The sequence below is a fragment of the Rhipicephalus sanguineus genome, chromosome 3, assembly GCF_013339695.2.
Source record: "Rhipicephalus sanguineus isolate Rsan-2018 chromosome 3, BIME_Rsan_1.4, whole genome shotgun sequence".
In the NCBI taxonomy this organism is placed as follows: domain Eukaryota; kingdom Metazoa; phylum Arthropoda; class Arachnida; order Ixodida; family Ixodidae; genus Rhipicephalus; species Rhipicephalus sanguineus.
Window position 1 is genome coordinate 183860961 of NC_051178.1, and position 118873 is coordinate 183979833.

The 118873-nt window shown below is 46.9% G+C and overlaps 3 protein-coding genes and 1 non-coding gene across 5 annotated transcripts; 2 read left to right on the plus strand and 2 right to left on the minus strand.

The window, feature by feature from the left end:
• The first annotated feature begins 3877 nt into the window (after nucleotides 1-3877).
• LOC119387814 (endochitinase) lies at nucleotides 3878-11815 on the plus strand. Its single transcript, XM_037655334.2, has 9 exons — nucleotides 3878-3962; nucleotides 4786-4977; nucleotides 6604-6727; nucleotides 7607-7745; nucleotides 8372-8475; nucleotides 9182-9305; nucleotides 9963-10154; nucleotides 11099-11221; nucleotides 11573-11815. Exons 1-9 carry the CDS (start codon nucleotides 3905-3907, stop codon nucleotides 11726-11728), a joined length of 1212 nt encoding a protein of 403 aa, XP_037511262.1. The 5' UTR covers nucleotides 3878-3904; the 3' UTR covers nucleotides 11729-11815.
• Nucleotides 11816-14763: 2948 nt separating this feature from the next.
• On the minus strand, nucleotides 14764-38956 carry LOC119386161 (putative sodium-dependent excitatory amino acid transporter glt-6). Its single transcript, XM_049413694.1, has 10 exons — nucleotides 38039-38956; nucleotides 36957-37227; nucleotides 35644-35854; nucleotides 24539-24581; nucleotides 23561-23663; nucleotides 21604-21730; nucleotides 20382-20615; nucleotides 18328-18522; nucleotides 17369-17503; nucleotides 14764-15080 (listed from the first exon to the last, which is right to left on the minus strand). The coding sequence occupies exons 1-10, from the start codon at nucleotides 38102-38104 to the stop codon at nucleotides 14927-14929; spliced, it is 1539 nt and encodes a 512-aa protein (XP_049269651.1). The 5' UTR covers nucleotides 38105-38956; the 3' UTR covers nucleotides 14764-14926.
• A 6934-nt stretch (nucleotides 38957-45890) lies between these two features.
• LOC125756160 (excitatory amino acid transporter 2-like) lies at nucleotides 45891-110682 on the minus strand. 2 transcript variants are annotated; one of them, XM_037653503.2, is made up of 10 exons: nucleotides 90124-90267; nucleotides 67800-68070; nucleotides 56099-56309; nucleotides 53091-53133; nucleotides 51379-51481; nucleotides 50447-50573; nucleotides 49182-49415; nucleotides 47927-48121; nucleotides 47001-47135; nucleotides 45891-46183 (listed from the first exon to the last, which is right to left on the minus strand). In XM_037653503.2, exons 1-10 carry the CDS (start codon nucleotides 90181-90183, stop codon nucleotides 46024-46026), a joined length of 1539 nt encoding a protein of 512 aa, XP_037509431.2. In that variant the 5' UTR covers nucleotides 90184-90267; the 3' UTR covers nucleotides 45891-46023. The 2 variants fall into 2 exon arrangements, with proteins under 2 accessions (XP_037509431.2, XP_049269652.1); XM_049413695.1 differs by lacking the exon at nucleotides 90124-90267 and adding an exon at nucleotides 110134-110682 and having other exon boundaries at nucleotides 45896-46183.
• Nucleotides 82736-82807, plus strand: Trnat-ugu (transfer RNA threonine (anticodon UGU)). The gene has a single exon. It is a non-coding gene; the product is annotated as a tRNA-Thr (tRNA).
• Nucleotides 110683-118873: the final 8191 nt, after the last annotated feature.

Consider the following 118873-nt stretch of genomic DNA (forward strand, 5'->3'; position numbering starts at 1 on the left):
CAACGTGGTCCTGCTCCTATTTTTTGAAACGTATATATGTATATCCATATACCATTCGCAGGTTCGAGCATGATGCATGAAAATAATATATTAATGAATAATAAAAATACGTTCTTTTTGGTGAAAGAGAGAGATGAAAAAAGGAAGGCCGGGAGGTTAACCAGATATTAGCATCTGGTTTGCTACCCAGCACTGGGGAGAATGTCGCATGTCGCAAAAGCGGTGGAAACCACCTGCGCACAAAGCGGCGACGACCGAGATGAAGAGTGGGTTCGTGTCTGGGGCAGTAAATATCGAGGTCATGATAAAGGCTGTAACAGTGGCGTAGCCAGGGGGGGGGGGACGCCGGGGCCGTGCCCCCCCCCCTAATTTTCTTTTCTTTTTGCCGTGGCATACAGCGCTCAAAATGACACTCCGTCACATTTGCCTGCCCGACCCCCACTTCAGATCAAGGAGGTGACCCCCCCCCCCCCCCCCGAAAAAAATTTCTGGCTACCCCCCTGCTGTAGAAGGAAAAAAAAAAGAGACACTGTGGCATTTATTACATGCCAGCACATAACTTCCTTGGATGTTGACACCTTATTTCTTCCCAAAACTCTGAGCCCTTAAACTTACATCGTGGTGAGTGGATAGTTGCTATGTTCAAGCAAAGCTTCAGCGACCCGGCATTCGAGTCTATATAGGTCGTAATCAGTCGTCAGCATCAGATCTGCAATCCGAAAGCGCCATGACAAATTACTCGCTAAATAACATTACATCACTTTCTAAGTAGCTAAAAAATTAGGTGGATCATATGATGAGCCTAAAGTTTGTATCCGAAAGTAACAATCGCGTAAAGCACGTCGCCGCGTGAGAAAACACACCAAGTGCAATGTGTGAACTACTTATTCCAAAGTTGCCCTGTCACGGTGGTCTAGTGGTTATGGCGCTCGACTGTTGACCCGAAGGTCGCGGGATCGAATCCCGGCCGCGGCGGCTGCATTTTCGATGGAGGCGAAAATGTTTGAGGCCCGTGTACTCAGATTTAGGTGCACGTTAAAGAACCCCAGGTGGTCGAAATTTCCGGAGCCCTCCACTACGGCGTCTCTCATGATCATATATTTGTTTTGGGACGTTAAACCCCAGATATTATTATTATTATTATTATTAATTCCAAAGTTCTGTCGTATACGGTGCAAATCCAACGTCAGTTTGTTCGTTAGCGTGGCGTGCACCTCTTTTCGTCGGGGCAAAATAGCTAATTAGTAGATATTGCGATATGCATTTGGTGTGTTTTCACTGGAACATTATTGGAGGCGAGATGGAGATTATTGGAGATGGAACATTATTGGAGGCCAACTAATCTAAAGTTTCCCGACTTATTGTACGGCGTAGTCATTCTCTGTACATTACAGAGTCAATAGGATTAATGAATAACTGAGTCTGCTGGCCCAAGGCATAGACACGGTGAAAGGGCGCCACTCGACAGTCAATAAACACCACCACAATTCTATAGCGCTGATTAAAATGCACCTAAAGCAGCTAGGAAAAAAAATGATATCATGATGAAGGTGAGCGGCGCATTCTTTCATGTAGACTCCTGCGAAGGCTGAAACAATGAAAGAATACTCCAACTTCAAACTGAAGATACTTCGCATTAAGAGAAACGGCTTCGTCCTTTGTACGGTATCGCTGCAGGGCGCAGAAGATGGGGAGAAACTTGCGTTGGAGATCTATTTTTTCTTCGTCTGTATACTACTGTTCAGAAGACCCGGCCACAGTTGGAGACTGTCCAGGTTTCTGCGAAATAAGAGATCCTTTCTTGGAGCGCTTTGTTCGCTTTCACCAAACTTACTGCGATAACGAGTGCTTTGTTGTTCGCTTGCGTTGTATGACGAGTGGCGAAATCTCTTCCCTTGGTGCTCACGTTCCCGTTTCGCTGACCAACCACTGGAGGACCCTAATGATTTATCAGCACCTTGAACGAGATCGCCCAACCAGAAAGCTGTTAACGCGAACAGAGCTAAGTACGCGGAATGGGCAATCGCTTTGGAGGCGCTAATGACTTCAGTGCGGTCGTCCGGAGTGACTAATGCCAGCTTTGAGCGGGTTTCGCTTAACGACAATGATCACAGCTTCGTTTGAACGCGCGCGTGATTATTCCTGTACTTTCTTTTTTTTTTTTTGCTGATGCGATCGGTGGGGCAGTATTGCGGGAAAAGTTGGTTAACTGTCCTCGTAGGAATAAGTTGTCAGTGGAACCGTTGTTTTTTGGAAACAGAGAGCCGGGACGTTAATGCGAGATTCTTGAAAGCTAAGCAGACTAAATGAGTGAAGCCCTCTAGGGATGCACCGCTGCAGTTGGCGGTTTTCTACTCTATATGCAACTTCCTCATCGTTCAGTTTGCCTAAATCGCGTGACAGGTGAAAGATTACGCAATGAATTCATCGATAGTCTTGCCTCTGTGTCATTAAAGCAAAGCGTGCCGTTTTTTTAAACCTATGAGTTTGTTCTGAATCCCTAAGATTGGTCGGTATAGTTGTGTGACTTGCCAATCTATGCCGAGTCTCCGAGGAGCTGGCCCTTTTTAACAGAACTTCGTCCCTTAACAGCCTTTATAGTTTTATGTTGTCCAAGTTTCTTATCAATTCTAATCAAGACGAGCAGCTGCCACTCCCGTCGACGACAAATAATAAGAATAAAGGAAAGTGTTTATATCTGCGAATAATGGTGCGCGCTACCCGCGGAATGGAAGTCACCAAGGCAACATCAAGAATTCGCTTGGTGATCGCGGTCGATGAGAACTGGAACTTCGATGCTGAAATTTACACGACGGCTTTTGTCGGTGCTATAAAAGCTTCGTGTAACAAATTGAATCAGTATGAGCTGACGGCAATTTGTATATGACGACAAGTGCAGCAGAGAGAGTGTGGCTACGTTTTCAGCGTTCTTAATGGATCTTACCGAGAAATGACCAGGAAATAGCCTTTCCGGTGGATATCCTAGGAAGCGACAGACCAAGGAAACCCATAATTTACCCTAAGTTTCGAGGATATATGCTGGCTCAGCACTACAAACAACTACCCATGCATGTGAGGGCTAACGTTCTTTGCTCGACAAAATGGTTATATGGCCCACTGTATTTCCCGTATGAAGTCAGAAAACTAAAGTTTTTCTAAGCAAACTCATTGCTGGGCTAGTTGGTGCATAGTTAAATATAGGCAAGCGGCGCAACACGAGACAAAGTCGTCTCCATCTTTGTCCCGTGTTGCGCCTCTTGTCCACATTTAGAAGCCCTTCCCCGCCCACCCCTCCTCCGTTTCCCCACGAACCACTTTTATATGCCGGGAACTGGTCAACACCAATACGAACACGAACCCTTCCTCACTAGAGAGAGAGGAAAAAAGAAGAAGAATATCTCAATGTTTTTGGCGAGGTTGACACGCCGTGCCCTCCACAGGAGATGGTGATCAACCCACAAAGATGGACGATGATAGATAGCGAAATGAGATGCGAAAGTCAGGAGGGGTCAGCAGCAATACGTTTGGTATGCTGCAGCGCGCCGATAAAAAGAGGAAAGACTATACGTACACACGAAAAAAAAAGAAAAAAAAAAGAAAAAAAAGAAAGCGAGGCGTCACAGCCGTTAAATCAGAGGTCTCTCGGACAGGGGAACTCTAGTAAGCCGCCTGTTCATGCCTTTTGATGCGGGGACGTTGCGCTCAGTCAGCGGTGGGCCCCGGGTATAGCCCTGTAGATCACTCCTTGATTTGAATATATGCCACAATTGAAAGTAGCGCACAAAGGTAAATGCATTTAGTATAAGTCAAGATTGTTGCCGCTGTTGAAAATTACGCTTCTGACTGTCCATATATCTTGTCTTGCTTCACGCAGGCTCGGAAAACACACGATTCAAGCAACAACATGTGGCGGCAAGCGTTGCTGGTTCTATGCGCAGCGCACCTATTGAGCGCACACGCTGGTAAGTCTTAGCGTGTCACTTGCGAAATTTCACTTCTGAGAGCAGCGGTAGCGAAGCTTCCGCCGGCCACGTAATCAGGCGGTAATTCACCTCTCCAGTCTTGTACGCGCCGGTGTGTTTTTTGAACTGAAGGCCGTACGAGAAGGTGAGGATCATCCGTTCTCGGAAACTCCACAGCGCTTCTTATAGCAAAGAATGCTCCTAGCGTAAGGACCCTCTGTGGCCAAACTGATGACGCGAAAGTATCGTTGCCTCGCCACACGTTAGACTCCTCGAACACGCTATAAGAAGGGTATTCGTTACATGGAACAAAGCAATATCGCAATAACCTTCTCGTCAAAGGACAGCGATAGTGAAATGCACGTAAGTATTCCTCATGAAGCTGCATGGACCGGTGTTCAATAATATTGTTTCGCGAAGGAGTTTGATTGGTTATCACCGCGGGGATCTCTTCATTAACATGAAAAATTGTAACCGAAGCCCGGTCTGTAGGGAAACCGTCCTACGTAAGGGAAGCTTCTGTGAGCTCGGGTCGACATAATCTCGGTCCACTTGAATATGCCCACAGAGTATATACAAAAACGAACGGTACAAGCACACATATTACTAAAAATAGCAAAAAAAATGCTAAATATGTTTCGCATCCGGGGTTGGCGCCCTGTTCACAAATTCAGCAGCTTTCACTGTGTGCAGAGCAATGTCACCGCTCTAATCGACACAGTGCACTCCACATGACCGATGACACATGACACATATTTTGTTGCCTCAGTAACGACCTTTTCTTGCGGTCTATTCTTTTCTCTCTGTCTCTCATTGGTTGAAGATGATGATGAGGACAAGAAACCCGTGGTGTGTTACTACTATGGCGAGGCCATGACGCGGCCGAGCCCAATGAACTACCGCGTCTCGGACATCCCGGGACACCTGTGCAACTACGTGACCCTGGCCTTCGTCACCATGAACTCCGAGACGTTCGAGATCGAGTCCAGCATGTCGGCCTACCTCAACAACACTGGTAAGTAGGCTCCCATGATTTCTACAACGTATTGCGAGTTATAAAGGGCAAACGTTGGACTGTGAATAATAAAGAGAGGCGCTTCCAACGGCTTTTACCTTAAGTAGGTAACAGCACTTACCTCAAGTAGGATTGACGATTTGGCGAGTTGGTATGGATTCACAATTGTGAGACGGCGCCACGAAATCAGACACCACCACTGAGACGAAACCACATGAACACAAGAGCCGACATATCGGCGCTTGGGTTCGTGTGTTCTTTAGTAATCTTGTCCTATTTTGTGGCACCGTTTCATAATTATGGATAGGATTAACTACCAGTTCTATTATCCATGGCTATCACGAAGTCATGATACTCAAAGCATGAAGTACGATTGTTTTGCACACGCTCAAGCAGGCTGGGTGCACACAATGGAGAACTCTCGAAAGTGGCGGTATGAGTTGGGAAAATGGTGGTTCATACGAAAAACGGAGTTCCCGTAACGAGCGGACAAGATTATGCTGCTGTGTAGCTAAAGCTACACAGCAGTAGATCACGTGCGATAGCACGGCTGAATGTAGTTGTATGTTTAAATAAATAATTTAAGGCACTATTATTTGGAATTATTATTATTTATTTTAAGGGTTTAAATAAATCTGGCTGTCTTGCATTTTCTTCTGAGCAAAAGCAGAACACTCTCAATCAAAAATGGTACGCAACGCTGACTTTCTCCGCAAAGTTAAATCTACTCGAGCGCAGAAGGCGCCAAGAAAGCGCCACGTCGTCATTTGTAGACCAACTACTGGCAGCCCTACCTAGCACGCCCTTTATTTATAAGACTTTTAGGTCGCACAAACGGGCAGGCTCTCGAACTTCTGAGCAACTTTTTATGTTTGCAGAGAGCAAATTTCTGCAAACTGCTTCACGAGCCCATGCGTCCACAATACGAAAAAACAACAAAGAAACAAAAAAATTACACCATCTCCCGCTAAAAGGGACCATGAGGCGATGCGAAGCCGGAGCACTTGCACTATAGTGTACTAGAATACTATTCTAGTACACTATAACTTGCACGATCGCGTTCCGTTGGCGTTCGTTGGGCATGCTACCGACCTCGCGTCGTGGAACGCGAAGAGGGACGCTACGCGCGTCGTATCTTCCATCTAGCCTGGCCATTAATTCTCACAGGGCGAGCGGGGAACGCGGTCGACAGGCGGGCGAGAGGGGGGCAGCGTAGGAGAGGAGAGAGAAGGGGAGGGGACGCGCATGCGCTCGAGCTCATCGCGGCGTTGCGCAGGAGAGAATTTCGGCATGTCTAGCCCGCGTTTCAGAGGAAGAGTGGAAAGGGGGAGGGGAGAGGGATATGGGAGAGGGGGAGGGGAGATGGGTATGGGAGAGGGGAAGGGGAGAGGGAAAGTGGAGAGGGGGAGGGGTGAGGGGAAGGGGTGAGGGGAAGGGGAGAGGGTGAGTGGAGAGGAGGAGTGTGGAGAGGGTATGCGCATGCGCAGTAAGGGTGGTCACGCCGCACACCACCACCACCGGATTGAGCTCGGCCTTAAGATACTTCGCATCTAAAAAGCATTCTAGTACGTTAATATAGAATAAGTTGCGAGTGTGTCTGACATTCTCTTGCCTTTTGGCTCGCAGGCTTGTACGAGGAGTTCACGTCAATAAAGAAGAAGTACTCGCATATAAAGACGCTCGTTTCGGTCGGAGGCTGGGAGTACGGACACAGCGTGTTCTCACGAATGGTCAGCCGCACCGTAAGCAGGTGAGTTACGTTAAGTTAGCATAGTCATTGGAAGACCAAGTTTTTTAGGTTGGTACCTTCCGCGCTGTCGCAATCTTGAAAAGCTTCACCCCTTTTCAACTGAGAAGCTTCGCAGCATTTACTATGGAGCGATGCAGCTCTTCCGGCTGTAGGGAAGTGAGTGTGGGTGGTTTCATTAATAATAATAATAATAATAATAATAATAATAATAATAATAATAATAATAATAATAATAATAATAATATTAATAATAATAATAATAATAATAAACATGGCTGATCTCTCTGCCATAGGAATCAGTATAACAAAAAATGAAACGTGTCTTCACCGACGTAGTTGAGCGTTTGTTTTGCATTGTTTCGGCACAAGGGCGAAGAAATGAATGCTATAGCAACAAATTGTAATGTCACGCGAAGAACGGCAAGCAGCTCGAAACTAGCAACGCGTGGGGCGACGACCTTTAATGCGCGCCCTTCGAGCCCTTCGCGCCATCTCGCTAGTGATCACGAAAACACGTTAAAGTGTCACCGATCTCTTAGTACGGCCAACGGTAAATGGTGTATATAAATAGCTCGCCGTTGGTATGCTGAAGAACGTGCAGCCTGTGGCCGAGTCAGTACGCGCCGCACTCTGCGGAGCGAGGAGCCGTAGGTTCGACTCCCGTTGGCAGAACTTCTAGTTTTTTTCTTTGCCACTTGTTAGTGTACATTTTGCAACGTCATATCCGTGACGGAAATACGTCAGTGGAGCCGTCGTGGACCCCGAAACTTCGATGACGAATCGCTCTAGGGAATGGGACGGTGATGATGATGATAATGAAGGAGTACCGGTGAAGAACATGTAATTTTCTTCTCATCCTCGGGATTCTGCTTTTCTCAGGCGGAGGTTCGTGAAGAGCGCCGTGCGTTGGATGCGCCATTACGGCTTCGATGGTCTGGACATATCGTGGCAGTACCCGGGCACGATGGTGCGAGGAGGCAGCCAGGGCGACAAGGAAAACTTTGTCCTCGTCATGAAGGTATACGCACAGGCTGAACATATGCAAGAACACTTTTTGCCGTGCTGTGTGGTACTGTATAACCAATGAGTTCTCTGTTCGTTTTCATAGAACCCATGGTGTTGTTCATGACGTCTTCTTACGTAGATGCTTTTTACAACTTCAATATTTCAAAAGACAAAAAAAAAGTGCGCGCTAGATTAGTGAACTTCGACTGTGGAATAATGTCAGTCAGTTGTTTCGGAATATAAATAAATCAATACGAGGTCCAGATACCCCTTTGAAATTACCAGGGTCTGCGGACTGCATTAGTGGAGAGAAAGAACGCCAGAAAGCCAGAAAAGATCATATTAATGTTAGAAGACTAGCTCAGCTCTTTTATTCAAGGATGATAGATGGATGGGTGATACCTGAAAGGGTGTCTAGCAGACTGATCAGGTGGTTGGCTGCCGTGCTACGGTTGTGAATGATTAGCGCGACAGTTTTGTATTTCGTTTCCTTTTAATATCTGCGTGCACATATTGAATGCGTCGGCAGATGTGATGTATGCAACCCAACTTTATGGCCGGAGTATAGCGAGTCCAGTTATATTGATGCTTTTCTACAGATGACGCTATGTATGACGCTTTGTACCCTTTCTTTTGAAGGAACTCAAGTCGGAATTCCTGAAGTACGACTTCATGCTCTCGACCACCATTCCCATTGATCCAATGCTGCTCAAGACCGGTTTCAACGTGGCAGCTTTGTCGAGGTAAGCGCCTGCAAACTTTTAGGGCAGTTACGTCTGCATTTAGGTGGCGAAAAGATGTGCGTTAGTGCCTTTAATGACATGAAGCGAAGAATTGGAGAGCTCTACCAAGCGCTACAGTAGTTTTAGAGGAGAGGAATGGAAGAAGAAAAAGGGAAGATTGTGTTTTATTGAGAAGGTTTTGCAAAATGTCTCTCACTGTTGGCTTTCGCAAGTTGAAAACGCGTAGTCACTCACATCGATAGGCACGATACATGCAAACCGCACATGACTGGCATTCAAAAACAATCTGCAAAAACGCCATGACGTTAAATTGGAGAACTGCCCTGCAATATGCTCATTGTCTCGGTTTTTTGGTATAACAATATAAAGGTAAAAACACAAGAACTGACGTGAGAAGCGGAGACGAAAGGAGACAACGCCAATGGCATCTGTTTCCTCAGTCTTCGCGCATGTATACTTGTCGAGCTGTTTACCACATCAGAGATCGTCGATATCTGAATGGGCGATCGCCACGAGCTTTCTGTTTTTCTACGATTTCTTCGCTTTGTGAGTGTCCATTTACAGTGTGCTTTTCAGGCAAACTCGAACCTCGCGTAAGTAGTAGTTCCGGGAAATATATTTACTTCTTGCTGTTTCTCGCACTTAGAAGTCAAATTCGTCTGATAGCTCTAGCGAAGCATCGTTCTGCTCCACGATTCTGCCGCAGGTACGTGGACTGGTTCAACGTTTTTACGCACGACCTTCGCGGCACGTGGACGGGTTACACGGACGTGCACAGCCCACTCAGGAGGCGCTGTTTCGACAAGGGACAATACGCCGCTCTCAACGCGGTATGTCTGTACTGTACACGTAGTGCCTTTCCTAATACCAGAGAAGGTTCTCTTTTATCTAGCGCTGTATTTCCCATCCATTATGTCTAGACCTTTCTCTACGACTAGACCATGCACTGTTGTAACGGGAACCATTATACAGGCGCTCATTTTGAAAGGACTGTTGCGAGGAGTTTAAGCCACCGCTGTGCACTCTCGATGCACTCTGAATAACAGTTTCCAAGTTAAGAATTGACAAATGAGTGCCTGATAGTTCGTCAAGCGCCCCAGGAATGATCGTGCTCATTCGTTTGACAATTTCGTTTGAGCGATACCGGTAGGGTACGACAGGCATGTGTCCGTGTATGAATAGAATGATTTAGCAGAGTACTAATGCTCCAATCCGGCAAGCCCTCCATATGCCGGCAATTTCCACACAAACGCGTAGCGGGAGTGGTAATGCGCGAGCACAGAACGATCGTAAGAGTAACGGTACGTACGCCCAGGGTCCTGCAGGTAAGTATTGAATGACCCTGGTGGAATCTATGCAGTTCCTTGCACTGGCTCGGAACGATGCATCATGTGCGGAACGGAGTGATAGCGACGCTCTGTTAAAGCTGTCTAAAGACATTTCAAATATTTCATTCCCGTTTTTCTTCGTCTCGCTCGTCTCTGTAGGAGGACGGCCTGAACAGGCTCGTGAAACTGGGCGCGCCCAAGAAGAAGCTGATGCTGGGCATCCCCTTTTACGGCCGCAGCTACACGCTGCTCGACCCGCGACGACACGCGCTTGCTGCGCCCACGCGCCGAGACGTACACGCCGTACCAGGACCGTACGTCATGTCGGACGAGATACTGGCCTACTACGAGGTACGTGAACGCGTACCTGCTGCCAAGAAAGGTGTCTCGCACATAATGAAGTGTCTCAGCTGAGACAAGGAACGAGAGACAACACTGATAGACGAGACGCAATGTGAACTATAGAGAACGTGAACTTCGACATGTTGGTACTCCGTATTAACACCCATAGCACACAACAGGAACAAGACACAAATGTAGGACTCGCCGTGACCACGTCGCACCTCTGTGTCTTGTTGCTTTTGCGCGCTATGGGTGTTAATGTGAACTACGGACACATACGGTATTTTATTCAAAGTGAAACTTCAAAGCACCTAGGAAAAAAATCAGAGTGGGAAGTGTAATGACGTAGGTTTTCCCCATCTCTCTCCACATAATACGGCCCAGAGCTTCGCCTAATCATGAATGCATTGAGTAGCGGCTGGAGACGTCAGAAGAGCAAAAAATATTATTCAATGGTGGTAAATGCAGCAGCACCGATCTGCACATCCCTAAATCGCACTTGTTAGTACACAGCTGGAATGCGATCACGAATGAAATGAACCTGAAAGAAAGCAAGATAGATTAACAGAGTAAAACAGTGAAGTCGGACCATACGAAACTCGACTAATGAGATAATCAAAGCTATTCCGCTACATTCTCTCCAAACGCACAATTCATGTTGCAGGGAAACCTTAAGGTACCCTGTCGCGCGGCAACACGGTGACGATGCCATACCGCCAAGCCCATGTAGCCACCCTTATTGACTTCCCACACGCACATGCAAATTATTACGAGTCTGTTCAGTACTCCGCGTTGCACATTATATTGGTACGCGAAACCGCTTGCCACGTTAACCAAGGCTTGTTTCTTTTCTTGAAGTCCACCTACTGACGACAAAAGGAACTCGAATCCTTACGCGTCTTCATGCAGCGGAGCAACACCAGGGTTGGTATGAACGTATTTTAATTGCGCAGGTTTGCATGGACATAACAATGCTCTCTTGGAGGCGAGAGTACGACGAAATTGGCCAGTGTCCTTACGCCTACCGCGGTGACCAGTGGGTTGGTTACGAGGACGAGGAGAGCATCTCTGCTAAGGTACGTACGCATACGTTGATTTCCACTGTACAAAAATAAAGCAAGCAAGAGCAGAGTGCTCTGCGGAGCGCCAGTGCATCCGGCGTGGCTGCGCATCGAATCGAAGCGGCGCAGGCGCACACGAGTACGCCGTTCTTGCTGTACTACAGCCAATCAAGCCCGGCGCCTTGCTACTACGGAGCGGCATGCTCGCGCGATGTAGCAGACGACACAAAGTATATCCCGTGTGTACGTGGGCGCATGGGTTGCGTAGTCTCACCCTACATCCTGCTGAGCTTGAGCGCGGCTGTGGTTGCGAATAACTTTCGTGAACATGAAGCGGCGACGTCTTACGAGCGTGGCTCTTTTCAGGTGGACTTTGTGCTGGAACAGGACTACGGGGGAGTAATGGTGTTCAACATCGACATGGACGACTTCAACGGTGTGTGTGGGGTCAAGAATCCGCTGCTCAACTCCGTATGCCGGAAGTTCAACGAAGGACGCTTGATCGACCCACGCATAGGCTAACGCGATAGGCTGCCCGCTCGTGACACCCGTGCTTTGTGACTGTGCGACGGCTTGGTCCTACTTCGTGACGCGCTGCGTACAAGTGGAGTTCCGCCACACCTTTCCGGACGACAAACGAGTGCTCGCCTATGCCCTGTGCTTTTTTATAGGACCAGCTGTTGTCACCTGTGTCATCCAGATCATATGGAACTCAGAGGCTCGACATCGCAGCGAAACTTTCCAACTGTTCTCAGTGTGCGGCAATACTGCAAGCCCTGTTCGGGTGGACGAGCAGAGTAACTATGTCGCGAGAACCGGCTTCACTGCACCACATCAACCAAAACTGAAGTAGTGTGTGTATGCAACTTGTAAATATCCGTCGTAAACCAAGTCACGCTTATTCATTTGCAAGCACTGCGAGACCCAATGCAATTCGTCATTCATTACCGACAATAAATCGTCTTCAACGTGTAAAATGCACCTTTTTCTGCTACTGCATATTGCACTGTATAAAAAATAAACTGCACATTCACAAAGCCCAGACTACTGCGCGATACAGATATCTTAATGGTGTTCAAAGGCTCGCGGGCACTTGCAGAAAACATGTCCTGCCAACAAGAAACAAACACAGTGTCATTCGATGACGGCTGTCAATTCTGGCAATAGACATCGTAGATGCAGCAGTACATTTGCTGTTAGCTGTACTCGTGCCACACAAGAACGCAAATGGCTGCTCTTTGTTAAAAGGCTAGAGCCTTAGATGCCTCCTCAAGCGCGAAAAGTGGCCGTTCGAGTCAACGCGAACAATGCAAAAAAATCATGCGATGATGGCATCTCATGACGTCACAGGTAGATAACATTTCTGACGTCATAATGAAGTAACTATGACGTCACATAATAACGTCATCACACGACATAGTTAGCTTGGTCAAAGATGGGCCGATCCCAGAGGCACTGCAACACCATGTGAGGTGTATAAAGCTTCCAATGTCTCCGATCCCGGAGGCAGTGCAAGACCGCGTTGGGTGCTGAAAGCTTTAAGAGGGGGGGATATGACCGACTGAGAAGAAAAAGTAGTTAAATTTCGCCTTCAAGTGATCTCAGGCAAATGGATAAGGAACCATGAGACTTTTATTCAGCAGGAACAGCAGGAAACAACGAAACTGTCTCTGTTGCTTTGTGATTGAACGAACACAAGATGTCGCTGCGAGAGCTGCTGTATGAAGGTAGAGGGGCTTTATGCGTGTTGGCACATACGTATCCGGCGCTTTAAGCTTTCGAAAACTGAAGCGCGTACACTAAGATGTAGAAACAGTGGGGCTCTTCGATTTTCCACTTCTGGCTACCCGCGGGCTGCCAGAGCCAGCCAGAGCGCGCTCGTTTTTCTCGGGTTTTTCTCGGGTTTTTCTCGGTTTTTTCGTGGCGCACTTCCGGTTGGCGTTCGTTTTTCTCGGGTTGGACGGTTCTGGCGACCCGCGGGGAGCCCGAGGGTCGCCAGAAGCTTCCAGGACAATTTAGTCGTGGAAGCTCTCTGGAAGGTTTCGGGCTAGCAGACGCCGAAAAGAGACGATACGCGCTCGCCGCCATCTTTGTGAGGACTCGACGGATTGCAATGCGGGCGCTTGCGGACTACGCCTTTGCTTGTCCTTACGCTCGGGCCGCTCGGCGCCGTTCCGCCGTGCGAGATGGCGCGATTACGAGTGGCGGCGAGCATTTGGAGCTAATGTTTATTGCTTTTCTTATGTGTCCCGTGAAGTTTCCTTCCGTGAACAACGCGGCGAACTGTCGCGTTCTAACCATTCTAACTGCGTCGTGCACATGTCCCAAAAGTTATGTACATGTTCGTACGAACGCATGGAGACCCCCTTCGAGTTTATTTTTTCGTAGTAGTATTCGATTGTGGTGTCGTGTGTGCTTTATGTGCATTTAGCTGAGACGATTGTGATCGAACTAGCTATTTCGCTCCGTCGTATGTATGCGCGCGTGAGCCCCGTCAGAACTTAACTATTTCAACTAGGTCTTCGATGTTGATAAAATGCACTGACTGGCTAAAAGCGATCGCGACATTGTTTTTTGTGTGATGCTCGTTGGTCGCGAACGGCGTGCGATCGTACTTCGATCTACGGGCCAGTATATGAGGTATGGTATTATGTCATGCTACGACGCGTCGATGTGAAAAAACGGAGATGAATTCAGAAATGTGTACATCACTTTGTTGCCTATTTCATAGTCGGCTTTGTCTTTTTCCACCTCTTAGTAATAATGCCATGCAGTATGTACGCGGTTATCACCTAGTATAGCTCAAATAAAAGCTGAGCTACACGAGATTTTTGGAGTGCCACTTAGGACTGGAAAAGAGGCTCAGGCAACATCTGCCAAAACGAGTCGAAGACGCGTCAAACAGAAATTTATTTTAGATAAAACGTGCACTCGTGGTACCGATACCGCCGCATGTCTCAAGTTATGACAAAACGCAAGCTGGTCAGCGCGTGTGTGCGACGTAGTACGCGATAGATCCTCGAGCTCTTCTGGGGACATGGTCACTTTCGCGAGATTTTCGCGTAGTGTTGTGCAGCGACTGTTACATGTACTAAGCAGACGTGAGCTGGTTAAGCCGTTAGAAGCGCGGCAGCTCACCTTGCATCGCTTTCGTGGTGCCGTGCGCCAGCTGGCTGTTTTGTTCGCGGACGGGGCGAGTTGCGAATGATCTTGCGAATGTACGTGATCGCATCCCAAATGCGTATGCTCGAGAATATCACTTCAGCTCTTCAGCAAACCTAGCCACATATTTTCAAGCGGGCAATGCAGAAAAAACCAACGCGTACGCGGCGCAAAGTTTCGTTTGCTACCACGGCGGTAGCGTTTGTTTACGTTTACGCTGGCTGTCCCAGCGTTCGATTTTGCAATCTTCGGGCAGCTTCGGGTTGTCTCGGGTTTTCCACACACGTGACCAAGACGCTGTTTTCTGTCCCGACCGGAACTAGCTGGCTGACCCTCTGGCTAGCTCTGGTTGCCAGCGAACTGCCAGAAGTCCGAAAATCGAAGATCCCCAGTGGTCCACAGAATGTTCGAACGATGCACAAAAGACCAGTTCAAGGAAGTGCTCACGTGCCAAAAGAATGCGTCAGTCTATCGTTATAACTGTGACGACTATCACTGGTAGAGAAAACGCAACACGGACGGGTCGAGAAGGTCACGGTGTTATTGAAACGTAGGTCTTCACAAGGCCGAGTCTTGCAGCTTCTCGCTAGCTTCGTCGTGCACGATGACCACCTCACTGAGCTCCGACGTCTTTTTCCGGAAACAGATGTGGTCCACCAAGGCACAGGTGAAGCAGTCGCCCAGGCAGTTGTTTGTCGTCCGAGCGCGATCACTGCGTGAGGGAAAAGGTGGGAGCATGGGATTAGTTCCTGTGCGTCCTTTACGCGTTAATACTGTTCTTCGTTGATGTTTGCTTGCGATTAAGAAAGCTTAGTACCGATTTTAAGCGTTTCCATCGTGTCGCCGCGGAAGTATTCAGGCGTATTCGGTGTTGTACACAATTGTGGCGGTCTGGGCGTGTTGGTATGACATGACCAATAAATTCTAAGCGCACATACAGACGAGGACAAAGAACACGTATGACACACAGGCGCTAACTTTCAACATTATATTGAAGCCAGGGGAACAGAATATATAAGGGCACACGTGACCTTACATGACGCCGGCGCAGCAGGCATAAAATATGGCACCATAAATGACATCGCAGGTAACGCATTACCTTGAAAGATAGTGCAATGGACGGCTTAGCCACACATGTATCTCCTAGACTATCTATCTTTTCCGCCTCAATTATCTCCCGCATGAGTTGACCTTTGTTTCTTGTTACGATTGTGCATTTATTAAACATTGGTAGGCACTTCTTTTCCGCACTGTGATCTGCATTACGGTCAGCACTGGAAACACCAGGATTATCACAACCATCCCACCTTCTGCAGTGAACATCCAAGAACCCTTCGCACTTCTCCGTAACATTCCGACAATGTTCCCTGAGGCGATCATTTACACACCTCCCGCTTTGTCCTACATAGGTTTTGTCACATGAAATAGGCAAGCTGTACACGACAGATTCCGCACAATCGATGAACTTCTCTTTACGTTTCTTCTTGCAAACTGGATTGTGAGAGGAACTGGGGTTCGTCATTCTGCAAAGTTTTTGAAGTTTCTCAGGAGCAGAAAAAACTACTTTGACATTGGCCTTCTGCCCTATCTTTTTTAAACGATGTGACACGCCATGAATATACGGGATGATAGCAAGCTTCTGCGGGTCATTGACACCCCGCAAGGCGTCGGCCTGTTTTGACGAACTCTTTCGCAGCAAGCCTTCAGCGACACTCACTAGTACCTGAGTGGGATAACCGGAATCACATAGCCGGAGGGTTTGCTCGTGAAAACTGACGCCCATTAGTTCCGGACACGATTTATGCAACGCATTGGAAATGCGTAGCTTGACGATGCCCCTCTTAACTAGTTTTGAATGGGCGGAGTCATAAGGGAGCAAAGGTTTGTTAGCACGGGGCTCGTACTTCCAGTACAGCCGCTTGTCACTAAATAAAAGTCTGATATCAAGAAATATAATACTGTCATTTGATGGCATTTCATGGGTTATTTCTAGCGGCGCTAGGCCTGCGCGTACAAGGGTTAGCAAGTTATCGGCTAGTGACGAACCCCAGTTCCTCTTACAGTCCAGGTTGCAAGAAGAAACATAAAGAGAAGTTCATCGATTGTGCGGAATCTGTCGTGTATAGCTTGCCTATTTCATGTGGCAAAATCTATGTAGGACAAAGCGGGAGGTGTGTAAATGATCGCCTCAGGGAACATTGTCGGAATGTTAGGGAGAAGTGCGGGGGGTTCTTGGATGTTCACTGCAGAAGGTGTGATGGTTGTGATGGTCCTTGTGTTTCCGGTGCTGACCGTAATGCAGATCACAGCGTGGAAAAGAAGTGCCTACCAATGTTTAAATAAATGCACAATCGTAACAAGAAACAAAAGTAAACTCGTGCGGGAGATAATTGAGGCGGAAAAGATAGATAGTCTAGGAGATACGTGTGTGGCTAAGCCGTCCATTGCACTATCTTTCAAAGAAATGCGTTACCTGCGATGTCATTGATGGTGCCATGTTTTATGTCTGCTGCGCCGGCGTCATGTAAGGTCACGTGCGCCCTTATATATTCTGTTCTCCTGGCTTCAATAAAGCGTTGAAAGTTAGCGCCTGTGTGTCATACGTGTTCTTTGTCCTCGTCTGTATGTGCGCTTTGAATTTATTGGTCGGTGTTGTAATCACAAAATGGGGTCGCCTTCGTGGTTCCCAGCTACGTATGAACTCTTTTCGGCAATTGGAGCAAATTCTGTCATTTCTGTTATTAATTACTGCTGTGTTAAAACTAAAGTTCGCATTTTATAGTTTCTATTAGAATACGCGAGATAACTCTTTTCGTTTTAGAGATATTAGGGTCGGAAAAGAACAATGCTCTCCTGGAAGGATGCAAGTGACTAACATTCCTTCCCGCGGGCAAATTGGTTAGCAGACATGTGCTTTATCGTAAATTCCTAATAGCGCACCCCAAAACTTCACCGTAAATTGGGAGAGAAACGTTTGCGTACGATAGCGTATGTACTTACAGCAACCACTCGACGGTGAAGAGGAGGCTGACGTCACTGACCGGCGCACCAATGACCGACAGCGTCATCACCATAAGAAACAGCGCCGAGCTTGGCATGGACGTTGAGGCCACGCTGACAGCTGTAGCAGAAATTCTGCGCAAGAATGAAAGTAAAGTTGTCTGTTTGTCTGTTAGAAGTAATTTAAAGGCGCTCTAAGTGATTGAGTGCCATAATGTTAGATATGTAAGTTCGTGCATTTACTCTGTTCGGAAAAAAATCTCTAGGACAGAAAAATTTTCTCAGTTCAGCTAAATTGGTTTATTGCACCTCGCGGAGGAAGTACAGCATAGTTTCGTTGTATCGAAGACAAGTGTTAGCAGACACCTGTCATGATCTTACACAGTGGAGGCTGGTATTGTCAATCTTATCACACTGATAGTCTGTGACGTAGCCAGAAAATGTTTTCGGAGGGGGGAGGGGGGTCAACTATACTTTATGTATGTTCGTGCATGCGTTTGTATGCGTGCATCTATATATGCAGATGCAAAATTGAAACTTTTAGGGGGCTTTGCACCCCCGACTACGCCTCTGCTGATAGTCATCACGTCTGCTCCATTGTGATCTCGCGCATAGTTGTACTGGTTCACACGCGCTTATGCGAGTGCGTATAAGGTGTTTGAGTTTGCACGCTTCGTGCAAAGGAACTTGTTCGAAGATGCTGCGCATGCTCCGTATTGGAAGTCATTTCCTCAGCCAACTGCATTGCTTGATGCCTGTTCCTCACGCTGCTCTAGATTAAGCACGACTTTTCAACTTCCCTCCTGTGTAGAGTATAGCTGTATAGAGGAATCACGTTAGACCTTTCAGTAGACTTTCTTGTCCTTTTCACGTTGTGCCTCACAAAAGCCTAAGATAAGAGACTTATGGCACATGATTTCGCGCTTATAGAAAGACAGGATACCGCTGCACACACTTACACGATGGCGAAGTAATCTCCCGACGTAAGGACAATGCCGTTGAGCTGGGCGATGAAGATGCTGCTGACCGTAATGAACACCGCCGTGCCGTTCATGTTCACGGTGACGCCGATGGGCACCACGAACCGTGTGACGCGTCTGTCGATTCCACAGTTCTCTTCCAGGCATTTCAGTGACAGCGGCATGACCGGAGCACTGCGCATGCGTGGTGGATGTGAGCATATCAACGAACATGAAGTTCTGTGGAGAAGTAATTCGGTTTAGGCATATCGGTGAGACATACTGTGTGTTTAGAAAAAAAAAAGAAAAATTAGTGCAGCTTGCACTAAGTCGCGCAAGGCTGGGTCACAGCAGAGCTGGTGGGCACCCAGCTGGTCTTGGCTTGGCTAGGCTTTTACCCTCTCACCTCTCTCATCCCACCCCTTGCTATACTATACTATACTATACTATACTATACTATACTATACTATACTATACTATACTATACTATACTATACTATACTATACATAGCTATGCTTGCTCTCGCCAAGAAATTTTTTTTCGTCAAGAATTTCGCTCTTTCTCTATTTTTATTTCTCTTTCTTTCTCTCTCTCTGTACTCCTTCTCTCGCCCATCATAGTTATTGCATCCCACGCCGGACAAATCGGTGCACGTGTTCTGGGAGCGAAGCAGCAGACGACAATGAAGAAGAGAGCGCGTGCCGGTTCATGATGATGATGATACTTTTCTATCTACGACACATGGGCAATCTAGAGCACAACAGCTCTGCTGTAAAAAAACTATGCCTAGTTTCATACAGCGCAGACTAAAATCTCCAACTTTGGAAATATCCTGCCACTATTATAACTCCCATTTCCCGTTAATATACACGCGGTGAATAGTGTGCTCTGTCACGATATCATCAGAACACGCTCGTAATGTTTTCGAGCGGTCATAATCGTTAGTATATTAGATAGGTTTCCCAGCAGAACTGAACGAAGCTGCTTTTTCAGAGGAACTTTAGAAGACAAGAAAAAAAAAGAAAGAAGGAAAAACTGTCCACTTGATGTCCACGGAAAAGTCTTCGCAAACTTGATTACGTTTAGCAACGTGGGATGCCCTAAATGTGAACGTGACCAGGAAACAAATTCTTGTCAGCGCAGGATGTTACAAGTAAAAAAAAAAGTGAGGCGACGCAAGTGCTTCTCAGAATTCCACGGCGAAAGTAAAGATTGCGATACATGTGCTGAGGCACTGTTTTTTTTTACGTTAAAGTGATGGAAACGAGAAAACAGCGGGTGCGTTTGTAAAGTGTTTCGAGACGTAATACAACGAGAGATTGACCTATTTTCTCGCGAGAAACTTTCAATACAATATTATAATTCACGCGTTTCTAGATTGTGAGAGGTTTCCAACTTTATACAATAAAATCAGATGTCTCAGTAACAGGAGAACTGTCCCTGGGCATCAATCTTGGATGCTAAAGCAATGCATGACCAGCAATATAAGATCTGGCATAATGCCCTCTGAAGAGTGGAGTCACGTGGGATCCGGAGGAATTACCCAGGTCCACTTTGGTGGCGAGGAAAGAGCTCGTATAAAACGTGTGCATTGAGGGATTTTGCGCAAGCCGCTTAAGATCCGGTTCAATCTCTAGCATAAACTGAGAACATAGAGTGTATAAATTAGTCACAAAGATGTATCTTTATGAATACTGTGTAGTGTTCCATAAAGGGAACACAACACAGTGTTCCACTGTGTTGTGTTCCACCGGAGCAGCGGGAAGCTGCGCTGTCCGGCTGGGATGCGGATGACCAGCTACGTCTGGTCGACAGAGCCCACCGGACGCCAACGGCCGCGGGCGTCCAGGACTGGGGACTGAACCACACCTGAGCCTCAAGTCTTCAAAAGTAGAGCTCAACAAAGCTATTTCTTTCAGTCAATCAGCCGGCCCTGCAGGTAATGTGCTTTGTCTTGCTCTGTCGAAGTTATTCTGCGCTTGTCCTTCGTTTGCACCCACGGCCGTTTTACCATTTTCAACTGGCAACAGCGGCGCGCGGTGCAGGCACGTACCTGGCGGCCGTGACGAAGGCGCACAGTCCCACGTACGCGAGCTCGCCGAGAAATTTGAACGGGTTCTTTCGCGTCACGACGAAGTAGAGCAGGCACTCGACTACAAACAACTCGACGGCGAGGCCAGACAGCACGGTGCCCACGAGCAGCGCCATCTGCTGGAAGAGCGTTACGATGCTCGCCACTGACAGTATGCGGGCACACAGCAGGCTCATCACTCCGACCGGCGTCATCCTGCATTAGAGAGAGAGAGGAGGGGAAGAGAAATGTATGTTATCGTCAGCATGACTACGCCCACTGCAGGGCGAAGGCCCCTCCTACGTTTCGCCAAGTAACCCGGTCCAGCGCTTGCTGCATCCGCGTTACCCCCGTGAAATCCTTAATCTCATCTGCTCACCTAACATCCTGCCTCACCCCGACGCGCTTGCCTTCTCTTGGAATCAAGTCTCATACTCTTAATGACCAGCTATTACCTTGCCTTCGTGCTATATTCTCCTGCCCAAGCCCATCTTTTCTTGATTTCGACTAAGATGTCCTTAGCACCCACTTGTTTCCTGCCCCACTCTGCTATCTTTTTGTTTCATAAAGTTACACCTATCATTTTTCTTTCCATAGCAAGCTACGTCGTCCTCAGTTTAAGTTGAACCCCTTTCTTAAGCCTCCACGTTTCTGCCCCGTAGGTAAGTACCGCTGAGACGCAGCTCTTATATATCTTTCTCTCGAGGGAGAGCGGCAAACTCTCCCTGAAGTGTATGTCGTTAGATAAATTCTGTTATATGGTTATACACGTTAAGCGCTGTTACCTGCTTTCAATATTCGTTAACGCGTTGCGTAGATTTTCTTGAATACAAAAACGCAGTGGCATAATCATATCATGGTTTTGGGACGTTAAACCCCAGATATTATTATTATAAAAACGCAGTGGTTTCAAAAAAGCAGTGCTCATAGAGGCGCATGTAATGGCCAGCTCGTGAACCAACGCCGTTTGCACATCGTTCATTTTTACACAGCCTAACGGGTCATTAACAGTTAATCCCGCTATGGTAGAGCGATTGCGCTTAAATTTTGGTGTAGTTGCTCGTTTCAAATATAGGTATTTATACTGACCGAACATGAAATCCCACTTAGCCGCCTTCTTTTTCTCAGCAAAAGCTGTAGAAGCTCATTGGAGTTTTTTTATTTGGGAAGAACGCAGCAAGAGCTACAATGACGCTTGACATACCACATGACTATGTAGACGATTTTCATGATGGCTGCATCCAGAGCTGCGAAGAATTGCTTGAGTATTTCAACGGGCTGTCCGAGTGTGCCGAGAGCGCCACCGAACACAACGCAGAAGACAATCAGGCCTGAAAAACATGCAATAAATGGAAAACGCTGGGCACAGTTACGGTTTTTTAGTTGCACTGACAAGAACATTCCATGACCATAATTAAGCAACAGAAAAAAAAAAGAGTGCGATGAAAGGAATTGCTCAAACTGCTTACAATGACAGCAGGTATTAGCCAGGTGACCTTACTACGCGATTACAATATCTGTGACAACAGCAGCTATATGTGCACGGGTAACGATAGAAAAGGAAATAAAGAGGGCGTCAAAAATAAAGAAAAAAAAATAGAATGTATGGTCTTCATTTCTCTAAAAAATTAATCATCCTTTAATCAATCATCATTTATTGGTAAGACACTAATACAATTGCAAAGTAAATGTAATACAGAAGTAGGGTCGCAATGTAAAAACAGTTAGGGGAGCGTCCTGTTACTACATGCATAAATATGTAGAACAATTGATTGGCAGCTACGGTAAAAACAGCAAGAGAATGCTAATCAACACATTAGAGGTAATTATTCAAACATCTGGTAATTTAAAATTACACATGTAAGTAGTAACCTAGCAGTAATATGAAAGGAATATAATGGATTGTAAAACTACCTCTTGTTAACATTTGTTGTTGTTGTTGTTCCGTTTAGTATAGGCTTTTTTGGCACAGTGCGACAATTTTTAGTAAATTGTAAAGGCATGCTTTTTTTCGTGCGCTCGTGCCCTGAACAAATCATGGCGCATGAGCAACTATTGCGAGAGGTGCTGAAATCCCCTTTGAAGCTATCATGAGACGTAAGGTCATATTATTTTTTTTACAGTAAAGCCTGAAAGTACGAATATTCTTTTACCTATGGACGCGTTAAAATAACTTAGCAGCTTTGCCACAATAAACATGGCAACGTGCGGTGATGATGATGGATCAAAGGGTGTTATAGTTTCAGGCGTGTGCAGGGTTCCCAATTACGAGGGGCATAGTCTCATCTCGCAGAACCCCTTCACCCCACCCCCCCTCCTAGATTGGTGGAGTCCAAAGGACAACATGCTTCACAATGGATGAAAAAAAAAAACTGGCCGCGTATCTGCGTGCTTCGCTGCAAATGTAGTCGAAAGACGACAGAGGAGGTGCTGCGTGAGATATGGACGCCATCTGGCAATACGCCGGGAAATATTAGCTTGCGCAGAGGGCACGGAGGAAGGAAAGTTCTTTTCTTCCTCCGTGGCAGAGGGCTTTCGTCGGCGTGCATAGCGTTGCATTTTCAGCGCAGCCGCATTTTCATCGCAGCTTAAGAAACTAGGGTCTTCAGTATTACTTATCTATGCATTTTCTGATAAAGGAACACACCACCTAATACCTACCTAGTGTTGTTGCGCCTCAGATATGCGTAATGTTTGCTTTTTGATCGACAATGTACATAAGTATGAACTTAGCCACCAGTTCAAGATGGATGGGCGGTAAGTAAGTGGTTCAACTTTGGCCGGGTGACTGAATCGCGTGACACACAGACAAACAGAAAGACAGACCAAAATTTCTGCGTTTAAGTTCCCCAAGAAAGACTATTGTCTTTAAAAGAAAGAAAATGAGGTGATGTGCTCTTCACGATGGCCTGCGTTTGGTCCCTGGCTTTCCCGACGTAAAGATGGGCAGTAAACAGTTCTTTAAATGCAACATCAGGGGCCTTCGGCCGCCATTGTCGTCAAAAAGCTGCCTGGCCATAACTGGGTAAACGTATGAGGCAGTCTTTGCTCCCCCCCCCCCCTATGTAGGTGATTAGGGGGGCGGCCGCACTCCCTGCCCCCCTCGCGCACATGCCTATGGTTATAGGGTTGTTAATTCTAAATGACACATGGCCACTCACCCAAGGAGTTGGTGCCAGCTCTTCGTGACCAGTTCCTTTTAACGATTTCTTTCGGTGGCTCTCCTCTAATGGAGAGATTTTTCCTCTCGTACGATGTGTAACCCTAGCAACGAGGAGAGATGCGTATAATAGCAAATTAGATTCGAATTTATACCGATAAAACTTGCCCAACTCACTCCAACGTGTATTTCTCCCACTGCATAAATAGTTCTTTTTTTTTCTTTCAATATCACAAGAATCTATGATTCCGAATATCAGTGTTCATTACCAGCCATTAATAGCCATTAATATCTTGCCAGACCAGAATTTTTTTTATTAAAGTTTCGGTCCATTCCTGCTAAAGGATGGTTTAACGTTGTGAATCCTTGTAATGTTTGAACCATGTAAGTTAATAAAAAAGCATAAATAAAACCGACTATAGGAAGGTCAACATTGCTTACTACGCGAATTGTAAGTTGTTTGAAACTTCTGATGTTCACATGTACAGATTACTGCGTGCGCTATCTTTGCGGAAAGTGGACATAGAAAGTATGCCCAACTAGTGGTAACAGGGGATTTTCTGTCAACTATGTCAGGGCTAAATAAATAGCGTATAAATTATCGCGACAATGACAAAATGGGCTATTACGATGACGTCGCCAAAGTTGCAATAACTATTTCTACATGATGCACGCGTGATAGCGTGATACACACAATCAGTGATGGCAATATCTTCGATAATAAATAAGACAAGGCTTAAGCCTATCTGAAGGGAGAAATAAAGGTGTACTACATGAAAGTTTGATAACCCCCTAGCTGTGAAAAACGAAAAAACAAACTCCACAACATCTGCACTGGAAGACCGTTTACTTCACATTCAAAATATCAGCGACGTTTCCAATGAAAATAGTCGTGTACATAACTGTATAGTGTCTAATGAAGTGCCGGCTGCACGCATATGCAACATTAATTGCAATTAGGAAGACTGCAAACGCTCACCTGTTCAACGCAGGCTTCCACCAGGTTTTCCGGAAATGCGTTACTGGAAAAAGAAAAACGTTTGGAATGACAGTCAATAATCGTTACGTTCTGACTGAAAAGCAACAATAAATGACAATGGTCCATCTCTGTCATAATATATTTATGAAAAAAAAAACAATCTAAAAGCCGAGAAGGATGGTAATGAGAACGAAAAAGCCTTATGCTTTGATATAACGACGGCTTCAGAGTGTCAGCGTGAAAACTACATATTTATGTATGTACGTTCGTGAGCACTACGAGCGGGAACACGCGAGCGCGTTGCGAATAGCCTCAAACCCCATTTCGATCGTCCCTCGGATGGCGCTGCCAAAAATAAAAGTAGATAGAAAGGGCAACGGCCGGTGACACGCAATAACCTGCCGTTTTGTAGTAGCACTATATACTTCGTTTCGTACATCAGGGGTGACATTCTGGACACCGTCAAATTCCGCCATATTGTCAAATTTCACAATGGCAGAATTTTAGGCCAATCAGAGAGGCCGTAGGAGTCCTCTAGGTCAATTCATAGTTGACCAACGACGGAATTTGACAATATGGCCGAATTTGACAATGCCCAGGATAGCACCCCAAGTGCAACGCTATGGAAGCTAGCAAGACTTCTTGCAGTAGGTGCGTTCGCACCAAGAAATTGTTGAATGATGTTAGCACCCGTAATGGGATCTTTCTTTTTTTCGTTTTTAGACTGAGTAATAAATGAAGATGCTTCGTGCCTTAGAAATAAACAAACCCCGTTATTTATACGGCCGTCAATAAGTGGTTCTGGATCGCTTAGCGTCTCTTCATTTTCGGATTGTGGCTTCCGCGATTAGTTCCGGTAGCGCGCAGCCAGAGCCAATCGCGAAGGCCACATTTACAAAGACGAAATCCAAGCGCGAGACGCGCGGACTTGCACACTTTGCTGACGAAATTTCTTGCGCAGCTTCCACGGCGTTGCACCTGGGGAGCTATTTTGTACACGTTCTCGGACAGAATGGAACGAAACGTCACGAGAGGCAGCGAACAGCCATTAGGAGAGCTTAGGGAATTCAGAAATGTTTTCAACGCATGAAGAAATATAGAGTTATAATAGCTGAACATCAATATTGACAAGCATTGCTTTTCAAAACTTGGAGTGATTTCTTGTGTGGCCACTCGAAGTTGGTTACCAGCATCGGTCCTCGATACGGATATTGTTTCGAGCCTGTCGCCTTAAAGAGCTGATCGAGCAGCATTGTCGGCGTGTTCATTGCCTATCACGCCACAGTGACTTGGCAGCCATTGAAATGTCACGTGGCGTCCTTTCTCTAACGAAGTGTGGAGGAGATACCTAACCTCGAAGACCAACTGCTCGTATGGTCCATGCCGCAGGGCTGATAGCGAAGATTGCAGGGCTGCCTTCGAATCGCTGAAGATTGACCATCGTTGAGGCTGTTCGCGGTCGACTACACAAAGTGCAATGCGAATCCTCCAGCTGGAATACAGCAAGTAGACTGCACAACCACTACCACCACTACCCGACCACTTTACGTCTTCAGACACCTACTGGACTACGCCGAAATGATGCCACTCTGCTTTGCCGTTGATGGCTAAGAGTGGCTTTCATGAAGTCATTCTCCTTTCGAATCGAAATGGCCGACAACCCTTATTGTGACAACTGTGGTAGGGAGGAGACACTACAGCACATCTTCTGCGACTGTCCTCGCTACAATGCGCGGAGAAAATCGCTCGCAGTCGCTCTTGCTCGCATAGATCCGAGACCGATGACGGCAGAAACCATTCTGGAATGTCGTGCTGAGAGGTCATTGCGCGGTGAAGGTGACGAAGGCAGTGCTCAACGTCTTGAAGACATCAGACTTGCACCGGCGGTTATAGACTAACGGCGTTATCATGACTGTGAGGTGTGTGACTTTGTGCATGCGTGCTCTCCTTCTCTCTCTCTCTCTTTATCTTTAAATATTCCCCATCCCTTCCCCCGTGTAGGTTAGCATACCGGTCGTTCTAGACTGATTAACCATCCTTGCCTTTCCTTTCTCTCCTGTTCGTTCCTTCCTTCACAGCTTGAAGTTGAAGAGCGCGATGACTTTGAAAATTTATTTATGTTAATGTCTTGAGTGGGCACTAGGTGGTGTCGCAAATTCACGAGTCGTTCGGAGGGGGGGGGGCGCATAACTGCGATTTTCGCATACTATCGGTGCGGAATCGGAGTAAGCCAGACACAAAGCAGGCTAATTCGATTCTCCACCCCAGCGCTTACGTTTAGATCCAATCCAAGTTGTCCGGAGACCATCATATATCCGTCCTATCGGACGGAACGGTGCCTCCGTCCCTTTTGTGACCGTTCTTTGTCAAAATGATTGACAGCACTGCCGTTTCCGGTTGCTATTCTCACGTCTGACCGTCAGACGAGCCTCGAGAAATCCCGTGCGGCCCTCTCTCGTCCTCTCGTGACGGTTCGTTCCGTTCTATCACAGAACGCGTACCAAATAGCTCCCCTGATGCATGACAGGAGTTCCCACGTTTAGCGGAGCTGTGCCGCCTTTTCCACTTATCCGTTAACCGCCTGCGCGAATCGCCCAACGTCGGGTTCGAGGCTATTTGCCACACCCTCGAATGTTCCCGCTGATAGTATTTCTCAAGACCGTACATCGTTCAAAGACATATTCTAGTAGGTCTGTCTACTTTCAACCACAACCCAATAACATCGAGCGACACCGAACAGAATGAAATCCATAGCAATACAGCAGAGCAATACAAGTGCCAACAAAAGGTATAACGCGGTAGACGGTGAAGTGCACTCCAGCCACCTCGATAATGGCACAGAACGTAAGGCAGAACGTGCACAAAACGCGCACGCCGCCATCTGGGAAGTGTACGAGCGGTGGCAAAGGTCCACGAACCAAATCTACGCAGTTATACGCAGGCAGCACACTTTCCGTCACTAACATGCATTGGCTGAACAACCTCGCAGTATGGGTACGGCACTGGTCTCTGTCGACCGCTTCTTTAGATCGCAGCCTTGATAACACAGGGCGTGCGCTGTCATGTGAGCCACGCGACTCGGCTAACTCAGCTATGCCCGGCTGTGCGGCAATCGCTATGGTACCGTGTTCTGCGGTAAATCCTAGTGAAATTGAGTGCGATGCAGTTTTCGGGAGCGGCGCCCTTGGCTCGTTGGCTCATTCCGCGGTTGGACTGCTGTATCCGCTTTTATACGCTAAATGTGAAGACCAAGGTTGCATGTGCGTATACGGCGTGCGAGCCCGGTAGGAACGTGTGACATCGAGGCAACGAAAAGCGACTATTTGCACCTTCCACGTTTCGAACCTACTTTGCCTTCGACGAACGCATAATGTGCGGCGCTTAACTCCGAGTTGGTGCGTTAATCCCGACCTCCGAGCTTTGCGTGCCGAGGAAATTCCACTGAAAGAAACCACGAATGAAGTGAAGAGGACATATTAATCAGGTAAGGTTCACGAAGTAACCCGACGTTAGAGATTAACTTGAGCTTTTAGTGTCCTGTATTTGGTACAAATGTCCTTACACATAACGCCTCACACATTCTTGTGCTATCTTTATGCGCTCTCTATGCTGACGCCGTTCAAAAAGGTGTGTACGACTCTCGTCTTTGGCTGGAGACAAGACCAGTGATAACGTTTTAACACGTGTACGAATTTAGCCCTCGCACAAACTTGTCATGCTCTTAGTGGTCGCAATTCCAATAATTGAGACCGACGGTGGTGGAAATAGCGACCTGTCGTTACCCAATTTATTTCTTCAGAAACAATACTCGAAGCGTGTTGATGTCACGACACGAACTATCCGGTTCGCATCTCCTTTAGTGCTTCGTCACATGATCCACTTCGGACCAATTTATTAGATTCACTGTCAAATCAGGCAACTCAGTAGCTGTAGTGGCGTTGTTGCGAAATTTCTGCATACTTCTTTTTACGGCGATATAAGGCTGTTATTCGTTTTACGGCTTCATATATTCTTCTGTGACGAGCCATAAAACTAACGCTATCGGACTCTCCGTATTTTCTCTTCATATTTTTCTAATTCTAATCAATTTATTATAATTAAGTACGATTGGTAATGGAATTATTAACCGATCCTATGTATCATCGCCATGTCATTGTAACCTGATAAGCGTTTTAAGGCGGCACTTGAGTATTTTCTTGGACATAAAATATTTGTTGCATTGATCGCCCACGTCCTTGCGACTCCACTGTTTGCGAACGCGTTGACATAGCGAGCGAATTGGACCCGAACCTCAATATTGTGAGGGCAATTTTCTCCTGCGCACTCATAAACAGATGGCTTGCAGTGACGTCACTGAAACCGCCATGTTGGTGCGCTGCATGGTATGGACGCAAGGTTTGAGACGTCGCGTTAATGTTTATCATTGCATTACTTCCAGGTTACTTAGTTATTGATGCAATGAGGCCAATAACAATGTGGTCGCATCGTTATCATATTGAAGCAGGTGAAGTGCAATGTGATTACGCTACCTTTAAGACATCAAAGCCGCCATGTTGGAGTACCAGTACGTTATGAAGCTGCGTCCATGACGTCACGTGCAAGCTATCTACATTTCTTGGGAATTATTTTATGGAAATATTTTTTGGAAAGAAAGGGAAGAAAGATAAAGAAAAATAGGAATGGCAATTAAGAAAGACAAAGAAATAGATAGAGAGAGGAAGAAAGAAATGGAAATAAAGAGAGACAGGAAAGAAAGAAAAAAGTGAAAGAGAAAAAAAGAAATGAATGAATGAGTAAAGTTTATTTACAACGGCAAGAGGAAAATAGGGATAAACAAGAAAGGCCTCCCAGCCACGCGGTTCTTTCAGGCTTGACACCATTAGTGCGACGCTGTCCTAATCCTTTTATTGCGATAGCAATTATATGGACAGTCTCGGCTGGTTTTTGTTCGTTCCCGTAGCCGCCGCCGTCATTCACCGTACATGTATAAGTATGTATATATATATTATCACGTGATTTATTCACGTACAAACTGCGAGAACGCCGCGGGACGTCAAGGGCCAAGATCCAGGCAAGCGCAAGCTCGGGGCGCGTGGCTGTCGCTCGCACTGTGGCTTGCTTTCTTCGCTCTTCGTCGTCGTCACGTACTATTCACTACATTGGCCCCTGGTGAATAGAGGAGCCATCCTGGCGACCTAAGGCGTTGTTAGTATAGCGGGGTCGTAATAGGGCTTCAGGCGGCTGACATGGACGATTTCCCGACCACGACGACGTAAATCGTGGGATGCTGTCAGAGGCTCAACCTCATAATTGACAGGAGACGTGCGAGAAAGAATGCGGTAGGGCCCCTGATATTGGGTACGTAATTTCGAGGAAAGGCCAGGAGTGCTCGATGGGATCCAGAGCCAAACGATGTCACCAGTCGCGAAAGTAGAGAGAGGTCGGTCGGTGTCGTGCCGTAGCTTCTGGTGGCCTTGGTCCTCGGTGGTCAGCGAACGGGCTAATTGTCTGCAATCTTCGGCGTATCTGGAAACGTCAGAAATCGCAGTATATTCAGACGAGTCCGGCGTATAGGGAAGCATAGTGTCCAGCGTGCAGGACGGGTGGCGTCCGTATAAAAGAAAGAATGGTGAGAAACCGGTGGTCGCGTGCGTTGCGTTGTTGTACGCGTACGTGACGAAAGGCAGGACGGTGTCCCAGTTGGTCTGGTCTGATGCCGTGTACATTGTCAACATATCACCGAGTGTGCGATTAAATCGTTCCGTGAGGCCATTCGTCTGCGGATGATATGCGGTGGTCATTCGATGAACGATGTTGCACTGGACGAGCAAGGCCTGAATAGCGTCGGACAGGAAAACACGCCCTCTGTCGCTCAAAAGTTCACGGGGAGCACCGTGGCGAAGGACAAAGCTGCGTAAGATAAAAAACGCAACCTCTCTTGCGGTAGCCGTTGGAAGTGCTGCAGTCTCTGCGTAACGGGTGAGGTGGTCCACGCCAACCATGATCCACGATTCCCAGAGGAAGTCGGGGGAAGCGGGCCATATAAGTCGATGCCGACGCGGTAGAATGGACGTCCTGGACAAGGTAGAGGCTGAAGTGGACCGGCTGGGCGTTGAGGCGGAGCTTTACGCTGCTGACAAGCAGTACAAGCACGTACGTACTTGCGCACGAACGTGTACATGCCGCGCCAGTAGTATCGCTGACGCAAGCGGTTGTACGTCTTCAGAGCGCCAGCGTGAGCGCTTTGCAGGTCGTTGTGAAAAGCAGTGCAGAATTCTGTGCGCATGTGGCGTGGGATCACTAGCAACCACCTCCGACCGTCAGGTGCGTAATTACGCCGATAGAGGAGGCCGTCGCGGAGTGCGAAATGCGTGGCTTGACGACGGAGAGTTCTTGACGCTGGATGAACTAATGAACCAGTCAGAAAGTCGACGACTTCGGAGATCCACGCATCCTTGCGTTGCTCCGACGGCATGTCTACGAAGTCAAGGGGCGTCAAGGCAGCTGACGTGGCTGACGGCGAAGCTGTGTCAGACGGTAACGGTGAGCGGGATAGCGCATCAGCGTCCGAGTGCTTGCAGCCGGATCTGCACACAACACGAATGTCGTATTCCTGCAGCCGAAGCGCCCAACGACCGAGGCGGCCTGAAGGATCTTTCAGTGATGAGAGCCAACAGAGAGCGTGATGGTCCGTGACTACTTCGAAAGGGCGGCCATAAAGGTACGGACGGAACTTGGTCAAAGCCCAGATTATGGCGAGGCATTCTTTTTCAGTGACTGAGTAGTTGCACTCCGCTTTCTTCAGAGTTCGACTCGCGTAAGCAACAACGTACTCGTCGTATCCTGGTTTCCGTTGAGCCAGTACAGCACCAAGACCGACACCGCTGGCGTCAGTATGGACCTCCGTAGGCGCATTAGGGTCAAAGTGACAAAGTATCGGAGGTGACGTTAATAAGCGCCGTAGCGTCATGAAAGCTTCGTCGCACTCTTGTGACCAAGCCGACAGGCCGTTAGAGGCTGTCAGTAGCTTTGTAAGAGGTGCGATGATAGAAACGAAGTCGCGCACAAATCGACGAACATACGAGCACAGCCCAATAAAGCTTCAGAGCGTCCTGATGGAATTGGGCTTGGGGTACTTGGCCACGGCATGAAGTTTAGCGGGATCCGGAAGAACGCCTTCCTTGCAGACGACGTGGCCTAGTATGGTGAGTTGGCGCGCAGCAAAATGGCACTTCTTGATGTTAAGTTGAAGGCCAGCAGAGGCGAGGCACGTGAGAATAGCGCGAAGACGAGCAAGATGAGTCGGAAAATCGCGGGAAAATACAACAACGTCGTCAAGGTAGCATAGGCAGGTATTGCACTTGTGCCCACGAAGGATGTTATCCATCATTCGTTCGAAGGTAGCTGGGGCGTTGCAGAGTCCGAAGGGCATCACCTTAAACTCATAAAGCCCATCGGGAGTGACGAACGCAGTCTCCGGGCGGTCAGGGTCTGCCAGTGGAACTTGCCAATAGCCTGAGCGCAAATCCAAGGACGAGAAATATTCTGCTCCTTGCAAGCAATCGAGGGCATCGTCGATGCGTGGCAACGGGTATACATCCTTCCGAGTTATCTTATTCAGGCGGCGGTAGTCGACGCAGAATCTGATAGAGCCATCCTTTTTACGCACAAGCACGACAGGGGACGACCAGGGGCTCTGGGATGGCTGGATAACTCAGCGCGTGAGCATATCATCAACTTGTTCATTGATAACACGGCGCTCTTCCGCCGAAACGCGATATGGTCGTTGGCGTAAAGGGGCATGGCCACCGGTGTCGATGTGGTGCGTGACGCTCGTTGTGCGACCCAGAGATGGCTGACCGCAGTCGAAGGATGAGCGGAACTCTTCTAGAAGAGCCAATAGTTCGCGTCGATGGTCCAGTGATAGATCCGGGGACACAGAAGGGTGAAAAATGTCTGACTTCGGAGGTGCCGCAACAGGGGCTGTCATGGCATTCAGCTGGTGATGAAGTGGGGCTTCAGCGAACTCCAGAAAGCGAAGCAGGTCAACGGCATGTATGCTTCCCAAACATTCCCCGTGAAGTAGACACTAACGGGCGAGGTGCGCAAGTTGGCAATCGGCATGATGGTAGCGCCGGATTCGATGGTGAGTACGGCAAACGGTAGTCGTAGGGCGTGGCGGCGGAGAAACACCTCTGACGGGGCGATCAGGACAGCGCCGTCAGGAGCGGCCGGACAAGTCAAGGCGACAAGGGTGGACGTGTTTGGGGCTACGTCAGCGTCGGCAGCAATGACAAGTTTACATGCGTCAGATATGGTAGGCCCCGAAACAGAAGATTGCAGCGGCGTAAGGGCGACTTCTGCTCGGGCGCAATCTATGATGGCGCGATGACGTGAAAGGAAGTCCCAGCCGAGGATAACGTCGTGAGAGCAGGACGGCAGCACGAAAAACTCAATGACGTAAAGTTCTCCTTGAATATTAACGTGCGCGGTGCACACGGCTGAAGGTGCTATGTACTGCGAGTTCTCAGTGCGGAGCATGAGTCCTGAGAGCGACGTGGTCACTTTTTTTAACTGGCGGCAGAGGCTCTCGCAGATTACGGAAACGGCGGCCCCGGTATCAATTAGCGCTTGAGCCGTGGTCCCTTCAACATTGACGTCGATAACGTTTTACGGCGAAAAAGACGGAGGCCTTGGGCAGTTCGCTTCGCATGCAGTTCTTGCCTCCGGAACTGCAGCGATCAGTTTCCCTCTTGCGCAGCAGGTCGGCGACGCATAGGTGACAGGGAGCGTCGTCGAGGGGACGGTGACCGGTGGGTGTCGTTGGGTCGTTGATCATCACGGGTATACTCCGGTGGCGACCGGGACGACGACGCGACCGGCCTGCCGTCGGCGTCGAAGTGAGGAGGGGCGTAGTTTGGGGGCGACCTGGACGACGACGCAACTGGCATGCCCACGGCGTCGAATGTAGGAGGAACCAGGCGACAATGGCGAGCGACGTGGCCGGCGAGGCCACAGAAGAAACAGATGGGCCGATTGTCCGGGGTTCGCCACGCGTCGAAGCGCGGAAAGACGGAGCCGAGGGGCTTGGGATGGGCGGCGACGAAGCATACGAGGATGTTGGCAAGACACGGGGCGGCATAAGTGGGCGAGGTGGAGCGTAAGGCATAGGCTGGCGATACGCGGTCGTCGCCAAGGCATGGGACGGCATCAGTGGTCGAGGTGGAGCAGAGGGCATAGGCTGTTGAGGGGGCCGAGCAGCAACGGCGGCGTAGGTAAGCGGCGCAGTGACGGGTGGTTGTTGGAACATGGGTGGGAGAGCCTCAGCAACTTGCGTCCGAATGGCTTGTTGAATGCCCGGAGCCAGAGGATGCGCCGGCTCGTGAGTGGGCGGCAGTAAGGACAGCTGGCGCGCGACATCTTCACGGATGAAGTCTTTGATCGTGGGCTGGAGAGTCGGCTGAGCGGCCTGAGGGACAGCTAGCTGCAAGCTGGAGAGCGTGTCGGGGGTCGGGAGGGCCTGACGGGCGATCGCGCGCTGCCTGCGCAATTCGTCGAAACTCTGACAGAGTGAAACTAGCGCAGCGACTGTGGTGGGATTCCGCGCGAGCAGCAGCTGAAAGGCGCCGTCCTCGATGCCCTTCAAGATGTGGTTGATTTTGGCCTCCTCAGGCATAGCGGGGTCGACGCGGGTGCACAGATGGAGGACATCCTCGATGTAACCCGTGTAGGTCTCACCCGGTTGTCGTGCACGCTGATGCAAGCGCTGCTCGGCGAGAAGCTTGCGAGCCGAAGGCCGTCCAAAGACGTCCTCGATAGCAGTCTTGAAAGCTGACCAGGATGGAAGCTCGGCCTCGTGGTTGTGATACCACAGTTGGGCTATGTCGGCAAGGTAGAATTGCATATACCAAAGCTTCATCGGATCGTCCCATCTGTTGCTGGCGCCGACGTTGTCATACCTCGATAGCCACTCGTCCACGTCCGATTCACCGGAGCCCGAGAAGATGGGGGGGGGGGGGGGGGAGTCCCGCTGAGGATACACGGCGCCACAAGTGACGTGGAAAGCCTAAGGGCCAGGCTGGGAAGGAGCCTCGGTGGCCATGTTGGTATCACGAAGGGGGGGGGGGGAAGCTTACGGGAGCGATGATCCAGGGCCGTACGGGAAACCCACGTACCTCCACCAAATGTCACGTGATTTATTCACGTACAAACTGCGAGAACGCCGCGGGACGTCAAGGGCCAAGATCCAGGCAAGCGCAAGCTCGGGGCGTGTGGCTGTCGCTCGCACTGTGGCTTGCTTTCTTCGCTCTTCGTCGTCGTCACGTACTGTTCACTACAATATATATAAAAGCCCCAAAGAAAAATAATTCACAAAAAACCAGGGACCACTCGCTCCGCAGCGCATGGCGCTCAGCACTACGCCACGCAACACAGATCCCCTAGGTAGCTAACGGCGAGCGTTATATACGCACCCTTTACCGCTGGCCGGACTCAGAGATGGCAGGCGCTTATAAGCGTTTCTTCATTACCGGCGAGATGGCGCGAGGAGCGCGCGCTTATCTCAAGGAAAGAAGGGGGGCGAGCGGGGGTTGTATGTCTTGTGCTTTCCCCGCGATGTCCGCGCTGAAGTCACAGAGCGTATGAAGGTGACTTCGCTCGCTGCAGCGGCCGCGTTTGCGAAAGGAGCGCGCTGTTCAAACAGAAATAAGTAACAACTGCGACATTTAGTTCGCGCTCGTCGTCTGTGTACCTGTTCGTTCGTTTCGTGTGTCCTGCTTTATGTTTCAGCAGTGCGCTTCAAGTATCGAGCTGTGACGCATGATAGTTCGCGCTCGTCCTGTGTGCGTTCTTTGGGCTCGAGCGTAGCGCCGGCAATTCCGAGCTGCTTTCCGTTCTTCGCGTTACATTCCAGTTTGTTGCTATCGCATTCATTGCTTCGCCGTTGCGGCGAAAGTGTGACTTGTCTTTAATATTTGGAAAACCAGAAGTAAGGGCTCGGCCGGAAGTGATTGGAAGAGACGCAAGAGTGTCACTCTGTGCTCGTGCTACCAAAAAGACGGGGATAGCGAGATCGAGGAAGCCGCCTAGCTTGATAGGATGCTCACCGGACGAGATCCAAGAACGTGTCCAGTATCTGGGGCTCACCCCGGATCTCTTCTACGACGTCGATGCTCGACTTGAGGTCTGGATTGCCCGGATGAACCGTTGTCACAAACACCAGTCCGATGAGGGAACCCACAAAGCTGGTGCTGATGAAGATGGAAAAAGTTAGCAGAGCCATCTTGCCTTTCGCCTTGCCGCTCAGATTGGCGCTGCCTGCAAGAGGAGACGGTATAACGGCCAAAGTTCTTGAGGAAGGACAGTGCGAATGCACTTTCTTGACGAAATCAAAACCTCGGCAACGACAAAAAAAAAGAAAAAAAAAGAAACAGCAACTCAAAGAATCCGTTTTTATCACTCGAGAGATCTAGCGGACGACCAAAGCGATGTAGTACGCCATCCGATTCCATATGATGACATGAGCAACCTATACTTGTACGGACCTTTATCGCGATAGCTGCTACGTAATTATGTAGGCTTGAATTTTATTGGTCTCTAGACGTTCCCTTCTGGAACTCGCGTTATATCGAGCCCCTGAACAATAACCTAACCTGAGCTAACATATCCATCCCGATGACCTGTCTCGATTTTCGTAGTATATGCATAAAATAAATAAGGTTGTACCATTAATGTTATATCAAACAAAGGAATGAGCCCTTAAAATTGCCTTCCGTCAACGACTACAATATAAAATACATAACCATACAGTATGTAGCACAGAGCTGTACCCCTGCTCTGTGCTATATACCGGGTGTTCAAAATTAAGCTTTCTGGTTTTCTTAAAATGCAGCACTGGCAGGTACATGAAAACCATCTTTGCAGATTAGTTTTTTATCCAGGAGGGCACAAAGTGAGACAATAATTAACGCTGTCAGCCACCAAATTAACTAATATTGAATAATGAACTTTTTAATGCGTGTAGCAAGCGGGCATGTTTGTACTGAAAAGTTGGAGGCACTCGCGTTTCTACACAGTTCCACTTGGAAGAATTCGTCTAGCATTTCTGTGCCCCGATATGCCCCAGTGCAAAGTTTAATCGCAGTTTGCATGATTACGCATGCAAGACGATGAGAACTGGCGCAAAGCTCCTCCCCGATGTGCCGCGGCAGTCATTGCTTGCTATCGCCAGCAGGTCGCAAAAGGGTAACTGTTATCAGCTTTGCCTATGCCTTCGACCAGTTGTCAGGTTAAACGCCGCACGCAACTGCCGCGGGACATCGAGGAGGAGCTTTGCTCAAAAATATCTGAGATTCACTGAAATCCATTAAGCAAGTTTGACCATTAGTAGCATGTTCGGTGCATGTACGAGAAGAGTTACCTGTGATGATGCTGGCGATCATCATGGGGAGCACGAGCATGCGCAGGCTCCGCATGAACACCTCACCAGGCATGCCGATCAACACAATGGTGGATTCGCTGGGGTTCGCGTGGCGCAGACCCAGGCCCAGTACCACGCCAGCAATGACGCCGGCCAGCGTTAAGAGAAGGAACAGGTGCTCTTTCGCAAACTTGCGCAGCCTCGCTGCTAAAGGCAATGCCCGAACTTCTATGTGGGCCGTACTGTATTCTCCCATTTTCACCTTCTCGCTCTGCAGCAGATGAAAAGCGAAGGAAGATGAATAATGAGTACATTGCTAGCTTGCAAAACAGTATGGCTCATAGGCCTACGTCAGGAAAAAAATGTCGAAAGAAAAAAAAAAGAAAACCCTTCAAATCAATCTGGCAATACCGGTCTTGTTTGCGAATTCTCAGAGGGGCAGGAGGCGATCCCGAGCCTCCACATGTGGAATGAACCTGTTATCCACACCCTAAGTTTACACCCTTTAGGGAGTCTTTTTTTGTTCAACAACGATAATCGCCATCCATCCTGCGTGCACATCCTCGCTTTAAAGCCTTAAGGTACTTTCAGGTCACGAACACCGTGAACGCAATCAGCGTGACACAGCATTCTAGATAGGAGAGTGCCGAGCGCTCAATTTTGTGGAAAGTGAACGCAAACGTGGGGCAAAAAGATTCCCCAAATCGTGCGAACTTTTTTTTTAGAATGTATTAAACTGCGGCAACTGTAGGTAGCTCGTGCATGTCGTATGTGCAAATGCTATTGCTAGCTGTTGCACACAACTCTGCGATCAATTTATTCCTGAGGTGGAATTGCAAACAACGCATGTATTCTGACTACTCACTGGTTTAAGTATAGATATGCGTATGTTAAATGACCTAACAGTTATAAGCATCGAGCCTGGACGAGTAGAAAATAGCTCCGCAGACTACATTCTGGCATTAAAGGCGCGTTGTATTCGGCTTTCACTGTAAGCAGTTAACTAAATATTGACGAAAAGAAGGCGAACCCAAGAAAAGGGAAATGATATCGGGATATGAGAACGAAGACGTTGTACTCACTCTGCAAGTCGCTAATGACGGGCCGCTGATGGATGCGGCATTGCTGGACGTACCCGCACGGTCCATGCCTCTGGCGATCAGATGGTTGCCGCTTGCCCCTTTCTTTCAATGGTAGAGGTAAGGTAAATGTACGTCCTGCAGTTCCATGTGAGCTCGCACTCGGGCGTCGCAAGCGAAAACAGAGCGCTTCCAATAAGGAGCTTTATTCTTCGACGCCGCGACCAGGTTGCTTGCGCACATTGGATTCAGAAACACCACAGTCATACAAGCGGGGCCATTTCGGACTGTCTCTTCTCGGCCTCGGCTATCGAGGAGCACGCGTCGAACTCTTGCACAAGGTCGTGAGCACCTCTCCGCTGACTGTTCTCTTCAGAAATTTCAGGCACAGGTAGCAAAACACCTCGGAGTGTGCACGAGCCGCACAACTTCTTGTAAAGATATCGCTCGTTTACACTCGTAAGATTGCCCTCCGTAAAATTGTACAGATAGCGAACGGTCTGGCCTCTCGTGCGCGTGTTTACCGTCCAACTGCTTCCTGGTCTTTCAGCGGGCACGATAGTGAAGACGCCGTCACCGACGGTTCGTAGCTGCGCTGTGAGTTATGCAGGCCGCGCGTCAACTTTATCCTCACTATGGTGGTCGTTGTGCTATCGTCACGGGCACTTACGATTAGCAGGTGCAATGTATTCTGCAGGGAACTGATTCCTTCAGTCTTCTCTTGCGGAAGGGAAGACGACTAAAGTCGTTGCAGAATGAAGCAGAATGACAGAAAGCGAATAACGAAGAGGGAGTTGTCTCGTGCTTCTTTGAACAGCCAGAAGGATTGTGTAAATCGGTCAGCCCATACGCACCTGTACGATATGCCTGCAAAAACTCTGCGATTTGTCGACACTCTCGCAGAGCCGCGTGTTCGGAGTGGTTGTAGAGTGAAGCCCGTTCCGCAGTTTTCCTTTCATTCGGAAGAAATGTACGCGGCTTTTGTCTGCCAACCCTGGCACGCGCGGAGACAATTAGTCCAGGTCAACTCAAACTTGATGGATCAGCGAACGTCGTCTTTCGAAAGCTGGCGAAAGGTAGGGGGGGGGGGGTCGCGGAAGAGCCAGACGTGCAGACGCCCATGCCACCTCATCGTTTCTTGAAGCGCTGGCGTGTAAATAGAGCGAGCGTCTTCCTTCACCCCGCGCGTTCCTTAAGGAGGTTCGTTAATGCTATTGTCGCAATGTTCTCGCAGACATGTGCTTGTCTCCGTGATGACGGATGAGTGGAAACTGCGGCAAAGGAAATGGGATGTTCTCTCGAACGACTGTGACAAAGTAGAAGCACGGCCACTCGATATATATATTTTTTTATCGAGCTGCCGTAGTAAAACACACTATAGCCTTGCAGGTCACGTGGATTTGTAGACACAGATGGCCGGAACGAAACTTAGTGCGATGAAATAACGCAGAAGAAGTAACCTGGAGATTACTATTTTTACGCCGGAAGCAATGCATATGACAGGGGGAAAAAAAGCTTCGATATTTAGACGGTAACGTATAGCAACCAGACGCTGACTTCGGGAAAAACACTGAAAAAAAAAATATTGATTTGAAGCAGAGCTTGACTGGGTTGGTTGGTGCATTGTGAAAGGGAACAAAACAGCAAAAAACAGGAACAAAAAAAGAAAAAAAAAAACCCCGACAGACACGACTCAGCGCCGTCTCTGTCGTCTTCACTTCGTCCTATCCTGTTCAAAGCGATGTTTTTTCCCTTTCATAAAAAAAAAACAAAAAAAAGGAAAAAAAAGATGGGTGCTGTAAGTGATTCAGAGGGTGTTTTCTTCTTCGAGATTACGTTCCTATAAAAAAGGAAAATAAAATGAATGAGAATGAAAGGCTGCTTTTCCCCATCGCCATGACTAGTAGTCACTCGTTAATATTTGCGCTGGCAGGGGTTCGCAAAACCTATTTGCGGACATACGTAAGTGCAATCACCACGGGTTGAAACGAAAGACCTAGTGATGTCCACCGTAGTACAATTTAACTGGCGTAGTTAAGTCCGCCTGCGCTCTTAACCTTGTTCCGCACATGTCGTGCTGAAGTTGAAGTTGAAGTTGAAATTTATTTGCATCATCATAATGCGGGAGTGCTGCATAAATGAAGCATAAGGCTAGTTAATTTGCTCTGTTTGTTCTTTCGCTATCCCATGCTATTCCGGCGTTCGCGCCGTTTCGCCAAAAAGAAACGTATTCCGCCAACATGTTCCACTCAGCGAAAAATATGTGAAACGAAAATAAATTTGTGCAGAGGTCTTCAGTTTGACTTCCACCAGTGGCAAGAAGTCTATTCTTTCTCAGTCACTGTATCTTTTACTTCAGTAATCCAATTAAAATGCGAGATTTAATCCTCGTCTGCAGTGTTTGAATAGTCATTTGCCGTCGAGTCTCTGTTGGCTACTGGTGCATTTAACATAAAAAAAGAAATAAGGTTCCTGTTTGCTACACTTTCCCTTTTTGCGGGAACACGTATATATAAATATTCATGGCGTTCTCTGTGCTCCCATGTTCAGACAGGAGGGGTCTTGTCGAGGCTTCTGCGAAACAGGCGTTACGTTGAGTTTAACTCCCACCTAAATTTCACTTTCCTGGATTGAAGGGAAAACTCGCTGGCTCCCTATGAATACAGAGACCATTGCTAGCTTATTGATAGCTATATAAAACGACTACCCTCTGCTGAAAGCGGCCGGTCTTAGCACATGGCGTGCCGTTGGAAAGTGCATTAGCGTTCGTCGAGAATGCAGAAAGGTGGAGACATGACCTCTCAGTTCTAAAGCAAAAAGTTGTAATTTCAGAGAAAACCTTGTCCGCCTGAAAATAAAAAATAAAAAAATGCCCTCGTCGCCCTCTGCTTTCCTCTCTTCAACTTGCATAATACAAGGCTGTCCGGACAGAATGTTGATGACACAGTATTAGTCCGAGCGAATGGCGCGCATACGAACTTCCCTCTCTATGTGCTGATGGATTTGAACTTCAACCTCGCGATTTCGTTCCATGTGATCTTGTTGAGACGCTTGCAGTGGCTGAACGTAGCTTTCCCTGTTGACGCACGCAAAATGAGCGACATGTTTTTTTATTAAATGCATATAAAGCTATATCTTGTGTTGTATAAGGAAAAGAGTAATACTCTGCCGCACACACAGATATATAGCCAGCTGGCTCAGTGGGCATCAAACTCGAAAGCTTATTCACCGATCTGCGTTTTGCCATTGAAGCTAATGCAAGAGATCATGGGCAGGTGCTCTTCATGTACAGTATGTTTCGCAGCATTTTTCTTTCATTTTTTTACGCGTCTCCGGTCTTTCGTAATATATATAGCCCGACGGTAGAGTCGAATTGCATAGGTTTACATACTTACCGAAGACAGCATCACGATGTAGATGAACAGTAAAAGAGTAAGCGCTGAAGAAACGACGAACACAAAAGGGAAATCAGACAACGGACTGGCGCCAGTCCGCCGTCTGCTTCAACAACGGACTGGCGCCAGTCCGCCGTCTGCTTCCCCTTTTGTGTTCGTCGTTTCTTTAGCGCTTACTCTTTTACCGTTCATGGATGGCCAACTGGCCCAACTGGCCCAATTTAGCAGAGCAGTCCGCTCTGCTAAATCACGATGTATAGCATTTCACCTTTTCTTATCTGTCCGTGACAATGCGAAACACGAACAGCGGGAAAGGATAATTACATACTTTACTCTTGACGAAGGTTGAGGATTTGAAGAGAGATCTGGATGATTTAAATTGCTAAAGCGTGATTTGGGCCTTAGGGTTCGTCCAAGCCTCATTCAAGCTTCAGTGTGTTGCAGCCTGAGAATTCAGGGGCGCAGTCATGTCGTGTTTTATTAAAGCAAAGCGCTCTGTCTGCCATTCTGTGTTCATGCGTGCTTTCTGTCTGTCTGTTCCTCCAGCATCGGTTGACATCTCGAAGGATATATTTTTAGATACGCGGGTGGAGGTTACATGTGCATCGAATGCTAGTACTACGAAGTGCCTTATAATAAACCCTGCATACTGATCAGCAATGTAGCGCCACTAAGCGCACCTGTTCTGCGTAATCATGCAAAAAATTCCCACACAAACCTTCAATACGTGATAGTGCATCATCGGTGTATCTAAGGCGAATGGCCCTCTTTACATAATGTCGTTGTGTATTTGACTAACCTTTTTTTTTATTCCATTGCATTCCATCAAGTTGTTCGATGTGTGCAAATGTAGGTTTGTACTTTTTCTCGGTCGAGTCTCTCGAGTGATGTGCGTGCTACTGTGACACATACTATTTCTCCAGCAAGCATCGTAAAGTGCGTTTGTCTTAGCGACACTGTTGGATAGACCAAACATCTATACGTGATGTAACTGCTTGATTTGGTGTTGGTATGTTAGCATAGCTTGAGAGCGGTGCCGGTGCTTTGACATCAAAATATAAGAGAGAGAGAGAGAGAGATACGAAGAGGAAAGACAGGGAAGTTAACCAAGCTTTGGCTTGGTTGACTACCCTGCACTTGGGGTGGGGGAAGGGGAAATAATAGAAAAGAAAGGGTAAAGAAGAAAGAAGAAGAGTAAGAAAGGGATGGATGAACAGTTTGAAACTACACAACACGAACTCGCGCTGTTAGTTCACAGGCGCTCGTGAAGTCCGGTGGTCCTCAAGAAGCACAAGAGGGCTTTCGTGGCCTTGCGCATATGCGAGACCGTAGGCCAAGGTCCCAAGATCTTCTTTTCTGTCAGCGGTCTTGAGTCCAGGTGACGGAGCTTGACTTCCATACTAAGTCGTTGAGCTTCGTATGATGGGCAGTGGCATAGAATGTGTTCAAGCGTCTCCTCGCAGGCGCAAATGTTGCATAAGGGGTGCTCAAATGAAAAGGTGCGAAACGTCGTAACAACATGAGCGTTTAGATAGATGCCTATGCCGCTATGGAGGAATGTAGCGAGACATCTAGGGATGCGATTGGAGTACCTGCCATGGACCGGAGCATGCGGGGGCACCAGCATGCGCAGAAGAGAGCAGAGCCTCTTATAAAGAGCGCCGTCTAATTGCATGACGCGGCAGCGTGTGTGAGGGCAGGATGGCGTTCGCATTGCTAAATTCGGCGATTGAGGAGTAGCGGGACGGTGTCCGTTTTGTTAAACCGACCACCACTGATCGCCTTTGATTTCCACGTGTCTGGTCCCCTAAAAAAACACATGAAAGGGAAGCGATTCAACTTTCACGACCAGCACAAGGACGCTGTGAAGGCCTGGGTCTCGTTATGGTGGCATAGTCTCGTCACGGCCACAGGAATTCTGGGAACAAAGAATCCTTCGGCTCGTTCATCAATGGGATCGTTGTGGTCAGGCACATAGTGTACTGCACCTTGAATAAAGTCTTATTCATACTCAGTGTCGTTTCGTACCTTTTCATTTGAACACTCCTTGTAGCATTATGTGAAAGTTATACTGGATAAACGTTTTGCGAGATTGTATATTGTACCAAATAATTGCAACTGCACATTTCGCTGTTAATTTTGTAGCATTTAATCAACGGCTTCACTGAATCTTCACTTAAGCTTCGCTTCAGGCAAACGTAGACTACTAAGATGTTTGATCTAACTGTATAATTTGTTGGTACTTTTTTTTATTTCACCGATATAAACTCAAAGGCACTTCATCGTGTTTTAGACTGTTCTGTAAGTGCAATCACGCCGACGCCGTTCACGATTTTCCCCTGGCGAGATCCTTACGTCCAAGTTTAATGCCAGGCGGCCGTTTATTGCAGTCATTCATGCACGTTCAAAGACACACTTCAGCAAGTACACACATCTGGGCAGCACGTGAAACAGGTACAGCATACCTTAGGACACTGTGGCCGCGAGACATGCTGCACTTAAACGCTGACAGTTGGCACGCTTCCTTTCGGGGCGTAATTTTCAGAAAATAAAATAGCGAGAGGGAAACGCATGCGCGTCAGAGCAGTCAATCGGGCAAATTCTGCGTGAATTTGCTGAATAAATCCAGTAGTGTTAAGTAGGAATGTGCGCTATCGTTAAATCAATTGGGGGCCTTGTACAGAGGACCATTTATAATATTAGATGAGAGGCCTTATGCAGTTTGGAATGGGGAGGGGCGAAGGGGACGCCGTTGATCCACTCTCTTTCCTGAGTTGGAGATGACGGCATTGACAGCGCGTGTAGTGGCGTACTCGTGCGTGACGTCACTGTGCGACTGCGTCAATGTCGGATGGAGAAAGAAGAAGGGGCACAAATTCGAACCCGAAAAACGAATAATCCTTCATATCGAACATGGATTCACCGTTACTCATGCAAGACCACTTCCTCACCGCAAGGGGTATTGGATATATCGAACTAAGTGTGTCGGATGCCATTGTCATGAAGCTTTTTGACTGTTGTGAACGCTGCGTACAAGAAAACGTGACTTTTCTACTGTAGACTCACTTTATGAGGTTGATTTGTCCCTCCTTGCGTCAACGTTGAGGAGCATAGACTGTAGCCGGTCTGCACAATCTCGTGTATTCAGAATGCTAGTTGGACTGACGCGAAATAGTTTTTTTTTAAAAAGACGCGGACGAGAGATCACTGCCTACTACGCGTAGTCATGTTTTCAATAATTTGAAAGCCTTCCGTGCTTCTTTTCATGCTTGGAGATAAATCAATACGTAACAAAGGACTCGTGAAATTTCGTTTAAATTTGATATAGTGGAGTTTGGGTATATCGAGCTACCTTATATATCAAACTATTTTTTCCTTAGTATAAACGTAGGGTTCTTCGTTATACCGGGTTCGACTGCATGGGCAAAGTGAAACTCGAGGATTGCTGTCAAAGGGAGCGGCTGTCGCCAACTACGCTTGCTCGCAAATACGAACACACACACACACAAACGGAATACTACACTTCTGAAGGAATACTCATGGAACGACTAGCGCACTCGAGAACATAACATGAACGACAGATAATTCGCTCACACGACAACGGAGTCTTGATTGTGTATGCTTAAATGCGATTAATAAAACGTGACGCGAGGGAGGAGCGCAAAGCGAGGCATAGGCGCAATGATTTGGTGATTCCGCTCGTGAGTGGATAAGCACGAGCAATAATGCTAAAACCGTGACTTCATGTCACGTTGTGCAGGGATAGATGATCTATCAAGAAATCACTCACCCAGGGCTGAATGGGCGCGGTTATGCAAAGCTTTCGTTCCTAGTTTATGGGAGAATAATAAGATGGTCGCGTTGCATTGGGACCTTGTATATACGCATATTCTTCTCAAACAGGGAGCGTGCGCTTTGCCGTTTTGGCGGGCAAAAGTTGACTGGCACGGAGTGCGAAGCAGCGAACGTGAACATGCGTACAGGTTGTCGCGTTGCTTGGCCGCAACAACCACATCGCACATTATTAAGTCGCAGATTGAAGACAGAGTGAGTAAAAAGTTCTGTCTTTACTGACTGACTCATTATGTTGCACGTTACAAAGCAAGCCGCGACCAACGAGAGAAGTTGTAAAGGAGAGCTGAAAGCTACACTTGACCGCCTGCGGTTTCCTAACGCGTATTGCTTTTAGAACACATAAGCTGAAGCTTTAGCATTCATTCAGAGCATGAGGACGTAGCTGCACCGGATGGGAATCTAGCCGGCGACCTCGTAATGACTTTCAGGGTGTCACGCTCAGCCAGCGTGGAGACTTGTGCGATAGTGAGAGTCACTAAGGCTAGCTTTGCGAGAGGGTAAGGTAGAACGCGTAGGAAAGGGGGGGGGGGGGGGGGGGTGCGTGATCTCGGCGTTAAAATACACCGGGTAAAACGCGTTGGCAATGTGATACATAATAAAGTTGGTACTGATGTACTACATCTTGCACTGTGCGAGTTCGTTGCATTGCGGCACGCTTTCTTTTTTTTTTCGTAGCACCGCGTACGAATGAGAATCGTTGTGAGCGTTCTTGGATCGTATGTAGTTGCGGGATTTCGATCACAGCGTCGAGTCTCGCAGTTTCTCGGCCGCTCCGTCGTCAGCGGCGACGACGACGACCTCGTTGAGTTCGCAAGGCTTTTTCCGGAAGCATATGTGGTCCACCAATGCGCTCGTGAAGCAGTCGCCCAAGCAGTTGTTTGTCGTCCGCGCGCGGTCGCTGCACAAAAGGAGGAATTGAAATCAGGTTAAATAATAATAAAAAAAACACACTGCACGATTCATAAGTTATTACTTTAACTTGGTTTGATATGCATTTTCTACTTCTTAGGCGTAAGCGTACACCGGGCTTCTGAATGAAAGTTCGAAATTTCTCCTGCTTATCTCTCACATTGTCCATAATGCCAGACCATTACCCCAGAAACAGGTATTATCTGCCGCTTCTATAGGGACGACCTTGAAGCGAGGACGTATAAGATGATAACGGTGATTCATTTTTTTTATGGCGCGTAGCCCTTATTGGGGGACGGGCGAAGAATCGGGCGACAGGAGGTATAAGACAAAGATAAGGAGGGACAGAAGACGTAATTTAAGTTACCATATTGAATAAACGAACATATTAAGAGTGTGAGAAATATATAAGAGGGCAGATAATAGTTCTGCGCATCTTTCCTCGTTTTTGTGTTATCTTGGACCTTCCAGTACGTCACATCGCTAGTACGAGCTCTGCAGTGACTATTAGTGCCACCTGACAAGATTCGTAGCGGTTATCACAGTGTTACAGTCAGCGACAATTGGACTTCGTTAGTTGCCACCTCTTCCAATTTTATAAGCCATCGATACGACCAAATGCAGTCGTGGCCTTTAGGCAAACCGAAACTCTGCTGCTAGGGAGGATAATGTCAGTACCGCCGGTAGCACTTATATGGGCGGGACAACGAACTGTCTATCGCTTGCTGAACTGACTTTCGCTAACTTGATGGTACTGTTTACTGCTGAGCTATTTGGCTGGGTATGGACAGACTGCGCATACTCACAGTAGCCATTCGACGGTGAACAGGAGGCTGACGTCGCTGACCGGTGCGCCGATAACAGACAGCGTCATCACCATGAGGAAGAGAGCTGCGCTGGGAACCGATGTCGCTGCTACGCTCACAGCTGTCGCCGTGATTCTGCGCGAAAGTCGAGACCACGGCACAACTTAAGCACGAGACTGGAACAGTAAACTGTAGTGCCAAGCATGAACAACAAGAGAAGCTGTAATATGGCGAAGTTCTCATGACGGCCAGCGCAAACAAGGCACGAAACACGAGAACGTAGTACACGACACGGGCGCTGATACGTTCTTGTGTTTTGTGTCTTGTATGCGCTGGCTTTCATGAGTTGCTCCAACTACCCTAACTCGCTACATTAATGGAGAAGTTGGTATGTGATACTGGGATGCCCCGCGAAAAATGAGAGCCAGGACAACGCGAACACATGGGGCTGTGTGGTCCGCGTGTCTGTCCAAAATTTTTTAGCGTTGCCGGCGCCAAGTTGTCTTTTCGTCCACTTTACTTTCTTCATATTTATATCGTATTTATTACAATATGGTTAATGCAGTAAAATTACCGTGCCTTATACTTTCCTTGACTTCACTATCTGTTGGTTTTCATTAAGGTTACAGACTATACAGAACGACACAGAACAACCGCGATGGCCCTGTGTACTTTTGTGTAATCTGTAGTGTGCGTTCGCTAGCATTATAGATTAACTGAGCCAGTATCAAGTAGCCCAGCTGAATGCATCAACGAGTTATCCGCATAGGACAAAGCTACAAAGGAAGCGTATAAAGATTTCTCAAAAAGAAAGCTTTGCCGTTGAAGGAAAACTTGTCCCGGTCCATTTTCCACCATTGCAAATGTTACCCGCTGAAAGGGCTCTGCGAGTGACGTTCAGCTTCGCGAGGAGAATGCGCACTCACAGGACAGCGAAGTAGTCTCCCGACGAGATGGCGATGTCGTTGAGCTGCGCGATGAAGATGCTGCAGACTGTGATGAAGAGTGCAGTGCCGTTCATGTTGACCGTGACGCCGACTGGCACCACGAACCTCGTGACGCGCTTGTCGAGCCCACAGTTCTCTTCCAGGCACTTGAGCGTCAACGGCATCACCGGTGCACTGCGCATGCGCGGTCGCATAGGATGCGACATTCAATCACATTTTCACTACGTGCTAGTGCAGTGAGAAAGGCAATAACATAACCCTTAAGCCAAGCTTTTTAGAAGTTAAATGGGAGATTGATTCATTGATTGATTGATTGCTTATATCTTTATTGCTCCACAAGAGGGGAACCGATCCGGAGGTCTGTTACGCTGCCTGCAGGAAGTCGGCGGGGATACCTTGGGATGCCGCGGCCTCAAATGTGTGTGAAATGATTCGGCGTTGTTGGGCCTATATAGTCGGAGGTACGCAGGAGGGACTCCCACGTGTCTACTGTCTGTGAAGCGTCAGCGTATTGTGGACATGTTTTCGCCGTGTGTGAGAGGGTAGCTGAAAACATGTGCAATTCAACATGGGGCCGGTAGCTTTTCTTATCCGGAGAAGAAGGTAGATAAAAATTTTACAAATAAACGTGAACGTTTCACTACTTGCTTCATCTTTCGATGCAAGACACGGTTGACTCAACTCGATAAATATGCCCAAACAAAGAGCGCGTAGTGAAACGGTTTTTCCCTGTAGATGACCCACACCCTCTTGCTTGCCTTGCCTTGTTTGCAGCACGCCTCGCGGCGGTGTCTAACATATCTGATGTATACACGCGTAACTCTTATTATTACATGCTCTGTGAGATTCTTTGAATGGTACTACAGCTACGTAAAGTAAGATATTCGTCAACTAGGCATGGTGTTTAACCGACGGTATGCGCCATATCTTTTACCTATTTGTCGGTGCTACCATCTTATATATGAAGATTAATTTCGCTGCTCTGAATCCGAACTTATTACGAGAAATGCCGAGAAAGTGTACCGAATTCATTCGTATATGATCTTCGCACAAGAAATTTTTTACTTGAGTCCGCGTTAACCACAACTAAAGTGAACGCGATAATCTGACCCACTGAGTAAGAAACCTTTTATTGACCACACGGATATGCGGACAGCAAAGCTGCATGTTACTCGGGAGGGCAACTAGCGGGGCCGCTGCAGTGAATTATGGCGCGCGATTCGTGTTGGCGTACCTGGCGGCCGTGACGAAGGCGCACAGTCCCACGTACGCGAGCTCGCCGAGAAACTTGAACGGATTCTTCCGCGTCACCAAGAAATACAGCAGGCACTCGACCACGAACAGTTCGACGGCGAGACCCGACAGCACGGTGGCGACGAGTAGCGCCATCTGGTGGAACAACGCCACGATGCTGCCCACCGAAAGGATGCGCGCGCACAGCAGGCTCATCACTCCCACTGGTGTCATCCTGTGGAGAAAAAAAAATTGACGAGATCGAGTTGGGACGAGTAATGCATGCAGGAAACGATCGTTTCATTTCCGAAGGACCACATAGGCTAAATAAACAGAATAAATTCTGGAGTATTGCATGCCAAAATCACGATATGATCAGGTGGCATGGCATAGTACGAAGCATCCGAATTATTTTAGACAACCTCCCTGGGGTTCTTTAGCGTGCACTTATATCTAAGTAAACAGATGTTTTTGAATTTCATCTCCATCTAAATGCGCCCGCCGTGGCCGGGAATAGATCCCACGCCCCTAGAGCTCGTAGAAGCGCGACACCTGAGCCACTAAGTTATACCAGGGAGTATGACCCTCACTGTTAATCTGCAAGACCGTCGTAGGCTAGACATAATAAACTGGTCAGCAGTAGCACTTGAAAAGCACGCACGGTTTCTTACCTGGACTATCGATTGTGTTCGAAATAAGCGAAAAGTAGTAATAACAGAGGTAGCATTAACAAAGCTTAACTGTAGTAACTTATGTGGAGAAAGGTGCCCCCCGTAATAAAAGCACTCTTTATCTCCATACCCCTTTCGCCACATTAAGAAAATTTGCAGAGAAGAAGAAATACTGTAGAATACAACTTGTGCAAAAAATGCTACCGAATTTGCAGTGGGGGCTACTTATACACACTGAATAGTAGTTTGTGTGAAATTAAGGGGCTGCATTGACGTGTAATAACAAAGTGACCAGTTATTCCAAGCAGTGAGGACAAACTGAAACAAAACGAGGTTTTGTTTCAATTTGCCCGTTACTGTCAAAGGTTGTCATGTTTTCAGTACTTGTATTCGTGGATGAGCAAAAAAAAAAAAAGGAGTGACTGCATAATTCGAAGACGCATTGCACATTCATGCTATGGCCAGTTTTATCGAATGAGAGGCAAATCGAAACGCGCATTCATGCAATGGCCAATTTTTTTTTTCGAATTAGATGTAAATCAGAACGTTAGTTGGCACCCTGAGACAAGGCAGCAGCTGGCACTGTGCGACTCACCACATGACAAGGAAGACGAGCTTCATAATGACCACGTCCAGTGCCGCGAAGAACTGCTTCAAGATTTCAACTGGCTTGCCGAGTGTGCCTAATGCGCCCCCGAAGACGACGCAGAAAACGATTAAGCCTGCGAAGTAGAGATAACGATTATACCGCGTGGAGAAGGGATCTCTGGGATTTTGAGAAGCGGAACAACGCACGTTCCATCATGCACGTAAATCATTGAGGCAACAGCTCCATGTTTAAGCCACCTGCTTTCGCGCAGTGGATATGCGCACTGAAAGAGAAAGCAACTATTCGTCTTGATGAGACACCAGCACTCACTGTAACCGCAGATGTGACACAACACACTTCGCTGAAAGGACATAAGGCACACGTACATGCAACAAGAAGAAAGCGTATGATTGAGTAGTGCGACTGCTGAATGGACAGTGAGATTTATTATAGAATCAAATTGAAAGATACTCTCTTTTCAGAGTTTATGTAATATTTGATATGCCTGGAAAAGGGAGACACAGGAAAAGGTCAAGCTGTACAACTCACATAACCTTCTCTTTTCCTATCCTGGATTATGACGGGTATGCAGCCGGCAGAAACTTCGATTACCAGCAGTTACTGCTACTTATGCATTCATTTAAAGATGAAGAATGAGAAAAGATCGAGAAATCTTGATGCCAAATTTTCTCGTCCCAGCAGCGCAGTCCACGTAGTACACGTTACTCTAATATGCGGCAGCGTCTTCAACACGGAAGCCAATCGAAACGCGCTTCACGACAGTCAAGTGACTCTTGCAGAAATGTTAACTCATTTTCTGCTTAGCTTCCAAAAGGGGTCAAATGGATAACCGAAGAGAGTCAGGGTACCGTGACCCTCTTTTGACTTTTTTTTTTCTTGGAGCGTACGAGGTATAACAAGGAAGAAAGCTTATTCACCTAAGGAGTTGGTTCCGCTTCTTCTCGACCAGTTCCTCTTCGAAATTTCTTTCGCCTGTTCTCCTCTTATTGAAACATTTTTCTTCTCATACGATGTGTAACCCTGGGGCGAGAAGAAGGTTGAAACGAATAAATGGTCCAGCAGAATTTATTTTGAGGCATTCATGCAGAGTTTCACACCGGTTATCTCTGAGACGCTTTTGTAGTAGCGCTTTAATTCTGTCTGCACGCGTTTTAGTACGAAGAGAACTATAAGGAACGCACGCTTTCGACAGCGCACGAGCAAGAGATGCTGTTCCAATACCTCTTAAATATAAGATTACTGCGCCAGAACTATTAAGTCGTGAAAGGAATAGCGAACTACTACTATAATACGCGCTATTCATTTCACGAATGAAGAGTTCTGGAAAAGTTATAACTATATGATATTTTGTCGACAGTGTGTTGTATCCGCAAGAACGTAGTTAATATTAAACGCAAGGCGCGTTCACTAACGAATATGCAACTCATTCGCATAGTGGATAGTCAAGATAACACACGAGTTGTTACGAAACAGGTCGTGGTGTATAGCAAAAGCCTCTTTTCAAGGAAGGCAAAGACTAAGGAAAGGAGAACCCCGGTATTTTATTCAAAATAAAACTGTTCACAGCCAAGGAACTTTGAGTGGAGGAACATCGCAATTTATAGTAGTGTATTTATATCGAAGCGTTTAGAAAAAATAAGTGTAAGAAACGGTTATCAGTTATAAGATAACGAGTGAACGCACGCTTAATTTAAAGATACTAAACGCTCTGAAAGTAATCCAGAAAGAAAAGGTTTTGAATACCGGTACTGGTAACCAGCGACAACTGAGGAATGTGGCCAGTGGTTCGTAATATTAAACTTAAACGGCCGTCAGTATAAGTACTACTTACTTAGAGAAAGATATTACGATTGATAATTGCGCGTTGTACACTGCATACAAAGGCGAAGAAAGTTATATTTCGAGGCTACCTGGAAAACTTCGTGGTGAACCATATTGCTATAGTTAATAAAATATGAAGCCACTCTGAAATGCTACAGCGCATTTGAAGTGAACAAAAATGCATTAGCATATCACAGAAACAAAAATTACGGCTAAGTTTAAGTAATCTTAACTCGACCCATTCAATGTGAGTCTTTGTAGCCCCAGAGCTATATAAAATCAACTCCTACAAAACTTCGAGACAGGTTTAGAAAAAAAATCGCAGTAAAAAACGAATCAGCATTGTATATCTTTATTATCCCGGAACACTACGCGACAGATGAATAATAGATGAATGTCAATGAGGCATGTTCACAATATTTTTCACATCGTCGAATAATAAAACAAACTAGACGTTACATTCATAACACGTCGCGCCGTCTAACGCATTTTTTATCAATGGCATAATGGCGCAGTACTTTCTATATCCAAACAAGGGAGAAGTTCAGTAGAAGGTGGATGCTTGAAGAGGTTAATATTCTTGGAACACGGGTTTCGCTGGTACCAGCGTTTTGGCAAGTGGTCTTGCCTTCTTGAAGAAGACAAGACCACTTGTCGAAACGTTGGCACCAGCGAAGACACCACGTGTTCGAAGAATATTCAGTACTTGTTACAGGCACATTGATTAAACCCCCGGAAGAACGCTTCGAAATAAAAATAGGGTATTTAGGGCGCGATTATACAGGTATATAAAGCATCAAATAATCACCTGCTCAACGCAAGCCTCTACGAGGTTTTCGGGAAACGCATTTCTGAAAAAAGGCAGCAGCAAGAAGCCAATGTTAGTCAGCACGCTCAAGCAATTAAGAAAAATTAAGTACCAAGACGACTGCCGTAGCGCTAGCGCTACATGGACATCCAGGAGCGTCCAGGAAGGCAGAGGAAACACGGGAAGCAAGGAACAAATAAACGGGAAAAATAAGAGATAACTTTGGCAACCAAGGGATGCTGCTTTAACTGGTGCTGCCAGCTTTAAGCACGACTTGTACGACAAATCAAACAGCCGAGCGATTCGTTCTTTGCGACTAATTTCATGAAAGAATATGTTGTCTATGACACAATGCACGACCAATTTCAGAAAAACAGCATGGCAGTTCTGTAGAGAGCCTGGTTTACGAGTTTATAACATTGTGCTAAAGAATGTGAAATGCTAACCAATTGTGTAATAAAAATATGCGCTTTTAACATGTCCCTCATTTTTTATACCTGCAATTGAGCGAAAGAACTGCACGTCAAGTTTCCCTGGAAGTGCATAATTTGAACATGCTTTCTCTTATCAAATTTGAAATTTCATAGTGAAGACGAGCTTAAAGCAAGGATCCGAGCATACACTAATGCCTGAACGCTGGACTAGTGCGGAATGATACTTTCATTCTAAGTATGGTTTTGATTAATACACTGATCTTACGTTTAAATCAACCAGATGACGATGCAGAACCGGGTGTATTTCTACATAAATTATGCATATACTGCTATAGTGGCGGCTGAAGCATCGTCAGGTGAAAGCGTCTTGTTTCTGAGACCAATTTGATTTGTGAAAAAAAAAAAAAACCCTCCAAACTTCGAAAAAAGCCGGTGCCGCTGAGATCCAATAATTTCTCTGTCGCAATGATGCGAGGCCAGATCTCCGGCACTTGTACTTTGGAATAAAGAACACATTGAAGAAGAAATGATTACCCGATATTCACACGAGCCCTTCGACCTAAGAACTTTTAAGAACTGTATCCGTATAAGAGATATCCGTAGTTCTCTCTCTCTCTCTTTCTTTTTGCAAGTGACGTATGGAAGACACTAATCTACTGCCATTTTCCTGATACACGGGACAGTCGGTAAAGACAGACCGCATGGTAGATTTTATTTAGGGGTTTTATTTCTATCAAAATGTGTCACTATATTGCTCCGTTAAGTGCTTCAGCAATGCAGCTTGCCGAGGGCGCAGTAATGGTAGGCTCAATCGAAACACCGCAGACGTATTCGGCCGATGGTTTCACCGCAAACTTATCAGCCGTAAATTGCACACGCTGTCATTCGTGCGTGACGCAGGGTGATCCATGTAGCGAGTCTATTCTGAATTGCATGTTCCTACAAGAAGCGACATGTAAAACCTATATGGAATAGACTGCTGAAAAGTATAGGATAAATGCCCAACGTCACGAGTTGCAGTGCAACTTTAAAGCATTGTTGACTTTGTGAATTGCTTTCGTGTAACAAAATTTGGAAGGACGGAAGGAAGGAACAAGCGGAAAGACAGGGAGGTTGGGAACCTCTCAGTGTCTACGGTGTGCGTCTCTATTTCCTTTTCGGCAATTAGCCTGGTAACTATGAGTCGACATTGAGATAAAAGGGGACGTCCACGTTGTGCCAATGAAAACCTTTCGTTCGCGGCTGTATCGCTGCACAGTGGTTTAATAATGATGACCTGAGCGTCGCGTTTCTGTGCAGCAACTTTCACGTTTTTGTTTTGTTTCCTCAGTTTCCTTTGAAACATTTACAAGTTTCGTCGCCCAGACGTTCGAGAAACGGACATTTAATATTGATAGCCCAAGAAACACATTATGCCGCGTAGAAATTTTATCTACATCAAAGTTGCAGAAAATCACAATAAAACGACACGTTCGGCATACTTCGTAGATATTCAACTGCAACTGTACAGCACATTTCTATAAACATAAACATTCGCCGTCACAGCAATATGTTTTTCGCATATTTAATACATCGTTTTACTTATGTTGTTTGTATTACCACTGTACGGGAAAGATCAAAGGTATATCGGGTGCAGAGTTCCAGAAACCTATAGCTCAGTATTTGCTGATACTGGGCACACAGCCTGTATTTTAAATGTGCTACGTGTGCTAATGAGCGCGATGAATGCCCTATGGCTTAGTTTTATTGGCAGCCAGCTAAAACTAAATTTGACACGCGAATTTCTTTTTCGTGGAATCCACACACATCTTAGAAGCTCTTGATAGCACTGTAGATTATGCACTTGTGGCATTATACATTGGCTATTAACGCTGTATCTGTCACCATAATGTGCGCGCCGGAAGTTTCGCAATGTACTGTCAGGCGACAAACCATTCTGGCCTGGTATAATAACGAAAAAGAAAAAAACAAAGAATCCGGGTATTTTAAGTGCCAACACCACCATATGAGTTGGGGGGGGGGGGGGGGGCACAGAAATGATTTCGACCACCCGGGGATCTTTAACGGTCACCTAAGTCTGAGCACGTGGATGCTTTTGAATTTCGCCCCATGAGAATGCGGTCGCCATGGCCGGGGGTCGAATCCGCATCCACGACCGTAGAAACACCTTGGACACTAAGCTAGCAGGTGCGTGCAAGGCTCCAAAAAGCCGCGATTTCACTATCGGCGTACCTTAGTGAACAAGGCCTCGAGATTTCACCTGAGAAATCTGCGTGTAGTGCAGTACAGAGAGAGATAGAGAGAGAAAGAAAGAAAGAGAGAGAAAGAAAACGAAAAGAATAGAGATGAAGATTAGCCACCGCGACGGGCATATTAAGGAACAAACAACCAAGTGATGCTGGTTCAATTGCACCCTTTTCGTGGTCAATATGCGGCTCAAAGTATGGCTGACAACCAATTTGACATGCAGTGATATAATTAAGAACATGAAACGAAAGAATAGAGAGATGAAACAGTAGTAAAAATAGTTGTACAGAAACAACGGAAAACGGAAAGTGGTGAATAGAAACTCGCCTGACGAGGTCCAGAAATGTGTCTAGCAGGTGTGCACTGGCCTTTACTTCGTCCTCAACATCGAGCTCAGACTTGAGCTCGGGGCTTCCGGGATGGATAATGGTGACGAACGACAGCCCAATGAGTGCCGACACGAAGCTGGTGCCGATGAAAATGGCGAATGTCAGCAGGGCCATCTTGCCTTTAGCCTTACCGCTCAGGTTGGCGCTGCCTGTTGAAGAAAAATAAGAGGAATGCATAGAGTACATTTCAAAGACAAAATTATGATTACCAAAAAAGAAGAGCCCTGGGATATTTCAGTTTGTCCACATTACCACCTCGCGGAATCGCGGTAGATGTGGATTAAACTCAGACTTGGCTAACACTTGGAAGTACGGAATTTTCGCGCTGACAGAGACCTCGGTATTGAAAACCGAATTCGGCCAATGGTTGTGTGAAACCTAATTATTGACGGTGTTCAGAAATCTGGGAGTGATATCATAAAGGAGCCAGAGAATAAGGTTGCCAGGTTTGGCTACCTTGCGCCAATTTGGCTATCTTTTGAAGCCGGTGGCAGCCGAAAAAGCGTCCTGGGTACTTAAATATTTTCAGGCTGCCTTGTTCTTCCCTCGAATTGTGCCAAATTATCAATATCTGGTGACGTCGCAGCCGCTGGCACTCGATTATGTAGTATAAAAACACGGCTGCCAAATCGTGCTTCTAACTCCCAAAACTGAATTGAGGACTTGCATTACACATACTATGAACATTACTTTAACGAACTTTCATTACTTTCAGTTGCATAAGCAGGGGTAAGGGGCGATGGTGGATATGATGAAATAAATATAAGAGACTGCACTCTTATAACCTGCCACACACAAAGCACGAAAACAAAAGAAAATGCCTTCAAATACGTGGCTGGGAGTCAACGATAATCGTTGCATGGCTTAATTTTGCAGGCCCCCTACTGCTCAACCCGACTTTAAACCATATAGGGTAAGGCGGGGCAAAATGAGACGCGGGGCAAAACGCGACATTTTGACTTTGCCGCCCTCTATAGCTAATACAAAAAGTTTCTTTTCTTTGTTTCTCTATTTCAGCGATAGGTGCCGGTAGGTTTCGACATTTTATGTGTAAAAGTTGATGATTGCTCACAGCGTTCGCGCGGGAAAAATTGCGCGGCTGATGTCAGTGTGTTCGTGATCCGCCAAAAAGGGTCGAAATTCTGCTCGGCCAAATTTTCGGATCTGTGCATGAAGCTACGCCGGCCTCAGTACAACAATGTAATTATTTATGTTGTTACTTTTGTAGCGAAGCGTTCCTACTGAGTAATGGGTCGTCCTCTCGAGCGCCTTCCAGTGGGTCGTTCTCTTCTCTGAGCGCACGCTCCTCGTGCAGAGTCGGCCCCGCTTTGACTGTCGCTGCCGTGCGCCATCGCTGAGCCCCGTTAATAAACGCCTTGACAATTTGGTGGAGAGTGCTGTGCCCTTTAAACAACTACGGTCCGCATTCGATGCCCTTGGAGCTTCGATCCCGTACCGTGCCTGCTACCATGACTCAAGATGCCGCCCAGCAAACGCCTCCTCTTGCACCGACGCCATGTCCGGGTGTCCCCCGCATCCGCGACCCTCCTATCTTCACCGGCGCGGATGGCACCGACGTCGAGGACTGGCTCGCGATCTACGAGCGTGTGAGCGTCCCCAATAAATGGGACGAGGCAGGCAAACTGAGCAACCTCGTTTTCTACCTGGCGGGTGTCGCAAGCCTATGGTACAACAACCACGCTTCCGATTTCGCTACGTGGTCCGCTTTCAAGACCACCATCATTGACGTCTTTGGCCGCCCTGCCGTTCGCAAGCTGCAAGCCGAACAGCGGTTACGTGAACGAGCCCAGCAGTCCGGCGAGTCTTTCACGAGCTACATTGAAGACGTGCTCGACTTGTGCAAGAAAGCCAACGCAACCATGTCTGAGGCCGACAAGATCCGGAACGTCATGAAAGGCATCGACGACGATGCCTTCACCATGCTACTCGCAAAAAACCCTCGCACTGTGGCAGAGGTCATCACGCTGTGCCAAAGCTACGAGGAGCTACGGCGGCAGCGGCTGATGACGCGTCGACCTCCATCACGCGACGCCGATCTCGCTGGCTTGTCGGCCGTGTCGGACCACTCCGTTTTACTCGCCGAAATCAAGTCATTCGTGCGGGAGGAAATTGCCCGCCAGTTCTCCTTACTGGCCTTCTCTCACCCGCAAGATGTTGTCCAGTCGTCGACCACACTGCTGCCTCCTCTACGCCGGGTTATCGAGCAGGAAATCGCGGAGGTTATGCCGGAATACCACCAACCCCCTCCGGCGTCTGCGCCGCTCAGTTACGCACAAGTTGCAGCCAGGCCGCCCCCAGCGCTCCCTGTGGTGCCCCCGCTAACATACGCTGGAGCCGTCACCAGGCCTCAGGCCTTCGAAGCGAGTGTGCCGGCTGCGTACGCCGACATCGTCCATACGCCCCGACTGCAGCCAACCACGCAGTCGTCATATCAGCAGCCGCCCCGTCCCTCGCGTCCTGCCACGTGGATGGGACCTAGCCCGGCAAACCGCTGGCGCACTTCCGACAACCGCCCGATCTGCTTTGCGTGCGGTTGCGCCGGTCACGTAGCCCGCTATTGCAACCGCGTGCAGCCGCCTCGAGTCGGATCGGCCGTCACCAACCAGTCCAGCCGCCCGTATTATGACCCGCTGCCGCCTATGTCACCGACGTCACGCCCAGGTCCATCTACCCGTCGGTCACCGTCCCCACGACGCCGCTCACTGTCACCGATGCGGCCTCGTCCGGTCGCACGAGACCAGGAAAACTAGTCGTCGCAGTCCAAGAGGCAAGGGCTGCGACGCTATCGAACAGCCAAAGCCCTCAGGAAAGCCCATCAAACGTAGTTGACGTGTTTGTAGATGGTGTGCGCACATCGGCCCTTGTAGACACTGGAGCTGCCGTTTCCGTTATGGACGCTAAATTTAGCCGACTACTACGAAAAGTGACGACGCCACTTTCCGGGCTCTCCCTCCGTACAGCCAGCGCTCACAGTATTCACCCGACAGCGGTGTGCACAGCCCGTGTCATGATTCAGGACGCTCTGTACGCCGTCGAATTCATCATAATTTCCTCATGCTCTCACGACGTCATCCTGGGATGGGATTTTCTCGCCCGTCACGCCGCCGTAATTCGTTGCGCACCAGCCGAAATAGAGCTCTCACCATTCTCAGATTTGACGCCGGCGGACAGTCCACCGGCTGCGACCAAGGTACTCGTCAAAGACGACACCACCCTTCCTGCAAACTCGTCAACGGCTGTGTCAGTCTGCTGCACCGGTCTCGCCGACGCCGTTGCCCTCCTCTCTCCATCTGACCGCGTCTTCACTAGAAAAGGCTTGTTGGTGCCATTTGCGACCGTGAAAGTCATTCAGGGCGACACCGACATTTTTGTTACGAACCCATCCCCGTACATTGTTAGGTTGGTGCGAGGGGAATGTCTCGGCAGAGCTGAAGCCCTCGAAGACGCACAAGTTATGGACGCACCGGGTGACACGCACTGTGCCAACTCCCAGTCGCTCAGTGCTGTTTCCAAATCTGATTCGTCACCCGCTGATTTATTTGGTTCCTCGATTGCTGAACACCTTACGTCGGTCGAGCGTTCCCAGCTTCTATGCCTGTTGGAAGAATTTCGCTCTTCGTTCGATGTAGCGCAAACTTCTCTCGGCCGCACGTCTGCTGTCACGCATCGCATCGACACTGGCGCCCAACCACCACTGCGGCAACGTCCATATCGCGTGTCGCCAACAGAGCGTCGTGTAATTACCGAGCAAGTCGAAGACATGCTTCGCCGCGATGTTATTCGACCCTCAAACAGCCCGTGGGCGTCTCCTGTCGTTCTCGTTGCGAAGAAGGACGGCTCTGTGCGGTTCTGTGTGGACTACCGACGACTCAATAAGATCACCCGTAAGGACGTCTATCCCCTACCTCGAATAGACGATGCCATTGACAGCCTGCAAGGAGCAGAGTTCTTTTCATCGCTCGATTTGCGCTCAGGGTACTGGCAAGTCCCCATGGCTGATGACGCTCGACCGAAGACAGCGTTTGTCACACCCGACGGCTTGTACGAATTCAACGTCATGCCGTTTGGGCTGTGCAATGCGCCCGCGACCTTTGAGCGCATGATGGATACCGTTCTGCGCAACTTGAAATGGCACACGTGCCTGTGCTACCTCGACGACGTCGTCGTTTTCGCCCCGGACTTCTCAACACACCTTCAACGCCTGCGGCAGGTTTTGACGCGCTTGAGCGACGCCGGGCTACAACTGAATCTCAAGAAGTGCCGATTTGCAGCACGGCAGCTGACCATACTAGGATACGTGGTGTCCAAGGACGGCATCCTCCCAGATCCAGCCAAGCTTCGGGCCGTGACAGAGTTCCCCAAACCTACGTCCGTCAAAGAACTGCGCAGTTTCGTAGGACTATGCTCCTACTTTCGGCGCTTCATCCGAAACTTCGCGACTATCATATCACCGCTGACGAAGCTCCTTGGAAGTAACGGGCCCCTCAATTCGTGGTCGTCAGAATGCGACGACGCTTTCGCAAAGCTCCGTCGTTTGTTGACGTCTCCTCCGATTCTACGCCACTACGACCCTACGGCCCCTACAGAGGTACACACGGACGCCAGCGGTGTTGGCCTCGGTGCTGTCCTTGCGCAGCGCAAACCTGGGTTCCCGGAATATGTTGTCGCATATGCAAGTCGTACGCTTACTAAAGCCGAGACCAACTACACCGTCACGGAGAAAGAATGCCTGGCAATCATTTGGGCCCTTACAAAGTTCCGACCTTATTTGTATGGTCGCCCATTTGATGTCGTCACCGACCATCATGCACTGTGCTGGTTGTCGTCATTGAAGGATCCCTCAGGCCGTCTTGCCCGTTGGGCACTTCGCCTGCAAGACTACGACATCCGCGTGCTGTACCGCAACGGACGTCAGCATGCTGACGCCGACGCCCTGTCGCGCTCTCCCTTGCCTGACGACAATGCCCACAACTCAGCGTCTCACTTTGTCGTTTCTTCCATCGATATTCACACCATCGCTACCGAGCAACGCAAGGATCAATGGATTGCCTCACTGATAGACTTGCTGACTGATCCATCGGCCACGCCATCCACTCGCTTGTTGCGTCGTCAAGCCCACCATTTCGCCGTTCGCGACGACCTGCTCCACCGACGCAATTACAACGGCGACGGCCGCCAGTGGCTACTAGTAATACCCCGCAGTCTGCGTTATGACATATGCGAGTCGTTCCACTCTGATCCGCAGTGTGCACACCCTGGGGTATCGAAAACCTACCACCGCATTCGCCAACGTTACTTTTGGCGAGGGATGTACCGCTACGTGGAGAAGTTCGTTCGCTCCTGCATCTATTGTCAGCGCCGCAAAACTTCAACGCACCTGTCGCCAGCAGGTCTGCAACCTCTACCTTGCCCTGACCGACCGTTTGGGCGCGTTGGCATCGATTTATATGGGCCACTTCCCCTGACGTCCGCTGGTAACCGCTGGGCCATCGTCGCTGTAGACCACCTCACGCGATACGCTGAAACTGCTGCCCTCCCTGCGGCTACAGCGAGCGATGTGGCCTCCTTCCTGCTCCACCGATTCATGCTGCGTCACGGTCCACCCCAGGAGCTGCTCAGTGATCGAGGCCGTGTCTTCTTGTCGGAAGTCGTCGAAGCTATTCTCAAAGAGTGCAACGTTGTTCACCGCAAAACTACTGCTTACCACCCGCAGACGAATGGCCTCACCGAACGCTTCAACCGCACGCTAGGCGACATGCTCTCGATGTACGTCGCCGCCGACCACACGAATTGGGATGTCATTCTGCCCTTCGTCACGTACGCCTACAATACCGCTCCTCAGAGCACTACTGGTTTCTCACCATTTTTCTTATTGTATGGCAGGCACCCGTCGCACACCATTGACACAATCCTTCCCTACAAGCCGGATCGATCTGAATGTGCGCCTATTTCTGCCACTGCCAGACTTGCTGAGGAGTGTCGCGAGCTCTCCAAGACCTTTACTACGCATAGCCAAGAGCGGCAGAAAAGCATTCGTGGTGACACCACCAGTTCTGCGTCCACGTTCCTTCCTGGAGCGCTCGTATGGCTCTCGGTCCCTACCACTGCACCTGGCCTCTCTTCCAAACTACTGCCCAAATACGAAGGCCCCTACCGTGTCGTCGAACGCACATCCCCGGTGAACTACCTCATCGAACCCATCGACCCATCCTCGGACATGCGCCGTCGAGGGCGCGACATTGTCAACGTGGCGCGCTTGAAGCCCTACCATGACCCGCTCATAGTGACAAGTTGCTAGGTCGCCAGGCGGCTCCCTTTTCGTAGCCGGGGTAATTGTAGCGAAGCGTTCCTACTGAGTAATGGGTCGTCCTCTCGAGCGCCTTCCAGTGGGTCGTTCTCTTCTCTGAGCGCACGCTCCTCGTGCAGAGTCGGCCCCGCTTTGACTGTCGCTGCCGTGCGCCATCGCTGAGCCCCGTTAATAAACGCCTTGACACTTTATACTACTAGCTACATGCCACCAAAAGCTTAGTTCATTTGGTGCCGTGGGCCAAATGGGAAATTTTTTTTAATTCGGGCATGTGGGAGGGGCAAAACGCGACAAAAAGGCATTGAATTGCCTTAGAGAGTGTCTTATTAAGTGAACGATTTATTTACGCTCATAAACAGCACATTCCTTCATTTTATTTCTCGGAATGTAATACTGAGTGCCTTGAAATCATGCCATGGAAATTTAATGCATTTGCAGACAGTGCATCATAATTCGTGACTGAAAGGGCTAAAGGTTATGCTTCAATCCCAGCAACTGTGATTTCGAGCACACTCGTGCCGCGCACTTTATTTTTATCGTCGTTATCTAGTCCTCCTACGAAAAGTCATACAAAACACGCGAAGAGAGTGCCACTATTGAAACAGCGCAAAAACTTCGTCATTCTGCACGTAATGATTGCTAAAGTAAAAAAAAAATTATGCTTTACAATTCTGATCTTGAATAGTTCGTGTTCTGCTTATTTACATTTCCGGCGAAAGGCTTTTGCATTTAGTGATTTAGTGACATAGTGGGAAATGAACCGTATTTCTCGAATTTTCAATTGACCCTTCGTCACCGCAGTGGTCACAGGCTGAAGTATCGGTCATCAATATGTCATTCTGTTCCAGTGCCTGCATTACTGTTTTTAAAGACGATCACCCTGCTTAGTGATCACAAAGTCAGAATGCCGTACAAGCGCAACTGTGGTTTTTACGATAGCGGCTGTTGTAAACGTCTGTAATGAAAGCGTCGTTCCCATTTTAAAACAAGTGTTTGTTTGCGAGAATTGTTTCCTTCACTGTGCGCTTTCAAGAATAATCCAAGACGATATATTGCAAAGAAGTAATTGTGGGATTAGAATGCATTGGTGCTATCTTCTCATCATGTGGTTCGTAAGCCAAATTATATTGTATAAAGAGGTTGAGAATTCCTTCGGCAGATGATTCAGGATTTTAATCGGCAAGGCCTATTATTGGGATTGAAGGCAATGCTTCAAAAAGTGAAGACAATGTACAAGGACGGTAAACAGACTAGGATTTGGTAAACAGCCTCCAGAAGTTGCTGAATGGTGTATACATTCATACAAACCAAACAGCCACAGGACGCCCCGATGATGAGAAAGATGCTTCAAGACGAATAGAAGTGACTGAAAGGGTCCGTGTCAGTCATTCTGAAGTTGTGAATGAAAACTTCTCCCAATTCTAGAATAAAACGAAAACGTAATTGGAACATTCAGGCATACCAATGAGGTGTAAACGTTGAACAAGGGAACATATAGTAAGGAAATAACGACTTTTCGACAACGCGAAGGAACGTAAGTTAATAGAAACAGTTTCCAATGTCAGTAAGGTTATGGCACGGATTAGAGATAAGAAGGCGGCATGCGATGCTCTCGTCAAGTTCAAGCTAAAGTATTGGACGCGTCCAGTTCACGTACTGCACCGAGCAAATACCCATGACGAAAACGCGTTCTTGGGCTAGTTGGTGCATGGTCTGACAAAAATTTGGAGCCACAAAGGAAGGAGGACAAGAAATGACAGGACTGGTGCCAGTCCTGTCATTTGTTGTCCTCGTTCCTTCGTGACCCCAATTTTTTTTTTCAGAGCATATACCCATGTTTATGGCAAATCGGTGGTGCGGAAGTCTTCAAGGTGAAGTGTCATGAAAAAAAAAGCAAACAGTAATCCACTCAACAGGTAGCACCAAGCTAAAAAAATTGGCCGCTTATCTGCGTGCTTCGCTGCAAACGTCGTCGAAAGGCGATAGTCTTCTGCCGGCCGTACTACATGAGTCCTGGTCTCATCCGCGGCCACCCGTGATGCTGTTCCCAGGGCCACAGCCACGTGGCAGCACCATATCGTTGGCAGAGGGGTTTTCGGGAATAGCGTCGCATTTTCAGAGCAGCCTAAGAAACACTAGGGTCTTTAGAATTACGTATCTATGCATTTTCTAGTAAAGGAACACACCACCTAATACTTACGTATTGATGTTGCGCCTCAGATATGCGTAATATTTGCGTTTTGATCGACAATGTTCCCATGTATGAACGCAGCCACCAGTTCAAGATGACTGGGCTTCCAGCAAGTGTTTAAACTTTGGCCGGGTGGCTGAATCGTGTGACAGACAGACAGACAGACAGACAGACAGACAGACAGACAGACAGACAGACAGACAGACAGACAGACAGACTAAAATTTCTGCGTTCAAGTATCCCAAGAAAGACTATCGTCTTTAAAAAGAAACAATGCTCGCCAGCTGAAGAATGTTTCGTCCTTGTCCAGGAGTCGAACACAAGACCAACGTTTCTCCGAGGCCGTGCACAATATTCTTGCGCTTCGTCAAGTGCCCTTAGATTTGTTATAGTTTTTTGAGAAGCTCAGGTGATGACGTGACCGTGCCGAAAATGCGTTGGCCCTAGTTTTGATAACTAAGCCAGGACCGAATTTTCTTCAACAGGAAAGCTATTTATACGGGAAACTACATCGGAATCTTTCTTTTTCAGCTTCGTGCTGTTGTTAGGTAGATTAGAACACCCTTTCAGCGAGTGATATATTTTGATGGCATAACGGGTGATGAAAAAAAAAGGACAGTGTCGAAGACAGCCATGAGGTGCTGGGGTGAGGCGGCTAAATTTGTAGGTAAATAACGGAAGTATAACCGATACAATGCAAGAGTAATGAAGATTGTGTGGAGATTCATTAGTCCTGCAATGGATATAGAATAGGGATATGAAATATGAATAGATATTCGCCGAAAACGAAGTTTATGGAAACATCTTTTGTTCTATGCTGCTATATAGGTCGTCGTCATTTACGTGAGAAATTTGTGCCTGCCTATGTGAATTGTCGAAGCATACGTACACGGCTGTAATAGATATATTATTCAGAGGTCGGGGAGACTAGGTGAACGTCCTCAGCGGACAACAAAACACGGCCGTTGTGTTCTGGAATATTTGCCAGGCAAGATTTACGCCTACGGATGCTCCATAGGTACAATGTGTCACGTTTTCTGCAGTTATCTTAGCTGCGAGATACCATAGACTATGCGCTGGTCTTCCCGTTTATATTAAACGCAACTCTTAGAACTGGGTTACGTTCGTCGCCTATTCGTTATCCAGTGCCATAGGCGTGCACACAGGGGGGAGCAGGGGAGGTACGGGGGGACGGGGGAGGAGGAGACGCAAATTCTGCCTCATACTTTTACTCAATCTGGCCTGTACCGTCACTGTTTAACATTCAAAGTTATGGCCACGCAGACTTTAGTGATAATGGAGGCTGAGGTACTCTTAAGCTACTTTCCAAGAACTGTTTAATTCCCACCCGGAAGCCGGGTTAAAAGGCAGGTCATTGTGAAAAAGCACGTCACTGCATCATTTTCAGTTTTGCATCCATTCAGAAACTTGTTTTCTTTCGAACTCGACCAAGAAGCTTTAAAAAGAATTTTTTAACATCCCAAGTGGACTCGACAAGCGGGGTAAAGGAGGGGGGGAGGCGACGGGGTAAGGAGGTGGGCAAGCCCCCTTTCCCTTCATCCTCCTAAAGGAGATCCCTGATGGATGGATGGATGCTATGAGCGTCCCCTTTATAACGGGTCGGTGACAAGTGTGCCACCAGGCTCGACAAAAAAAAAATCTTTTTCCTTTTTCCTTTTTTTTAATGTTGGCCTAATGCCTCTACTTCGATTAAATCTATCTTAGCACGTCTACGCCCAGCGCTACTGAATAACTTAAGTTTTGTCATTGGCACCACACCACCACTTAGCATCTCTACCAGCGGACAGACCACGCACCTCCTTTTGCCGAACAGTAAGCACACACGGCGAATCTCTACCAACTGGCTTCACACCGGCGGCGAGACCTTCGGTTCCTCCGTGGTGCCTGAAACAACCAATCATCAACCTGACAATACCAGGCGTGCAGAAAAAATAAGATCTGTCAGCACCAGCTCTTAGACAGCTCGCTTTGCTGCTATTGTACGAGAAGTAGCACGACTCGACTCACGTCTACACCGACGGCTCCGTCCTACCGAGCAGTTCAACAGCGGCGGTCGTGATTCCAACGATCGCCACAACTATCAAGCTCAGGACGGCTCACCCAACAACATCGACGGCAGCAGAGCTCACAGCGCTTCGTGCCGCGCTGCTTTTCATTAACGACCGAATGAGGAATAGGTGGACGAATTTCTGCGACTGCAAGGCGGCACTGCAGTCTCTACTGTCGACTTTACGCCGCGGTCCGCACGAACAGTTGGTATCTGAGACTGCCGAGATGTTCCACCACCTCACCGAGAAAGGACACTGCAGTACATTTCAATGGCTACCAAGTCACTGTGGGATCATCGGCAATGAACGGGCCGATCAAGCTGCCCGTTCAGCCCATACAGAGGACCGCGACCTGTCGATACCTCTCTCTAGGACAGACGCTGCACGGAAGCTCCGCATGCTCGCTCGCCAATGCACAATGTCAAATTGGAATGAGCCACATTTCATGCATGCACGACTACACTCCTTCGATCCCACGTTAAGCCTTCGACTACCATCAAGACTTCGCCGAGGTGCCGCTACCGTTCTGTGTAGATTATGGCTGGGCGTCGCGTGTACCCATGCGTATGCATTCCGCATAGGGATGGTCGACACCACCGCCTGTGAACACTGCGGCGACGAAGAAACAATTCGGCACGTTCTGTGTGACTGTCCGAAGTATAGCACACAGAGACAATCTCTTTGCCATGCTTTCAACAAGTTATACGACCAGCCTCTATCGGAAGAAAGACTACTACGCCATCGTCCGGACATAACGTCGCAGAAGAAGGCTTTACAAGCACTACTAGCCTTCCTGCGATCCACTGGCTTGTCAGAGCGCCTCTGAGCGGAACGCTCTCGTGTGTGTGTGGTTGTGATTGCTTTTTTTCCTTATTTATTATTAATTTTCTCTCTCTCGCTTTCAACCCCCAATTCCCCAACCCAAGTGCAGGGTAGCATACCGGATACAAACTTCTGGTTAACCTCCCTGCCTTCCTCTGCTCTTTCTCTCTCTCTCTCTCTTGTCATCGTCACTACGAGCACCGATTGAACTTCTGCGAGTGCCGGTCACCTGTGATGATGCTGGCGATCATCATGGGAAGTACGAGCATGCGCAGGCACCGCATGAACACCTCGCCAGGCATGCCGAGCAGCATGATGGTGGACTCGCTGGGGCTCGCCTGTCGCAGTCCGAGGCCCAGCACCACACCGGCCACGACGCCGCCTAGCGTGAAGAGCAGGAAGAAATGCTCCTTGGCGAACTTGCGCAGCTTGGCCCTCAGAGACAGGGCTCGCACCTCCATGGTGGCAATCCTGCACTCCTCGAGTTTCATCTTTCCGTTCTGCGGCAGAAAGACAAAAGGAAGAAAACGGAGGCCATTATCACTCTATTTAGTTATTCATTTACGATCAAGTATAATTGGGCTTCGTACATAACTGCTTATCACGAACGATTGTCTAAACCAATGTCTATTAGTATGATTAAAAAAAAAAAGGTGTTCGTCTTTTTTCCGGAGATGACTGGCTGATCACGGTGACGCTGAACTGTGTATGCAACTTGAACAAAAATTCTCGTTTGTGTACTTTCCAGGGAACAGTAAGCTATCAATTTTATTACTTGATTAATAATTATTCCGGCGCCGTTATTTCTGTATTTGTAGCGCTGCACATCCCAGAGAAATAGCATGGCCGAGGTGCTTAAAAACCGCTGCCCTTCCTGAAAGATCCACAATAGTACGGACGGAAGGATACGATTCTCTCACTGGGAACCAGATGGCCCGCGCCTCGGTTCGAACACACTCACCGAGCATCACAGCGTGACAGTCGTGAAGAGGATGGCTCGGAACCGATCCCAAAACAATTTCACGTGATTAGTGGGGGGTGCAGTCACGTAAACCAATACGTCGGCACCCTATACGTACAGCGATCTAAAAGGTCTATAGCACGTTAATTTAGGGAACAGAAAGTATGGCATGCATCTGAATGGTAGATGCCAGCTTTCACGTTGGCGATGCACACCGTCCACTGCGAGGGATTAAACACTGAACCTGTAGAAGTGACAGCCGACGACAAATGCCATTTTGTTACTTTATGTTTCCCGCCCGAGAACGATAGTGAAGATTAGGATACTCAAGTTTCTATAATGACGAAACTCGCCAATCTCAGCCCTCGAAGCCCAGCACCAGCAGCCACCGGCAGCGCGCGTTCCACGTCCAGAAACAAGTGTTTATACTACGGGAAATCGGCGAGCATCTCTGATCCGGAGCGAGCGTGATAACATTCTAATACGCGGCGCATACACAGTGAATTTGCAGCAGTGACAGATGGCGCGACGGAATATTCCGGCGACATTGTGCAGTGACTGTGATGCTAGTGCAGATTTTGAGTAACCTCAACGGACTATCACAATGAAGCTGCCCAAGGAAAACCGCGCACACATGTGCAGGTGAAGACCAATAATCGAGAACGGCTGCTGACATTGCTAACGCGTCTGTCGGCACAAATATGCTGCTGCGAGCAGCCGACTTCCTCGAGGTTCATTTGGTGTATTCGCGATCTAAATAAATAGCTCTGCGTGCAAATATTTACTCGGTACTCATCAGAACGCAACGCACTGAATCCCACGCTAGAGGGAGAGAAGAATGTGAAATGGGGAGGGGGGTGAGGAGGTGAACGATTGCAGAAGGGGATGGCAGACAGCCGCAAAAAGCAAAATACTGCGGTGCTTTTATCCATGCCAACAGGAAGCGCTAAGTTTATGCGTCGGCACGTAAAACACCCGATGCTTGGAATAATACAAAAAAAGGCAGCCGGCCTCCCCATGTATACACACGATATGGACAAATGTACTGCGCACAACGTGTCCCAAAACGCAGACGCCAGTCGTGGCGCCTCTAGCTGGGGCCGTTCTCCGATTAATTATGTCAAGGGCACCTCGTTGCAGGATCGCAGTGCACCGAGTGTCAGTTTACGCCAACGCGACCTCCCTCTCCGGGAAAACAGCATATCCACGGAGTGAATGATGATGAGTGGGCGAAGCTGCGGAGGTTCATCGGTAAACCGTGAATCTTCCGTGAATTCTGCCCAGTACATCATCACCGACGTGAGATCGGGTGCGTTTATACTAAAGGTTCGATGAGAGTTATGACAACTTGCAGCTCACTTTAATTTTACATGTACGCTGTGAATTTTCATTGTTTAGAAAACCATTGCTTTAGAAAACATCTGGCGTCTTTCGTTAAGCAGCTGGCGTCTTTTCGTTTTGCTTTAGAAACATCTGGCGTCTTTTCGTTTTGCTTTTAGAAAACATCTGGCGTCTTTTCGTTGGTTTATTTCATCAATCAACGGCGTTTTGAACAAAATTTTTATTGTTTAATCACGCACAGGAGAAATCTCACCAGGCACTACCTTGGAGGTAAACAATGGCTGCTAATGGGAATGAGAGACAGAAGAAGTCGGCTTTTAGCTAACACTTACACTTCTACTTCTACTAACGTTTCCTACTGGAACATGCCAATGGCTGCTAATAGGGAATGAGAGACAGAAGAATTCGGCTTTTAGTTAACGCGCACGCTGCGAATTTTTTATTGTTCAACAACACACAGGAGAAATCTCCCACCGGCACCAACTTGGAGGTCAAGATCTGGTACTGGCGTTACGACTGGTTACGCACTACGACGGGGACGAACGGGTGCTGCTTTAAGGAGCTTCGCCCCTAAAAGTGCGTCGTCAAACCTTACTGTGTGCTACTTTGTTTGACACGTTGTCTGCTGCATAGTGAGGGTAGGTGCAGACGTTGTAGAAGATCGGCGTGTTGAGAACCACATGGCTTTAAATGGGGTTAAACTCCCCTGTACAATACCATTGTCATCTACCCACCCACACACCCACTCGGAGATACTACGATGTGGCCTCGGTTGAGCTTCAATACTATAAAAATTTAAATTTTTGTATGTACCATCGCTTGGGATAATTGCATGCCCCACTAAAGTGAGTCACGGCGTTGACAGGGTGATAAGTGATCAGGGTGAGCTGCTGAACTTTTTCACTACCGAGGATATTGATGTGGTGGAGTGTGAAACTGATTATTATTATTATTATTATTATTATTATTATTATTATTATTATTATTATTATCATCATTATTATTATTATTATTATTATTATTATTATTATTATTATTATTATTATTATTATCTGGGATTTGACGTGCCAAAACTACCATATGATTATGAGGCACGCCGTAGCGGAGGGCTCCGGAAATTTCGGCCACCTGGGGTTCTTTAACGTGCACCTAAATCTACACACACGGTCCTCTACACACGGTCCTCTACACACCTTGCCTTCATTGGAAGTGCGGTCGCCGCGGCCGGGAATCGATCCCACGACCCTCGGGTCAGTACTGTAACCGCTAGACCACGATGGCGTGTAGTGTTTTATATCGAATGGCTCACTATCGAGAAGTACGGCATCAGTACACAGCTCAGACTGCTCATATATACAGAGCATTTGTTGGCACCTGAAAATCGTGCTGCTACTTGCTGTAACACAGAACCAAATAATTGTTCATTTGAACATATATAGCACGTGCAACTATAGGTAGCGTGTTGTGACGACAAAAGTCAGCAAACTATCATTTGTCTTGTCTTCATAAAATTAACAGATCACAATAACGGCAAATGAAACTTGACAGATTGAAGGCTAGATACGCGTTAACACGAGCATAATATATAGCGACAACGTTTATAAACAGTCAAGGCTTAAGTTTCAGCCACATCGTTCGGGCCGATTGCCGCAGAACGTCTAGCACACCTTTTGTTTACGAGTCTGGCGTAAAGCTTTATCGGTTCCCGGCTGCACTGCGAACAGCTGCATCCGGTGCGCTTTACAGTCGATCATGCATTGCAAAGAGCATTACAGTTGCGTGGTTCGACCAGCATAATGCTATGATGCTATACCTTTCATTACATTTTCATTCGGATATGCTGGAAAAATTTGTCAATGATTTATTTCTTAAATTAGGCTGTGAAGGTAATGTATAGGCTGCGTGAAAGCAGGCTATACCATATTCACGAAATCGACACTAGATTAACAAATAAACAGAAACGTTATTGAGGACCTGACCTAATTCCCCATGACGTCGCGTACCGGAAATAATTCAAACACACAGCGTCGGTCCTTATGTAAAGACGGTACCGGTGACGCCGAAGCAAAGGATGGAGAGCGAACATGTTTTGTTTAGATCGAGAGGTTTCAGCTAAGAGCTTGAAGCAACGCCAGAAGTGAATGTTTGCGCTGTGTTCCCCGCCCGCATCAAGGATAACTAGCGAGTGCGTGACGTTGTTATGACAGTAGGTTTACATGTTTCCGATCACATTCGCCTCGTTTACCTCTTTTCTCATACGCACCCGAGCTTTCTTTAACTTTCAATTATGCTACCTTGTTCCGCGTGCTGCCTTTTCCAACTGTTTCAGCAACCTGCTTCAATGCGATTTATGTCGGAGGGACGCTTAGGCATGCTCGCTGCTTGCACGCGTTCTATACTTATACTTTCCTTGAGAGGGCCCGACCTCGGTCCATTTATATTTCTATTTATACAGAAACAATACGTTTCCTTTGTAACTTAAAGGAATATTTTTAGTGTTGTGCGCAAACCTAGTGCTTGAAGTGCTGCCAAGAAGTTCTGGTACCTGCTTATGTAGACCAACAGCGTTGGTTCCCTAGTTGTTCTATTAAAAGCTTACTTAACGATGCACCTCACTTCACTGCATGATCCTGAATATTTCTAGAGTCAGATGCCGAACGAGCATCACAGAATAAGGTCGGGTTCAAATAGCGTAAAGCTTGTTGGGATTGTGACACGGATCCCTTTGCACGGTGGGGACCTGATACGATTCAGTCGAAAAAAAAAAAAACCGCATCCTCTAGGCACGGTAGAAACAGTCCGCAACATTCCCAAAGGAGAATTTCCCAGTATATGAACTCATTCACTGCGAAGACAGCACCCTCCTTTTGTGGATACCATCATATTTGCAAGGAAGTCGCCTTCATCTACTGCTACCTCGCCTGCAGTGTGGCCTCCGAAATACACGCACAGACCCCCCCCCCCTCCCCCCACCCCCATTCACGGTGTCACAGTGCACCGCTACAATTGTCGTACGCCGTAGCTGCAGCTCAGTAGTTAGCGCACCCGGCTTTCAACTGAACTTATCAGTTGCATGAGCTCGATTCCCAATGACGATAGCGGTTACTTTTCATTCTTTGCAATATTTCGAATATAAAGCTGAAAATAAGGAGGTGGCATAAGAAGAGTAGCTTGTCGACAATTACAATATTATGCAAACGGTCGCGCATTAAAAAAAGGACGGGCAGGTATTCAGGAGACCTAACCGCTGTCGTAGTAACGTTTGGGGTAGGAGGAGATCGGCTGTCGAAGCCTTGTATACTGTATCGCTTGAATGGACCCTCTGGAATGTTAGGTATTGCTAACATTCGCAGCACTGCAAAATCGTAGCGCGTAAAAAACCAGCACGAATTTTGCACAAAAGCCATTTTGTCCTTCCGCCAGAGGAGAGCCTGGCTCACCACCGTATTATCAAGGCCGCCCGCGTGAGCGCACGCGCATTTACGTGAAGCGCAGTTCTAACAACGTCCCCGATTATGGGCCGCGACTGTGGTACAGAACATGCAAGACCACATCCGTTGTACGCCGGGCTACATAAAAATAGAAGAAGAAGAAGAAGAAGAAGAAGAAGAAGAAGAAGAAGAGGAAAAGGCGAGGTTCGTTGCACGAATGTGGCATCGTCGCTATGCTCCGCTATGGAGGAAGGCATAAACGTTCCTCGTGCACCCTTGTCAAAACAAAAGGAGAGAGTATGCGTGTTTGCAAGAAGCTTTCCTCCAGGTAGTATGGCAACGCAACGTGCAAAACTCTTGCCATTTAACACTCCACATTTTCGAAGTACCTTTGCTTCTAAACGCTCACTACATGATATTTTCCAACTTCGTTAGTTGGCCTGGTGTATAACCGAATTTCCGATTAAACTTTTCAATGGGTTCTGCTAATGCCGAAAATTTACACGACAGAAGGTGAGGCACCTGTAATCGGAGTTCAACCTCTCCCAAGTGTAATTCACGCACAATGTTCGGTAGCCACGGTGACTTTACGAAAACCGGCGCTTTCAACATAACAGGGTCAATGATCATAAAAAATGCAAACAATATTACTTCAAAAGCATACGTATTTTTCTAATGCTTGCTGTTTTGAGCGTCTTGTTGTATCCACCCTCATTTATTGGATACTTCATTCAGTACACGTGGTTATTATAGCATGGCCGCATACCTCTGGATACCTTTGTAATGCATGTTCATCTGAATATTTGTTGCGTTTGAGTGCTTATGCTATCACCGTGTGTGAATATAATAATTATCACCCAAACCACGAAGTGTATGCAAACTATAAGATCTCCAAAATATCAATAAAGGGCAAATATAGAAAATGGCAGCAAAGTCAAATAAACAAAAAAAAAACTTTTTGTTAAAATTTACAGCGCTCAAATGGACGGGACGTGGCGGAAGAAACACAACACAGGTGCTCTCTGTGTTATGTGCGTGTCTGTGCTGTGTCGCTGAATTGACGTAGCACACGTACATTGTCAGCTTTACCTTCGTCTCGATTCATACTCGGCCTTGCTTAAGATTTGACACTCTTTTGTGGTAGCCTGAGATTCTGTGTGATTGTCATACTACGCTGCATCATCGAGTATACCGTATTATTTCGGAATGAAAGCTTTAATAAACACTAAGCAGAGATAGGAGTACAAGGCACTAGAATCAAAATTCGTAGAGTGAACGCTGTAGTATGTTCTACAGTAATAGGTGCAATTAACAGGGGCGGTATTCCCACATGGTAGAACAGTAAAAAGACTGCATCATTATGAATAACAACATTTGGGATTTTATGTGCTAAAATCACGATATGAGACACGCCGCAGTGGAGGGCTCCGGAAATCCTCACGACCCGCGGTTCTTTAACGTGCACTGACATCTCTCAGTACATGGGCCTTTAGCATTTCAGCTCCACCGTGATGCGGCCGCCGCGGCCAGGATCGAACCCGGGACTTTCAGGTCTGCATGCAGTATCATAAACCAATAAGATATTTTTTAAAGTAGACAGTTAAGGAAAGCGTGAGCGAAAGGTAATTTGAGCGTCATTTAATGTACACGCTCTCGAATACACGCATCAAACCTTGATGCCGGCACGGCACAATATACGGAGCTTCGTGTAGGTGCCAATTGACTGTCAGCATCACAAGGCGGGTCTGGGAACAGGCCTGTACGTCGTCTCTGCGAGCGGGCCTTCGCCCCGTGACCGAGACCTGTTTTTGTCAGGGACGACGACTTGGACGAGGATCGACGCCGCCGCAAAATGCGGATGCGACCGAGAAACAAACGCATCGTCGAGCAGCTCTTGGAGACGCGTCAAAACCGCGACGGTGTCCGCCAACGACTTTGACGCTTTCAGCCACGTTCTCTGGATGCGCACATGATTCGGCGTGTTGTGCCTGAAGGAACTCTTCCTCTTTAATCGTTTCTTCCTTTAATTTTCGTCTTATTTATTTGACAGGTATACGACCGCGCTACATAATAACACCGCTCGCGTTTTTCGTTCGGTTTAGTTCTCCTTTCATTGTAGATTCTTTCGGAGCTCGGAATACTTCTACAACAAAAATCTTCGCCTCAGAGTGTAATTCGAGCATTACTAAATTTACAGTGGTCACCTGACCTCTGCAGCGCCTGTTTTAAATCTTGGTATATTCATTCTCGTCCGCATGTGTTCAGCGCCTGCGTTCTTCATCTATCTTTTTAGGCGCCTTATTTCACAGTCGGCAAAATGTAGCAGACGCGTCTGTCACAAATAAATGTAATCTTGTCGACTGTCTTCACGTTTCTTCTCTCATTTCCGGGAAAACAAGATTTCCTTCAGATGCGGCCGGAAGCAAAAGACGCTACAGCGCGAGCACTTCTTCAGTACGAAGCATCGAAACGAAATCAACTCGCAATACAATTCGTAATTTATTCGCCTCGCAATCTTATTTGCTAAACTTCCGTGAAGCCCCTTGTAATAATAATAAAAAATGATATACCTTATCCTTCGCGTCCTGGTTTCTATGATCCCTTCAGCCAACGAAAGTGTTAGTACTTATTCATTTTTTTCTCTCGTGTCTGCCATTGTCTCACTTTGAGAGCACATCCGGGATTTGAGCTACATCGCAGCCATCAAGAACCCGGTTGGACGCGGAAGAAGCCCAGCTCAGAATAGGAACGGGGAGGTGGGGCTCAGTGTTGGCGCGGGAGTGCCACTGAAAACCACGGCGAATGCCCCACGGTGTGGCACTCAGGCACGGATTCCGTTCGCATCACGCACAACGCCAGAAACAAACGCAGCCATGCATTAGGGCGCACGACGAGGGCTCAGAAGAACAACCCAACCGAGCCAGGCTCTCTCCCTCGAGCCACAGGGACGTTCTTTAAGTGTATGCCGGATATGTGAGACGCTCATAGTGTTTCCGTCCTTTACGCCGTAAGGAATGCGGGAATGAAACAGAGGCCTTCGACGCATCACAGTGCACGCGTGGGCAACACATCACCGATTCGCTCTTTGTGCTCACACAATGAGCACGAGGCTCTTTTGCGAGTGCAAACTTGAAAAGCACGAGTTCAAAAGCAAGATCCCCAAACGAAAAGCTCGAAAACAAAGGACCAAAAACGAAATCTCGAAAGTTTTTGCTTTCGAGCTTTTACAAAATGCGCTTCACAATGAATGGCTTTAAAAAAAGGTCCACACTGACGCGCCAGGAGCGAGAAACGTATTAGAAAAATTGGAAATTTTTCATAAAGACGAAATAACAGCTTCTCAAGATTATTGTCAAAACTATAGAAAAAGATGGGCTTAACAAAACAGTGAAAGTTTATGAGTCCACAATAATACAAATGTTCTCATTTTCTGGTCAAAGTGAAATACAAAAATTTCATGGTGCCGATTTGAAAGAAACAAGGAAACTACGTTAAATACAAAAGCAAAGCAAAAGCTAAGGTGACATAAAAACGTGATGAATTTAAGCCAGTAAAGCATCTATGGGGGCAAGTTGGTATGACTTCATGACTGTTCGCGCTGCCAAGAACTGACTTAACGACGAGGAATAACAGGAAAGAGAGGCAAGGCAGGGATGTTAAACAGTCTAGCAAAACTGGTATGCCATCCCACACTGAGAAATGTGATAGGGGGGTTCGAAAGTTAGAGGCCGAGAGAAAAAGATGTACCAGCGTTTACAGACCAATAGAGCTATTATGACTGAGGTGCGTGCGTGCGTGCTCCCCCTCTCCCCCTCTAAGGACGAGAAGAAAACGGACACACACAGGGTGAAGTGCGCTGTTTTCTTCTCGTCCTTACGTCAGTTCTTGGCAGCGCGAACAGTCATGAAGTTGACAAATTTAGCAGTACACCTGACTACAGCAAATACCTAAACATTACGTTGCCACGACAACCCCGTCAAGTGTTCCATTCACAAGTAGTTCATCTTGCGCCTGAATAGAGACGAGCGCACTTCTACAGACCAGCGCTTATGTGCCACCATCTTGGGGTGATTAACGTTGCCGCTTTTGTTTTTGCAATACCTATGAATGAGTGGTGCCGCAGTGGACTCACACGCGCGAGAACAGCTGCGCGGATGCACTTAATGCTTCATGACCTTTCTGATTTGTCGCCACGACATTAAAAAGTGATAAATCTCTCGCATAAAAACACAGGATGGCAGCGCCCATAAACCCGAAAGAAACTTGTCTACGTATTTAGTTGTGCTTCCGTTTGGACAAGTTGGTGCGACATCTGCAAACCAGCACGAAGTACCAGGATTCAAGAAACACGAACACACAGGACCAGCACTGGTCCTTTGTGTTCATGTTTCTTGCATCCTCGCCCTTCGTGGTGTTTAACTTTACAGTCGTCTACATATTCAACATCCTTTTTTCTCGTTGTGTTATAGACTGGCGTCCCTCAGATTATGCGTATCGGCTGAGTCGTCGTTATCTATTTGGACAACGTTGTACCGACTGAATTAGTCTTGCTATTGACAGGAGTGCAACTGCTTTTTTTGCCGTGTCTTCTGTCTCTCACGTGACTACCCATAGAACTGATAAAACGATAACCTCAATTGGCAGGCACTTGCGTCAAAGTCTGGTGCGTCATTGAAACCCGGTGCAACTCCCCCAACGAATCAATGGCGACTAACACGAAACTTAGAACAAGATACGCTATCGGAGTACCCGGAAACTTCGAAGTTGCACTTACACGCTTTTACTCTGCGTCATTGTTTTGTGTACGCAGACTACTGCCCGTTCAAGTGGCATGAACGTATGCTTTCTCTTTTGCCGAGGACGAGGAGATTAGTGATAGCCGAGCGATAAAATCGCGTGGTATGGGTATATATGCATATATCAGAGTTCTGCTATGGTGGGAGGCGGTGGAGATGCCGCCCACCGCTCCGATTCACCGCCTGCCACTCCAATTGACCTTTTGAAATGCACGCCTGAGGAACCATTAAATAGTAACTGTGCGCGCGCAACGCCAGCGAGCTGTGCCTCTCGTCACCTGGGTTGGTAAAAAGGAGTCTGAAAAGGTGGCGTTGTGGTTTCAAAGATCGCCAACTCCAGTGGCAGCGCTAGAACACAAGTGCCCTTGCTTTCGTTTATTATTTTTACGTTTATATAATACCAAAAAGGAATAATGTGGAAGCTTTCAGTGAAGCAGTAACACGGTACAGCGGCAAGGTACAATGAGGACAAGTAAACAACAAAGTGCTAGCGCACGACACCGAATAGGGAACAAATATTCACATGTAGAGTTTACGAGTAAATGTTACAGCATAACTTGCAAGCTTCGCCAAGAAAGCAAAGAATATAAGCTATCCTCTTAAGGTTCCAAAACAGTAGAAAGGCAAGGAAAAAAACAACAATAGAAGAACACAGCAAAGACAACGTGAGAAAGATGACTTTTTTCAAATAAACCTTACACTTTCAGGGTTGTCCGTCTGACTCTGTAGCACACCATTAGAAATAGTAAAGGGCCCAAAAAGCGCCATGGCTGCAGAGAGGTTCCCTCTGGCGCAAGCAAGGATCACGAGCACAACATGCACAAATGCTGTAGCAGAATCGCCGCCGAGTTGAACATTCACAAGACGCGCGGATCCCTAGGCTATGGCAATAATCCAAACGGACAACGCGGGCTCTTGGGCGCTGCCCCGACACCACACGGCACAGCATACACATGCGGTTATGGCCGCTCGCAAGTACGCTGCTTGTCCTCGATTCCCGGCAACACCGGCGTCCAACTGGTTCCCGCGGCGTCGTCAACACTCCAACTCTCACTCACTCTTTCCTTCTCTGTGACCTCTTCCATTTTATGGTTGGCTGCCGCGCATTCCACAAACGTTTCCTCCGTGTGAAGGCTTACGTTAAGCAACTGCCTAATGCCATGCGGGTGCATACGCTGCAAGCGAAAGGCAGGAAAACTTACGCTATGGCTTAACTCTATACAAGCGGACAAGGTTGGCTGTCTCTACGTGCCAGCTTCTATAAAGTTCTATGCTTTGCAGGAATTCTTGGGCTTTTAACTTGTTATACATACTCTGTTTCAAGAGCTTACTGACTGCGAATTACTGGCGTCCAATTTCCGAGCAGTCTGTAACCGTGTCTAGTAAACCTTGGCACAACATTGCTGTGAGATCACATCACAATTGCCGATTTGACACAAAAGAAACTTTACAAAACATCATCGAATCCCTTATTCGGCAAGCACAATGAGCCTACGTTTATGGGAGCGCTATAGATTAATAAAAACCCAAAAAGCTCAAGCCTCAAGCCTACGCAGGGAAGGGAAGCTTAGAAGAACTGCGACAACTGCTCTTTGAAATTCCTGCACGGACCTTCAAGCTACCTCGTGCGTTTCAGTAGCATCTTTTTGAGTAAGCTGTCTCTCCATTACCCATTTCTCTATAAGCTGTGCGGCATTTCTTCGAAGTAGTCAATACCATTTCACTAGAATACAAACGTCAAGACAACGTACTAACTTCTGTGTTAATTTGCTGAGCTTAAAGAGGGGTTTCTCACAATATCGCAGTATTTATGTCGTCACAACGACCTCACGGGAACGTTGGTTCAAACGATAAACTGTACAGAAAGGTATCTCTAATCCTTATAGTTATTCGATAGCGAGCTAAAAAAATCCTCACTGTAGCCCCAATCTCTGAATGTCGCTGCTTAAGGTTCTAAAGAATAACGGGACTATTATTACGTTATTGTTGTTGCTATTGTTGTTATTGTTATTGTTGTTGTTATTATTAATGTTATTATATTATTAATGTTATATTATTATTATTATTCTCTAAAAGAGCAAGAACACGTAGACAAAGAGAAATGTTCATTTCTCTTTGTCTACGTGTTCTTGCTCTTTTTATTTCTGAAGACTGTCTGTATTGTATTGTTTATTTTTATTGATTTTTTTTGCGTGCGCCTGCACAAAGACCTCACGGTTGTTCCTGGGCACGTTAAATAAATGATTGATTGATTGATTGATTGATTATTATTATTATTATTATTATTATTATTATTATTATTATTATTATTATTATTATTATTATTATTATTATTATTATTATTATTATTATTATTCATTGATTGTGAATCAGCATGGGTTTCTCGCTGGTCGCTCAACTGTCACTAATCTTGCCAGTTTCATGATGCAAGTCTCCACGCCTATTTCGCAGAGAGGACAGGTTGACGCTATTTACTGTGACCTTAGCAAAGCTTTTGATGTTGTCAGCCATTCGCTGCTTGTGGATAAACTTGCACACTTTGATGTTGATTCTTCAATTGTGAATCTCCTTCATAGCTATCTTCTTGATAGATTATGTTACGTTGCCGTTAATGGCCAAACGTCCTCTTTGTATAAAGCTACTAGTGGGGTTCCTCAAGGGTCGGTACTGGGCCCACTCCTCTTTTTAATTTATGTTAATGATGTTTCTTCTGTCATTCGGAATTCTTCTTTCCTTTTGTATGCCGATGACAAAGATATTTAAGGAAATTCATTCAGTTATCGATTGTCGCTTGCTGCAATCTGATTTGTGTTCTTTTTCTGAATGGTGCAGGAGCAATAACCTCTCCCTAAATATTTCGAAAACCAAGGTAACGAGTTTCACTCGAAAAACATCTAGTGTGCCATTTTTATATTCTGTCAATTCTGTGTCGTTGTGTAAGGTATGTGAGATCAATGATCTAGGTGTTCTTTTTGATAGCACCTTACACTTTTCTGCTCACGCTAAGCGTGTTGCTTTGCGGGGTCTTCGCACCCTAGGCTGTGTTTGCAGAATGTCTAGAGAATTCCGTTCTCCTGTGCCCTTCCGAAAATTGTACACCGCGCTATGTCTTCCTCAACTAGAGTATGCATCTGTGATCTGGAATGGCATTCATAATTTCTGCAGCAACGCCATTAAGCGAGTCGAGAAAAAATTCCTAAGCATTTACAGCCATCGTTTCGCTAGAAATGACTCTGGATCTCGTTCTAACGCTGCTGGATTACTGTCATTGCCATCACTTTGCTGCCGACGAAATCGCGCTGATCTGTTATTTCTTTACAAGCTTGTGCATGGTATCATATCCTGCCCTGTACTGCTCAACTGTCTTAATTTCCGAATTACACGTAAGCTGACCAGAGAGAATAGACATTTTCATGTAACCGCCTGCCTCTGTGAACATTCGACCATTGGCAGGATACAACGTCTTTACAATGCTTACTTTTTGGAGCTCGATGTTTTTCACAGCTCCCAGTCGTTGTTCTGCTCCGAGCTTTGCACTATACTTACATAGCCTCGTACACTGTTAATATTTTTTTTTCTGCCTGCGCATAGTTGTATATGTGCAATTTTATAACGCTTTTTATCCCTGATATTTTATTATGAATGTTTGCCTTTGTTTTTTTTTTCGTGCGCCCGTACAAAGATCTTACGGTTGTTCCTGGGCACAATAAATAAATAAACATTTGAATAACGTTTGATGATTATTATTATTAGTCTTACATCAGTGCAATTTGCAGAGGAACCTGAAATGAGATATATACTAGGTCAGATAAAAGTTGTTGACAGTGTTAATTATTAATTAACACGTACTCTTGGCCACATGTTTGTGTTTTTGCACGTATGCAGCGTTTGTTTCTGCGATCATGACAGTTGTGTTTAAAGTGCGGGCAAATGCCCAGTGGCTTGTGTGATAATCTTGATGAAATCTTCTGCAACGCGTGGACATTTCGTTTGTGTGAACATTTCTGATGTGTAAACTTTCCTGATGCATGGGAAATTATATTGTAGCACTGGAATGAGATATTTGAATGTCCATTCACGTGTAAAGTTTTACTGTTTTGCGATTTCTGACAAGTTCACGATGAAAACTACTATGCAAGAGAAAATATTTTATGAGAACTAACAGACAATAACGCCAAGGAAAGTATAGGGGGTGTTATCCGTAGTATTTAGAATATAAATGTGAAGAAAGTAAAGTGGACGAAAAGATAACTTGCCGCCGGCTGGGACCGGCGTCCACATTACTTTCTTCACATTTATATTCTAAATACTACAGATAACATCCCTGTACTTTCGTTGCCATTATTGTCTGTTAGTTCTCATTAATATTGTGTCTAACTAAGAAACTAGCCCTTAAAAGTCATATTCTTTCCTTCAATCATAGCGAGGGTCTCGTTGTGGCAGACTTGATGCCTTCTGGTAGTATGCGAGGGATTATTGGTCAGCTGCCAACTCGTAAAAAGATCACGTGCTACGTGACGTCAACAGGCAGAAAAAGAGTGTTCCACACTCGCCGCCATGGCTGCGACTGGCGCTGACTAACGCTCCTAGGTTTAAATGCACATATATACCCCATAAAGTGGACGGGGGGATGACCGCCGCCGTAGCTCAGTGGTAGAGCATCGGACGTGTTATTCGAAGGTCGCAGGTTCGGTCCCTGCCGGCGGCAAGTTATCTTTTCGTCCATTACTTTCTTCACATTTATATTCTAAATGCTACAGATAACACCCCCTATACTTTCCTTGGTGTTAGTGTCTTTTACGAACGCCTTTGCGTGCCGCATCGGAATGACAGACAGCGCTGCATGTGACCATTGCGGCAATGACGAAACCATTGAACACATATTATGTCAGTTCCCTCAGTACAGCTCTGAGAGACAGTCCCTCTCAGCAGTGTTTGCTCACCTCGACGACCAGCCGCTTTCTGAGCAGTCAATCTTGGAATGTCGGAAAGATCGAGCTTCACGCCAGAAAGCAACGAAGGCGCTGATGAAGTTTCTGCGAGCGACCCGCCTCGTTGAACGATTGTGACACTCCTGTGTGTGTGTGTGTGTGTGTGTGTCTGTGTTTGTGCTTCCCTCCCTCCCTATCCCATTCCTCTCTTTCTGACTTTTCTTTCTCCCCTTACCCCTTCCCCAGTGCAGGGTAGCAAACCAGATATGTTTTCTGGTTAACCTCCCTGCCTTTCCGCATTACATTTCTCTCTCTCTCTTGTCTGTTAGTTCTCAATAATATTGTGTATAACTAAGAAACGAGCCCTTAAAAGTCACATTCTTTCCTTTATGCAAGAGAAAAGGAGCAGCTGGAGCCACACATAGGCACCAACCTGTTCTTAAACACATTTATTTAAAAAAAAAGAAAAAGAAAGCAGCTTAAGAAAGGCTCCTTGCACCGTCTGGTATAGTATTACGACGCATACTGCTCAGTAGGTGTCCTACCACAATGTCACGATGTTACTTTGCTCAGTATGTAAAACAAAAAAACATTTCAAGACGCAGCTTGCATAACGCTAGTACAACGACCGCACTCGTGCAGCGTTGGCGAAGAGCTCGCGACAACGCTGCCAAACTACATGCCACAGCCGCAGCAGCGCAACCAGCCGCTCCAGTTTCAAGAACGAGCAAAGAAGCGCCAAGTGCTTCAGATAACGCCATGACTGTCGTGAAATTCTTACGGCGTATCTATAGCAAATACTCGGGTGTAGTAACCTAAAAGCTGCGGGTGCGGAGCTCCTGAGCATGTGACACTGCTCCAAGTAGTTACGGCATTCTTGAGAAGTTGTCCGGCGGAGGTTTTTACACTCGGGCCGAGCTTTGAACGAGTCGCCTGTTCCACCACTTCTCATGCGCAACGGAAATCTCGTCGGTGATTTATGCAGAGGTGCTCATGGGCGTAAGCAGCGACCTCTATTGTGGGTAGCGTAGTTCCACCGCAGCGTAAAACACGCTGCCTTCATCAATGTGCGTTTTAGACTCGACATTTCATTCGCATCGCCTGCAAATGCAGTCAGCGTCCCTCCATAAATCTGCGTACGATTTCCCCGTTGTATAGCCCTAGTATAACGTAACATGCGATTTATGCAAAGGTAAGTTAGGAAGACGGAGAAGGAGATGGATACGTGCATGAGCAGAAGAAATACTATTCAAAAAAGACACCGCTTGGCCTGCCTAGGCAGCACAAAGGTCTTTCTAATGATTACGTTGTGTTGCTATCTCTTTTATATGGCACTAGGCGCAAGTAGGTGTCATGCATGATTTTAACGGAGGAGCTGCTTATGCCAGCCTTTAGTTGTAATCCGCGAAGAGAAAACTATCACGATACGGCACGCGCTATGTTCGTCCTCTTCCTCATCTTCTGCTTCGCTGCCAGAACACGTGCGCCGACTTCTCCTGCGCGGGATGGAATAACTGATGGGTGAGACAACGAGTAGAGAGAGAGAGAGAGAAACAAAGAGAGAGAAAGAAAGAAAGAGAGAAAGAAAGGAAGAAAGAGAAAAAGAAATTCTCGACGAAAAAAATTTCTTTACGAGGCGGGATTCGAACGCGCGTAACCCACGAAAGCGAGCATCGTAACCTCTCGGCTATCCAGGCACGTTAGCAGGGCATAACATAGCTTTATATAGTATAGTATATCAAGGGGGTGGGAAAGTGAGAGTGAGGAGGGGGGATGCGAGGAAAGGGTGAGGAGGAGGGCAGGGAGTAAAGCATAGCATAGAAAGAAAGCGAAATAGAGAGAAAGAAACGGAAGAAAGAGAAAGATAGAAGGAGCGAGAGATAGAAAGAAATATATAGAAAGAAAGAAACAAAGAAAGAAAGGAAGAAAGAAAGAGAAATAAACAGAGAGAAAGAAGCGATATAAAAGAGGTCCCTGGTTCAATTCCGCGCTTCGGAAGCATTTTTCTGAATTATTTTTCTTTGGGGCCTTTATATATATATATATATGCATACTTATACATATACGGTGCATGACGGCGGCGACGGCGACGGCGACGGCAAAATCCAGCCGAGACTGTCCATATAATTGCTATCGCAATAAAAAAATAGAGAGAAGCGAAAAAGAAATAAAGAGATGATGAAAGAAAGAGCAAAATAAAGAGACAGAGACGGCGGCCCAGCTCCGCACTTCCTTCAGGCTTGGCACCAGAAGTTCGAACCTGGCATTATTTCTTTCAAAAGGATAGAAAATATCGATAGCCTTTAATTTGTCCTCATATTTTGCACCTCGAACCTTAAACAGCTATTGGGAACCTGCCTTGACAGCCCCCAGGCAACGTTAAATCAGAAGGAAAAAAAATTCGGCAGATCCCACGCACTGTGGGAATCGATGTAATGCGAAGCAGCCAGCAAAGAGCTGCATACATCGCCTTGTTCGTCTTTGAGCCAAATGAAATCATTCATGCCATGGCATCTAGTCCACCATATATCGCATGTTTGCCATGCACGCATGCATGCCCAATCTAGTGTACACCATGCCAATGAAACGCATATTCTGGTATATAAATGCATGACCTGTCGTTTATGTTCATCACGCACTCGTGTCATGCCATACTAATTTTGGTATATATCACGTTAACAAAGCGGCCGGAAGCGCACCATGACAGTGGCATGTAAATCATACCGTACTACATGACATGCATAACATGATTCGCATGTTAAGACCTCTCATTTATGTTCGTCATACAGTCACATCGCGCAATACCAATTTTGGTGTATATTAAAGGAGCAAAATGGCCGTGACTGCACCATGAGTAGAGCATGTAAATCATGCCATACATGACATGAATATTATGGTTTTTCATGTTACCACCTGTCACTAATGTTCATCATACAGTCACATCGCGCAATACCAGTTTTGGTGTATATCAAGCTATCGAAACGGCCGCGAATGCACCATGAGCGTGGCATGTAAGTCATGACACACATGGCATGCATGTCATAGTTTTCATGTTACCACCTATTATTCATGTTCTTCATAGTCACATCGCGCAATAACAATTTTGGTGCATATATCAATCTAGCGAAACGGCCACCAGTGCGCCATGAGCATGGCATGTAAATCATGACGTACAATTCACGCATGTCATGATTATCGTGTTACCACCTTTCATTTACGTTCGTCATACAGTGGCGTCAAGCAATACCAATTTTGGTGTATACCAAGCTAGCGAAACGGCCGGGAATGCACAATGAGCGCGGCATGTAAATCATGACATACATAACCTGCATGTCATGATTTCCATGTTACCACCTCTCATTTACGTTCGTCATGCAGTCGCGTCGCGCAATACCAATTTTGGTGTGCCAAGCAAGCGAAACGGCACGAGTGCGTCATGAGCGTGGCAATTAAATCATGACATACATGACATGCATGTCATGGTCTTCATCTTACCAACTGTCATTCATGTTCTTCATACAGTCACATCGCGCAATACCAATCTTGGTATATATCAATCTACTGAAACTTCCGCTAGCGCATCATGAGCGTGGCATGTAAATCAGGTCGTACATGACTTGCATGTCATGATTTTTATGTTACCACGTCTCACTTATGTTCGTCATACAGTCGTGTCGCGTAACACCAATTTTGGTGTATATCACGCAAGCGAAACGGATGCGAATGCACCATGAGCGTGGCATGTAAATCATGACATACACGTCATGGATGTCATGGTTTTCGTGCTACCACCTGTTATTCATGTTCTTCATAAAGTCACACCGCACAATACCAATTTTGGTGTATATCAATCTAGCGAAACGGCCGCGAGTGCGCCATGAGCGTGGCATGTAAGTCATGTCATACATGATATGCATATCATGATTTTCATGTTACCACGTGTCAGTTATGTTCGCCATACAGAAATGTCTCGTATTACCAGTTTTCGTATGTATCCCTTCATTCAAACGGCCGCGAGCGCCCCGAGACCACGTCATGTAAATCATGCTGCACATGACATGCGCGTCATGATTTGCATGTGAGACCTGTCATTATGTTCGTCATGAACTCTTGTCACGCCGTACCAATTTTGGTATATATGAAATTAACGGAACGGCCGCAAGAGCCCAAAGGCCGTGGAATGTAAATCATGCTGTTCATGACATGCGCGTCATGATTTTCATGATATGACCTGTCATTTATGTTCGTGATAAGGCCATCTTATGACACACCAATTGTGGTATACATCCGATTAACGGAACGGCCAGGGAGGGAGCCCAAAGGCCATGGAATGTAAATCATGATGTTCATGACATGCGTGTGATGTTTTTCATGATTTGTGTCATGTTTTTCATGATATGACCTGTCAGTTATGTTCCTAATAAGGCCGTGTTATGACACACCAATTTTGGTATACATCCGATTAACGAAACGGCCAGGAGAGCACAAAGTCGTAGGCGGCTAGACAGACAGACAGACAGACAGACAGACAGACAAGACAGACAGACAGACAGACAGACAGACAGACAGACAGACAGACAGACAGACAGATAGATAGATAGATAGATAGATAGATAGATAGATAGATAGATAGATAGATAGATAGATAGATAGATAGATAGATAGATAGATAGATAGATAGATAGATAAGCTCAAAGTCGCAGAAGTTCGCTAAGAAATGCTTCGCATTAAAAAAAAAAAACGAATCACATCGTTCGAACCAATGCGTGTTTTTTTTTCTTCTTTTGTTCTTCTGTTACTTGTGCGATTACTTACACGCATACGTTCGCCCAACTTCATACCCTCTTTCCTGTGTTAGTGGCAGTGTATTTAAGTTCCGATAAGTGCGCGTCGTGATTCGTGTGAACTGTAGGAGGTGCTCAGCTCACTCAAAAAGAAAAAAAAATAATAAAAAGAAAGTAAGCCGCCTGTGCGCTTCAAGCGTCAAAAGAACTTTAGTGTTGTTTGGGAACACAAGACGGGGAACAAAGCCTCGAACTACAACTTTGAGTGTATACGTGCGCGCGTTTTATGCATTTCGCAACGCCAGTTTACTGATTTTTCTTCCCAAGTACCAAGTTGGAGACCCCTAATCTTCCGCTAATACTATGACCTGTCTATCTCTTCTTATCCAAGAAGGATAGCGCGGGAGAAAATGAAGTGTCGTGTACATTATTGTGAAAACGGAGGCCGCTAATAAAAGATGTACAACAGAAACTTCCTGCTAAGGCCAAAATCACGATATTCCCGGAGAGTGACAATGCCTTGCTTGCGAGTCTCCGTTGTGTCATTTCACTATACTGCCATGAACAAGGCGATACCATGGAATGAATTGTGGCAACCGCGCTGAAGAGCTTTACAGTCCCGCAAATGAGCCGTGCATGCCCGTAAAAAGAGCTACGTCGCTGTTTTTACTATGAAGAAAAGTTGCAGCCCGGAGTGAAATGCTTTCGTATGACAGCATTTATTTCGTTGTTTATTGGCCATGGCTATACAGTGCAGTTCGCATATGTGTTGTGTGTGCTTTGAATGGTTGTGTCGCTATGGCGAATACAGCCTGCCACCTCGTTTCCTCGCTTATCGCTTTTCATGCGTCGTTGCTATACGTGTTGGGAAGTTGCTAGAAAGAGTAAACTTTCTAGAGTAGAAGTCGTAAACATGCTGTAGTTGTGAAGTTACTAGAAAGAGCAAACGTTCGCTACAAGAGCACACTGGGTTGACCGTCTAGGTTGATGTATTTTGAAGCGTACCACTCCAGAGAAAACCGGTAAATGTTCGCCTCCATATTTCGATATAAGCGATACGAAAGAACGTCCATGTATGTCTGGTTTCGCGTACGTTCACGGGTGCTGAAGTGTTCGGAAACAAGTCTCGCCGCCCTACACTAAGACATGCGTCGTAGTTCCTCCGTTCGTTAGGGCTGTTGAACACTATCCGTGATGAACTCTTTTTTCGGTAATTAAAGCACCACCGGAGTTCTAGCACAAGATGTTCTTGTGTTCGAGCAGAACTTTGGAAATCACTGAATTGGCGAGATGTAAATCATACGCCAGGATAACAAGATATAGGTAAAGTGAAGCGATCAAGGAAAGACATGAAAGTTAACAGGATGAGCCTGGTTGTTCGCACGGCACAGGGGAAGGACGAATGGGACCGAAACGTGAGGAGAGGCAAAGAAGCCTGCAGCGAACGCGATGCCTTGGCTCGCGACAAACTGAGCAATATCAGTGACGAAAGGTGCCCTGCGAGAATGAAAAATTCGAGCAAACTCCAACAGAAAAACAAAATGAATGTCTGACCTCAAGCTTCAAAGCGTGCTACTGAAGCAGCAAGAACAAATAGGGGAAACTTACAGTTCCTAATATCTTTCAACCACATATACTTTCAACCACATAGACACTTGGGCGAAATTTTCAGGGTTTCGCCCTAGGGAATAAGTGCGCAAGAAGTTTTCAACTTAGTCTCGGTGTCATGGTCCCGGACAGCGTGGCAAAGACGCAGCTGTCTTAGTCGCCTCATTACTTCCACCTACAACTTCTGACAGTGGCTGTAGGTGTATAATACTTTCTTACAGCCAAGCTGTGTAGGGCAGGCAGTGTAAAAATGTGGCGGTGTGTTTGCCCGTGAGTGCGTAGAAACTATAATGAAGCAATCCTAGCATACGCTACCTCGAAGGGTCTCCTGGCTCGCATTAGTTTCTCTCCAGTTTTTGTCGGGAATAGTACCCGCCGCAGCATGAATCACAACCCATAAAATCCTTTAGGTACTCTTAATATCCTTGAAGCTGACGTCACCAAACGCAAAGCTCGAAGCACGCATCTCTTAAATGTGCTGATAGAGAAATCAAAAGCCACAAGAGAAGACACTTCAGTTTACCTCAGCTCGAAATAAACACCGAGGCAGCAAGTCTCAGCTTCGCCGGTAAACCATTCGTACGGAGCGCTGGGGCGGTGATGTTTAAAATACGTTCTATTTATAGCTTCGACATGCAGCTGCAAGCGGAAAGAGGGAATCGATGAATCAAGACAGTCGTCCATACAAGACATGCGCTTACCGTTGTTCCGCCTTCCGGATCGCTCGCACTGGGAACGTACACCTTTCCTTCGCACGCCATCGTCTGCGATGTCTGCCCCGCGCTTCGCGTGCGAAGCAAATGACTGACCGAGGCGCTCGATCGGCCACGAATATCGCGAGAGAGCGTGCGCGCGTGTACGTATAGCTCGCCTCGAGGAAGACACTAACTGTCCACTTCCCGTGAGATCTCGCAATACACCGTTCGCAAGGAGCGGCCAACCGGACGCCACGGCAAAGTCATGAGCAGCTGATCGGAACAGCCTTGTCGCCCATGAAAGTGATGCTTTCTCCTCGATTGAATCCTCACGAGCCGGCAAGCACGAAGGTGGATCCTCTCGAAATCGGAGAGGGGGGGGGGGAGAAGTTTTCGGGGGCAATTCCACTGGGCAAAATGACGCGGCGACTTACTCACTCCGGAAGGCCCAGTTCCTTGTATAGTATCTCGAAACAAGCCATTCCCGCCGTGGCAGAGGACGCTGATGTAAACAAGACGGCCACGAGAGTGCCGGTTATCTCTGTCTTTCAGGAGAATGAAGCTTGGGGGAGTGGCGAGCCGTGCCCGATAACGTGCGTGTCGCACCGTACCCGCAACGCGTGCTCTGAAGAGTTAGCGCGCGTACGCCTTGCTTTCTTTTCCTATCTCTTATTTTCTTTTTTTAGCGGGTAGACACCAGCCTCGAAGCGTCGGGCGTGGAGAGAAGTGGTCATTTTCGGGACAAGGCAGACATTTACGGTAGATCTTGATAAGGAAGCCGTTACGAAGCTCCTTAGAAAGAAGCAAACGAAGTGTTGGTTCACAGATCGAGGAAGGGGAGTTTAAGCTCTGTCACGCACCTCGTGGTGAGTGTAGGCATAAGTATGACACATGCCGCCTGTAAACACAAAGCGTATGATTACAAAGCTGGTCGTCTCTCTAATTTTATATCTAGTTTCCTGGCAATAGCTGTTATAAAGACACCGAAGAACATTGAACAGATTTAGCAGATCGCGAGTTTCAATAGTATCACACCTACTCTCAACTGTACGAGGACGCTTGATAAGCAAGGAAATAAGCAGAAGAGAAAGACGAGTGGCGATGTTCTTGCAACAAATTTCGTCAGTCTGCTTGACGAGCCGTCGCCCATCACAATCTCCATGACGTCATTGCCGCTTCGCTTATTATCATTGGCCTTGCATTCCCCATAATCAGGCCAGCCATCGGTGTCGGATGGCCGCACTAGACTTTAAAATGAGTGACACTTCTATTTTCTTGTTCTATTTGCTTAGCAACAATATTTCCTCGGCGCGTGATTTTACGCTGCCTGGACATCCTTAAAGATATGATAAAAGGTTACCACATTTCAGAAAACGCTGAAAAAGGAATGTACAAGCAGAAGCAGCAGTACACTTCGGTAATATTAATTAATAATAACTGTTGGGGTTTTACGTCCCAAGAGAGAGAAGAAATATTAGAGAACGAAAGGCAGGGAGGTTAACCAGTTTAGGAAAATCATGATATGATTATGAGGGACGCCGTAGTGGAGGGCTCCGGGAATTTTTACCATGTGGTGTTCTTTAACGTGCACCTAAATCTAAATACACGGTCCTCAAGTACTTCGGCTCTATCGAAATGCAGATGCCGAGGCCAGGATTCGATCCCGCTACCTTCGGGTCAGCAATGAACTTTGCGCCACACTTCGAGTCGACATTTCTCAAAAAATGGCGCTATAGCCAGCAAGGTTCCAGCAAAAGGCTGTGCTTCAAGCCCTGTCTGACTGACTGCAGTTTTAACGCGTCCTAGTGAAATATGAGAGCATGGGTTTGTCCGAATGCGAATGAAGAAAAGAAAAACATGGTGGATCCCTCCGTCATAGGAATCGTAAAACTTGTTTCTACAGCAATAGTTGAACTTTTACAGTACATTGATATAAGATAGCCTGCACAATGTCTATTGGTGTTTGGCAACTATAGACGATTTTCCGCAGCTGGTTTGTTCAATCAAAACTAGATGGCACCACTGCACCGTGGCCGTCCCCCTACTGTGGCCGTCTGTATGGCCATGCCCATGCCGTGGCCTTTGGCAGCGCTGCTCAATATGTCTCCATCCGTGTCGTGTCGTCTGCTCGGCGGTCCCATAGCGTCTGCGCGCACGCGAGTAAAAGCGAGCAGACGGCAGCGTCGGAAAAGTAAACATGGCGGCACCTGTGGATGCAGTTTCCTTCCGCCTCGAATTTATCACGTCGTCGTCCTGCGCTGTGTGGCCCGTAAGTTCCAAACCTACGCATTTATTTGCTTTATATTCGTGTCCTGAAGCTTCGAGAGCAATGTACTCGTCGGTATTTTGCAGTGTTTCCAAGATTCATTCTCATATTGTCGAAGACAAGGCTTAGCAGGCATGACTAAATAAACAGAGCTGATCGCAATAATAAAGACAAAGCATACCTGACGCTTTTTCTCCAGCGTGAGCTGACACAAAGCGATGGCCAATTTTGCCATTTATTTATTGCTGTGAGGACAGTGGGCTAGTAGCAAGCGCGAGTTCGGATCGAAGCGGGCTGTCGCGTCTGCATGGGTGCTGCCATATTGGCTTGTAACCCCAGCTACTGGCGGTTGTTAATAGAACAATTAAAGGTATACGCCATAAATACGAAGTAGATGAAACATATCGCTTATCGTTGTGGCGTGGTACGTACCAAACAAGCGCAAATGTCTCAACATTTTCAACTTTAGGGCGATTACATGTGGAACTGTTTTGCTGCGTAAGCATGTCACTTGCTTACACCCTGTTGCAACCAGCTTGTGTGGTACGGCCACGGCCGCTTCGCTGGCCCAATGCGTTGGCTGGGGCAGCGCCAAATGGCTGGGGGAAGGCCAGTTACGATCACGTGATCAAACATGGCAGCGCCCGTGCGACGCTGCGGAAAATCGTCTATAGCACCATTTAACGTGGATGCACCCACGTAGACGCTTGGTTGCACATGTTCATCCTGACGACTAACCTCCATGATCAATGATTAAACAAACCTTTGTGGCAGCTGTTGTAGTAAACGGTGAGAGCGTAATAACAGAAAGCGGTGTGACAGCCAGAAGAGCGTCGCTGACTGGACGCAGAACGTGGTGTTTAAAGAGTTATTAAACACCACGGCGGGACAAGAGAGAAACGCAACGCGCGTCGTATCTACCCCCCTAGGCCAGCCGCGATTTTTCTCGGGGCATATGTACCCTGACAGTGCCTTCTTCCCTCTTCATTCTTTCTTTTAATCCCTTCATCCCTTCCCCCGGCGTAGGGTAGCAAACCGGACGCGCGTCTGGTTAACCTCCCTGCGTTTCCTTCATTTCCTTCCTCCTCCTCCTCCTCCTCGGGGCGAGCGTAAGCGGGGAACGCGGTGTTACAGCCAGGCGACGCAGGCGCGTGTCGCAGAGCTATCTTTAAAGGGCCCCTCACCAGGTTTGACAGTTTTGAGCTAACAAGCGCAATGCATACACTGGGCGTTCACGATCACGTCTGCCAAAATTTGCAACGCTACGCGCCGCGGAAATGGGTCAAATTTCAAGGTGAACGCTGCTTGCCCTTCCTCTCGCGGGCGCGCGCTTTAGAGAATGAGGGGATGACATACATGAGAAAATGGCCCAACGTAGATGGTAGTGCTGTGACGTCGCTCCTCTACGTAGACGACTGTGTTCTGACGTCGCCAACAGTAGCACGTGACACTGCGATAATTATTTGACACGACATGTGTAGTTTGTGTAATTTGCTGCTTGAATAGATTAATAAAACTTGACAGAAATAATGAGACACACAAAGGGAATGTGTGCGTCTTATTCATTTTTTTTTTCGTGAATTGCAGCGAGATGCGGGGCTAATGTGCCTCCCTTTCCCATGCGTTCGTGTCCCCGTGGTTAGCGCATCGAGCACTCATTATGCTCATTTATTCTACCGCGTCCAAGTAAAAGTTAATGCGGCACTGGCTCATGATACCGCCACTCTCGTGCCAGTAGAAGTGTCTCAACTTTCATGCCCGTCCCGCAGAAACAGGCAGTACATCACAGAGAACGCCGACAAAACGCCCACGGCCGCTACATAAAAACAAAGGTAGCGGCCGTGCAACGCCGCTCGCGTGCTCGGGCTGGCTCGGGCACGTCATGCGCACGTGATCATGCACGCGCATGACGTGTTCATGCGTATGTGTCAAATGAAGAGGGCAGGGAAGGGATTTGGCTTGCTAAGGCTACACGGGGCGAGTGGCAAGGGTTTGAAACTCGCCTCCTCGCATCATGGTTTCGCGCCGCTACAAATTATTGTTTTTCTCAGCTCGTAAGGGACCGATTTGAAAAATTCTTGCGGCATACTGCTCTTCATTCGGCACACAACAACTTCCAGCGGCTAACTAAAATGTGCTATGTGGCCTGGTGAGGGGCCCTTTAATATGGAAGGGTGTTATGAGCAAGGCCGAGGCTTGTGCTAAGGTCGCCACCTCGCGGTGGCGACCTTAGCCCGTTTTTAATTGAATCGCGCCGAATGGAACGACGCATTGCAGGAGCTAATCGCGGAGGCCAGGGTCATAATCCTTTACTTCACTTTACCGCTCCCAGACAGCGACACCGCCACTCCGACCAAGAGCACTGTGTGAGGAAGGTGTGAAATATAAAAGGCGCGTTTGCAAAGCCTCCAGAGTGTGTGACTGTGGCACAGTGGATAGCGTGCATGACATCTGTTGTCGCGGACTGAGAGGTCGTGGGTTCGACTGCCGTTGATGCGATTTTTTGCTTTGCCATATGATCGTGTGCATTTTTAGACGTCATTTCCGTGACGGAAATACGTCACTGAAGTCTTGGTGGACCCTGGGATAAAACACTCGTGTTAAAAAAAAAGATGGCTGATCCCTCCGTCATAGGAATCGGTATAACACGAAAGTGAAACGTGTCATCACAGAAGTAGTTTATTGCTTATGGTGCGTCGGTATATGAGAGCTTTTACCATGTCTACTGTTGTCTACTGTTGTTGGACAGCAGGGGCGTAGCCAGAAATTTTTTTTCGGGGGGGGGGGGGGGGTTTCAACCATACTTTATGTATGTTCATGCGTGCGTTCGTATGTATGCGTGCCTATATACGCAAGCAAAACTGAAAAATTTCGGGGGGGGGGGTTGAATCCCCCCCCCCCTTGGCTACGCCCCTGTTGGACAGATGTAGCACTGCTTGATGTGGACGCATCGCACTCACGTTGACGCCTAGTGGCACATCTCCGTACCGACGACAAACGCCCGTGATCATGATCTAACCCTTGCGGTAGCTGAAGTTCTTAACATATACGTGGACACCGCATATGGTGGATCCCGCGCAAAGATGGCATCAAAAAGCACATAATAAACACTGATACTCGATATGCATTTATTGAAAGCGTCGTGAAACGCGAACAGAAACGATACTCGCGCCGTGTCTTCCCTCCATCCATTTTTCGATATGGATGGATGCTATGAGTGATGGATGGATGGATGGATGGATGCTATGAGCGTCCCCTTTGTAACGGGGCGGTGACATGTCTGCCACCAGGCTCGAAAAAAAAAAAAAAGCTTCCTTGTTTTATGTTGGCCTAATACCTTATTTACATTTATTAAATCTATGTTATTATACCAAAAAAATATAAATTCACGGTCTATCTCTCTGCCTCTTAAGGCAGAATGACCTTATTTTTCCCCCCATTATTTATTTTTGTTCTTTATCTCTACTTTTCTGCCACCAATACTCTAACCGTCTCTTACTTATTTCTATCGTGGACGTGTTCAGCTTTCCATTGTTGTCCCTAAAACCCAAGGCTTCATGTAGACTCGTGCCCACACGTATAGCTGGGTGAATATCGCCACATTCAATCAGTACATGTTCCATCGTTTCCTTAGTTCCCCCGCAGCATGTACATTGTTCTTCTTCGTTACTGAATCTCGCTTTATAACTACGCGTTCTAAGGCAGCCCGACCTTGCTTCAAACAGTAAAGCGCTTCCCCTTGAATTATCATAAAACCTTTCCCTCCTTATTTCGTTTTTTCCCTTTCGGTAGTTACTCAGAGCCGGCTTCTTTTCCATCGCTGCCATCCAATAAGTCCTCTCCGCCTCTCTGACCTTCCGCTTAATGCTCCTTGTTGCCATATCGCCCGCACTGCTAGCCGTATATTTACTGGTGAGCCTCCTAGTTCTTTTTCTCCACTGCGTGTCAACGCTTTTTCTATACAAATACCTGAAAACCTTCTCTGCCCATCTACTCTTCTTCATTTTCCTCAGCCTCTCTTCGAATCTCATTTTGCTCTGAGCTTCCCGCACTTCAAAGCCTGTCCATCCCATATCACCCTTTACAGCCTCAATTGTCGTCTTCCCGTGAGCGCCCAACGCGAGGCGGCCCACCGTCCTTTGATTTACATCCATTCCTGATTGTACCTCTGACTTCATGCACACCACTGAGTTCCCAAATGTAAGCCCCGGGACCATCGCACCCTTCCACAGCCCTCGAAGCACCTCGTACCTATTGTACCCCCATAAAGCTCTGTGCTTCATAATTGCAGCATTCCTCTTTCCCTTTGCTACCGATGCTTTCTCTTGTACCTCCATATATCTATCCCCCTCATTTACCCATACTCCGAGGTACTTGTACTCGCTTACCCTCGGTATTTTTTGGCCCTGTATAAAGACCGCATGGTTTTCGTGATCATTGAATACCATCAATCCACATTTTGTTGCACTAAATCCTAGTCCTAAAGCCTCACATTCCCTTCCGCATATATCTGCCAGTCGCTGTATATCATCTTGACTGTCCGCAAATAAGACAATATCATCAGCATAAAATAGACCTGGAAGCTTCTGCTCAACCATCGTGCCGACCTGTTTGTGCGACAAATTAAATCCAATGTTGCTACCTTCTAGCGCTTTTTCCATCCTCACCATGTACAGCATGAATAACAGCGGGGACAAAGGACATCCCTGTCTCAGCCCCTTGCTGATTTCAACGCTGTCCTTGCTACTTATTCCTTCCCATTCTATACAAACTGTATTTTCTCGGTATATTTCCCTCAAAAGCTGTATACAGTCGTCACCTATGCCCACTTCTTTCAGTATATCCCACAAAATTTCCTGATTAACGTTGTCATACGCCCCGGTAATATCTAGATAAGCTACGTATAAGGGCCTGTTTTCTATTTTCAATATTTCTATACACTGGGTAAGAACAAACAGATTATCGTCTAACCGCCTGTCGATTCGAAATCCATTCTGAAGTTCTCCCAAAATATCATTTTGTTCTACCCACGCTTCTATTTTTAATTTTACTGCCTGCATCGCCAACCTGTATAGCACCGATGTAATGGTTAGCGGTCTATACGATCGAATGTTATCCTTTTCTCCCCTGCCTTTATAGATTAAGTTCATTCTACTTTTTCGCCAACTGTCTGGTATTTCCCTCTCCTGTAAGCACTTTTCTACGGATTTCAGCAGTGCTTCTTTAGTGTTATGTCCGAGTTCGTTAATGAGGCTGATGGGAACCCCATCTAAGCCCGGTGTAGTGCGCTTAGGAATTTTTCCTTCGGCTTTCTTCCAATTGAAATTCTCTAGTACTACATCTTCGTCGGTTGCACTCCTTTGCGCACTTTTACTCACCGGGGGAATCCCCTGGGCGACCTTTTTAAACGAATCGGCTGTTATCTTTCGGATGTAACCTAGCGCTTCATACCCTTCCAATTGATTTCCTCCTTCATCTACCATATGTTGTTGCATTGTGACAGACTTCCTACCCAGCGCTTTTAGGTGGCTCCAAAATATCCTAGGCGCGGCCTTCTTTTCGCGAATCTCTGTCATCCAACGTTCACTTTCACCTTTAATTTTTGCCTCGACTAATTTCTGCACAATGGATTTTTGCTCTAAGTATATTTCCCATATTTGGTTGACTTCGTGCTGTGGCCGCTTCTCCTTTTTTGCTTGTCTGTGCTCCCGTGATGCCTCACGTCGCTTCTCGATCGCCTCCCGGATTTCTTTGTTCCACCAACTTTTTGGCTTTCTCTTTCCTTTCCAACAAATAGTTTTCCTCTCTTTTTCCATTTCTTTTGTGATTATATGTAGTAGCTCACTATACTTCCAGTCTTTACCTGGTAGTTCGTCTACTTTTTCCTCGACTCTTGCGGCTATATTTGTTATTTGTTTGTCATTTAGATACAAGCTGCCAAACTTTGATTCTATGTTCTTATTATCAGTTTTATATCCCATTTGTAATATTATGCGTTTATGATCACTACCCAAGCTGTTAATACCTTCCTCGTCTATTCTCATCTCTCTAAGTTTGTCATATATTCCTTCTGTCATGAGACAATAATCAATGCTCGATTGCCGGTTTCCGACTTCCCACGTGATCTGCCCCTCACATTTAGGCCCCACGTTAACTATCTCAAGACTATGTTGCTCGCAGAGATCTAGCAATAACTTGCCATTGGTGTCTGAATATCCGTCAAGGTCATGAATGTGAGCGTTCATGTCCCCTAGAAGGATTATTTCGGCATCAGGACCAAATTCTTTAATATCGGTGCTTATGCATTTCACTATCTCCAGATTCTTTTCTCTGCAGTTATTCCCCGTCCACAAGTAAGCTACACCTAGCCACGTTTTCTTTCCACCTACTGTACCCGAAACCCACATGTGCTCTGAACACGTTTGTTTCACTCTATCCAATTTTGTTCTGCTATGGATTAGCATTCCAACACCCCCACCTCTCCTTTCTGATGTGATCCTGTTACATCCTTCCCAAATATAATTGTCAATATGGGGTGGCTCTTCCAAGTCTCTAAGGTGTGTTTCTGTAACCGCATAAACACCTATCTGTTCCTTGCTTAACTGCTCCTCAATCTCTAACCATTTTGCCTTTTTCTGCCACCCTGCATGTTTATGTAACTAATTGCAACACGCGCCTTCTCCCTTCTTTTACCTTTTCTCTGGTTTTTCGCTATACTGCCTGTCAAAGAGTCCCCCTGGTTGTTTTCCTCATTACAAGCTACGCTGGGCACCGAAGGGCCCGCGTGCCCCCCAAAAAAGCTACTGCGCGACCTGCAAGTCGCCAACCCACCTCATGACCAAGGCTCTTATCGAAGTGAATTCTGTCTCTTTGGAAACCGCCCCACCTGTGCACCTCCCTGTTTATATCCACTACCTCGAAGCCCTTCTCTCGACTAATTCGCCATATCTCTTTGTTTGCGTCGACAACCGCTCTTTGCAAGTTGATATTCCTCACTGGTACTTCCGGTATTGTGCATACCACTATCTGCACCTGAGGGGAAATGGCGCGCATGTCGTCGACCCCTTTCGCCAATGTGGTCGCTAGTTCGGCTGATTCTTCATTCAAAACGTCGTTTAGACCTCCCGCGATTATCACGAGGTTACGTCCATTAGCCTTAGTTGCGAGTTTTGCGCTAGCTTGTCTCATCACTGATCTCAGCCTATGTCCCGGGAACTTCCCTATTAAAACTCGTTTGTCGCCTCTCACCCTTTCCTTGACTGCTTCTTCGCATCTAACTAAATTCGAGTCCCCGGCGATTATCACGTGCTCCGACTCTTCTGCTGGACCGTCCCGCACCTGGCCACTGCCTCGGTTATTAGCGCGTGTCACTGCTGCTTTGTCCCCTCCCCTTCCCAAAACTACTTCGCGGAAGCTGGGTCCTGTGACCCTTGCACCTGTCTTTTCCAAACCTGTTTCCCCCTTCGCGTCTACCACTGTGGGGGTCGATGCCCCGCTGTCGCTTGTTTCTTTGTTCACCATTACTACCTTTGCTAACTTCTCCTCGGCTGACTTAAGCCTTTCCCCCATGGCCATCGTTTTTTCCCGCTCTGTCGCCAACGCAATCTCCAGCTCGGCGATTCTTACCATGAGCTCATTCTGGGCAGCCATCATTATTTCCATTTTCGCCTCTAACTCGCATTGCTTACACTTGGCGTCAGCTCCCTCTGTCTTCTCATCCGTACAAACCTCTATTTTCCATCCCATTCCGCACCCTGTACACTTTACGGTCTTTTTGACCATGGCTAGATCGTTCACACGGCGGATTAGTTACCCTTAGAGTCAAATGGTATTACAAAACTCCGCAAGTATGCTATACTTCAAAGCACATGTGTGCCTTTCAGCCACGTGGTGACCGAACAAAAAAAAAAAAAAGACCCAGGTGACTGTCACACAGGAAACAGTACAAAATTGTAAGCCCTATTAAGCTTCAATCTAGTGGCTTATGTACTCATATAACTAAAAAAACAAGCTCGAATCATGCAAAAAAACTTATCTGACGCTGTCATTCCGGAGCCCACGAAAAACACGTCCGTCCTCTCCCAGTCTGCAGCAGAAACTTTTAGCCCAAGTGAGACTTGGGCTAAAGACTCCACCTGACGGTGCGTTAAAGAGTTCTCAAAATTAAAATTGTATTGGAAACGCGCCGATCGAATGGGACTGTCGTAGCAGCGGCGCGTTTTTTTTTTCCGAGCCTGGTGGCACACGTGTCACCGCCCCGTTATAAAGGCGGCGCTCATAGCATCCATCCATCCATCCATCCATCCATCCATCCAAGAGCACTGTGAGAGGAAAGTGTGAAAGATAAAAGGCGCGTTCATGTAGCTTCCGTATTGTGTTTGGCGGTAGCTCAGTGGGCTAAACGCCCGCCGTGGTCATGGGTTCGACTCCCGTCAATGGAACTTTTTCTTAGTTTTTTTTTTCTTTGCCATCTGATGGCGTTCATTTTGCTGACGTACTTCCGTGACGGAAAAACGTCATGAAAGTCCTGGTGGGCCCCGGCATGAAACACTTTCGTTTTAAAATCCCTATATAATTTCTACTCCAGTGACTACGAACAATACGTATGCAAACATTTGCTCGCGAAGCCATGCATTCGTACAACATAAGAAGTCTGCTAGTCGCTTTTCTTTGTTGCGTTTCTTGAGTACATATAAAGCGCTCCTCAACTCTGCCCCCGACGTCGACTACAGTAAGTACAGGAGAGATCACCGCTCGACGGAAGTGGTCGTTGCACTTTCATGATAATACTCCTCCCGTCTTGTAGAGTTCCACATGCGAATATGACCTTAGTGTGCAATTTCTATACGCGAGCCTTTCGCGTTGCGCGCTTATCTCGGTTGTTCTCAGACGCCACGAGAACGTTAATTTTCGGTTTTCCCGCGACAAAGAGCGCTTTTGACTTTTCTAGGATACAGTGTGAAACATAAATCCCGGAGGTTTTAATCGTTCTTGCGCGCAACTACCAAAATATCTTCACAGTACATTAAAGAGAAATAAAAGCCCGCCTGCAACAAGAAACTTGGCCGGCGTCGAAAAGTACGGGCGTTTATCGCGTTAAACCAACGGATGTCCTCCTCTGAAGACGCGTATCGTAATACAAAATTCGAGTTTGTTGTCAGAGTTCGCGTCAGATGACGGAACGGTCATTGACAGCGCCGGGTTCTACGTTGGCGAAGATGCCACGCGATCTGGAGGCCTGGAATCTTTCTCCTGCTCTCGAGTCTCGACTATGGTCTTGCTTCTATGTAGACGCTGCCTTTCTTACTACAGTTTCTCGCAGTTAGAAACCCATAAACGAGCACCTACTTCCTCAGGTTCATGGTGTACCTGAGGTCTATATGATGCACCAAATGTTCTTTGCGATGTTCGTGTGATGACGAGCAAGAATAACATTGTTTCGCTTGCTATTGAGAGTCTGTCACCACTGCCCTTCGTATCGAAAAAAAAAATCTCGTTGCTTCTCATTATGTGCCCTAGGTATTCCTTTCTAGTTCAATTTGCACTGCCTTCACGCTTATCATGAACATCAACCAACTCGATCAGTTTTACCCTGTGCTGCGATATTCTCACGAATCTCTTGCTCAATTCCTGCGTTTCTGGCTTGTGTCTCAGGTGCAGTTCAGTGTGAATAACTTTTATCGCCTTAGGTCATGTCCTTATTTGATACGAAGATTTATCCGTTCATTCATTTCCTCTGATGATGTGACTCAGCTGAATACAGTCACGCAGGATGGCGTGCACCATGACAAGTGAGATCCCTTGGGCGGGTAGAGGGGAAGGGGGATTGCGCTGCCGAACTCCTTGCCCACCACTGGCGCCATCCTGCTCTCACTTTTTTTTTCCATGATAGTGTGTATATGAGAACGGTCAGCTAAAGCAATGCCAGGGACGACATAAAGTAATGAAGAAGATATGATGGGAAAGTCTGGAGATGGTGAGTGCGTGTGTGATAGAGTAGGTGGGTAAGCGAGGACGGTTAGTGTAGATAGGATCCGACGCAACAGTTTTTGGCCCAGAAGATGCGCTGGTTTCACCTTGCATCTCGTCTTATAAACGCGCGGTGCCAGAGTTCTCATCTGCCAGAAAAACGTTCACCACCCCCGCCCCCACCATCACAGGCAGCGAGCTCAGACCACACTTGGAGAGATAAAGAACGTCTGATGGTTTCATAAGGAGCGGCAGTGCACATCCCACTGTGGTACGTTGTCTGCCGGCCTCCCTTCCCCCAACCCGGTTTTCTCAGCGGAAAACAAACTCGGAAGCAGCGGAAAATTTTTCCATCGCGAGATGAGACAACCGACGCGCTATCGTGACGACCATTATCGCGAAGTTTGATCGGAGCGGCGCATCTTAACGCATATCGCGTAGCATGTCGCGTAACGGATCGCGTAACTGTCGGCCGTGGCGCAGAGACAGCTGGCGTTCCAGCCAGCTTCCGGCGCCAAAGCAGTCAGCTGTATACGTTTGATAAGAAGATGTATATTTAACAATCCGGGACTTCGCGAATTATTTTCGAGCACCGGCAGTCTCACTGGTGGGACGCAGTTGAAATGTATGTCAGGCAGTTTTGGCGTCGGTTACAAGTGGTTCACTATGCGCGTATGTAATGTGGCTGGACGCCAGTAGGCGAATACACCTACAGTCGAGGCCATTCGTATGTGCATTGTTATCAGTGAATGTTTTATTATGCGCTGTTTGTACGCCTTGCAATCTCACAGCTGTAGAAGCGCACGCCGGCTGTTAGTGAAAGGCAGAAATCACAGCATATCCACGGAGTGAATGATGATGAGTGGGCGAAGCTGCGGAGGTTCATCGGTAAACCGTGAATCTTCCGTGAATTCTGCCCAGTACATCATCACCGACGTGAGATCGGGCGCGTTTATACTAAAGGTTCGATGAGTTATGACGACTTGCAGCTCACTTTAATTTTACATGTACGCTGTGAATTTTCATTGTTTAGAAAACCATTGCTTTAGAAAACATCTGGCGTCTTTCGTTAAGCAGCTGGCGTCTTTTCGTTTTGCTTTAGAAACATCTGGTGTTCTTTCGTTTTGCTTTTAGAAAACATCTGGCGTATTTCGTTGGTTTATTTCATCAATCAACAGCGTTTTGAACAAAATTTTTATTCTTTAATCACGCACAGGAGCAATCTTACCAGGCACTACCTTGGAGGTAAACAATGGCTGCTAATGGGAATGAGAGACAGAAGAAGTCGGCTTTTAGCGAACACTTACACTTCAACTTCTACTAGCGTTTCCTACTGGAACATGCCAATGGCTGCTAATGGGGAATGAGAGACAGAAGAATTCGGCTTTTAGGTAATGCGCACGCTGCAAATTTTTTATTGTTCAACAACGCACAGGAAAAATCTCCCACCGGCACCACCCTGGAGGTCGAGATCTGGTACTAGCGTTACTACTGATTACGCACTACTACGACTACGAGGGACGAACGGGTGCCGCCTTAAGGAGCTTCGCCCCTAAAATGAAAATGAGCGCGCTCGACGCTCATTTTTATTTTCGCCTATCACTAACTGTAAAAAAAATCACCGACGATTACGATACTGCCTAATGCGAATTCTGAGCGCAGCTTCGTGTTGGGGCAAGGCCAACTGTGTTTGAAGTTTTGGCTTTCCTCAAGGTATCGACTAGGCCATAAATCCTAATTTTTGTAAAGTAGGACTGCACCCACAACGCCATTATTCGTCTTTCTGCGGATAAGCGAGGTACCCGCTACACATCTGTAAGGTATGTGCACTTTGTTGATGCTGCATGTGGCTGATGACGATGAAGAATTATGGCTGAGCACATTGCAGTGGGCGGGAAGCATTAAACCCCATACTCGTTGCGTAATTAGCAACGTGTGATGACTGTTTGTTATGTTACTCTTCTGCCACGCTATATTACATAGGTTAACGCGATTCCTTGCCATACATGACGCCTGTACAGGGTTTTTTTTTTTTGCAAATGAGTTTCAAGAACTAGCGTGGCTATGTGGTAGAACGCTCGACTGCCACGCAGAGATAATTTTGTTCTCATTATATTTGTTCATGTCTATCGATTAGGCCACTGACGGCGACGCCGCTCAACGCAGGAACGGGCGCCTAAGAGAAGCGCTCTAAAAAAAAAAAAAACCACGACATACACGCATCACCCATCTTAGTGGAATCGGCATTAGACTCCTTAGCTCGACGTCGCATGGTTGATTCCAATCAAGGGGCGGCCGCAGTTCAGTGGGAGGAAAGGGGGAGGGGGCAAGCAGTGAAAATCGCCTAGCAGTCTTGCTCTGTGGCGTGCCTCAGTAGCCAAAACGAGCAGTTGTATAAGACATGACTGGATACACTGTGGCTAAGTTCTGTTGCGGTAATGCCATTGCCTTGGTTGCATATAAAGGACGTCTGGACTTAGTTCGAATTATTTCATTAGACCATACACGTCTGCCATTTAAGTAATGTTTACTCCTGGTCCCCCTGTTACAAATTGCAGCTATTTAATGGCATGGCGAGAGACACGTGCCATTTCACTTTTCAAAAGTGGTCAATGCTGAAAGGTTTGTCAGTATCGCTTTTAACTTCAACGACGTTAACAACGAATTGTAGCAATATGCTTGAGGCCCGCGTGCTTATATAGATTTCGATGCACGTGAAAGACGCTTCACACAAAGCTATTGCCATAAAGAAGTGAGCGAAGAGAACTACGCTTGGCTTAGACCAGCGTTATGTAAAATCTTTCTTTTTTTTGGGGGGGGGGGGGAGGGGGATGAACCATAACGCAAACGTTATCTGTAAGCGTCGCTTTTTACGAGTAGCTGCATTGGTCACTGGTCGATAAAATCAGATGACAAGAACGTCATGAAACGTTTGCCCCTGACATCTGCTGTACTCTTATTCCACTACACACAGCACCCCAATAGCTGGGAAACAGGAGGGCTGCTTTGTTTAAAGAGTACGTAAGGGCGATTGCAAGGAGATACTGCTCGACGCTTTGAAGTCAGGGTATCGCATCGCGGGATCTTTTGGCAACCGCAATGCCGCTACAGACAAAAGAAGAAGCTGTCATTCACTGCTAAGAGGCAAAAAGAAAATTGAGAGGAACAAAAGAAACAAAATGTACACTGCCTTTTTTTTATTGTGATGACTTTGCCTTCCTCCCACTGGCAAGGATGTTCGGAAGGAACCGTGTGAACGTCTGTAGTATCAGCTCATACTGTTTCAGAGGAAGTTGGGTTTGAACAGCAAGGTCTTGGTTAATCGCACCGTAAAGTACTTGGACGGACTGGGCACAACAGAGCATGGTGCGCTTCGTGTTGTGGTGTGTCCAGTCCGTCCAAATACGTTACCTCGCGTTTACCCAAGGACATATATGTGCAACCAACTGGCCTCTATTACCGCTCTTCTTGAACAGCAACGGAACTACCAACGTCGATGTACCATTGTGCAATATATTTAGGTTCGAATGCGTTGAGCACTTCACATACTTTACTGAGCAGGGACCTTGTTTACCGATCACGTAGAGTGTAATCTTTAAAAAAAAATGCCGCAGTGACAATCAGCAGAATAACGGTTGTAGAGCAAGGAAGGAAGGAAAACGAGAGAGAGGAAAGACAGGGATGTTAACCAGTTTTGCATAACCGGTATGCTACCCTGGCTAATATTAAGAGTGGCTCCTGCAAAGAGTCCTCATAATTTTCAGGACATCTCTGCAATGCACCGTGCATTTGCACCGAAATTTACGGAAACGCCGAGTGCGACTTGTACGTACGGATAATAGCACCTGACAGATTTAACTACCGCTTGCGCGCTGTTGTTATTTGAATGCGGAATTTTGACGAATTCATTCCGGCGTGTTATCAGAGTGCATGTATGTAGGCAGTATAGAAATTGGGATCAGCTGTCTTGGTAATGAGATCCCTGCAAGCAGGCACATGAGCTATCGGCAGGCGCAACAAACACCTTGAAGGTCATGTTCAATGATTTTCGTAACCTATTTCAAGGTCTTTTTTTTTATATAGTAGTGTGACCTTTAGCTGTCCTTGCAGAGTTATGTATTACGAGGTTGCCGCTCGTTTTAATGGCGGTGTAGTGACACTGTTAGGACACTCACGTCGTAGTTATGCTGATTTGATCTGCCAGATATATATGCTCACGTTAGAAACTGCAAATCGGTGCATTTCGAATCCAATTATATCCTCACTTGTCAATCAGGACAGTACTGAGAAGAGTCCCCTTACGGGAAAAAATCTTTTTCAGGACCCTTTTCACAGCCGTTTGCGGCCCGAACTGGTCGCAAAGCATAGGTGTGTTTTTTTGATAGCCAGATAACCGAACGAAAAACTAGTGCGCGCACAGACGTTCTCTTCCTTTCTTCTCAAATTTTTTTCTGTTCTCACCTAGTTCCACAATGTAGAGTATCGAGCAGCACTGTTAACCTGGTAAGCCTCTCTGATGTTCTTCCCATTTTTTTTTCTCTTTATGCAGCTTTCTCGCCCCAGATATATATTTAGCGCGCCAGAGGGGGAAACAGAAAATGTCGGTGGTTAAGAGCGAAATACCAAGGTATTGATAATAAGGAAGTTACCGGTGACAAATTTTCTTGGTTCCGGCCGATGCGTGAAGTGTTGCATCTTTCAGGTAATGAAAATCTTTTTTGTTCTTTTAATGCGCGTGAAAGTTGAAGAAATGAACAAGGCCTACAAAAGAGCGCACTTTGCTATACGCTTTTTCCCCTTCAAATTCCTGCGGACTAGAAAAGGGTTTCCTTATCTGAAAGATGTATTACCAACCATGCAGCTCAAGCTGCCACGTTGTTATATTCTACGATCACGACAAAAGAATCGGCACTTGATATACAACGTATTAATCGCTCTTCCGGTTTTGTTCTGTTGAGCCGCGGTGTGAGGATATCAGGGTTCTGACAGTTTTTGCCTGATGCGACGCCTTCTCTAACTCTTGTTTTCCTGCTGGCATTCAAACACCTATACTTGGCTTCCATACGTCGTGACAGCTTAGCATGATAAGGTGTCGCTCTGCTAAGCTCGAGGGAGGGTGTTCGACACGTTTCCACGGCGGCCTCAGTTCCATGGGCACGAAACGCAATAGGACACATGTGCTTAAATTTAGGTGCCCGTTAAAGAAGGCCAGGGGGTTGAAATTAATCCGGGCCCACCGATTACGGCGTGCCTCATAGTCATACTATGGTTTTGGCACTTAAACTTCATAGTTACTTCATATTATTCCTGGCTTCTATCGGTTATGCTTCACTGTTACGTTGATGTCTTTCTGATAGCGGTATCCGCTCCGTGAAAGCCCTTTCGGGTATAGAAAAAATGGTTAGTTTGCTATCACTAAAGCTTCCTTCCGCCAGCGGCTCCATTTCAAAGCTCACAGGATCCGGGCACAATGTTGTTCCTAAGCACCTGAACGTCTGATTACCGTGCCCCAGTGCTTCCGCAAACGTAACTTTGTTTTTCTGAAAACGGTCTATGATGTCTTTCGTCACGGTACGGCGCCGACTACACGTGCGGGGGGGGGGGGGGGGGGGGGGGGGGGGGGGGTGATTGCGTGCACCATGTGTCCCCGCTCTTGTAGTTTCAACGGCGTTGCTGCTTCTTTTTCCCAGCAGAAGCGGTGGGTCGATACTACCGCTTTAGGCGCCCCCGAGTTGATGATGATGTTCATCCTCATTAGTGTCTGCTCTGAAAACAGGGTGGCAACCAGCAGTAACCTAGCCGGTTAATTAGAATTACGTATTTCGTCATGTATCATAAACTAGCATCTATTACAACGTATATATGTTTCGTTTCTTCAGGCAAGCTTGTGTTTTTATGTAATGTATAGATTGTTACCCACGTCCGTAACGCTCTATTGATCTTGCCCGGGGACAGCGCCTCTAGCGTCCGTTTACATGACTATCCTGCCTTCCCATACAAAAAAATTAATAAAAAATAAAAAAAAGAAAGAAAGAAAAGAAAAACGTGAACATATCGACAAAAATCATTTCCTTGTTTGTCTGTGACTGCAGTTGCCCGTAAATCGCGCGACGATTTGTGAGACCAGCACATATTGTGTTCGCACACCGCTCGACAAAGACAGGTGACAAAAACGTGTAAACGAAAAAGCGACGAAAAGTATTCTTGCAATCTTTAGGAAGGAAACTGCGCAAGTGACTGCAGGACTGGCTTAAGTTAAACTGTTGTCCCGTGTTTTGATTGTGATAATCGTATAGATGTTCTTTGCGTCTTTCTATCGTATCTTTGTAACTTATATTATCCCATAACGTACAGTGGGGTAGCAAACTGGAATTTCTGTTCTCTTTAACTTTCGGGTCTTTCTATTTTGAGACTGTACCTTCACGTCACTTCTGCAGCAAGCGAAAATGTAGCGTTCTAGGTAACCTGAAGACTTACGGAATAAACAATGTCCCCGATAACGTGCAGATACTGTATGCTGTCGACTTATGAGATGCTACATTAATTTTTATACTTCGTACGAAACCCGTCCAGTTATGGGTAGCTGAATGGAAAATTGATCGAACGCAACACTATTCACTAGTTCTTCCTCGTCATTTTCATTTCTAACGTCGAACACTTTATACGTCGTGACGTGAAAGGGCTCACGAACTTAGTACAATGTAACTCTGATGCACAGAAAGCTGTCGTAGCTAGAGGTAGCCTGTTGGAGGTGATTAGGAGAGGTCAGCCGGCACACGCGAAATCGAATCGAACATGCCCCTAGGAAGGCGAACAAGTCTCTACCAGAGGAGGTCGTGGTCTCTACAGGAACGAATGAAATAAAGGTGCACTTTATCCGGTGGTTTACCAACACAGATTTTGTCTCCACAACCCAACACCAGCAGAGATCCGTCACTTTTCATTCATTCATTCATTCATTCATTCATTCATTCATTCATTCATTCATTCATTCATTCCCCTGTACTTGTGCAGGATAGCGCAGGCCAACTGTAAAATTTTGTTCCGACCTCGTACGCTTCCTAACAGCCTACACCAACTAGGTATTATAATAGTATGCCAGCTAGAAAATATAATCGGCACAATCACGCAGTCGACGTCATCAAATGAAGTGCTCCGGAGAAAATGAACACAAACCTCTAATAAAACTGAAAGAAAAAAAAAAAGTGATTATCTTCTAAGCAAGTATCGTGAAAACTGAAATACAAGTTCAAAAGGTAAGCGTGCTGGTATTTAAACTGCAATTGTTTGAAGCGTTTTCATCATGACTACAAACTAAATGACGTAGCCGTGAGCGATGGTAATTCCATTCCTATGGGCCATATGTAGGTAACTGTTTTTGTCGAACAGACAATGATTCAAAGACGCTATACTCATATTCGCTCAAGCTCAATAGACAGGAACTTCTCCCATCTATTTCACACACGACAGGAAGCTATATACTGCATTTCAAAATTTAAAACTCGTTGATAGTTCTTCAGCTCTCGCAGAGTATATTAACGTCGGCCATAAACTCGAACTTCCTGTTCAGCGCCCAGGTTCAAGCGAGCTTTGGCCCCGTTGCTCCTCCTCGCCCTCATAGAAAGTCCAGTGCCAAGGTTTTGAGGTAAAGAATCCATTCGGTAAACACTTCGCCCGCGAGCAGCGTGCACCACTTTTTCTTTCGCCGCGCGGTTCGAGCCAGAAAAAAAAAAAAAAAACAAAACAGAAACAAAACGCGCGTGCTAGCGCGGGGGTTTTACCTCAACCGAAGGATGGGATCGTAGGAGGTGCGTTTGAGCAGGATGAACTGGTTGAAGAGTCGCGAGCTGAGGCCCAGGCCGCGGCTTTCCATTCGCGGCGGCAGATCGGTGCCCGGTGATGGCGAGGACGACGGCGACGGGTCGAGGACGGCGCACCACCGGCAAAGGTTACTACGGCGAAGAGCAATGGTGGCGGTGGTGGCGGCGGCGGCGGCGGGGCGGTCGAGGGGCGGCGGCAGCAGCAAACTGGTCCGTTCCGTTTCTTGGCACCGAGGCACGGGGTCTTGAACGACTGGCTGGAGCTCCGACGACAACGCCGTCCTGGTCGCGAAAAATATAGTAAGAACAGGCGCCACTAGGGAGTTGAGGTGGGAGAGAATAACGCTCAGAATAGCAAGCTCGTTCCCTCGGGGCGATGGGAAGAGGAGCGGGGGGATGCGCGTTCAGAACGGCCGCAGCTGCAGCCACCGCTTCTTCGCGTCGTACAGCTTCGTAAAGTGCCAAGCGCAGGTCGCTTAGCTTAGCTATCGCGGCGAGTGTATACAGATGAACTGGCGAGGAACGAATCGCGCCATACGCGCTGAGCATGCGCGTTGAGCGGGAAGCTTTTGAAAGGAAAGAGAGAGTGAGGAGGAAGAGATAGAGAGTTGGGGTGATATAACGAAAGGGACGAGGGTTAAAGGGTGAGAGGAGCATCGGTAAGGAGGTCGCGAATGAAACAGTTGAAAACGCACGAACGCTTAACATCCGGATTGCAGCGACGGGGCAAGAAGAAGCGCTAGAGAAGATGACTACGACGGGGCACGCTGTGCCAAGTGCCAAAATAAATGCTCCTCAAACGAAGCAAAAAAACAAGCGAAGTGCCGAGGTGATGATGGGGAAAAAGCTTGCTCCTCGTGTGTAGAAAAAAGCGTGGCCGACGCGGGCTCTTCTTTTTCTTTGGCGTCAATGCATGAGAATTGTCTCTTGCCTTGAAATTGAACGCCTGAAACAATTCAGTGCACCATACGGTGTGATCCTGAAGTGAAGGACACACATACGAGGTGAATGGTTTAATTGAAGCACAAAATGTCGTGCGTACGTTTAGGCGTGTAATAATGACGACACACGCACGTGCGTGTGCGCGCGCGCGTGCGTGGGTGTGTGTGTGGGTGTGTGTGTGTGTGTGTGGGTGTGTGTGTGTGTGTGTGGGTGAAACAGTACTATTATTACCGCCATTAAACAGCACCACCATAGTTAACAAGGTACGGAATGGCTTGTAACCGTAGCTTCGCTTTAAAGTTCTGTATAAGAACAGATTTACGCTTACTATTTATTTTTTTCGAACCTCTTCTCATTGCATAGAAGTTCTCGCTTTATATCACATTTTTCCCTTTTTCCTTACTTAATAATCGTCAGCAGGTAAGCGGAACAACAACTACTGACGTCCAGTAATGTCCAACATGCGCTTAATTGAAGATGCATAAGTATGTGTGCGGCGTATTTCTAGAGCGCAGCACTAACTAATCCACTGCACTGACTAGCATTATACCTATGTTAAATAAATATGGTGTAGCTAGCGTGGCAGAGTCTTTTTTATTTGTCCTTACATATAGTTTTCTGTAATAAAGTCAGTAGCATGGTTCGACACGTGCGCGTTATATAAGGTCAGGAGAGTCCTTAATTTGATAAGTGGGTTTCATAACTGGGTTTCGATATGACTAACCTAAGTGTAGCCTACTTTCGCAGTTATCAAAACACTTCACATCGAATAGTAACGAGCTTCGGTTTTAGCGTCAAGCTTATAACCTTATGTGTTTGATCGACTTATCACAATGCATGCATCGCGCATCGCTGTTTGATATAATATTTGTCAATGTTTAGTCTGGAGTGCTCCATTATTCAGTGCGCGTGACGCAGTTTGGTGGTTGTCATTGTAGCCAACATTTCATTGTTTTATGCAACGCGATCTGATACGCTTTGCGCCGCGTTAGAGATAGCTTTTTACCGCTTCTTTACCAGGTGTATTACTATACAAAATAGTTTAATAAACACTCAGATGAGTACGAGGTAATAATAATAATAATAATAATAATAATAATAATAATAATAATAATAATAATAATAATAATAATAATAATAATAATAATAATAATAATAATAATAATAATAATCTTTATTGTCATCTTGAGTTGTACAAAACAGATAACAGGCCTGTCAAAGCCAGACGGTGGCTTGGAGGACTAGGCCCGGCACATCGGCAAACGAGAGACGACATACATATTGAAGAGCTTGTCACGTAAAATAATCAGAAAGAAGACATGTAACTCATTTACGCTACATTGAAACACAATAACAAACAAGAATCAAATTAGCGGAAGCATTATTACTTAAACAACAGAAATGGGAAGATAAGGATTGAACAACTTTAAACGGATTATACCCGGCATAATAATAATAATAATAATAATAATAATAATAATAATAATAATAATAATAATAATAATAATAATAATAATAATAATAATAATAATAATAATAATAATAATAATAATAATGCACTGCGGTGGTGAAGTGTGTTCCCCTCATATACTTAGGCGGCGACGAAACATTTTTTTTCGACTACCTTGATCAGCCCTTGTCTATTTCTGGGTCTAAGCCTGGCGAGAGAAATGGTAATGGAAATATCCCAGGCTCCGCTGACGCGGAGCTTTTTGTTTCGTTGATGTTTTATTTTTCGCGGTTCTTTCTATGTGTTACGCTTGTATTGCTAACAGGATATGAGAAGTCTACACTTCCAGACTAGACATACGCGCTTACGCACGCATACAACAAAATAAAAATAAAGAGAAACTGTCGCTGCAGCGCATCACTTCGTACTCGACGCAGCTATATGCGTCGCGTGTTTATCCCTGCAATCGAATAAGGGTTGCCGCGTTTATGTGACGTAATACGTTATGCAAGCTGGGATTGTTCCGCTCGTCGACCGCGCAGTGTTATAGCAAAAACACAGACAAAACAACGTCGTTCGCTGTCGAACGATGCGGAGAGAATGCAACGAGGGTAAAATAAAAAAAATGTAGTTATAACACTTCAACGCTTGCTTTTTGCAAATAGAAGTGCGAAAAGGTGTGTGTAAAAAAAGAGATATTCTATTGAAGGAAAAGAAACAAAGAAAAATGAAAGAAAGGAAGAAAAAAAATAAATCAATAAATAGGATTACAGGTTCTAATATAAAAGAAATTTGATGATGCACTTGGAAAAATGTCACCGACAATTGCGATTCTGCCTAATGCGAAATTTGAGTGATGTCGTTTAGCTGTTTTGAATTCGCGATATATCGAGGCGAAGAATTTGAGAGAGACATGTTCATATAGTCGGCCTCAAAAGTTTAGACACCACTAGGTCTGAGAAAACTGAATTTCCCAGTCGTTTGTGACTGTATTCGTTCGAACTTCACAGTACCCACTGTTAGCCCATTTTAGGACAGGCCGGAGAGAGAGAGAGAGAGAGAGAGAGAAATGTAATGCGGAAAGGCAGGGAGGTTAACCAGAATCCGGAATATTCTGATTTATCTTGTGTCTCATTGTCTTTAAACTTTTGACGTTGACTTCACGTACGTACAGTTACAGACCACTCTTTATTTTTCCACCCAAACAATTCTCTTTATTCAAGACACATTCCTCTTGCGGTCGTAGAAGCGCACTGATGTGTGTTCGACTTGCTGCATGGATGCCTGTTTATCAAGCACGAGGTCTACGCATGCGTTTCGCAAGGTCATTAAAACAGCGGGAACGTTTATCAGGGCGAAGAACGTGTTGCTGTACCGTATGAGTGATACGGAGTTTCTGTTTGTCTCTATATCGACATTGAAGTCTCCGACTACTGACGCTGGTGTCGTTTCGAATTCGAGACCCAGGAAGTGCTCGAAGTTGTTGGTGAGCGCGGTAGGCGAGAAGTATAGAGATACACGCTATACCAGCAAGCCATTGTGCAACTTAGAGGCACAGAATTGAACGACTGGGTATCATGACGTACCAAGGCTTTCGATGGGTATTGCAGACAGACCCGTGCGCAAGTAGATAGCCATTCTTGTTCTTTCGGTTGCTCTCTGTTCGAGCGTCATAGCAGTATTGACGTGTAGCTTCTGCTTTCGTGGTGATGAACCTCTGATCGGGCAGCCTGTTCAACAGCCATGGGAGAAGAGGCAATTACACCGGCTGCGTCGCTAAGTGTCCAGAAAGAAAGCGCGAAAAGAAATATTTGCTGGCGTTTTACGCGCTGAAAGCGCGATATGATTACCAGGCACGGCGTAATAAAGGACTCCAAATCAATTTCGACCTGCTGGAGTTCTTTAACGTGCACCTCATCTAAGTACACGAGTGTTCTAGCAATTCGCCTACATCGAAATGCGGCCGCTATGGTCGGGAATCGAACCCGAGCCCTCGAGCTTAGCAGCACGGCAGCAAGCACGAAAAAAACTTTTCTTCATTTTTAAGCCCTGTAATTGATTAATCTGGCATTGATTTTTCAAACACGTGAGCCGCCGAGGTGTCGTTTTTAAAGGGACCCTGCAACACATTTTCAGCATGCTCAGTAAACGTTGCTGATCGGTAGTCGAGGCTTCTGAGAACGTGTGAGCCAAACATTATAGCGCAGCACGCGGCCTGGAAATTAAAATTGATTCTCAAGGTCAGCTAGAAATCGCTCGCTCTTCTCTCGACCATTGATGCCGTAAACCCGAATGACCGCGCCATAAACCCAAAGTACACGGCTATTGACTTTGAGCATCGTGAGCTACATAGTCACCGTGGCCGCCGGGGGATGGCGCGGCGTGCCCGCGCGCTCGCCCGCGATCACACTGAAAGTAAGCCGCGCGCTGAAAGGAAAAAAAAAAACGAAAAGTGCTCAAGGTCATGACGCGCGCGTGACGTAACTTCCTTGCCCCGTGGCACCCCTCCCTGCTTAGCTTCCAGCGCGCTCTTCGGGCTGAGAGATGAGAGAAAGCGCTTACAGCGTGCGACAAGCCCCACCCGCCACGGTGGTCTAGTGGTTATGGTGCTCGACTGCTGCCCCGCACATCACGGGATCGAATCGCGGCCTCGGCGGCCGCATTTTCGCTGGAGGCGAAAATGCCAGAGACCTGTGTACTTAGATTTAGAAGCCCGCTAAAGAACCCCAGTTGGTCAAAATTTCCGGAACCCTCCACTAGGGCGTGTCTCACTAAGCATATCGTGGTTTTGGGACGTTGGACCCCAACAATTATTATAATTATTATTAATGCGACAAGCTCCAGTAACTCCGCTCGTAGGTGACGGATTCTAGAAATTTTTGCGAAAGTCGATTCGCGAGGCAAGAACCTCCTCTAATGAAGCCATTCGATGATTACTTGGAAAATGGTTTCAGGGCCCCTTTAAGATACTTCACTGAGCAAACCAGGGGTTCTGATAAATCCAGTTTTAATGTCCACGAATGCCCATGAATGCACGTTGGAATTCAGGACAGCCGTACGATATTGGCATTGCGAACATCCCAATGCGTTCGTCGATTTTCAGAACCTGCGTCTGAATTATACGAGTAAATTCGCTTTTTCCCCACGTCCTGAGCTTTTAATATTTAACCGCACGGGTACGCAGCGTTAATGTAAGGTAACCACTAAGAAGAAAGAAAATGCACACAGTCGTAGTTGGTCTCGGAGTCTATAAATTTACCTTGGACTAGCTGGTGGAATCACGCCATTTCTTAAAATTCTTAATTTCTCGTGCCTTGTGAGTAAAATAATGTGATGACGCCGAGGAACATTGCGTGTTGAGTCTTTCGCTACCACGCACAAGTAACGCAACCGTCGTATAGCGTTTCAATGAACATTTTATTGAGTCTGAAAATAGCGGCACAACAACGACTAGGTGCGAACATTACGAGAGAATAAGATCGCGAGATGGTAGCGTCGTATTGCTGTACATCACATACGAATGGCCATCCTAAATGTAAGAGTCAAGCAGAGTGGGACTTTGCTCTGAACAGGTGGATATATTCGTCGAGTATCGCCAGTCAGAAAGTCCGTCGACTCTGTCTGAAAGAGAAAGCTTGTCATATTCACTCGTAAATATCACAGTACAGTAATTCTTCAAGACCAAACGGAACAGTAACCTGTTGATTGGTTTTCTTGATTCGAGTTTCTTGATTTTTCCAGAACACGTATTGGCTCATAACTATCTTGGTGCTGCTCATCTCAATAGAAAAGGGTTTGGGGGGAAGGGGGCAGGGGAGGCGGCCACCTCCCCTGCCCCCCTCCCCTCCCCCTGGGCCAGGGGCGTAGCCAGAAATTTTTTTCGGGGGGGGGGGTTCAACCATACTTTATGTATGTTCGTGCGTGCGTTTGTACGTGTGCGTGTATATATACGCAAGCAAAACTGAAAAATTTCGGGGGGGGGGTTTGAACCCCCCCAACCCCCCCCCCCTTGGCTACGCCCCTGCCCTGGGCCCCCCTAATGGAAAATCCTGGGCACGCCTATGCTGCTCATCTATGATGTTCAGGTAATGTCTGTAAGATGGAGCAGGCATTTCGTCAATATTAATCTTACGTATTTAAATGCTGCTGTTGCAGAAGTGTGACAAGAAAAAAAAGAAAGAAACACAACGAATGAAATTCGACGACGACGAGTTGCCATAATAGTTAACAGACTCTCGCAAAACATTTGCTCAAAGAAACAGGATGCTTTCTTGCCCGGTGAAGGTGTTGCAGATAAGCTGTCGCATGCATATCTTTCGAGCGCATAAATAGAAAGATAACGCACGAAGAAGGTACTCAACGTACTCATACAAACGTCGCGTAGACGCGTAACGGCTCCAGTTGAACGCGCTTAAAATAGCACGTTTTGGCAGCATCTCACCAGCAGCTTCAAGAATATCTTGTGACGTTTTCACTCAATCTGGAAAGTGCGCAGAACATTCCAGAAGGAAATAAGACTACGCAGCAATGTAGGAACGCTTTTAAATGGTTCTTCGTTGCCGCTCTTACATTAACACTGCCTGTGAAAGGTAACGAAGCTGCGTCAAATAATAAGCGTGTGTCTTATGAATGCAGGAAAAAAAAAGGGAAGTGAATCTTATGTACAATATCAGCGCTGTGCTGAAATTAGGGCGTTTGCTTCTACTGATAACAGGAACACTGAAGAAAAACGATTAGAAGAAAAAAAAAGGCAAAGCGTGCGACAAGAATACGAAGACTACGTTAAATCGAGGTGTCTTAAAGTGGAGATGGGGATATAGTTTTTGTATTGCAGGTGCCGTCGTTAATTATAGTGTCACAGGGCTAACTTTAATACTAGGTGGGACACATGATGCGACTGTCGTGCGAATACGATGCGAGCAGGGACGAGGACGTGACATAGAACGCTGCTACGGGAAACACATACTAGGATTAGTATGACAAGTTGAGATGCAAGCTTGTTAGCCTTTCAGAAATACTGTGGGCGAGGAAGTGAACTGATGAGTGAGACGAGGTTGGCGAATACTACGTATTTTTAGCGAAATACGAATTGCTGTACACCGCTCTCATATAGAGCCGATTTACGACGAACTATAGCTACATCTTAACAGCGATTGAATAGAGTATAGCACGTTCGAAGACCATTGAACACACATTCATGACACGTTTTTCATTGCTGGCACATTCGCACACAACATCGCTAAGCCACGAGTACAATGTTTAAGCTTTTCGATGGAAAGCGCTAAGAAAGAAATAAAGAAGAAGAAAATGCACCCAGCTGCGTTTCGCGTATGCCAGAATCTCTTTCAGTGCGCTTATTTTGTGGTATTGCAGCTTCGCGGTACAGTAGCTCTGTTAAAAAAAAATGGCAAAAGACTAAAGGGAAAGAGATAATCTCACGTACAGCTTATATATACAGCACTCACGTGTCACAAGAAATACGTTGACACGCTGGAAATAGTCAGCACAACCTTTGAAGCTTTGTAAATGCGCTCGTCATTCGTCTACCACAGGGATGAAATAGCCGTTGACGTCATCAAAAAGCTCAACGTGACAATCGACAGGCTAATGACATGGACGCCCCAAGTTCGAATATTAAAGGAAAAAGTTGCATCATACGCGAGCATCTTCCGCATGTTATCAAGCAACGCCGGGGGCTGCTCCGTAAGTGCCCCGCTGCGAATGTATACGGCTCTCTGTGAAGGTCTTCTAAGATACAGCCTTCCTGCTTTACATGGCATGTCACAAACCAACATACAGGCGTTGACTGGAGCTCAAGCGAAAGCCCTGAGAGTGTGCCTTGGCCTACCAAAAAACACATCAAATATTGGAACCCTTGCTGAAAGCAGACGCCTATCAGCTGTAGTGCTTCTGCAGCAGGAATTTCTTCGAGTTCACTTGCGTTATGCCACCAGGGTGCCGGGTCATCCGCTTGCTTCAGACAGCGGTCTTGTGGTGCGGAGCTTGCTCCCGCTGCATTATCAAAGCGCATCAATGCCTATGGAGCCATCGTGGAAAATTCCTTCGTGGTCAATAATCACTTTTGTGCCTGAGTTCAAGAACAAGAGGCGTACACCCGGACCAGCACTAACATATTTCACCCTACAGCACGTGGAAAACAATTACAGGGCTCACCGTCATATTTACACTGATGGCTCTGTTACACCTACATCGTCTGCAATTGGTGTCTGGATTCCATCTGCCAATGTCACCATCTCTGCCACTCTTAGTCACCGTACTTCATCTACAGCGACTGAACTGGCTGCACTA

Excerpts from the sequence above, each read along its gene's own strand:
- LOC119387814 (XM_037655334.2), top strand. The coding sequence starts at position 3,905 with ATGTGGCGGCAAGCGTTGCTGGTTCTATGCGCAGCGCACCTATTGAGC. Across the intron at positions 6,728-7,606 it reads GTCAGCCGCACCGTAAGCAG|GCGGAGGTTCGTGAAGAGCG; the intron begins GTGAGTTACGTT and ends TGCTTTTCTCAG. Across the intron at positions 10,155-11,098 it reads AGATACTGGCCTACTACGAG|GTTTGCATGGACATAACAAT; the intron begins GTACGTGAACGC and ends TTAATTGCGCAG.
- LOC119386161 (XM_049413694.1), bottom strand. The coding sequence starts at position 38,104 with ATGGACCGTGCGGGTACGTCCAGCAATGCCGCATCCATCAGCGGCCCG. Across the intron at positions 35,855-36,956 it reads GATCGCCAGCATCATCACAG|GCAGCGCCAATCTGAGCGGC; the intron begins GTAACTCTTCTC and ends CTCCTCTTGCAG. Across the intron at positions 21,731-23,560 it reads AGCTGGCACCAACTCCTTGG|GCCTGATTGTCTTCTGCGTT; the intron begins GTGAGTGGCCAT and ends CATGTTTTTCAG.
- LOC125756160 (XM_037653503.2), bottom strand. The coding sequence starts at position 90,183 with ATGGCGTGCGAAGGAAAGGTGTACGTTCCCAGTGCGAGCGATCCGGAA. Across the intron at positions 56,310-67,799 it reads GATCGCCAGCATCATCACAG|GCAGCGCCAACCTGAGCGGT; the intron begins GTGACCGGCACT and ends TTTCTTCAACAG. Across the intron at positions 47,136-47,926 it reads GGAGACTACTTCGCTGTCCT|AATCACGGCGACAGCTGTGA; the intron begins GTGAGTGCGCAT and ends ACTTTCGCGCAG.